At 40.8% G+C, this 144,179-nt stretch overlaps 2 protein-coding genes across 5 annotated transcripts; one reads left to right on the top strand and one right to left on the bottom strand.

The window, feature by feature from the left end:
• Positions 1-597: 597 nt before the first annotated feature.
• Positions 598-107,327, bottom strand: LOC109415558 (protein distal antenna). Of its 4 annotated transcripts, none has more exons than XM_062846169.1 (3): positions 106,360-107,327; positions 66,242-67,811; positions 598-4,210 (listed from the first exon to the last, which is right to left on the bottom strand). In XM_062846169.1, exon 3 carries the CDS (start codon positions 4,182-4,184, stop codon positions 2,085-2,087), a length of 2,100 nt encoding a protein of 699 aa, XP_062702153.1. In that variant the 5' UTR covers positions 4,185-4,210; positions 66,242-67,811; positions 106,360-107,327; the 3' UTR covers positions 598-2,084. The 4 variants fall into 4 exon arrangements, with proteins under 4 accessions (XP_062702153.1, XP_062702154.1, XP_029722897.1 ...); XM_062846170.1 differs by lacking the exon at positions 106,360-107,327 and adding an exon at positions 67,925-68,576 and having other exon boundaries at positions 66,242-66,858; XM_029867037.2 differs by lacking the exon at positions 106,360-107,327 and having other exon boundaries at positions 66,242-66,858; positions 67,030-68,576.
• A 24,483-nt stretch (positions 107,328-131,810) lies between these two features.
• On the top strand, positions 131,811-132,960 carry LOC109430858 (tetratricopeptide repeat protein 7B-like). The gene is made up of 2 exons (XM_019706955.3): positions 131,811-132,031; positions 132,137-132,960. Exons 1-2 carry the CDS (start codon positions 132,001-132,003, stop codon positions 132,493-132,495), a joined length of 390 nt encoding a protein of 129 aa, XP_019562500.1. The 5' UTR covers positions 131,811-132,000; the 3' UTR covers positions 132,496-132,960.
• The last annotated feature ends 11,219 nt before the right edge of the window (positions 132,961-144,179 follow it).

Below are 144,179 nucleotides of genomic sequence, written 5' to 3' on the forward strand. Positions count from 1 at the left end.
CAATCTCCAAATTGTTTCTCAGAAACTTTTCGATATCGGCTGCATTTGGTTTTACGGGAAGCACACTGAAGTCGACCACCAGTGTATTCTTACGTACGGTGGCCATTGTTAATTAAATTAACAACAGTGTTTGAGAACACAGAATTTGCTCTTCAGCAAAAAAGCGACCGTACTGATCGAGCGACGGCTGACAACTGTCTGACCATTTTGCCCGAGAAAACTAAGGGAATTACCTTTACGAAAAGTTTTAGGACCGATCGGAAATAGAAACCGTCACATGGTTATACTGAATACCCACGCCTTCACCACAACTGTGGCTATATGGGTCCTTTCGCAGATGCCTCTTCCAGACTCAAATGTAAGAACACAGACAGTGGTTTCAACAGACTTCTTCACTTCGACACACGATCCTAAAATCCAGAAATGATTCAACTCATTTGTATAATTCGAAAAGAGCTTATCTTCGCTACCCGCCAAAGATCAGCCCGCGACATATAGTTTGAGAAACGCTGATTTATGACACCTAGCAAGGTTTCGGAACAACTTGGAAGAGGCTATTTCTTTTCTGTTCTACCGGACAGCGAACACGCTTTTGGTTTATATTTTTGATATTGAGAAATCATTTGATAATTTATTTTTCCATTTTAATCTCTAGCGTTTTGTGTCATCTGTGTGTGTGGTTCAATAATTGTCCATTATAGTTACCAATTAGTTAGTATCCATTCGTCGTTTATTTTTCTGCATCTTTCCTCTTTTCTTGTTTATATTTAACATTTTATTCACTTTCATTTTTATAATTTATTTAATAATTCATACTTTGAGACTTGTTTGCAACATGTGAGCTCACCGCACGCACGCACGCACCCAAACCTCAGTGTTATGCCGATTCTTTCTACATAAACGACTTTTTGAGAAAATTTTGACACCGTTTTCCGCTTTTTATTTTTTAATTGGTTTGTTTTATATTTCGCACGGGGCGCATTTGCACCATTCTAGGAATACAGGTTTGTTTTGTAATCACATTGAGAATTTGTCCCACAGGTTTTTGTTTCGTTTCAGCCGAAATTGAGGATTTCCTGACTGGTTTGCGTGGCCGAATTGTGTAGCAGTGCTTGCTTTCTCACCGGTGTGTAACTTTTCAAAAGTCACACCCCACTTAACTCTAACATGAGATGAATTACGATAGTAATGGCCTTCGATTTTGTTTTCCCGAACGATATCGAGAGGAATGTATTGTTTTTGTTTTTTTTTCATGCCCTTAAAAATCGAAATGTGTGACCGAAAAGCTTCCTGCGTTTAGTTACTCTTTCTTTCTCTCTTTGGACTGAGTTTTTGAGCAGAATATGTTTTTGTTTCCTTTTTTGTTTTGTTTCGAAAGTAAATACGAGATCTTGGACACGAGACCACTTTTTTCTGTTTCTGTTACTCTATTAGTTTTTATTTCTTCGAGTCTAGCTTTTGGATATTATGTTTCCAAAGATGCTTACATTTATAGGTTCATTTTTCCGTTAATGTAATAGCGATATACGGACTATCATAGATTAATTTTCTTGATAACTTGTACATTTGGCATGTTGTGTTCTTACCTAGTCAAAAGTGTTTTTAGCGATATCAACTTCTTTTTCTCTAGATAAACAATGAGTATTATTTACACAGTCATAGTGATAAATATCTTTTTCGGATGGGCCCTGAGATGGGGACCTCCGCGATTCGCCAACGACAACTGGAAAAAGCGCTGTCTGATAATGACTTTTCTCTTCGATTCCTCGATCGTTTTTATAGTATTTGTATAAAATAATGATAGTAAACAAAAATAATAGACTTCATAAAAAATTGAGAAAAATTTAACTACTTATTTCGTTAGGGATTTGCGCTACTGCTAGATTTCTTCGGTCGACTTAACTTTGACGTCACTCATTTTGGAATGGGTGCCTGATGAAAGAGATCTCAGTTGGCGACCAAGTGAGAGTAGGACTAATGATATCGAGTTCTGTGTTTCTTTGCATTTTAACTTTTGATTTAGACTGGATTTTAGTGGGGGAGCATTATTTACACTAATCTTGGAAGGGGCGAGGGAAGGGAACCTACTTCCGCCGTCGGACTCGCGTGCGTTCTTCGCCACTACTGACGGCAGTCTGCTGTTGCCGCTCGGCACTCAGCTTGATGCTGTTGAGCAGATACTTGAACTGCATGACCTGCATTGCTGTCACGTTCGGATCGCTGCATGCTTCCAGCCACTTGAGGAACTTTTCACCATGTTCGACGGCCTCCGCCGAGCTTTTGATGTCCGCTACCAGCATGTGATTGGAGTCCTCGGAGATGTCGCTCTTGTGGTCGTCCTCCGTGGTGATGCCGTTCGTCGTTACGGCCAGGTCTCCGGTTTCCGGCTCGGGGCTGTTCACGGGATGGTTACTTACAGCGGGGCTGATCGAACGACGTCGTGGAGAGGTGGTAGATCGGATGGATAGATTGGCTGGGCTATCACGATCGTTGCTGTTCTGGTTCTGGTAGAGGAAGTTGTCCAGCACGTCCTTTACCTTGCCGTTGCACTTGGGTTCCGCTGGAGTTTCGTCGTCGACAGGTCCAGGTTGTTCTTCGTCGTCTTCCTGCTTCAGTTCTGACTTGGCGGATGTCGAAGGACTAGGATTGAAGCGCTGGAGGTCGTCAGCGGGAGCGACGGTGGCGGCGACATTCGATGACGAGTGATTGTGATTGGAGAGGTCTTCCGGTTCGGATTTGAGATTTTCCGGGCCGTTTGAGCTGTTGATGTTTAGGTTAATGGGTTGAGCATTGTTGTTGAGCGAATCGGAATTTTGGCCTTTGGTGAGCTGAGAGTAAAGAATGTTCTCGTAAGCAGCCTGCTTGGAGTTGGCATTGGCGTTGATTGTGTTGTTGTTGGACTTGTCTCCGGGCATGAGGGACGCTCCGAAGGTTTTGTACCACTGCCAGAACCATGAAGAGTTCTTGGTGTCCTCGGGAGTCAAGGACGGAGCGGAAGATGGTGGCGTTGGCTGTGGAGTCGAAACAATTGGCGGCGTAGGAGTTTGCGTCGACGGGTGATGCTGAACCTGCTGATGCTGTTGCGGTGGGGATGAACTCTGCTGAGGACTCGAAGGACGGGGCATCGATGAATAGAGGTTGTTCAGTCCGAGCATAGCTTGTTGCGATTTCAGCCAATACCATAGAGCTTCGTCGACCGGTGCGTTCGAGTCTCGACCTAGAGGAGCAGCAGATGGTTGTTGTTGTTTATATTTGTCGGATAGATTAATACCATGCATCATACCGTTACTGAGATCACCGGAAGTTTTCTGCTGCAGTTTGGCCAAGTTACGAACCGTCAGCGATGGAGTCTTATCGCCGTTCACTTCTGATAGGTTCGATGTGCGGGGACTCTGACTAGTATTGGCTTTGGGACGGGCATTACGCAGCGATTGGGCTGCAGTGAGTCCTCCTAGATTGGACATTGTGGCCAAGTTGTGATTGTTGTTGAGCTGAGCAAAGAGATTGAGATTTGTGGCGATTTCGTTGAAACTCAATGCCAGCGGGCTCTGTGCTAATCCGGACATCCCCGAGAGATGACTCAGGCTGGTCAGCGGACTGATGGCAGCCATCGAGAGATCTGCTTGCTTTGGATCTCCGTGTTTGCTAAGATCGGCACCGTAACCTTTCAGGTTCATTTCTTTGGATTTGCTCAAAGCGGATATCTCTGCAGCAGTCTTAGCAAACGAACTGAAATCCGCTCCGTGCAGTCCGTTCATAATGATATCACCTCCGGAAACTCCCAATCCCTTATCACCTCCACTGAGATCTAGTCCATTCATCGGCCCTCGTGGACTTTTGTAGAAGCTGTCGTCGTACTTCAGCTTCCCATTTCCAAACAACCCCTGTTCCAGTTTCAGTCGCTTCTCCGGAGGTCCGTTGAAGAGCTCTGCTGCGGCCACAGCCGTCAGAGCAGCTGCCGTGGCCTCGTTAGTGAGCTTTTCGGCATTCTCCGCAGACTGTCGAGACATGTACCGCAACTTCTCCTCATTTTTGCACCATCCTCGCAAGGTCGACTCCGGAACGCCAATATCCCGGGCAACCGATGCCTTGGACTCACCGTCGTGAATCCGCTGGATGGCATCGATCTTATCCGTTGCCGTGAGATGCCGCAAGGGGCGTTTTCCTTTCGTTGCCATCATCATCTTGAAGTGCGTCGTCGTGCGTGAGTCTGAAAATGGAAGGAAAAGACAAAGTGACCAGTTAGCGACCGGGTTCTTATGCCGCGTGCGTACGCTCGGCTTCAACTACTGCTATGTAAATTGGGGTAAAAGTGCGTCGGTCCCGGAATGCCCACCAACTATCCAGAGGCGCAGTGAGAGGCTGCTACCTCCATAAATCATTTACCCACAGTTGAGTGCAGCGACTTGATCCCTCCTTCTGGATTCTCTACCTATGCCGCGCGTGAGTTGACGCGCGTATCTGTGGGATCCAAAGCCGGCAAAAATGTTACCCCGCACCTTCAGTGGAGAAGAGTGAGAAAAAGATGACCTGTGCAAAAGTGCAGCATGCACCCACGGACATGCGATTATGCAAGTGTATGCGTCTTGCCGGTGGCGGATGCGTTGGCGTTGGTTGATGCACATATAGATCTCGATTTTCTTTCTTTTCCCCATTTTCAAGAAAGAAACAAAAATCTTGCAACCTGAACCCCGCCGCAAGAAAGAGAGCTGAGTTACCGCCCATCGCGCAAAAAGGAGCTTTTACAGGTAGTCGTCTCGCTTGTTCGCGCGATGGTGGCCCTCACCAGACGTCTCACTCTTTCCAACGAATTCCTCATTCTTCTGCATGGGGGGAAAGCACAGCGATGCACTTTCTGCGCATACGAAAAAAAGAAACAACTCTGCGTAAAAGTGTGCACCAAAACATGTGCTTTTTCGCAAACATACTTCCAGTCGCTCTGGGAGAGAAGCTGGGTGCGAGAGAGCTGCGGGCTGTTCGCTCTCCGGCTATCCGAACGTAAAATGAACCGAACCGAAGTCTCGGGCTCGTACCGCTGAGTCGGTTTCATTCATAAAAATTCTTGTTATGTTTAGTGTAGCGCTCAGTTCTGTCTGGCGAATGTGTTGGTGCTGGGTGGTGGTGAGCTCGTTTCTTGACCAGCTCGGAGCGTTGTTTACAATTTGCACATAAAATGCTCGCCCTGTATGGGTGCTTCTCGGATTGTAGTGGACATTTCCGTTGCTTGCTTTTTTTCCTACCTCTTAGTTTCATAATTCTCCATATAGAGTCCGAGAAAAGGACACTTTCTGCTGCTGGTTGTATTGGTTGTGTATTGGTGTAGGCAAAAATTTATTGCTTCTTCGCTGTGATTAGGTATTTTTCTTCGAAGGTTCAATAGACACACTGCAGCAGCGAGGGAAGATGACCTGCACATGCTGGTCTGGTCAGCGCAGCGGTTGAAGCCTAAGCTTCAGCTCCCTCACCCTCACGACCGGACCGGACTGGCATCTTTGATACCACCCTCGGCGTTCTGCGAGGGTTGCAGGCAGCCGCCACCGTCGCCGCTGCTGCATCCTTTCGTCTTCTTGTTGGTGGTCCTCTTCCTGTCGGGTTTTTTTCCCTCGAAATGTCCCATCGCATTCGCTGCAAGGGACACATAAATTCGCAGGGGTCGGCTCTGCCTGCGATCGGAGAGATCTGTTTTTATTTTTCAGCTGATGCTTTACGATTTGATGTGATTTTTTTGCCTGCCGTTCGAATAGGGTGGTGGAACCAATAATGGTCAATGCTTTATTAAGATTGAATTCAGAGAACTCAGCATCCACGACGTGATTTGAGCTTGAGTAGTCATTTGCTTTGTAATTATTATGGCTGTCTGACAGTACATTCAAAATGCTTTACAAGCATTTAGGTGTCCGGGCTCAATAGGCAACGAAATTTTGACACTACAGCGGGGCCGCTTCCAGTCAGTATTGAACAATAGACGAGTGCACCGATGAACTGACACTACAGCGGGGTCGCTTCCAATCAGAAGTGAAAGATTTTCAATCAGAAATGAACAATTCTGATTGGGAACGACCCCGCTGTAGTGTAAAATTCTCGGACCGCGATGAATTCAGTTCATCGGTGCACTCGTCTATAGCTCTATAGACGAGTGCACCGATGAACTGAATCCATCGCGGTCCGAAAATTTTGACACTACAGCGGGGTCGTTCCCAACCAGAATTGTTCAATTCTGATTTGAAATCTTTCACTTCTGATTGGAAGCGACCCCGCTCTAGTGTCAAAATTCTCGGACCGCGATGAATTCAGTTCATCGGTGCACTCGTCTATAGAGCGGGGTCGCTTCCAATCAGAATTGTTCAATTCTGATTGGAAATTGCTCACTTCTGATTGGAAGCGGCCCCGCTCTACACCGAGAAAAATTTCTACTCAATGACTGAGTTGGCCTTACTCAGAAATCGACAAATCCTTTGTTTTCTTGCTCAGTTTCGGCTAAAAGTGGGACAACCCATTGGCAATGGGTTGTCCCACTTTTAACGGAAACTGAGTAAGAAAACAAAGGATTTTTCGATTTCTGAGTAAGGCCAACTCAGTCATTGAGTAGAAATTTTTCTCGGTGTAGTGTCAAAATTCTCGGACCGCGATAAATTCAGTTCATCGGTGCACTTATCTATTATGATGGGGAATGGCCTCGCTCTAGTGTCAAAAATCTCGGACCGCGATGAATTTGGTTCATCGGTGGATAAGTCCATGGATCAATAGACGAGTGCACCGATGAACTGAATTCATCGCGGTCCGAGAATTTTGACACTAAAGCGGGGTCGCTTCCAATCAGAAGTGAACGATTTCCAATCAGAATTAAACAATTCTGGGTTGGGTTGGGGTCTGGCCAAAGTCTACGCTCCATACAAATTTCGAACATTTTGTATGAACAAAAGTCTACGAGGGGGGAGGGGGGGGGGGGGGTGTCCGAGATGGCCGAAAAAAGTCTACGTAGTGTACGGACAGCGCCTAAGTGCAACAAATTTGCAGTTATCGCACTGCTATCCGTCAAACGGTGCGCCAAGTTAGCCCAAATGAACAGTTGAATGAATTTTACGTTCATTTAACGTCAATTGACGAGTTGTTGACGCCTGTCTGACGTTGCAGTTATCGAATTTTGTTCGCTAAGTGAAACGTAAACATGTTGCAGTTATCGAACGTCTACTGTAACGCTTTGTTATGAGAATCGCGTTACGAAACGTTTCCCAGCAAAATCAAATGGGTCTGTTGGGCACACTAAACAAAGCCAGCAAGTGCCCTATGGACTTATCCACAGATGAACCGAATTCACTTGGTCCAAGCATTTTGTCACTAGAGCGGGGCTGATTGCAATCAGAATTAAAAATTCTGATTGGAAATGACCCCACTCTAGTGTCAAAATTCTCGGACTGAGTGAATTCGGTTCATCATTGGATAAGTCCATGCATGTTATCTAGGTGGCGATGGACTTATCTACCTGTGAACCGAATTCACTCGTTCCGTGAATTTTGGGCCATTTCCAATCAGAATCATCCATATCTGATTAGAAACGGCTTCGGTCTAGATTCTAAAATCTTGAACCAAGTGAATTCGGTTCATCGGTGGATCAGTTCATTGGCTAGAGGAACTGGTTCACCTTGCGTGAATGAGGATGAACCATCTGTCACTTTCTCTTTTTTTATATGAAGAATCTACTTTTTCTCTTCGTTAAATTCATTCACATTAATCCAACTTCCACCAGCCCAAAGAGTTCATTTTCTGTAAACGCAACATCGCTCAAACGTCAAATTAGTGCATTCGTGCAAAAGTCCATACATTTGTCCATAAAGACGTCACACGCCAACGAAGAACAAGATGTGATATTGCAATTGCTCTCAATTTTTCATCAATAAATTACACTAGATTTCGCTTGGATTACTCTCTATATTTTTTCGGGAATTTATTCCAGAAATTTCGTAAGTTATGCCAGGAAACATCCCTGCTAGAAGTCCGGGAGGAACTATTAAAAATGTCCAAAGGAGTATCCAAAATGTCGGCAAAATTTCTGGTACGGATTTCGAGAAGAGTTCTGGGAGCAATCCCAAGAAATCTGTAAAAATATGCTCAGGTGGATAATTGCAAGAAATCCGGTAAAAAGGCACCCAGAAGGCACTCCAGGCATCCCAGGACCAACACCGGACGGAATATTCAGAGAGAAGTCCCGGGAGAAACTTCAAAAGAAATTCCTCAAATATCTTAAGAAAACGTCCCAGCTGAAACTTCTGGAGCAACCCAGGGAAACTGTAGAAGACAACTCACGGAAATTTCTTGAAGAAATTATAGGAGAAATCCCGGAAGGAATTTCTGCAGACAATTTCTGAAACCCCCATATAAGAAATCCTTGGAGGACTTCTAGATCCCAGGAATAACTCCTGTAGCAACTCTGTTAGACATTTCGGAAAGATCTCTCGGGGATGTCCCAAGAGACACTCGGAAAGGACCACGGAAAACCTTCAAGATGAATCACGAGAGAAACTCCACGACAATATCTGCGATATATGTAGCGATGTTTCTAGGTGGATTATTACTTCCAGATTCACACACGTCTACACGGAATTCGCAGCATCTTCTGAAACGTCGGCTTGCCAAAAAAATCTGCTAGATCTAGAAGCCCAATGTTATATATTGCCCTTTACTGGCATTTACCAGCAAACCTGGTAAACGCGAATGTGTTGTGGATTGGCATCTAAGCGGAAAGAGAGAAGGATTTGTAAAAAAAGAGTGTTCATGGTATGGGCTCGAAGTCAGTTTGGCTTTTATTCCGCAGAATTGTGCCGTGGGTTCGAATCCCACCGGAACGCGATTTTTCTCACAATTTAATCTCTCAATTTGCCAATTAATCAATATTCTGTGTCTTCTGATTTTCAAGTTTTTCCCAGTATCTCATGCAGTATCTTCTGGGATTCTTCCAGAAGGTAATTCTGGAATTCTCCAAGAGCTCCGTCAGGGATCCCTCCTGGAGATCTTCCAGGATTTTCCTGGAAAATCTTCAAGGATTCCACAGGATTTTTTCCGGGAATCCCCGAGATTCCCTCCATGGATTTTCTTTAGACGCTCCCCACGAATTCCTACAGTAATTGTGGTAGAATTCCTTAGAATTTCCCTGGGAAAAAATAACTACATAAATTATACGAAAATTCCCTCCCGGATTTACTTCAGGAGTTCACCAAGAAGTCCTCCTGCAATAATGCATGATTCTCTTCAAGATTTCCCTGGAGTTATACGGAATTTCCTTTCATTAGTTCCTCGGAAATTCCTCTAGCAGTTTCTCGGATTTTTTTTTCCAAAAGATTCTCGGAAATTCTTTCCGAAGTTCCTCGGCAATTCCGCCTCGAGATCTTCGGGAATTACTCCTGGAGTTTCACAGATATTCCCCCACAAGTTTTTCGGAAATTCCTCCAGGAGTTCTTCGAGAATTCCTCCAAGAGTTCCTAAGATTTTTTCCAGGAGTTCCGTGGATATTCTTCCAAAAGCCTCCCAGAAATTTATCCAGGAGTTCCACGGGAATACCTCGAAGATCCTCTTGAATTCATCTATTCATCTAGGAAAATCTCGGGCGTACTTCCAGTAGTTCCACGTGAATTCCTCCAAGAGTTTCTCGGGAAATCCTTCAGAATTTTCTTGAGAATTCCTCCAGGAGTTTCCAGAGAATAATATCTGGAGCCCCTCGGGAATTCATCCAAAAGTTTTTCGGTAATTTTTGAAGAATTTCCTCGGGAGTTTTTTCAGGAATTCTTTGTAATTTGCAAAAGCAGTTCCTGGGGATATTTTTCAGGAGTTTCCCGAAAACTCATCCAGCAGTTCCACGGAAATTCCTTCAGGAATTTCAGTTTCTTGGAAATTTCTTCAGGAGTTCTTCGACATTCTTGCCAGGAGCTCCCCGGAAATTCCCGATGATTTCCTGGCGATATTCAAATGGATTATCCAGAGGTGTTTCTAATAAACTCCTGGAGGATTTCCCGAAAATCTCCTGCAAGAATGCCCCCGAGAAACTGCCAGAAAAAAATCCCGAGGAACTCCCGGAGAATTTCCAAAACAAAACTTCCCGAGTATCTCTAGGATCAGGTGGAATTTCCGAGGAACTCTTGAAGGAATTCCTGATAAACTCCAGGAGAAATTTCCGAGAAACTTCTGAAGGTATACCCGAGATCCTCATTGAGGAGTTTCCGAGGAACTCTTGCAGATATTCGCAAGAAACTGGTAAAGGAACTACCGAGAAACTGAAGGAATTCCCGAGGGACTCCAGAAGATATATCCGATCAATTCATAGAGGAATTATCGAGAAACTCCTCGAGGAATTCTCGAGGAACTACTGGAGTAATTCCCAAGAAACTTGTGGAGGAATTCCCAAGGAACTGCTGGAGCAATTTCTTAGGAACTCCTTAAAGAGAATTCCCAAGATACTTCAAGAGGAATTCACGAGGAACTGGTGGAGGAAGTGCTGAGCAATTCCTGCAGGATTTCCTGAGGAATCCCTGGGGTATAGCCATGGATTTTTTGGGAGATTCTCGGGAAACTCCTGGAGAAAGTCCCTAGGAACATTCGAATGAATTTTTGAGAAACTCCTGGGGAGCATCCCGAGGAAATTCTTGATGAAATCCAAAGAAACTCTTGAAGTAATTCCAGATGAACTCCTACTCCAAGAATCCTAGAGATTTCCTTAGGGGTTCTTTCAGGAATTGCTAAAATTCCGCCGGAGGTTTCTCCAATGATTCCTCTAGGGATTTCTCTATGGAAGCCACCATTAATTCCTCCAGCAATTACAGCAGAAATTTCTTCAGGAATTTGTCTGGGGATTTCATCATGATTCCTCGATAGATTTTCCCATACGGCTTCCTCTATGGAATTCCCAGGGATTCCGCTCGGGATTCCTCCAGGATTTCTTAGTGATAGTCCTACAGGAATATTTCTCTGCATATCTTCGGTATTTTTTTTTAATTCTTGCCTCAATTCCTCTAATGCTTTCTGCTAAGATTCCTCCAGGAATAGCTCCATTTATTCCAACTGATTTTTTTTTTCAGTAATACCTCCTCTAACTGCTTCGAGGATGGCTCCAGTAATTTTATCTGAAACTCAGATTAGAGATTTCTCTAGGGATTTCCCTATGGATGCCTTCAATGATTCCTCCAGGAGTTCCTCTAGGGAGTTATCCTGGGACTCTTCTAGGAATTTGTTTAGAGATTTTAATAGGGATTCTTCCTGGAATTACTCGTAAGCATTTATTCAGGAAGTTCTTAGGCGACCACTCCAGAAATTCCTTTCTGAATTCCTTCAGGAATCCTCGTCGACACTCGGCCAAAAGACATTTGATCATCGCCTTTCGGCGAAATGGTGTTCGTATAAATGACCTAGAACCATTTCGTACTATAAATGCACATTTGAAATTGTATGTCAAATATAGAGATTTAGTTAAAGAACGAGTTGTTTTTGAACATCAAATGAAAATTCATCGAAAAAGGAACTTCACAAGAGCATATCAATAGGCCTAAAACGCTGCACACATCTACCACATACCGGGTCCATCACCCCAGCATTCTTCCAACTAATTTTTTCGCCTCATTTTTTCAGCTGCAGCAAATTTCCTCCCCGTGTCTCTGCCCCCTTCCCGTCCCACCGTCCCGCCCAAGAAGGGTGACGTTTTCTGCTGTTTCGTTCCTCGTTTTTTTTTCATTCTCTATTTTTTGCAATCATCATCATCAGCCACCGTCCGTCCATCCGTTCGGCCATGTAGGTACCCCCTCGCCACTCATTCGTCCGGGTGGTGGTGAAGTGGCCGGCGATGGTGGTATACATGTCTCCGCATCCGCCGTCGCACACACCCAGAGAACGGAGATCGATTCTGGATGCTGTGCACGTCCCGACGGGACAGGAGGACTTTTCGTCGTCGTCGTCGTCGTCTTGGCCTCAGAGCACTAGCAGCTTGGTTGCACCATCACGGGTCGGGGGTTCGGGACGGATCGAGATAGAACGGAACGGAACTCCTACCCCCATTGCAGCAGATCGGGAACGGGGTAGAGGAGAAATGACGTAAGGACTAGTGTCCCAGCTTGCTGATGCTGGCAACAAACCGGGGGGAGAAGCTTTTTTTGTCTCCCCCACCCAGTTGCTTCGTTTTCTTCTTTGAATGAAACGGTTTTTTTCCGATGCTCTCTCTGTTCACTATTCTTTATGCTACTAGTCGCATTAATTTATAGAACTTTTACTTTCGCTTGTTGTAAATTATTGCCCTAGTTTTGTTAGCATGCTTTTCTTCTACCCACCACATGGGTGGTGGTGGTTTTGCCATTTTTTTTGTGTGCGCAAACTTCATCATCGATGACGATGGTGACTGGTGGTGGCGTTCCGGTGGGTAAGATTTGGACAGAAAAAATGGAAATGAAAAACATGCTAATTGAAGCATGTGGTTTCTGGGAGTTGACATTGACACGAAAGTAAAAGTTAAGGATGGCACCGACTTTGTGGTTCAGCATACTCTTTTATATCTATTTTATCTACTTAATCACGAAATCAAAGCACCATGAACTTGGTGTTTGCAATTTTCAATCAGTGTTTATATTTTCGTATCATAGTGGTCAATGAAACACATTTTTGCCGAAGAACACCAACAACCCTTTGTCTCAGCTTTACAGATTGTGACCTAAGCTCGAAAACATTTGTCAGTGATAACACAGAAGCTGAAATTATTGCTCACCTAACTCGTGAGTAAACAGAATAGTGCCGACCATGACTTGTATCCATTCACATTGCTTGATTCCAGGCAATGAGAGAGCAAACTCCCTTTGATGTGGATACTAAAAAGGCGGTATTTACGAGCGTCAAATCGATTTCAAATTTGTTTCTGGATAGGCCCGTGAAGAGACCTTGATCGAGGATTGGAGAGATGGGTAAATAAATACACTCTATCATTCCACAGGTGTCGAAGAAACCACGGTTCAAGGTATCGGATTTATACCATGATTTCAATTGTGTAATGTGTCGGCTGATGTCCAACCTCTATTTGAGAAACACACATACCTTCCGTATTCGGCTCTTCGTGTCTGCGGAGAGGATATCGAACATATTATGAGTGTGGACAATAGGCGTTGGAAAGCAACAGAAACTTGTTACAGGAGTATTGACAGGCCTTGATTTGGAGTTTTATGTATCAGTTCTCGAAAAGTGTTGGTGTCAGAGTTTGTCCACTTGTTGTCGTGGTTTATCGATAAATGTTTTGGTCTGTCATAGATAAGGACAATCTGTTTCATCAGTACACTCAGCCGAATAACCTCAGGATTTTTTAAGGCCCAACTTATGAAACGGCCTTTAAATAATTCATAATGATTCGGATGAATTTCAAAAGGTCACTCTCATATCACAGCTTGACTTTTATTAATGTTTAGCAACATGGTATTCTCAAGTGTCAGTAGTCGTGTGGATAAAACACGGCCTCGGAGATTCGGACGTTTATGGATCGAATCGGGAAGGTAACATAAGGCTGAATTTCAAAAGGCTGAATGCACATAAGGCTGAATACAAAAGGCTGAAACTATGGATATGTAACAAAAGGCTGAAATTACAGAAGGCTGAAATAACAAAAGGCTGAAAACATGGTTTTTAGGCCTGAAACGCACTTAGCCGAAAGGGTTATAATGATTTTAATTCTTAGGAGGATTACTAGTCGTACAATATTACTAGTTACACTAATATTACAATATTACTAGTTGTCCCATGTACAGTTTAGTAAAACGGTTAAATTATGATCTATGCATATACCTCGAAAGAACAGCCTATCTAAAAAAGCGGGAAAAATCTCTGATGGGAGAGTAAGTATTGTGACCGCAAATAGTACAGTGTAACGACTAAGTGGAAAGGTTTGATAATAATATCTCCATACTAATAACTCTCCCATGATAGGTTTTTTTTTTTCTTTTTTTAAATAGGCTGTTCTTTTGTGGTACATGCATATATTCAGTGCTGGCATTCCTACCAATGTGTAAAATGAAGCGAGCTTCTGCGTGCGCATTTTTTTTATCAAAGATGTTGCTTCTTTTAAAATGTTGAAAGAACAATAATTTAAGTTCAGGTGTTGAAGCTGCTTACTTTTTACCAGATGTTTCTCCTTCTTTTAAACATAGGCTATTCTTTCAAATAGTATTGTATGCGAACTGAACGCGAGCCAAAAATGAACTGAACACTTTAAATTTTTTAGACGACAAAGAATTGAACTTGCCTATCAGAGCTTTTGCTGCTTAAGAATATCATTTGGCTCTGAGTTCATATGCGCTTATCTTCATCATTAAATCCTATGTGCCTTCTTTCCTAGGACTAGGACCTTGTGCCGCATCTCCATGTTTGGACGTTATTATTTATGTTATTTCACGGGAAAATGCGTCACATTGGTACGACATTGTGGTCTCGGATATGGAAATACAGCTCTAGGCATTCGGATTTTTCGAAACACACGATAGTCGGGCTTGTTCACTCTCGCAATAGAAGCAGATTCTTAATCGAATTAGTCCAAAAGATTGCTAAAATTGACGAAAAAAATGGCACAAATATGACCATTTTAGTTTCACAGATACCAGGGTAACATGTTAGTCAGCATGCTACGGGTGCAGTTCTTTCCATTAGTTTATGCCGCGTTCAATTTGCATGTTCAAATATATTTGATCGCAGTGTGCCGAGTATGATCTTCAACGCAAATTGATCGCGTTCACCTGTGGTGCTGCAATTCGGTTTTGAACTCCTATGCGCACAACATTGCTTGACATAGGTATATGGAAAATAGTTTCTGTCGACGCGAATAAAGCGGTATAGTCCCCGGAGTTCTGGAAAACCCGAAAATCTCCTACGTTAATATATTGTTGGGCTGAGGAGGGGTGAAGTATAAGAAAGTTTTTATTTCCTGTCATGGTTCCTTGAGAAACTTAGAATGGCCAACTGATGGACTGACGATCAGACTCTGTTCGTTTAGGCAAATCTATGATTTTCGATGGTTCATGCCGTTAAATCCGTTACTGTATTGTATTAAATTATATGATTGGAAATCTGGATTTTCCAAAACCCATGTTGACCGGACTGGTACGCTCAGATATGATTCCAATAGCAGGAGAGTTTCTGAATCTAATGAGCTCCAATGTTTGAAATCTGTGGAAACATGGTGGAGGTATAGCCATTTCAGTTTCGCGGATCCCACGGTACCCTGCTGGCGTTCAATTTGGAGCTCGTACGCGTTAGAAATTTTGAACTGAACAAAGTTCGAACATTCTTGAGCAATAGTTACAATTGTTTGCATCTAAGACTCATTCAACCTAGTTTTCGTGTTATACAAAATACTTCAAACGAGTGGAAATGAAATATTGGCGAATTTTTTCGTCAATTTGAGTTTAGTATTTGTAAAGTATTAGCCGATATGATACTGAATAAAGTACATTAACATAGACATTATGATAACGAAATCCATAATATTATGATCCACTCGAATGTCTTTTCATCAGTTAGAGCCTTAGCTCGCGTGACCAGATGTCCATTCGATGAATAGTCCAATCGACTAAATGTCATATATGTACTTCTTCTTCCGTAAATTGGGTTTTGACCGAATGTTCATTTGACCAAATGTCCGTTCGACCAAATTTCCAAAGATTTTTTTATTTCCTATGATCATTTCAAGTCGAGTCGAATGTTTTTCAAAGATCAATAGATTAGCCATTAATGTTCAAAATGTCATTTCATTCGATTCTCTACAGCTTTCAAAACTTTTCAGCCTTTTGATACCTTTCAGCCTTTTGATGCTTTCAGCCTTTTGATCATTCAGCCTTATGTGTTTCAGCCTTTTGATCATTCAGCCTTATGTGATTCAGCCTTTTGTACGTAACCCATCGAATCCAGTCTACATCATTCTAAGATTTTTTTTTTGTTCTTTTCATAGGTGACATCTTATGAAATTTGTCATAGCAAGCACGATCAATTTTCATAAGGTTTTTATGGCATCCATAAGTTTTAGTTATAGCAAAAACTCATAAGCTATTTCGATGAATTTCGCTGGTTTTTTCGCTGAGTGTATTTTTAGTAACGATATTTAGCATATATCAGCAAGTATTTTTCTTTCATTCTTCTAAATCCCGCCTACCCAATTTTAAACTTTTTTATCCCATTTTTTAGCCATGAAAAAGTCGTAGTTTTTGTTCAACAAATTGCACACTATATCAGTTCACCCAAACCAGAGCTACGTAGTATTAGTCATATCAGTTGACCACTAATATTGCACTGCCGTCACAGTCACTGTAGGCCGATCAATATCAAGACAACAATGACAAGAGTCACTTGAATTTGACTCATTACTTAGATCACTATCATTGCATGTGGTATTTTGATGGTTTTAGTCAAAAGTCAATCCCATGAGCCATTTTACGAAGTGACAACAATGTTGATGATGATATTGGTTTTCACGGGTTATTGGACGCTACCTCCTGTCAAAATTCATTCATAAAATCGGCTCGTAAAATGTACTATTGATAACTATTTAACAATACTTGTTATTTTATTCTACAAATTCAAATTTCCTGATAAATCTTCATTTCGATTTTGAAACAAATTTTAAAGATTTGTGATTTGTGATATTCACACACCATCGCAGTCAGTCCAGTTGTGATGGAAAAAAATAAAGTTATGGTGACTGGTGACTCAACAGAGCACACGCTGACATGGATCGTAGCCGGTCCATCAAAATCGGCTATTTACTTAGTAAAGATTGTGTCATCGCCGTCATTGCGCTACTCTGATCCAAGCAATGGATATTTTGTTTTTATTTGTCTAATAAGTCTTTGTAAATATTTTTTCGTGTAGTTTTATGATATAATCAACTGTTTGTAAGAAATATTTCTTGATTGTACAATATCTGTAGATAGAGGTGTGCGCCGCCGTGCCCCGCCGGCGCCGCCGCCGATTTTCGGTTCACGCCGACGCCGCCGCCGATTATTTTTCGGCGCACCGCCGCTTACGCCGACGAACTTTAATTTTCTACGCCGATCTAAAAAAACGCATTGATAAATTAAATTATTTCTTGATTTATTTCATTAAATATTTCAAACAATGGAGTCATGTGCATACATAGCATTTGTAAGGTCGTTTTCAGCGGTGGTCCATTTTTTTTTGTACAAATTTATAACAGTTCTAAAAAAGTGAATGAGTTTGTCCTTCGAATTAAAATGAGTTTACAAAGATACCGGGGGTTTCCTGAAGATAACTGATGTCTGAAAGAAGAATCTAGGGATTCCGAAGATTGAAGAAAATGCTGGTGATTCTGAAAAAAAAAGTTGTTGTCGTGTTCATCACCAGAAGAGATGAAATTTCTCCAGCAACTCTTTTGAGGATTCTTCCAGCAGTTTTGTCAAGCATTCCGCTAAGAGTTCCTCCGGGAACTCTAGAAGGTCCTTCGGAAAATCCGAGGGTTTCCTCCGAGACATCCTCTAGGAGTTTCTTCGGGCATTGCTACAGAATTTTCACTGAGACTTTTTATAGTACTTCCTCTAGAAACTCCTCTAAGAGTTACTCCGGGTATTCTTTTAGGAGATCCTCCAGGAATTCATCTAGAAGTCTAGAAGTTTTTCCTGGGAATTACTTTAGGAGATCATCCGGCAATTCCTCAAGGACAGAGGGACGAATGACCAGTGACCACTAGGTTAAAGTCCCTCTTCAAAACCAAATACACACACAACTCCTCTAGGAGCACCTCCGGGAATTCCTCCACGAGTTCATTCGGGAATTCCTTAACGAATTTTTACGCGAATTACTTTAAGGGTTCATAGAAATTGCACTGGAAATACCCGAAGTTTCCTCCGATAATTCCTCTAGGAGTTTCTCTTATAATTCCTCTAGTAGTTCTTCCAGCAAGTTCTGTAGCACTTCCAGGAGTTTCTTTAAGAGTTCGCTCGGAAATTCTTCCAGAAGTTTCTCCAAATGTTCCTCTAGAAGTTCCTGTGTGAATTTCTCTAGGGTTTCCTCTAGGAATTCTTCTGGGAATTCCTTCCCTTTCGAGTTTCTTCGAGGATTCCTCACCATTTTTTCCGAGAATTACACTAAGAGTTTCACTGAGACTTTCTCTAAAGGTTCTTCCGGGAATTCCTCTAGAAGTTCTTCCGGGAATTCGTCTAGAAGTGCTTCCGGGAGTTCAAATATCTTCGGAAACACCTTTACGAGTTTCACCGGGAAGAAGTTCCCCAGGCAATTTCACTACGAATTGCTATATAAGTTTTTTTTTCTAGAACTTGCACTGGGTATGCCAAGAGATTCCTTCGAGAAGTCTTTCATGAATTTCCCTGAACGTACCTCTAGGAGTTCTCCCAGAAATTTCTCTAAAATTATCTGAGTTCATCCGGGAATTTCTCAACGAGTTCTTCCGGAAATTTCTTCACGAATTTTTTGGGAATTTCTCCAAAAATTCCTCTGGCAATAACTTTACTAGTTGCTCTAAAATATTTGGAAGTTGCACAAGGAATGCCCTGAATTTCCTCCGAGATTTCTTCTATGAGATCCACCGGTAATTCCCCTAAGAATTCCTCCGGAAACTCCCCTAAGAGTTCCTCCGGCAATTTCTCTAAGAGTTCTTCTAAGATTTGTTTCCGGAATTCTTCCAGGAGTTTCCCCAAACGTTCCTCTAAGAGTTCATCAGGGAATTATTTTAGATGCTCTTTTGGAAATTCGTTTAGAAGTTCATCCGGGAATTCCTCTAGGTTTACCTAAATGAATGCTTCTACGAGTTCCTCCGGGGATTCAATTATTTCAATAAATTTTCAAAAAAACATGGCAAAATAAAAAAATAACTTAACCGTAAACTGCAAACATGTCATTCATTCTTCAAAATGATGAGTTACTAAAAAATAAAACACTGATATTGATTAACGGAATTAACAAACATTTAAAAATTATGACCACGCCGTTTCACGCCGCCGCCGCCGGCCAAAAAAGTGCAAAACGCCGCCGCCGACAGATTTAAAATCGGCGCACACCTCTATCTATGGATACATAGCATATTTTTGTTTATAACGATACAGGATCAGTGATGGCCTCATACATCGATGTTGTTCAGTAGCGGACGGAGCTTATGCCGTTGAAATAATCAATATCAAATCTGAATTCTTGGACCATGAAACACGCGGCTTTCTACTCGTTAACTCACATGTAAAATGTAAACAATTGAGTTAAAGAGTAAGAACGCTGATTAGCAGTCTCAGTTAGTTTTACAGCTGAGACAATTAGCACCAACTATGAGTATTGCGTAAAGTGTAAATGGAATGAGAAGTGACAAAGTGTAGAAGTGAAATGGAAGTGAAATAAAAAGAAGGTTCATCAAAGTAAAGAGTAGTGTTTCAATCCAAGTACCAAGCGCTAGTGTTCCAAGTGATGTCCAGCAAGGAAATCGTCCCCTACATTCAAGAAGTTTTTTTTCGATTCGACCCCGACGCGACAGTTTCTTTACATCCGAGGTTCCACCAGGTGGAGCAGCGCAGAAAGTGGTTTGCATCCAGTTCACCTTACGAGATCAAAGACCCCTGAGTCAAACTTGCGGCAGTCTAGATGGAGTTCAGCAGATTCCACAACGTGATCAGGTCGCTGATTCCCGACAACGCTAAAGTCGAACAAAAAATGATTTACACCGCTTTTAAGCATCGCCACATCCATCATAATCCAGGATGATTCTAGCCCAAAGAGTGTATAATAGGTGTGGAAGAAAACATATCACAACTATTAGCAAAGTGAGCTTCCATGAGAACGCATGTGAAATAGTGCCGACACTGTTTGTGTTGACATTTTTCTCTCCTTACTAATACATAGGCATATCTTCTTCTTCCCCACCTGTCTGTATAGTCTCATTGATTCTAGCCCTCAACTGAAACAGGCCTGCACGTAGTGGTCCAGCAGCAGCCCCTGAAAGCTTTGATTCCCACATTTGATGGAACTTGCTGCAACTGGCCTTAGTTGAAGATAATTTTCCACGATCTGATGGAGAATTGTGCTGACTCTGACGCAATAAAACTGTACCACCCGGAAAGGGCTCTAGTTGAAGCTGCTGCTGGTTTCGGCCGAAATCATCAACCAGGGTAACTATGAGCAAGCTTGAAGATTATTGAGAAAGCGCTATGAAAACCAGCGGGTCACAATAGAGAATCACCTACGAGGCCTCCTCAACCTGGAGAAAATGTGCCGTAAATCTCCCAAGGAGCTGCACTGTCTGCTCGACGAGGCAACCGAACATGTAGAGAGCCTTACTATACCCCAAGCAAAACTCACCGGCGTGTCAAAAGTCTAGTCATGTACTTTAGCACTGCTGCTCTTGACAAGGCTACTCGAAAAGCTTGGGAATCGACTTTGAGAAGTACCGAACTACTGTAGTACACTCCAAATATCGAAATCACTAGTTATCGCCATGTCCTGGCGAACTTCAAGTTGTCACAGGTTCCAACTGCGTCAGTTTCTAAAACGAAGTCCACGACCTCTTCTGCTTCCGTCTCAGCATCTATAAAGGCTAGTAAACAAATTATTCATGCAGTAAAGCCGCACATAAAACCAAACAGTGCTGTTGTACACTGCATCGGATTCGGCAAGAATGGCAAACCGTATCTATGCCCAGTACTGCTTGAAAGTGTATCCTCCAGAAAAGCCGTGAATACCACCATCGACTTTGAAACGGCATACGACAATATCAACCGCGCAGAGCTATGGAGAATCATGGCCGAAAACGGCTTTCCTGGGAAGCTGATTAGACTGATTAAAGCAACGATGGACGGTGTGCAAAACAGCGTAAGGATTTCGGTTGAACTAACCAGTCCATTCGAATCTCGCCGGGGACTGCGACAAGGTGGCGGACTCTCAAGCCTACTTTTCAACATAGCTCTGGAAGATGTGATGCAACGGGCCGGGCTAGCCAGAATATTTGGAACGGTGGCAGAGCTGTACACCCGCCTGAATCGCGAAGCAGTAAAGGTCGGATTGGTGGTGAATGCCTTAAAAACAAAGTACATGCTGATAGGCGGAATCGAACACGACCGAATCCGTTTGGGTAGTAATGTTACGATAGACGAGGATACCTTCGAGGTGCTGGAAGAATTCGTCTATCTCGGATCCTTACTGACGGCTGACAACAACATGAGTCGTAAAATAAGAAGGCGCATTATCAGTGGAAGTCGGGCCTACTACGCGCTCCAGAAGAAGCTGCGATCTAAAAAGATTCACTCACGCACCAAATGCACCAAGTACAAAACGCTAATAAGACCGGTGGTCTCTACGGACACGAGAAATGGACCATGCTCGAGGAGGACCTGCAGGCACTCGGAATTTTCGAGTGACTCGTGCTAAGGACGATTTTCGGTGGTGTGCAGGAGAGCGGTGTGTAGCGGAGAAGGATGTACCACGAGCTCGCTGCATTTTACGGCGAACCCAGCATCCAGAAGGTGGCCAAAGCCGAAGGATACGGTGGGCATGGCATGTTGCAAGAATGCCGGACGACAACTCTGCAAAGCTGGTGTTTGCTACTGATCCGGTTGGCACAAGAAGGCGTGGAGCGCAGAGAGCACGATGGGCGGACCAGGTGGAGCATGACCTGGCGAGCATTGGGCGCGACCGAGGATGGAGAGCGGTAGCCACAAACCGAGTATTGTGGCGTACTGTTGTTGATTATGTCTTGTACCATGTGTACAAACAAGCGACTATTGTGAAACGAAGAAAAGACGGTAGACTTCAGTGGACTGAACATGTAGTGCAAACGTCGGATGAAAGAATAGGGAAAACAACATTCAGCGGGGAACCACGCAGTTGTAGAAGACCTAGGACCCCTACATGATCGGTGAAACTGAAGAAATATCGCTCGGCGCTGTACTTTGTACCCAACTAGTGCTATCTAGTAGTGGTAGGTTTTTTTGGAAGATATGTTTTATGACTGTTTTTACTAACTACGGCAACAAAAGCTTCTTTCATTCCTTCTACTGTGGGCTACGTAGACTTTAAGCGGTTCATACCAAAATCCACAGGCCATAGACATTTTCAAAATGTTGTCTACGAGGTGGAGGATGGTGAGGGAGGGTGTGGGGGAGATGGTGTCTGAGATGACCAATAATGAGTCTACGTAGCTTATGGACAGCGTCGGCGTATCGAATTTGAAGCAATCCATTTAACTTTCGAAAGCGCTCAAGGCAAAATGCCCAACACGTGACTTGTTGCCAAAGATGCCAACTAATTAGATCAATAGAAAATCCCACCAAAAAAAAAATCCAACCGAATGCGCTCCAGGAATGCAATCATCCGCCAACGAAATCCGCTAGATTCCAAGAATCCTTGACGGGCCGGCTCGCCGATCGTGAACGATGCTGCTGCTGCTGCGGATGACGACGCCGTCGTCGTCGACGAGGGCGCTTCATTTGCATCTCTAATGACGCAAATTTAGACGAAAAACCCTGCCCGGTGCCTCGCGGCCATCCACAGCCCAAGACGCGTCGACCTGCCGAAGAAATTCCGCAGACAGCCAATTTTCAATACACGCTGCTGCTGTGGCCCCCGTCCCGAGGTAGTCCGTTGTTTTTGACTGTGCTGCGCTGCCTGCACTGTCCCCATCAATCGAAGACGACGGCGACGACGTCCATCCAACCAACCAAAAAAGATCCTTCTCTCGATAGAGAGACAGAACTGCCGCAAGACGACACGCAACCATCGGGCACCCTAATGAATTATAATTAATCGCTCTCAACCTGTCGAAAACGAAATGAGTCTCTCTCTCGCTGACGGTCGGTCGGGTCGGAATCCCCTCCGCCACCGCAGAGCAGTGCTGCTGCATCGAAAGCGCTAGCTAGCAACAAAAAACGCGACCAACTTCGTTATCCTTGGCAGGTCGCGCGCGCGGTCCCCCCATTGACCCGTCCGCTCCATCCCGCACCGCGCCGTTTGTTGTCCCAGTGACCATTAGATCCTCGCACCCAAATTTACTCGGAACGACAGCGTCAGGCACGGAGGAGCAACAACAGCAGCAAAAAAAACCGCCGTCTTGCAGAAATTTCACCCCTCATTCGACAGTTTTACGTTGCTGGTTGCTGTTGCTATTATTATTATGTTTACCGCGAACTTCCTCAAGCTGCAATTTGCACGCACACCGGCTGACCGTCGTCATCGTCGTCAACGTGGTCCCCCGGCCGGCAAGGCGTCGAAATCGTCGGTCGTTGTGTTTTTCTTTTGGTTTGCTTGCTGCTGTTTTGGCAGGGGTTGTCAAGCAATCTGCTCGAACGATCCATACGTCAATAGGCATTTCATGCCAAACATGTCTAAAGGTCCTATCTGCAGAAGAGAGGCCCTCTTTGGTTTCCCTCTCTTTGGTTGATATCTCAGCTGTTTATGTAAATTATGATTGTCTCCTTGAATAGAATGGTGGTCAAAACAATTGTCTTTTGATTTGTACTGTAAAGTAGTTGAAAATAATGGTACACACATTTCAATAATTGACAGAAAAAGTGAATAAAGAGAGCCTCTCAAATGCAGATAGGACCTATTGAAATGTTTGGCCTGATTTTTCATTTGACAGGTTTATCTTCTATGCATTTGTTTACAACTTCCGAACAACGGTGCAAATACAAGTCTGGCATTTTCATAGTAGAACTGCTAAAGACCACCAAATTAGCCCAAAGCGACACCTCGAATTTTCAAGAGCGCAAATCTGAAGAACCAAATGTTGGTTTGCGCTGAAAAGATGATCGGATGGTTACTCGCTGGTGGAGGCCAGCTATTTATGAAAAGTAGGATGGCTCATACTTATATGAAAAACAAAAATTTTGGAATATGCCAACTCTTACCTCCTTAATCAGTTGTTTTGGACTTCCAGAAGCGAAGTTCAAAATTTGAGCAAAATCAATTAAGCCTAAGGAGGCGCTCAACAAGCTTGAAGTTTGTATGAGAAAACATGGCCAAATGAATGCAGAAGTCTTTGGTTTTCGAATTTTGCCGCCAGGTGGCACTGTAGGCATTCAATATTCAAACCCTTTGGTATTTTTGGGCCCATATAGCCGAGGCGGTAAACGCACGGGTATTCAGCATGACCAAGCTGAGGGTAACGGGTTCGATTCCCGGTCGGTCTAGGATCTTTTCGCAAAGGAAATTTCCTTGACTTCCTTGGGCATAGAGTATCTTCGTGCCTGCCACACGATATACACATGCAAAATGGTCATTGGCAGAGGAAGCTCTCAGTTAATAACTGTGGAAGTGCTCATAGAACACTAAGCTGAGAAGCAGGCTTTGTCCCAGTGAGGATGTTACGCCAAGAAGAGGAGAGGAGGTGGTATTTTTGTAGGTGACTGTATGCCAAACAATTTTCTCGAAGACCGCAAAGTGATCCAACGTCTGGGAAAAAAGTTATACCCTAGGTAAAGTGAGGGTTTGAATATTGAATGCTTACAGCGCCACCTATCGGCAAAATTCGAAAACTTAAGATTTCTGCATACATTTGGCCAAGTTTTCCCATACAAACTTCAAGCTTGTTGAGCGCCCCCATATGTTTAATCGATTTTGCTCAAATTTTGAATGTAGCTTACAGGAGTCCAAAACAAATGATAAGGGTGTGGGCCACCCTAATGAAGAGTAGGCTGCGGCTTATTTTTCAAAAGTTGTTGAAACCTGGAATTCGTAAGCTCTTTTGGATTCAAATGACACAAAAAGAGAAACCTCTGAGTTTAAGCCAAAAATATTGAGATTTAGAGGTCGCGCAATCGCTTCAAAGTCGAATTTTCGAGTAATAAAAAGGTGTTTTCACTTCAAGTGCCATAACTTTCTCAATTTTCAACCGTAGAACATCATTTTTTTCCAAAGTCACGCAAAATAAGAGTTTTTGAAGATTTAATTCATTTTTTTTTCTTCTTTTTACAAAAATTTTTAACTTTAGAGTCCTATAACTTTTTAACCGTTTGACCAATTTTAAATTTTTTAGCTTGCTTTTGTAGATATTTTTGTTGCCTATCTTTGTCCTAAACAAACTTTTCATCAAAGTAGTCATTTTTATGATACTTTTCACCAAAAACTGCCAGAACATACCTTAAAATTTTACTTTTTCATGCATAATTGGAGTTTTTGACAATTATTTGCAATTTTTTACTCCATTTTAAGGCTTCCTAATGATTATTTAGTATAAATTTTTCACTTTGAGCTCGAAACTAAGCATGAAAACTATTAAAATTTTGCCAAAATTCCGATTTTTCCAATAAAATACGTTTTTCTGAACGGTTTTTGGTATTTATCTATTTTGAAACGTTGTCTTAAAGTTATAGTTTATTCACAGCATTCTTAGGCAACAAAAATATCTACAAAAGCTAGATAAAAAATTTAAAATTGGTCAAACGGTTAAAAAGTTATAGGACTCTAAAGTTAAAATTTTTTGTAAAAAGAAGAAAAAATGAATTAAATCTTCAAAAGCTCATATTTTGCGTGACTTTGGAAAAAAAATGATGTTCTACGAGTTAATTCGAAATTTAATTTGTGAGAAATTCATAAAAAAAGATTGAAAATCGGTTGAAAATTGAGAAAGTTATGGCACTTGAAGTGAAAACACCTTTTTATTACTCGAAAATTCGACTTTGAAGCGATTGCGCGACCTCTAAATCTCAATATTTTTGGCTTAAACTCAGAGGTTTCCCTTTTTGTGTCATTTGAATCCAAAAGAGCTGACGAATTCCAGGTTTCAACAACTTTTGAAAAATAAGCCGCAGCCTAATGCACAACTCTCTCCCCAAATGATGAAGAGTGAGAAGTAAGCAATGTAGAAGTTACTCCTGTGAAGAATGCAGAGTGTGGGTCAGTGAGGAGTGACAATTAAGCAATGCCGAGTGATGGGTAAGCAGTGAATAATGAAGAGTATGAAGTGAGGAGTGCGATGCAGTGACAAGTGTGAGGCAGTGGTGACCGATGAGTGTGCTGTGATTAGCTGGAGTGAATACTAATTACTTAAAATGAGCGTAAGTGAGGAGTGTGAAGCAGTGAGAAGTGAGCAGTGAAGAGTAAGTAGTGAGTAGTGAAGAGTGAGAAGTGAAAAATATACTGCAGTCATACCTCGATATAATGTAACTGCATTTTTTAATTTCGTTCCGTTATATCGAGGTTATGTTACATCGAAGCGATTTTACCGAATTTCGCTTTAAATATATATTTTGAAAATAAAATTACCCTAAAGATGATGTCTCCAGGAATTCCTCTTGGGATTCCCCAAGAGTTCCAATCAGGGAATTCCCCCAGGAGTTTCTGATGGAGTTCCTCATGAAATACCTCCATGGGATTTATCCCTCTATCTGCCTGCTGTAATTTTTCATTTTCATTTTGCAGCATTTGGTGGGGCAATGAGAGCGCAAGTCAGTCCAAAGCCGATGATAAGGAGGGGTAATGGCTGAATAGTCTTTGCTGACCACATAAACGCCATGGGATAGGAAAATGGTATTTTGGTGTTGGATTAGGGTGTTGGTGCAGACTTGACGATATCAATGCTATTCAGATGCAAAATAATTTTAAGGCTCAATAGTGAATCGCATACCTTCCAAAACCAAAAAAACAATAATCCACAAAATACCAAGCAAGTCATAGAAAGAAAAAGCGCCCGATTGTTTATTTTGTCAATTATAACAAACGGAAACTTCTACCCTCTCCGACTCGCCAGTCACCCCGGAAAAAATGTCCCTTCAGTTCTGGAAAATATATTATCCCCAATTAAGCCTTTAATCGAATTGTCCGCGTGGTCTTGTAGTACCCCTGCTAGGTAAGAATCAGTCATTGCCATACATATTAAATGCTAGACATGACCCCATGGATAGCATTTGCATATGTAAAAGCTTTGCTGATGTGACTTTCCTATTAGGCAATTCTCTCATCTCATGTTTGTCTTCAAAACCTTATCAAGCTTAGAAAATTGAAGTTGATAAACAATACATTACAAGGTTCGAATTCCCATAGAATGAGATCATTCATTCGCACTATAACACCATAGGCGATAATACCACATTGGCTGATTACAGTACAAATGTGAAAAATCTCCCTTTTCCCCCTATCCGCAACCCGGGGACGCGCCCTGTTGGATTTCGAAAGCCTCGGAGAATATTACAAACCTTCAATGGCATTCCCATAAACTAACCCACATTGCCCATTCAGGGGTCTGACTGGGCCTATTACCCTCCCTCAGTTTGTAATATTCTCTCCAACTTGGAATTATATTTTCCCGGCACATAAATGACTTCGACAAATGTTCGATATACTATGCAGCGTCATGATCAGTATAACTATATCAGATGACTTGGAGATCTGATTCTTACAGAATTGTTTGCCATTGATTATACATTCAGTTATTCTAATCATTACTGCAAAGGCCATCGACCACATGCCTGAAATCAAAGCTTCCTGGAAGATATAATCCAAGCCCAGGGTTCTATCTGCCTGCTGTAATTGCTCCAAAAGCTCTTGATATGACTCCTCCAGGAATTTTTCTTGTGGTTTCTCTAGGGATTTCTGTAGGATCCCCCAGAAAGATTTGATTTACAAAATTCATTCTGTCCTAGATTTTTTCAAGGATTAATACTGTCGTTCTTCTTAAGCGTTTTTGCTGAGATTCCCCCAGGTATTCCTTGTGGAACTTACTTACCTTACCGGTCAGGCTAAGGCCGGGGTGGCCTCTGCTGTACATAGTAGCCGCCTCCATTCCACTCGGTCCATGGCTGTTTGTCTCCAGTTCCGCACTCTGCGTAGGGTCCGCAGATCGTCCTCCACTTGGTCGACCCACCTAGCTCGCTGCGCTCCACGTCGTCTTGTACCGGTCGGATGACTCTCGAGAACCATTTTAGTCGGGTTGCTATCCGACATCCTGATGACGTGACCCGCCCACCGTAGCCTCCCGATTTTCGCGGTATGGACGATGGTTGGTTCTCCCAGCAGCTGATGCAGCTCGTGGTTCATTCGCCTTCTCCAGGTCCCGTCTTCCATCTGCACTCCGCCGTAGATGGTACGCAACACCTTCCGTTCGAAAACTCCAAGGGCGCGTTGGTCCTCTTTACGTAGGGTCCATGTTTCGTGCCCATAGAGGACGACCGGTCTAATCAACGTTTTGTAGATGGTTAACTTCGTGTTACGGCGAACTTTATTCGATCGTAGAGTTCTGCGGAGTCCAAAGTAGGCACGATTTCCTGCCACAATGCGCCTCTGAATTTCTCTGCTGGTGTCGTTGTCGTCGGTCACCAGCGAGCCCAAGTACACGAATTCTTCAACCGCCTCGATTTCATTACCGTCGATATGAATTCGGGGTGGCGGGCGCGGTGATTCCTCCCTGGAGCCCTTTGCCATCATGTACTTTGTCTTCGACACATTAATGACTAATCCGATTCGCCTGGCTTCACTCTTTAGTCGGATGTACGTTTCCGCCATCGTCTCAAATTTACGAGCAATAATATCAATATCATCGGCGAAACCAAGCAGCTGAACGGACCTCGTGAAAATCGTCCCACTCGTGTTTATCCCCGCTCTTCTTATTACACCCTCCAAAGCAATGTTGAACAGCAAGCACGAAAGACCATCACCTTGCCGTAACCCTCTGCGAGATTCGAAGGGACTCGAGAGTGTCCCTGATACTCGAACTACGCACATCACTCGATCCATCGTCGCCTTGATCAACCGTATCAGTTTATCCGGGAATCCGTATTCGTGCATAATCTGCCATAGCTGTTCTCGATCGATTGTATCATACGCCGATTTGAAATCGATGAACAAGTGATGTGTGGGCACGTTGTATTCGCGGCATTTCTGCAACACCTGGCGGATGGCGAACATCTGGTCCGTTGTAGCGCGTTCACCCATAAATCCAGCCTGATATTGCCCCACGAACTCTCTTGCAATCGGTGATAGACGGCGGCATAAAATTTGAGAGAGTATCTTGTAGGCAGCGCTCAGTAGTGTGATCGCGCGGTAGTTCCCGCAATCCAACTTGTCGCCCTTTTTGTAGATGGGACACACGATACCTTCCATCCATTCCTCCGGTAATACTTCCTCCTCCCAAATCTTGGTAATGACCCAGTGTAGTGCTCTCACCAGTGCTTCTCCACCGTATTTTAGAAGCTCGCTTGGTAGTTGATCTACTCCAGCGGCTTTGTTGTTTTTCAACCGGCCAACCTCCTCCTCAATCTCTTGAAGGTCAGGGGCCGGAAGTATTTCGTCCTGTGCACATACTCCTAGATCTGTTACCACGCCACCTTCGGTACTTGCAACGTCGCCATTGAGGTGCTCATCGTAATGCTGCCGCCACCTCTCGACCACCTCACGCTCGCTCGTGAGAATATTCCCGTGATTATCTCGGCACATGTCGGCTTGTGGCACAAAGCCTCTGCGCGAGCGGTTCAGCTTCTCGTAGAACTTTCGTGTGTCCTTAGCGCGGTACAGCTCTTCCATCGCTTCGCGCTCTCGTTCTTCCTGCTGGCGCTTCTTCATCCGGAAGACTGAGTTCTGCCTGTTCCGCGCCTGTTTGTAACGTGCCTCATTCACTCTCGTACGGTGTTGCAGCATTCTCGCCCATGCTGCATTCTTCTCGTTTTTCAACTGTTCACATTCGCCGTCGTACCAGTCGTTTCTGTGATTCGGAGTCGCGAAGCCTAGTGCTGTAGCCGAGGTACTACCTATGGCGGATCGGATGTCCCTCCAGCCATCTTCAAGTGTAGCTGCGCCAAGCTGCTCTTCCGTTGGTAGGGCCACTGCTAACTGCTGCGCGTAGTCTTGGGCCACTTCTACGTTACGAAGTTGCTCGATGTTGAGCCGCGGCGTTCGACTTCGACGCGTGGTGATAACTGTCGAAAGTTTTGAGCGCATGCATACAGCGACTAAGTAGTGATCTGAATCTATATTCGCACTGCGGTATGTGCGGACGTTGGTTATATCCGAGAAGAATTTACCGTCGATTAGAACGTGGTCGATTTGGTTTTCTGTTTGGTGGTCGGATGATCTCCAGGTGGCTTTGTGGATATCTTTGCGGGGGAAGAAGGTGCTTCGGACTACCATACCACGGGAGGCTGCAAAGTTTACGCATCGCTGGCCGTTATCATTCGATACGGCGTGCAGGCTGTTTCGCCCGATTACCGGTCTGTACATTTCCTCCCTTCCTACCTGCGCGTTCATGTCGCCGACAACGATTTTCACGTCACGCGGCGAGCAACCATCGCATGTTTGCTCTAACTGCGCGTAGAACGCTTCTTTCTCGTCATCGGGTCTCCCTTCGTGTGGGCAGTGGACGTTGATGATGCTGTAGTTGAAGAAACGGCCCTTAACTCTCAACATGCATATCCTTGCGTTGATCGGCTACCACCCGATCACACGTTGTCGCATCTTTCCCAACACTATAAATCCTGTTCCCAGTTCATTGGTGGTGCCACAGCTTTGGTAGAAGGTAGCCGCTCGATGCCCGCTTTTCCACACTTTCTGTCCAGTCCAACAAAGTTCCTGCAACGCCACGATGTCGAAGTTGCGGGGATGTAGTTCGTCGTAGATTATCCTGTCACATCCTGCGAAACCTAGTGACTTGCAATTCCATGTTCCAAGTTTCCAATCGTAGTCCTTATTTCGTCGCGTGGGTCTTTGCCGATTGTATCGAGTCGTATTTTCTCCTATGTTATTCGCAATGGGGATTGTGGAACTTATCCAGCACAATTAATGGCATTTTCAAAGGAATTCCTCCTCAGATTCGGCTGGAAAAACTCCTGTGATTTCTCCAGCGACTCCTTGGAAGTTCCCTTCTGAGATACAAAGGTAATTATTCCAAGAATTCTGGAACAGATTTCTCCAGGAATACCTGATATAACCACCAGGAATTTCTTCAAAGAATCCTCTAGAGATTCCTGATTAGATTTTTCCAGGAACATCTGCTTGAATTTTTCAAGGAATTCTTCCTGGGATGCCTCCAGGATTTTTTCACAGGATTTTTAAAATTATTACTTCAGGAACTCTCCCTGAGTAGTTTCCATGGATTCTCACTGTGACCCCTCTTGAAATTCTATCTAGGATGGTTTTTCTCACCTGTTGGGGAAATTAAGCTAGGTTTCCAGTGCTAGAATTTCCCCAGAAGCTCCTGGTGAGATTTCTACAGAAATTTTTAATGTGATTATTTCACAAATTTCTTTGGGAATTTTACCAGGAATAACTGTGCTTATTGCGGTAGAAATTCCTCCGGAGATATATCAAGTTCCACCATTTATCCAGGAATGTCTGTAAGAATTCTTTCGAGAGTTCTTCTGAGGATTTCTTCGAGGATTTGTCCAGTGATTTCTCCAGAAGTTCCTCCAGGGACTAATCAGAGAATCACTCTAGTGATTTTCCTCTGAGATTAAATAAGCGGACTTTTCTGTTACTGGCGTACTTACTCCCAGTATCATAATGAAATCGAATGCGCTTCCAATGCTGTCTACTATCATGTCGTTTGGAGTTCCAGTAGGGATGTAATGTTAAGAATAAGTAGATGACGTAATGTAAAGAGCTAAATAACATTTCTTATACAACTGTGACACCGAAAACTCTAATAAAACTGCGAAATTGGTCGAATAACGCTTAACTGTGGTTCCAGGAGGGATGTAATATCAAATAGATTATTCTATAATTCACGCTTATTATTTAAATAGTAAAAAGTTGAAACCAAAATAAGTTACGTTATATTGAGGTTATGTTGTATCGATGTACAAGGAATAGTCAGTGTTGTGAGTGAGTCAGTCAGTGAGAAGTAAAGAATGAAGATGAGCGAGCAATGAAGAGTGAACGATGAAATGTAAGAAGAGAGGAGTGGAAAATAGGTAATGTGGGGTGAGGAGTAAGCAACGAAGAGCGAGAATTGAGCAGATAGAACTGAGCAATGAAATGTGTTGAGCAGTGAGAATTGAGTAGTGAAGGGTGAACAGTGAAAAGTTAGGAATGCACTGTAAGGAATGGGTAATAAAAGGTGAGTAGTGCGATGAAGTGAGCTATAAGAAGTGAGGAATGAAGAGTAAGCAGTGAAGAGTGAGGGTTGAGAAATGAGTGGGAAGTATGCAGGAGTGAGCATTGAATCAAATCAGTCAGGTGTGAGAAGTGAGCAGTGAGGAATCAGAAATGGATGATAAGCAATGAGAAATGAAAAATGAAGAACAATGAGTGTGAAGCATTGAGGGTGGAAAGGTTGGAAGTGAGCATTCAGTCCCCCAAAGGGCGTTCATAGGTTGCAACGAAATCGCCAATAGAACAGAGCGGTGAAGATTTGTAGTAATGAGCTGAATTTTAGTATGGTGAGAAGGTCAATTCTCCATTTCTGCAATGAAATGGGGCAAAAAGCGTGGGTATTATGATTGCTTGCCTAATTTGATGCTGTTTGAGCAAAACTTTGGGCAACAGTGTTGTTGTTTTCTCCATTTCTTGCAACATAAACAATATAGTTATCCAAAGTTTTTCTCAAACAGCATCAAATTAGGGAAGGAATCATTATACCCACGCTTTTTGCACATTTCATTGCAGAAACGGAGAATTGACCTTCTCACCATACCAAAATTCAGCTCATTACTACAAATCTAGTACTACATCGAACGTGCCCCAATCGGAGACGGTGGAGTCGATTCCCGTTCCAGTCAGGAAAATTTTCTCGACTCCTTGGGCATAGTGTATCATTGTCCTTGTCTCACTATGAACAAATTCTTGCAATCGCAGGCAAAGAAAGCCTAAGAACACTAAGTTGAAGAGAGGCAGGCCAAGTTCCAGTGGGAACTTAGAGCCATAAAGAAAAAGAAGAAGAAGGAGGAGAAGAAGAATCACGTACGAAAAATGAAGGGGCAATTTTGGCATGAAATCATTTGTGCGTAGCAAATAAAACATCATTGCATAACAAATACTCTGTATGTCCGATTCTTTGCTTAGCTTAGCTAAGCTTAGACTGACTATACAAGTCAATAATAGATCTTCAGTGAATGATCTGAACTGGTATGAATTGCACTGAGATATAACTGAATAAGGGGCTTGGATACTCCACTTATTCCGTAGTGCAATTTAAGCAGCTCATACATTTGAATCTATGCCTGCACTAGCCAAGTCCTTACAGTCTGTTGAAAAGAAAAAGAATGTTAGAGTGTGATGGTTGTTGCTACTAGAGACCTAGTGCATTCGGCGTCCACATAACCAGCACGGATGGAGTATTTGCTATTGTTAGTAGGGTAGGGTGTCTGATCTGGGAGTCACCTTTGGTCGATGATGTGATCCATGGATTGCGGATATATTTAGGTGATAGAGAGTATGTTCAACACTGTGAAGGAGGAACGACACAGTCCGCTTGGATGCATAACTTGTAGGCGTTATAGATCAGGGTGTCGACTCAATTTTGAAAATCAAATTCCCTGACTTTCCATGACTTTCCAGTCTACTTCCCTGAAAATTCCAGGTCATGCATAAATCGAAGCTTAAGGGTGTCTGCTCATTAAATATAAAAAAAAATCTATAAATTTTCTAGGGTTTTCTAGGAGTGCAAATATTGAAAAAAGGTAAAGTGCACCATATTTTTCGTGTATGAATTTGAATTAAATCTTTTTTTCTATATTCGGATTTGAAACCGATAAAAAATGGTACAATTTTGTTGAGCATTAAAACATAAATAATTGTTTAAAACATGTTAGCAGCTTTTCCTCATAATTCTTCTACCTGATACCCCCTTACCAAGTGTAGAATTAGCTATAAGTTAAAATACACATAAATATAAACAAAAAAAAAATACCTGATACCCTGAGCTGAAAATAACGTTTGACATGTCCACCAAAAACTCCTTGATTAAGGTTAAACCCATTCAGAAGATATACCAGCCTATACCAACGATACTTTGAAAAATAATGCCAAAATTACTACTACGATATTTGATAGAAATTCTCCCTAGAATTTCATTAGAATGACATCTTGATTTTGTTTTATAAATTACAATAATTTCGCCGCAAATTTTGCATGTCTACCTATATGTAAATGGCTTCATGAAAAACAACTCTAAACAATAAAATCTGGATTTCCTTCGGTGAAAATCCTGGAACATTCTTAAAATAAATACAGTGCATGTATTTGAAACCTCTGAATGAGGTTTATAAACTTTCTGTATTTGTCAAATGACCTCTATGAATCCTGTAACTATGTCTGGAGGCCTGCCACTATGCCGGAAACAGTTAGAACCAGTTCTCTAACCTGTTTGTTTTTCTATAAATTATAACACCATTAAACACTATTAAAAATCTGGCTTTGATTGAAACCAGTTTCTTTGGAGTGTTAAAAAATTAAAGTAAAAGAGAATGGCTTTCCTTTGATTGGGCTCGGAGTCAGTTTGGCTTTCTGTTCTACAGAGTCGTTACCCGTTCTTTTCTGTGGCTTAGTTGGTTGAAGCGGCGGTTTGACGAATACGGAGTAGTGAGATTAAACGCGATTTTGTCGTAAAATTTATCTCTCAATTTGTCAATTAGCAACATTCTGTGCCTTTTAATGAATTACAAGTTTTTCCAGGATCTCATTGAATTGTTTTAGAGTTATTTTTTTAGGGTTTAGATATCATCATAAGTTAAAATATAAAGAATGCTCTAAAAACGTGTAGAGTTGCTTGTGGAGAACAATAAGTTCTGTAGTGGATAAGCTTTAGTTGCCTTCAGAAGTGTTCAAAGAATACTAAATTGAAGAGAGACAGTCCAAGCTCTAGTAGGAGTGTAAATCTAAAATGAAGCAGAAGAAGAACTAGGTAATCATCTCGAGAAGATTTTGCTGAGAATATCCTAGGAATTAATCAATTATTTCACCAGAAATAATAAATAAAATCATCAATCAACACCGTGAACACATATTGAATCCGCCAATAACTTCATTAGAAACCCATCAAGATGCAAGATTCAGTATATATCTCAAAACGATATCACCAAAGAATGGGCCGAAATTCACCAAACATGATATTGAGTAGAGTGTGATGTAGTTTGAATGTTGAGTTTATTTGCATTAAAATGGACTTGTGATTGTGACACGAGATAAGGATTCATGAATGAATTTAGAACAGCATCAACTAAATACTGCAGAAATCGATCATTCATTGATTTGATCGTAAATTAGAATGATGTATTTAAAATTTTGACTTTCATCTAGTAAGAGATTGATATTTGAAACTGTTATGGCTTTATCGGTCATTGTCTACTCAAAGAACAAGGCTCTGGCTAGTTTTTTAATTTTCATAATTGTATGAGCTTGTATGTCATCTAATAATTCGTTTTATGATTGTCGTGTGAAATTTCCCTGACCATCAACCGATTTCCCTGACTTTCCCTGATTTTCCAGGTCCGAAAATAAATTCCCTGACTTTCCCTGACTTTCCAGGTTTTTCCAGGTAGTCGACACCCTGTAGATTGACATTGTGCTGTGAAAGTTGGAAGCAAGGAAAACGGCTTTTTCAACCTGCTTCTGTTCTAGCAATGACTAAGAATTTATGAACATACATGAGTTATATATGTAGAGAAAAGAAAGAGAGAAAGTATGTAGAAAGATGCAAAGTAGTAGGAAGGTGATGGACTAGGGGTTTAACCCAGGACCTTCTGCACCGGAATCAAAAACGGTCGCCACTAGACCATCAAGCCCGTTAATCTGTATTGTCAGATCCTTTGGAGAATAAACATTGCACGATAGTGTTTTCAAATGACAACCTTGCGAAATAGTGCACGCGGCTGAACCTTTTGGGAATTATAGATCGCATGCATTTTAGTCCAAACATCTCAATACACAGAGAGCCAATATACTCAGTCAAGGTACCGTGCCATGCCCTAATACCGTGACCTTAAGGATGCTCTTCACTTCAAAGAGCCCTGGAAAAATCAATAATCCAAGTTTCTTGATTTTTCAAACGCTATATTATTGCTTATTGTGTGTATTATGTATAATAAATATGATTAATGGAATTCCAAATGTTTAATCCATTGTTAAAATCAAAATTGTAAAACATAGCATTGTTCCTAATACCGTGTATGTGACACGCATACATTGGTGGTCCTTTGAATCATCACTATATCAATCATACTAAGTTTATACTTAAAAGAACCTGTGCGGCAAACGTTGCCTAGAGGTTTCTGCAATTGATTCATAAAGTAAAAAGTATCAATAATATTTTCAGTTTGCAAATTTTAGCCGAAACACGGTATTTGGAACACAAAAGGAACCACGCCCTAATACCGTGTATTGGTACTTTGCACTCACATTCTGTAAATATTTTTAATTGCTTGTTTTTGTAAATATGTGCCAAATTTATCACGCCTAACTTGAGCAGGTTTAATATGCTAATGATTGAACTAGTTACTCAGTTATAAAAATAATACACTTAGTAAAATATTTGACTTTTTTGTCAAATACACGGTATTAGGAGGCACACGGTATTAGGGCACGGCACGGTATTTGGCATACTACAATATCCAGCTTTCGCGATATGGCGTTCCGATCGGGAACCCCTGACCTCTCTTCTATTGATTTTAATTCTGCAGTCCATCGTCGGGGTCGCGGCGACATCACCACCGTCACTCGTTCTATAGTTAGCGAGTGAGCGAAAGAAAAAAAATACTTAGTTACCTACAGCCAATACTGGGGCAGGGTCCCGCCGCGGCGGCTTGGTCGCCTCGTGTCCCTTTGCGCGCTTTGGCAACGCTAATAAAAGACCACCACCATCCATAGGGTCCGGGTCTCCGATCCGAACCACCCCACCTCGTCGTTTCGTCCGTTGTGGCAGTCTCTGTCGCGTCAAATTTGGCGTTTCGTGCCACAGTCAGAGTCAGTGGAAGAAAGTGTAGGTAGGTAGGTATAGAGCTCTCTAACTTCGAATAGGGAGAGAACACGAGGAAGCAGAAAAAATTAGCGCGATCCCCTCCGGGGTTTTGCAAACGTCGAAAACCGTTATAATCGGTGGTATTGAGGCGGCTTGCAGTTTTTGGCGGTTCGACTTGCAACAAACTAAGGACACTGCGAGGGAACGAAAGCAGCATTATAGAAAAAAAAAACATGAAAATGCAACCTTTTTTCGCCGATATGGTGCAAGGGCGAGGATCGAAATTTGAGCCATAATTTTCTAATTTTTGGCTGTTCGAGACTGTTTCTGTCTCATCGAAATTATTGGCTGGCTGTTGGCACATAACGGACAGATCGCTGCAGGTAATATTGGATATATGGTGTTGGATTTTTGGTTCAAAGTTATGCTAATCGAGTGATTATGTTCAGGTAATGGTTGTCGTGCTATAATTTTGGAACCTACAGTCATAATTAGTTGTGAAGCATTTTGTAGAGATTTTCAAGGTCTGAATCGACATAAGTGGATTGAAAAGCATCACATCACATTTACCTGCTTTCTAATATCAATAGTTACCTATAAAGCGAAGATCATCAGCTCTCACACACGTAAGATGCATGTCAGCCTCATGTTTTTCTACTAGAGTAGTAGCTTAGACACAAAGTTCAAGTTCAAAGAGTGTTCGGGCCAAATGCTATCTAATATAGCAATTTTCCTATCCCCATCGCCGCCAAAAACAAACGAAATAATCCGATGTAAATCATCATCACCATACTACACTACCCACATAAAAGCATAAACAAATTATCTCATCGAAAGGGAACTCTTGCTTACAGCGACCATCATCACTTTCCCTCTTCTTCCCCACAACCGCATATTTTGATTCGATTCTAATGCTGCACGAAACGCCTATGCAAATTATGCTTTGCCCGATTATACCAGGCAACTCCATCCAACCCCTCAGCTCGGAGTTCGTCATCATTCTACTCCACTGTCGGTCGTCGGGTTCATTATTATGCCACTTTACTTTGCAGCTCAATTTAGTATCAAACGCAAAGCCACAGAGTTAGCAATAGTACATAACTCTCGTCGCTCTCTCACTCTCTGACACACCGACTGTCTGTATGCAATGCGCCAATCTATTATAGATCCTAGCCCAACAACCCGGCGCAAAGCCAATGCATTCTGTTTGTGTAGAATAAAAGAAAGTATAAACCAAAACCCCACCACGCGCGGTGGAGGAGAATCCATTCGTCGCCACCGGTGCGGTCGTTCCCTTTGCCATCCCAAGCCCAACAATGTTCCGAGCTGTTCCGAGTTCGAGGTTAGAAAAGTATAGCAGAAAAATATAATTAACTAGCAACCTGTTGAATGTACCCCCCGATACGGAGACGGGGATACGGACAGAAGTCTGGAGAATCGGAATCCCTCTACCTCCCATCCCGAGATCCCATGCGCTCTCTCGATTCCCACTCAATCGCCGGAAGGAGCCCTCCTGAACGATGAAAGAAAGCAGGCGAAAAAAAAAACAAATAAATCAAATCGTAAAAATATACACATAACTTTTATATCACTGCTGCTGGCTGGTCGCCGCCGGTAGGGCGGTCGTTGGTCCGGGGGTCTCCGGTAGCCGATGCAGGCAGGTTGGGGTTTTGTTGGTTTTTACGTTTTGCCAAATTCTTACTACAGTCCCCCCTAGGGGGGGGAACCGGAACAGAGGAAGCAAAACACAACAAATGAAAGGAAATTTTTTGCTTTCAACACTCACTAAGTTAGTAGTGCTATGGATGTCGGAGTACAGGAATCAGTACGTCATCATTAATTGTTTGATCTATCGTGTCTTTTTCTTGCCCGATTGATGGAACAAAGCCTCCTTCTCATTTGTGAGCTTATCGTTCTATGAGCATTACCACAGTTATCATCTAAAAGAACTTCCTCTGCCGATGACTATTTTGCATGTGTAAGTATATCGTGTGGTAGACACATTTTCTTAAAAAAGAAGTTCCTGGTCCGACCGGGAATCGAACCCGTCACACGTCTTGCTGAATACCCGTGCGTTTACCGAATGGGCTATATTGATCCATCACTTATAGTCTTTCAAACAAGATAATCTGTTTCAAAGGTGATGAAGGCTGATTTCAATACTAAAAAATACTGAATTCTCAATTAATTTTAATTAAACTCTTTCTTCTTCTCTTTCGTCTGCTCTCAAGGTCATCGTTTAATTATTCAATGCGTGTTTGTTGTTTACTATTTGAACTTAATGACCACCTTGCACGAAGTGTTTAATTTACGTAATATTTTTTGGCATTTTTCTGAATCTCCATCCTCAAGATGCTAAGAAAACGTAGCGCAGAGAACATAAGGATCAGAAATTCTCACAAAATAGCTTGAGCTTGAGCTTGATTGACCGCCCGTAGATGCTACTCCAGTATCGCCAGACCAGCTACACTCACACAAGGAACCAATGAGATTATCTGCCGGGACTAGCAGGCATCTTCAGTGTGTGAGCGTTGGTGATCTTCTATTTTTAGGCGACATTGGCACCTGCCACGTCAGGTTGCAGTGCAATGTGGAGAAGGCGAAGGAAGTGGTGATTGCACTCGTTTGTATCCACATCAGACCGAATATACCTCTGCGTTTGCACAAAATCATGTGGCGGATGTTGGAGTGTTGATGGGATATAGTTGGCAGAGGGTTCGCACATAGGTGCATCGCAGCGGCACAGTGTTCGCTTGATTGCATAACTTGTAGGCGTTATCTGATAGATTCACACTATGCTGTTAAAGGTGGAAGTAAGGGAAACGGTTAAAAAGCCGTTTCTGGTTCTAGCAATGGCTATGAACATATCGTCGGTTTCCTACAATAGGGGCACAACTTAAAATTGGTCATTTTTGAAATTTTGATAGTAAATTATTGAAAACTATGCGAACTTTTATGTCACAAAGAGTTGTTTCGAAATTCATTGAGAAACGCGAGATTTTGACATTTTTACCAATTTTCTGAAATAAAGACACAACTCAAAATCAGTCAACTTTTTCAATAATCGTTGAAAAATAGTTATCTAAATTTCATGAAACAGATAGTCCTTTAGACCCTTACTATGATACAACAATCAAAATTCGTTAAATTTTGTCAAATGATGAGTTCAATACTTGAACTTGCAGGATTTGCTTCAGGATTTACAACCCTTTAAACCAGGGGACTGTTATGGTCTTCTTATTTTCTTAACCAGCATTAAAACTATTCTGCTGTGTGAAAAGATAGGTTGTCAGCTTGAGCCTCACGCTTGAGCCGCAGTTATGTTGGCTACGAAAACATTGCATTGGTGGGATAGGGATGCCAATTCCTTGCTTTAAACGCCACAACAATTTCAAGTCAAACTTTTTTTTTTTTTTTTTTTATCTGTATTAACGAGATTTTTAGCCCTGGGCTAGTTCATCTCGGGACCCACGCTTTACTTCCCTTCCGAAGGAAGAACTCACATTTTGTAAGTTTGTCGGGAGTGGGATTCGATCCCAGGTCCTCGGCGTGATAGTCAAGTGTTCTAACCATCCAACCAGATCCGCTCCACAAGTCAAACTTTTGATATGTATTTAAAGATGCAAAGGAAAAATATCCTCAGCCTGAGTACCCCGGAAGCATCGAGGATTTCTTCAAAAAATCTGTAAAAATTCTACAACTAATTCTACCAAGAAACCCTCGCCAGTTCTTTAACGAGTTCACCGTTTGGAACCCCTCCACGTAATCTTAGAGAGATTCTACCATGGATCTACGGAAGTTTACCCATTTACTTCTGATAATTTGGCCGGAGTTTTCAGCAAGAAAAAATCCAAACTCCAAACATTGTGTTCCACTTAAAAATATCCAGGAATTCTATCCAAAATTATGCATGACAATCTTTTTGTTTTTTTTCTAATCCAGAAACATTTCATGATTATTTTCCAAGGTTTACCCAAATCTTTTCAGGAATGCCATCATGAATATTCTACAAGAACACTATCAGAAAATCAATCATATCGATACTTTTACGACAGACATAGTCAAAAAAAAATCGAGAAATTTCCTTAAGATTTTACCAAATTTGACTAAAAATTTCTCTAAATATTTTTCAAGGTTTTTCAATAGCTATTTTTCGCAAAATTCCATAGAAACACCTTCACAGACGTATAACATAACCCTTAAATTTCCATCGGGAATTTCTAAGAAAATTTTGAATTCTTCAAGAACCCATCAAGCACCATGTTGCCCAGGAAAAGTTCCACCTCCCACTGTTAGAAATCTTTGCAGAAAATTCTTTAAAATAATTTTGTTAAAAATGACGCAACGGAACAGAACGATTTTAAATTGTATTCTACAGTTCTCAAAAAGGCACTCTCGTGAAAAGTACTTAAGGTACACCGGGGCAAGTTGGAACGGGCAACATGATGGTTTGTAATGGTGATAGACAATTTGATTGTCATAACACATAGTTTTGGATCCAAACAATCTTTTGGCGAAAGATAAAATTCCAAATTGTATTGAAATCTATTTCAAAACTTCGCGTTTCATCTTGCCCCACCCGTTTCAACTTTCCCCGGTGTACCTTATCACTGTTTCCAAATTGAGGGTTCAGTTCAGTAAAATTAATCTAGCCAGAAAAGTTAGGGACTATTGACAGGAACCTCTCGAGGAATTTCTGAAGCAGCTCCAGGTGGAATTTCTGGAAGAAAAAAAAACGGGAAGAAATCTTGAGGGGATCACTGGATGATGTCCTGATGGACTCCCAAGGGGAATTTCTATAGGAATCACATGAAGGATTCTCAGGAATCTTGAGGAAATCCTGGCGGAATCCTAGAAGGACTTGCAGAATAAATCCAAGAGGGAATTCCTCAACAAGTCCTGGAGAAGTTTCTGAAGGGTTCCATAGACATTTTTGAAGGAATCAAGGCAGGAATTCCAGAAGAAACAATTTTAGAAGACATCCAGGAGAATATTCCAGAAGACACCTGTTTCCTTCAGAAGGAAATTTCAGAGGAATTCCAGGAGGAATTCCTGGGGAATTGCAAGAAGAATTCCTGGGTAATTCAAGAAGAAATTTCTCGGGGAATCCAGGAGGAATTCCTGGGGAATTCCAGGAGGAATTCCTGGGAAATTCCAGGAGGAATTCCTGGGAAATTCCAGGAGGAATTCCTGGGAAATTCCGGGAGGAATTCCTGGGAAATTCCAGGAGGAATTCCTGGGAAAATCCAGGAGGAATTCCTGGGAAATTCCAGGAGGAATTCCTGGGAAATTCCAGGAGGAATTCCTGGGAAATTCCAGGAGGAATTCCTGGGAAATTCCAGGAGAAATTCCTGGGAAATTCCAGGAGAAATTCCTGGGAAATTCCAGGAGGAATTCCTGGAAATTCCTGGGGAATTCCAGAAGGAATTCCTGGGTAATTCCAGAAGGAATTCCTGGGTAATTCCAGGAGGAGTTCCTGGGGAATTCTAAGAGGAATTCCTGGGGAGTTCCAGGAGGAATTCCTGGGGAATTCCAGGAGGAATTCCTGGAGAATTCCAGGTGGAATTCCTGGGGAATTCCAGGAGGAATTCCTGGGGAATTCCAGGAGGAATTCCTGGGAAATTCCAGAAAGAATTCCTGGGGAATTTCAGGAGGAATTCCTGGGAAATTCCAGAAAGAATTCCTGGGGAATTCCAGGAGGAATTCCTGGGGAATTGCAGGAGGAATTCCTGGGGAATTCCAGGAGGAATTCCTGGGGAATTCCAGGAGGAATTCCTGGGGAATTCCAGGAGGAATTCCTGGGGAATTCCAGGAGGAATTCCTGGGGAATTCCAGGAGGAATTCCTGGGGAATTCCAGGAGGAATTCCTGGGGAATTCCAGGAGGAATTCCTGGGGAATTCCAGGAGGAATTCCTGGGGAATTCCAGGAGGAATTCCTGGGGAATTCCAGGAGGAATTCCTGGGGAATTCCAGGAGGAATTCCTGGGGAATTCCAGGAGGAATTCCTGGGGAATTCCAGGAGGAATTCCTGGGGAATTCCAGGAGGAATTCCTGGGGAATTCCAGGAGGAATTCCTGGGGAATTCCAGGAGGAATTCCTGGGGAATTCCAGGAGGAATTCCTGGGGAATTCCAGGAGGAATTCCTGGGGAATTCCAGGAGGAATTCCTGGGGAATTCCAGGAGGAATTCCTGGGGAATTCCAGGAGGAATTCCTGGGGAATTCCAGGAGGAATTCCTGGGGAATTCCAGGAGGAATTCCTGGGGAATTCCAGGAGGAATTCCTGGGGAATTCCAGGAGGAATTCCTGGGGAATTCCAGGAGGAATTCCTGGGGAATTCCAGGAGGAATTCCTGGGGAATTCCAGGAGGAATTCCTGGGGAATTCCAGGAGGAATTCCTGGGGAATTCCAGGAGGAATTCCTGGGGAGTTCCAGGAGGAATTCCTGGGGAGTTCCAGGAGGAATTCCTGGGGAATTCCAGGAGGAATTCCTGGGGAATTCCAGGAGGAATTCCTGGGGAATTCCAGGAGGAATTCCTGGGGAATTCCAGGAGGAATTCCTGGGGAATTCCAGGAGGAATTCCTGGGGAATTCCAGGAGGAATTCCTGGGGAATTCCAGGAGGAATTCCTGGGGAATTCCAGGAGGAATTCCTGGGGAATTCCAGGAGGAATTCCTGGGGAATTCCAGGAGGAATTCCTGGGGAATTCCTGGAGGAATTCCTGGGGAATTCCAGGAGGAATTCCTGGGGAATTGCAGGAGGAATTCCTGGGGAGTTCCAGGAGGAATTCCTGGGGAATTCCAGGAGGAATTCCTGGGGAATTCCAGGAGGAATTCCTGGAGAATTCCAGGAGGAATTCCTGGGGAATTCCAGGAGGAATTCCTGGGGAATTCCAGGAGGAATTCCTGGGAATTGCAGGAGGAATTCCTGGGGAATTGCAGGAGGAATTCCTGGGGAATTGCAGGAGGAATTCCTGGGGAATTCCAGAAGGAATTTCTGGGGAATTCCAGGAGGAATTCCTGGGGAATTGCAGGAGGAATTCCTGGGGAATTCCAGGAGGAATTCCTGGGGAATTCCAGGAGGAATTCCTGGGGAATTCCAGGAGAAATTCCTGGGGAATTCCAGGAGAAATTCCTGGGGAATTCCAGGAGGAATTCCTGGGGAATTCCAGGAGGAGTTCTTGGGGAATTCCAGGAGGAATTCCTGGGGAGTTCCAGGAGGAATTCCTGGGGAATTCCAGAAAGAATTTCTGGGGAATTCCAGAAAGAATTTCTGGGGAATTCCAGAAATAATTCCTAGGGAGTTCCAGAAAGAATTCAGTGACCGTTGACAACTTTGTGCGAACTGATAAAGGGAATCAACGTAGACGACAACCGCAACCATTTGAGGGAATACATCCACGCAGCAGTGCGCAATGTAATGCGGGAAGTGACACTTTCTGCTCAAAGACTACCCAGCAGACACGGTTGGTTCGTTGAGGAGTGTAAAAAGGTTGAGGATGAGAAGAACGTTGCCAGAAGCTGGATGTTAGTATTTGGTACCCGATAGAATAGAGAGCGGTATAAAGAAGCAAGAGCAGCCGAGAAAAGAATTCACCGCAAAAAAAAAGAAGTAGTTTCGAAGAGACTTGGAGCGAAAAACAGTATGAAACAAAATGATATGCGAGAATTTTACAAGTCTGCCGATGGTGTGTAGAGAAAAACAGCGCCGATTTGCGTTATGAGCATTGGTCGTGAAAGTAACTAACTCACAGATAAAACTATGCTAGATGTCAGGTGGAGAGAGCATTTCGAAACTGTGGTGAATGGAGAGAATGTTAACGCATCGATGAACAGGTAGGTAAGGTAAAAATGCTATCAAGGAGCTGAGGAACAGTACGTCTGTTGGAAATGATTAACTCCCAGCTAAGTTTTCCAAACACGGTAGTAAGCAGTCAGCTGCACGAAAAACTTTTGCATACTCGATACAGATCTGTTGAAGATATGGGAACAAACTGCTAATAGTGGAAGGGCCACATTTGGCCTATTTACTCGGCGTACAAAATTATGCCACGCATTCTGTTGAAAAGATTGTGACCGTAGTTGAAGAAGTCCTTCGTGGGAGAATATCAAGATGGTTTTCGTGAGGACCGATCAAACGTTTACGCTGTGAAAAACTTTAGATGAGCTCCAAGAGTACATTTTGCAGACCCACCATCTGTGTATTGATTCTAGAGCGCCGTATGATTCAGTGAAAATAAATGAGTTATGGTAATAGTAGAACATGGTTTTCCGACAAAACTGATTAGGCTGATTCGCACCACGGTAGCGTAGAGCACGTACGTCATGTTGACCCAAACATCCTTCTAGGGTTAATATTGCCTTTGAAAGAGCCATCAGCGAAGTGAACATTGTAGAGCTATTTGTTGGTGAAGCAATTTTTCACGTAAACGCAGCAAAACGCGTTGGTCAGCAAATGATCACCGATTGGGAAAAGCCTTTTTTTAGCCGCTTTCGTCAGCCATCCCACAGTCACACACATACAAAGAAGCGCCCAACACCCAAACGCCCCCACCTTGGAAACCCGTGTGTTGTGCTCAGGTGTCCATTTATAAAGGAAACACACATCCCTAGGACGGACACTGCTGCTGGCTGCTGTCCAGAGAAGAAAGAAAAATTTCTTATTCTGAAATCGCGCTTCGCGTAGCTCGTTTTCCCCGTCGTCGTCGTCGTTTCCCACTGGGAATCTCGCCATCCCCTCGCGCTCAAACCTGTAACCGCGCGAACTTCGACCAGTCCAGTCTAGGCACAAGCACCGAGATTAAATAACTGATGGCAGGTTCTTCTTCTTCCTCCCGCTTGGATGGTGCTTCCTTTCTTTGGGATATTTTTTTCATCCTCCAAAAAAATCACCCTCATCTTCCTAGCGCGAATTCCCCTTCGGGATGAGTAGGTTTGCGCTGCAGAAATTCCCTATACACACATACAGGCAGCGTCCCGCTCACACATGACGCGGGTCACGGGAAAAAGGACACGACATCGCGCCGTCCACCAGGCCTGGACGACGACGACGTTGGCCATTTACTTCAATTTCGAGTTTTTTTTTTCGTGGCATCGCTTCGCTTCTTGACTGTGCGCCACACAGTTCAGTTCGATTTTTGTGTTGCTGGTGTTGTTGTTGGTCCTAATTTCTCAAATATACATACACGTGAAAGCTCCTACCCTGCCTGCCTGCTGAAGGATGAAAAGCGGAAGAGGAAATTCTCGTCTTCGTCGAAATCGTCGTCGTCGTCGGTGCCATTCTGACAAGTATGGTGGTGTCCAGTTGGTGTCTGATTTTTTCCTTCCATTTTCGTAAGATAGCTAGACTTGGAAGTTGGCAGCACCACTACTCCAGATTATTTCGCCGATGGTCAGTAGTGTAGGGTTCCGGCAGAAGCCACTTGTTTCCATTCTTGGTCGGTTAGTGGCGACAGAGGATGGGTAGAAAGCCTGGCGCTAAAGTGGGTGGCAGTCTACAGTTGACGGAGGTTGATCTGGGGGTGTGAGGTACGGGATGGAGGCTTTTTGGACAAGGTAGCTGCGCCGCGTTGCAGGCAGCTACTGTATTAAACCCTCATTTTGCATTAGGATCATTTTCGACTCAAACCGTACACTACTTCAGCGAACTATTTTCGACGTGGTGCTATATAAAGGTTAAAAAAGAACTGTAAAAGTCTTGTCTTTTCGAAATTCTGATGCGCTTGGTAACTGTGACGAAAGAAAAAGAAAATCGGTCGCCGGTTCAAGACACGCCGACTTCAGGACGCTACGGTGAAGAGGTCCTTCGTCGAGGACAGTGGCGTCTCGTAACCTCACTTTTTACCTGTTCAACGACCCTAAAAGTTGGATTTGCGGAGAATTCAGGATCCGAATCAAATTGAAAATGGGCGGAAACGGCTATTCTCGTCATTTTCTACTAATCACACGCCAATTTATTGCGAAAAATCAAGAATTTGCATTCGTTGAACAGGTAGAGTTGAGGTTAGGGAATCGCCACTGGTCGAGGAACTGGAAAATCGTGCTGCGGAAGTTACGGAAGGTGGAAGTGCAGAAGATCATGGAACGCCATCAAGAACGCCTTCACCACCACCGGCGAGAATAATGGGTGAGCTACGCACCCGGAGTAAGCGGTGGATCACAGATGACACCTGGAGGGAGATAGCGGAGCGAAGAAACGACAAAGCCGCGATAGAGCGAGCAAAAACACGAGGAGCCAACTCTAAAAAGAGACACGGACACGTTCAATGCTTCCAGTGAGCTTTTTCGCTCTTTGAAGGAAGCACGACACTAGACAACGGACTAGCATGCAACGCCCAGTGGCACCCCGACCAGAAGCTCCTAACAAGATTATAACAAAATTATTACAACCGTTGTTAGAAATAACACAATTTGATACAATTTTGTTGTAAGGATTCGTATATACGAATAACTATAACAAAATTGTAACAAAATTTGTTATTATTTTAAAAGCAAAATTAAAACAAAACTTGTATTATTTACTCAAACAGATATATAACAGCATTTGTTACATTATGCATAGTTAAATAATTGCCTATAACAAAATTTCGTAACACATTTATTGTAGTATTTGCTACATTTTTTGTAACAAAATAATATCAAAATGTGTTAGGTTTTTTATATTGACGCGAAATAGTTTGATCATTCTGACCAAAAGCCATAAAACAAAACTTATAGCATTCATTTAGAACGCAACGCTAAAATCGTCATGTTTTAACAATCCCTCCTCTTCCGTTACGCTTTTTTTGTATGAAAGTCCTAAAATTTTTGTATGGACCGTAACGCTCGGTTGTACTTTCCCCTCTCCCTTGAGCGACGCGTAATTTGGGACCGGCGTGATATTTGTTTAAAAAATGCAACAGAGATATCATTTAGTTATAATCTGCCAAATTCTTTTCAAGCCAGCAGTGCTTTGAACATTCTTTCTGCTGGAAGCTGTGGCGAAGAACCTGTTGACGCAACAGCACTGTATTTTCTAGCATCTTGTTGATGTTGGGTTAGTTTTGTGGCACAATTGTTAAGTCATGTTTTGTTCGAAATAAAACAAGTAAACATTGGCATACTTCCCCTTCATCAGATCATTAGCTTTTCTTTCTCCTCTGTTAATCTTAGTTTTGTATTCTTACGCGATAAACGTGAAAAAAGGTTTGAAACTTTTTATCAGATCGTTTTTAAATTATAGTAGGATGTCAATGATACAGTAAACGTTCGATAACTGCAACATGTTTACGTTTCACTTAGCGAACAAAAATCCGATAACTGGAACGCCTGGCAGTATGAGCAAACCATCAACTGACGTTAAATGAACGTGAACTTTATCCGTCTGTTTATTTGGGCTAACATGGCGCACCATTTTGACATTTGGAGGTGCTTGCAGTTAAAAAGCATTGCAGTTAAACCGCTTGCACTGACCGAACGTCTACTGTAATGACCTTTCTGAAAGTAACCTTTTCCGAGATATTCGGAATTTAACTTCATGAGTCTCTCAATATGTAAGAAGATGCGCTATTTTCATAAGTTATTCGATGCTCCGTTAACAAAATTATGTTATTTCCAACACATTTATGTTATTCCAACACATTCCTATATCCCAAAAACCATCACTCACTTGATTGGACGAACAGTTCGAAAGTTATAGGAAGATTCTGAACTTTATTTGGTAGAAGCTATTGAAGTTCCTAACGTGAAATGATGATAATGGATTGTTTTTATCGATAAACTCTATGTAAGAGCAAAGAAATACAACTTTGGAAAAAGTGAATTTTCAGTTTGTAAATCAATCATGCGTTTTATTGTTTTAAACAAGCGTCATTTCTGCGTGAGCATCCCTATCAACCAGATTCGGATTTCCTTTATAGTGCTTTATCTGACGGTAGTGATCGCCATCGATTCAATACGCATCGATATCCATCGATAAAAAAAATCTCTCACTGGTTGACCGGGATGTTTCAGGCAATTTGGCCGATAAAACCCTCAAGACGAAGAGAACAAACCTGTCGATGATACCCAAAGTCATCCTATCTAAAACGACGGATATTGTATGTGCTGCAATTTGCGACCGGACGAACAATGTTTCCATTACATGGAACTATGTTTTGTATGCCTTCCAAAACTTTTGAGTTGAATTTTACACAAATGACGTATCTTTACACGAGAAAACATTAGATCGATTACAATAAATACCAAGACAGTACTGTTGTTCTAATTTCGCCAAAAAGTATACCAAGTAGTGAATGTTATTGAACATGGAGAAATCGAAAGTGGAACTAAATAATTATAACATGGAATTTGTTTATTCTACCTTTTTTGCTTCTACTTTAGGAAGCATCTATTAAGTACGTCACGTTAAAATTGGAAATTTTCAACCCTCCCTGTCTCCTCCAAAAGTGACGATAAAATTAATGGATGACCCCTTATGTGATAGATTTCATTTCATTGCTTAAAATAAAAAAAGTGGAATATAACTAAATTATATCTACAGCTGTTATCATATCTGCATGTGATATAATTGTGATAGATTGAAACAAAATCAGTAATGACAAATCAAGCCTATTATACGTCAACGAGCTCAATGTGACGTCATACAGCCCTGCTCGTGTGCGTCTTACAAACATGGATTTGAATGAGGAAATACGTAGAACCAGTAAAGCTTCTATCATCGCCCTCTTCAAGTGTTGTGATGGCCTCATTGGCAGAGGCGTCAGATTGCTCCGATGGTAGGTGTCTTGGTTCAAATCCCGTTCGGATCTGAAAATTTTATAACGTACTGGAAACTATTTTTTTATGTTACCTACTTTTTCTTAAAATAGAATAACACACTTAAAAATATTTACCCAAAAAATGAGTATAAAAATTAGTTTTTAGCCTAAAAGGATGCCAAGGAATTATAACACAATTTGTTATAATTTTGTTGTATTCTATCTTGTTTCATGGAACAAGTTTTGTAATATTTTTGTTATGATCGTAACAAAAGCAATTACATTTTTGTTCTTTTCTTGTGGGAACTTTGTTAGAATTTTTGTTATTTTAACTACTAACGGTACATGTTTTATAACAACCCTTGTTACAAAAATTTATTGTAACAAAATAACACAGCTTGTTATAATTTTGTAATGCCCTTCTAGTCGGGACAGCCGAAAACTTTTCCTGACAGCTGCGGCGGGAATCGAACCCGCGCTCCTCAGCACGATGCTACTAAGAGCTTGGTGACCCTAGCCGCACGACCACGGAGCCGCACAAAAGCACTCAACTCTGTAGCCTGTCAGCGTTATTCGGTTCTCGAGAAGGAAGTGAAACGCTCATTCAGACGCGACAAAAGAGCGTGGACTCCCTAGCCGAAGAAGGCGAGAAAGCCGCAAAGACCGGCGACATCCGTCTCCTCTACGATGGCGCACGTCGCCTTAGTGGGACTAAGATGCTACGATACCTCTGAAAGACACGTCTGGACAGTTACTGACCGACACGGCTGATCAGTTGAAACGCTGGTTCGAGCACTTCGGAACCCTTTTTCAAATATCGGTCACGCCATCAACACCTCAGCATGATCCACCAAGGGTTCGACGCATCACCTGTGTCAACATCGAAGCTCCATCAGGGCCCCAAGCAACACACATGTTATATATTAGTTACGACAGCGCAAGTTTTGGTTGTATAGAAGTTTATTTGACGTTATTCCAACACAATGTTAGAATTACGTAAAATAAACTTCTATACAACCAAAACTTGCGCTGTCGTTACTAATATATAACATGTGTGTTGCTTGGGGCAGAACATAGAAACAGCAATCCGTAGCATGAAACCGAACAGAGCCCCGGGGGTGGATCGCATGTCAGCCGAGATGCTCAAAGCTGACACCGTAGTATCTGCACAACTACTGCATCAATTATTCTGCAACATATGGGAAACTGCGACATTTCCGACTGACTTAGTCTTAGTTAAGGTACTCAAAAGGGCGGCCTAACTGTATGCGATAATTGTCGGGGCATCATGTTGCTGTGAATCGTTCTCAAAGTCCTCTGCAAAGTGATCCTTAACCGGGTACAGGAGATAATTGGCGCAACTCTTCGACGGCAGCACGCAGGATTCCGTGCTGGACGGTCCTGTGTGGACCATATTGTCACGCTCCGTATCGAGCAGGAGCAAATCAATGAATTCTAAGAGTCTATCTACCTGGCGTTCATTGATTACGAAAAAGCTTTCGAACGTCTCAATGACGGAAACATGTGTGAAGCCCTCAGGCGCAAGGGTCTCCCTGAGAAAATCATCGGCCTCATTGAGGCACAGTACAGGGCATTTTCGTGCGGAGTACTGCACAACGATGTTTAGTCCGATCCCGTCCGGGTCGTTGATGGAGTGAGGCAAGAATGTATGCTATCACCGCTACTGTTCCTTAATCGACGGGATCCTGGTAGGTGCCATTGATCGTAAGCCAAATCGTGGATTGCTGTGGCAGTTCATTATCATGGAGCATCTAAATGACTTCGAACTGGCTGATGACGTTGCTCTCTTAGCTCAACGGCGCTCTGGCAAGCTCGATGATCTTGCCGATCGCACCTCAACAGCAGGTCTTATCATCAACGTCTAGTCTACTACACCAAATCGTTGGGCAAACAGTGCAGAATGTTGAAAACTTCCAATATCTTGGTAGCCAAATGGCGGCCGATTGTGGCACCAAGATCGACATAGGTACACGGATCAAGAAGGCGAGGGCTGCCTTTGCGAGTTTAAGAAATGTAAGGAAAAACAATCAGATTAGTCGACGCAAAAAAAAAAAATCCGAATTTTCAACTCGAACGTGCAATCTGTCCTGTTGTACGCCAGTGAAACTTGGTGTGCATCAGTGGAGAACACTCAACGGCTGCAGGTCTTCATCAGTAGATGTCTGCGGTATATAATTCGAGCATGGTGACCGCAGAATTGGATCTCCAACGTGAAGCTCCATCGTCGATGTCATCAGGGGCGCAGGGGCGAAGACGAAGAAATCTGCAAGCAAGCGTAACAACGAAATAAAGCAAGTCGACATAAATTTGACGTGGCCACCGGTCAAGGCGATGGCGGGCAATCGTCCAGGATGGAGATATTTTAATTCCGCCCTCTGCACCACCATGGGTGCTTAGGAGTGGAAGTAGGTAAGCAGTATGCTTGAGCTTAATCAACCGTCCGTAGTTGCTGCTCCAGTATCGTCAGATCAGCTACATTCACGCAAGGATACAATGAGATAGCTGATTGGGACTAAGCGTTAGCGATTTTCTATTACTAGGTGAGAATGGCGTCTGCTACGTCAGTTTTCACGTGAATATGAGCAAGTGAAAGGAACTGATGAGTGCAATCGCTTGCCTACGACAGACCGTCGAGTCCTCTGCATCTGCACAATTTCATGCTGTTTTTTTTTTATTTAGTTAATTTATTTGGGGATCAATCGCGTATAACGCTTTGCGGAGCCGAAGATCTTTTTTTACTTTATAGTATACATTATGCAGAGTAATAACTTTTTCATGTTATCTGTTAGTAATGGGTGGAAACCAGGGTACTCGTGGCAGCTTGAGGTTAGAAGGTCACATTTTGAGGGATGGACAGGGTAAGGATTGGGCCAAAGGTTTCACTGCAGCTCATCCGGGGGTGAATCGCATCTTGCTAGCGTATTCGGTGCCTTGTGGTGTTGGTACCAACTTGTTGTGGGACTTGGTCTTCCGGATGGCCAGGAGCAGCTTGGTAACACAAAGAGGATAAAACAGAGACAAAACTGGAGAAGAAAACAGAAGCGAATTAAACTTTTATACCAGCAGAGCGAAGAAAGTCGAAAATACATCCCACGTATGTGACATCGCGGGTCCCCAACACATCTCTCACAAGAACAAAGGGTTGTCTACCTCGGGCCTCAAGGGTATCCAAAAGTAGTGCTCTGGAGGCGTCATTATCCGGGCACTGCCAAACTACGAGGTCGATGTCATCATAACCGGAACCGCACTTAGTACAAACATTGCTCAACGCGAGGTTAATCCTGTGTAAATGCGCATCTAGCGAGTAATGGTTGGACATAAGCCTTGACATCAAGCGAATGAAATTTCGATTTACATTCAACCCATACCACCACACTCGCAAGGAAACATTAGGAATAATAGAATGTAACCGCCGTCCCAGCTGGCCATCTCGCCAATCATTTTGCCAACTTTGAAGAGAACTCTGGCGAACAAAATGGAAAAATTCATCGTGTGAAATTCTTCTATCATAGATATCACCTTCCTGTGCGCCCACCTTTGCGAGAGATGCCTTCTCATTGCCATAAATTGAGCAATGTGAGGGGACCAGTGCAGCAATTTTTCGACAGGCCTTTTTGATAGCGATATTTTGCTTTTTTCATTTTCTCCGCTTTCGTTTTCCTGTCAAAAATGCGTTCCGATCAACAACACGGAAGCGAAATGAAATAGGTACTCACACTCGCACGCAGCGTGCTGAAAGCGAGAGCTGACAGGGCTGAATTTGTTTTCACCCGTGGTAGCGTATAGGGCACTCACTCTCACAAGCCACCGCTTGAGACGAATGGCCTGTGAGCATGAGTACACCCTTAAATGAAACAACACAGCGCACGAGTAACTTTCACGCAGCGAGCAAAAAGACAAAAGAATTTTCACGCAGATTTGTGTAACACCGGATCAGCACATTTTTTGTGCTGATCCGGTGTTACACAAATCTGTGTGAAAATTCTTTTGTCTTTTCGGTCGCTGCGTGAAAGTTACTCTTTGCGCTGTGTACATCGAGTTCTGCGTGTAGTGTGTGGATGATTGGGAATTGACCTTGTTGGATCGCTCACGAATGGAGCTCTCTGACTCTGTCAATTCTCCCTTCAAGGAACTGAAAACGATCGACGCAATCATTCATTTTCGGCTGAAAAACAGGCACTGACACTGATACTTTGCAGGCCTGGAGGGAACCCATACAAAGGTAATCTTGCACGATCTTTCGACCAGTGCACCCATCTGCTCCCTTATTTTTGTAAGAAAGTAAGATGGATGTTTTACAGGTTTCATCGACCGGAGTGTAACAATCGAACTAAGGCTATCCGAAAAGATGAAGAAATGGTCTACGGGCATGTTGGAAATCATCCCCAAAGCAAAGTTGATTGCTGCCAGCTGAGCAACATAAACCGAACAAGGTTCCTGAAGTTTGCGGAAGGCGGTGAAATTTTCATTGAAGACACCGAAACCAGTGGATCCATTTATGCGAGACCCATCAGTGAAGAATCTCTTACAGGAATTCATGCTGTTCATGCTGTTTTGTCGGAGTGTATTTGGGAAATGGCATTGTGACAGAGAGTTCACGTTGATGCGTGGATGCCAGCTGTTATGTGATAAATTGTGTGTGTTGATTACTCTGAAGATGATGCGGCACAGTTCACTGGTTGTTTTTAGTAGTGGTATGGCAGATTGAACATGTTCTACGAAGTTGGAAGCAAGGGAAACGGGTTTCAAAACCCCTTTCTAGTTCTAGCGATTGCTATAGACCCATGCTTGTATATGTAGGGAAGAGGGAGAAAGTGGAAATAAATGGAACGGATCAGCAATTGAACCTAGGACTTTTTGCATTCGACTCAGAAGCGGCAAGCACTAAACCACCAAGCTCAGCTTACGTGAAGAGTGTCACCAAGAATTCATGTTTACAAAAGGTTTGATGCTAATCAGTTACCTTGCGGATAGCACTTCTACTTGTTAACTGCGTTCATTTTTATCTACAAAATATACCTGTATTTTCAGAATCTCAAATTGTGCCAAAAAAACATGTTTTTCTTCTCTAATAAGCTTCACCACCTCATAACGGACCCCTTTTTCCAGCTTTACGACTCCCTTTCAAAAATTCGCGAATCGGTCAACCATTCGACCTTCACCGATCCGAAACCAAATAACGGACCCCACCAAATGTATAGTTCGCACAACGCCACACACTTTCAGCCCAAACGAGGAACATTCGTTCGATTCCCGGAAATGCTAACCTGTGCCGAAATTCACCGCACAAAAAGAGCCTGACCCCTTCGTGTTTCCTCTTTCTTCGTCCCTACCCGGACCACATTAGACTTTGTCCATCACTTATGCACGCGCGTCGTCGTCGTCGTCCTTCTTTTGTAGCTCCTGCTGCTTGATTTGCTGCTACCCACCACCACCTATGGGCTAGATGCGGCACGGCCTTCGTGCCCGATACCGGACCGGAGTGAGGGGCGTACTTCAAGTTCGCGGCGGTAATTTTTTTTTCCTCTTTTTTTTTGGCAAAAGGAAGCAAAAAAAATCGTAGCGAGGCGAGGGAGGAACCCCCTTTTCGGACGGTTTCTATACTTGAGAAGCATCGCCGGTCTGCTGCTATCGTCGTCCTCATCATCGTCATCAACAACGGCGGGCGGCAGTTGACGATGCTGCTTCTGGTTCCGCACCACCACCACCACCACGACCACTTCCACCGTTTGCTATGGGGACGTTTTACAGGGTGGACAGTAGGGTGTACGAATTTTGTTCATAGCCAAGCCGGTAAACAGGCCTAGGGTGCATGAGTCCCAATTCTATCGAAGATCTTTTCATAGACGAGCTTGGTGGTCTAAAGGCTATTGTTTCCGATTCGTATACAGAAGGTTCTAGATTCAATTCCCTTTCCCCTCTCTGAATATACAACTCATATATATTCATATGTTCATAGCAATTGATAGAGCTGGAAATGGCTCGACAAAGCTGTTCTCTTCCCAGCACAGTGTCAATCTATCACATCACGCCTACAAGTTATGCAACCAGCGGATTGTGGCGCATCATCTTCAGGATAATCAAGATATAATCTATCACCATGCGTCTGGCGTTCACGCACCAACGTGAACCCTCTGCCAAAAAAACACATACCTTTCCCAAACAACTCTGATATCTCAGCATTATCTGGTGCAGACGCAGAGGACTCAACAGTGTGCCGTGAGAAAGCGTTTGCAAATTTCACTTCTTTTCTGTTCCCCAACTTGATCAGCCCATCGCTTGCGCCATTTTCAAAATATAAGATCACCCGCACTCAGACACTGAAGATGCTTGTCAGTCCCAAGCAGTGATCTCATTGATTCTTTGTGTGAGTGTAGTTGATCTGGCGATACGTACTTTAGTAGCTGCTTAACTTCAGGATCGTTTCACACCACTCACTCAACCAAAAATCCGACAGCCAACTTGGACCACCCTGTACATTTTGGTCTACGTCGTCGCGGTCGTCGTTGGTTGCCGACTCCCTACACACGTAATTTGCTGAAGGACCGCGGCGATTTTTGCGCTGCTGCTGCTGCTGATGTTCTCCTCCGGCTTTCTTGGAAAAAATGACTCACGGCATCAGCGAGCGGCGACGGCGTCCACGAATAGGTGACTGACTACGGCGCGGTGGTGGTGGCGTAGCCTCGCCTGAAGTCGCCACTACCAACAACTGCCTGCGCTGCGCGCGAATAGGTCATTTTTTTAGGGTTGGGTGAACGATGGTGGACGCTGCTGCTGCTGCTGCGTGATACCTACCGAATGGCTCTGGACCACTTTGGGAACGACAGCCCTAATTAGGAGCACGAGGAAAAGAAGGCGAAGGAGGAGGCGAAGCACGGAGCGGGAAGGAGCGGAAGGTGGGAGCTTGAAGAGCTCGGAGGATGCAGCGCAGCGAATCAGACGAACGGACGAAGGAAACCGAAAGGCGACGACAGCGAAAGGAGGGACTGTACAATATCGCACTGCGACTCTTTTGTTTTTGTCCAAATTTGTGATTTGGCCGGAAGATCTGGCTAGAGTTGGTGCTGCTGCTGCAGCAGCAGCATCAGCAGCAGTATAATGTACCTGGATCATTATAGAATAGAGAGGGAGAGATGACTGGAAACGCAGTAAACGTCGCTAGAAGAAGTGCGATGTAGGGAAGAAGCTGCAAGCTGGTTCGCATGTATTTGCAGTTAGTAGTGTGATCCCACACGCAGGTATCATCCAGAAAGTTCAACGTTTATGAGTGACAAAAGGGATTAGCGCTCCCAAGCCAGGTATAAGGATGGCATCTATTTAGCTGGCACATTATTGAAGTTCTTTTTATGGTATGCATTTTGACACTGACATGAGGCGACACGTTGAGGTACAGCCATCCATCTTCCAGGCGAAATGTGCCACCCAAGGATGATTTTTGTTAGTAATTTATGGTGCCTTGTCTTTGAAATCGATAAGCTCACGCTGAATCAGAATACAATTAAGCTCGACAGAAACCATAGGAAAACAAAGTATAACAAGCTATATTTCGAGTGACATTTTGAGTGATCTTTGACGGATCCCACAGGAGCATCAATACGTTCTTAAATACCAGTACACACTTAATTCAGATTGCCGGAATATCAGCATTTTTTCAAACTTTTGCCGAGATTCGCACAGCCGAGCAATCAGCAAACAATCATTTTGCCGGGATCTCGGCAATTTTGACAGTTCATTGCTGATAGTCGGCAATCGTTTTGCTGAGAATCAGCTAACAATCGTCACTTTTTGCTGAGATACCAGATAAAGATTTTACTGAGCAGACGGCTGTGCGCGATTTTGCCGAGCCCGCGAATCTGTTTTGAGTGTGTAATTTTCGTCAAACTCATGGTTTTTCCCATGGATTTTTGAAAAAATGTTTTGATTCAACCGAACGATGAAAATAATGAATAAAAGAATGAAAAATGGAAATTCTTACAAAAAGTACTGATATTGATGAAGTATTGCCATTTTTGTCATGCAGGGATGGAAATTGTTCACGAGCAATGGGATGGAAATGCCACTGCGGTGCAATGTGTTCAAATGTGTGTGGCTCACGCTCAAGCTACACAAACACCAACGACTGCATCGCATCTTTTGATGGCACGATGTTTTTGTGTTTTAATGTAAGGTCATAAAAATGTAAGGTCTTTCTTCGAATGGGAAGTAAAGCGTGGGTCCCGAGATGAATTAGCCCTGGATTAAAAATCACGTAAAAAAGATAAAATAAATAGCATAGCCACGTCACGTTGCAGGTCAATGTGAAGAAGGGGAACGAAGTGATGGTTGCAATCGTTTGTATCCACATCAGACCGAATATACCTCTGCGTCTGCACAAATTCAAGCGGATATCGAAGTGTCGGTGGGATATGGTTGGCAGAGGGTTCACACATTGGTGCGCGTATGCCCGACGTAAGGTGATAGATTAATGTGGTTATTACTATGAAGCTGCCAATACGGGCACAGTTCGCATGATTGCATAACTTGTAGGCGTTATCTGATAGATTTACACTGTGCTGTGGAAGTTGGAAGGAAAGGAAACGGCTTTTCAACCGTTTCTGATTTGGCTATGACAATTGGACAGGGCCGGATGTAAGGGGTGGGGGGGGGGGGTTGCTCCAGGCGCCCACATTTTAGGGGCCCCCACAAAAACAATTTTTGGGTACTACACAATAACTTTATCTTTCGTATTGCTCAAGTTCTGTTCAAAAACAAGGAAAAACTTTTTTGCTCATCGCTCCGAGATGCCTCCATATCTGTTCTGGCCGCGGGCCCCCACATTCCTTAAACCGGGACTGCATATGGATAAACATGAGTTGCATAGGTAGAGAGGAGGGAGTAAGTATTTAGAAAGATACAAAGTAGGAGGAAAGGAACGGGCCAGGTATTGAACCCAGGACCTTCTTCAAACGAATCAGAAGCAGCAGCTACTAGACCACCAAGCCCATATGTACCAGATCTCGACAGATGCGAGATGTGTGAAGTAATTGTAGTAAACATTTGGACATTGATAATTTGCAAAAGTATGCAGTTATTCATTTTTTTTTAAATTTTGGTGTTTCGAAGAAACAAATTCCTCAAAATTTCTTTTAAATTTTCTTGTAGTGTTTTTCTTAAAGTATTTCAATGGGAATCATTCAAACGCTTTCCAAAATTTATTTTTCTTATACGATTTTGCACAATAATTAGAAATGGCACAATGCAAAAAATTCTTCAAAAAAATATCATAGTATTTTTTTACTTTTCTGTATTTATCGTTCAGCTGAATATTGTTTAAAAAAATACGATATTGAGTTTCAGGAGTTTTTAGAACACCTCAAACGGCGATTAGTTTAGTAGGTTTTACCAGAATTTTCTAATAACTTTAGTAAAGGATTCTACTAAAGTATAACCAAATATTTTCTAGAAGATCTGTAAGAAAATTTTCAGTAATTAGAAAAACCATGAACATTAATTGATACCAGGAAGAATTCCTAAAGAAATCTGTATACGAGTTATTGTTGGAATCTCTGGAAGAATTGCTGCTGGAATTACTGTATGAAATTATGCAGGAATCTCTGAAGGAACTATGCTGGAATATCCGGTCCATGTGAAATTCCAAGGAATTTCCAATGAAATTCATGTAGTATTTTTTGCAGAAGTTCGTGTAGAATGGCCAAGAAATTGTAAAAATTAAAGGAATACTTGGTAGAACTTTTGAAGGAATCCCAGCAGAAGTTTTTTAAGGACAGACTTGTTAGAATCTCAAAATGGCCGATTTTGCTTATTACAAGTGAGCAAGAACAAAATAACAAATACACTGTTGTTTGAAGCTTGCTTCTTGGGATTGGTGCGCCTGAAGTTCTGATGCACTGTTGAAGCGAGATTTTCAAGGAATTTGTCCTTAAAGAATCTCTTGAGGATCTGAAAAAAATCGCTAGAAAGTTTTATGGAGAAATCCCTAAGAAATTTCTGAAGGAAACCATGAAGGGCTTAGGGCTTTCAAAAGAATCCTTTGGTGCAATTTTGTATAAAATCAACGGCAAATTTCCCAACGGAATACCTAGACAAAATTTTAAAAGAATTTCAAATGTATTGGTTTCTGGAGAAAATTCATTAAAACTTTTCTAGAGAAATTCTAGTATAAATTTATGGAGCAATCTCCAGTAAACATGTAGCAATTTCGGAAGCAATCAATGGAAGGTTTTCCGGGCGATATTAGTGCATTCTTCTTTATAATGAATCCTATAGAAGACTATCTGAAGGAAAGTTTGATCAAATTACTAAATAAATCTATGGACGATAAGTTTTAAACATCTGGAAGAACTTCTGAAGGAATTCCCAGAGATATTTTTTAAGGAATCCCTGGAGGGAGTTCTGAAGGAATTTCTGCAGGATTTTCTATAGGCATCCATTGCTGAGAAAATCTATTGAAGGGTTTTAAAGCAATCAAAAATAAAGATATTTTTGCAGGAAACTCTTTAAGAATTTCTGAAGAAAACTCTGGATAATTTCCAAAGAAATTCATTGAAGATTTATCATGAGAAACACAGAAAGTATTGAGAAACGAAAGCATAAATTATTGTTGAAGGAATCTGAGGAAGAATTTCTGAAGGTAGCATTGAAGAAAATTTACAAACTTATTTCTGAAAGATTTTATTAAAGAACATCTCCCGAAATTCCTTAACGAAACTATGGAATATTATCTAATAAAATCCTTAAGGAATAATCTGGAGGAAGCTATTGACTAATTTCTAAATAAATTCTTAGATAACTTCCTGAATTTTAAAAGGAATGAAAGAAACATTGCAATTAAGGCGAAGAAAATCTTCGGATGTAATCTAAAGATCCCCAGTGAGAATGTTAAAGATATTTAGAAGAAAAAAAAAACTTTCAATGGCATTTTGAAAGCATATAGTTTTTGCTTGGCTTAAAAAAAAAAACAAAATAGTTTCTCAAAATATAAAAGTAGAGAAATTAACATCATGGTAAATGCTCAAAATAAATAAGAAAAATCCTATTTTTGAGAATAGCGGAAAACATATTATCAATCTCAAATACTGAAAATAATGAAATCTTGATAACTATCAAGAAAACTTCAGCATTATTCAGTTTTCTTCTGGCCCTAGGCCTTTTCAGCGCCCCTCTGATGCTGACGCCCTTGACAGGGGCCAACCGCAGGCTACGGCCATGAGTAAGTGTGGAGCTTATAGCGTAGCCTAGCATTAGCATTAGCATTAAGCGAGTCGCACAAATTCGTAGGTGGTACAGTCATAGACCGCTGTTATGAGGGTTGCCTCCTTCCCGTCCGAACCAAAGCACAAAGATTTGGGACGTTAATCTCTGACTCTTAGAGAAGACTGACGCAATCCTTCAATGGTCGAGCACTAGCTTATTGCGTAGCCTAGCATGAACACAAATCGTCTATTGTATTAGACCCCTCTTACTAGGTGTGGAGCTTGAGCACAAATTATTAAAAGTTTAATAAGCTTTTTGAACTTATTTTTTTATGATGTGAACTTATTTTCGATTGATTTGAATTATTGATTCGATTGATATTGATCGCCCAACGGAGCTATATTTTTTGTGTTGAAAATATTCTTTACAACAAAATTCAGAATCCCTAAATTTGAATACGTTATACAAATAATTACAAGTTATCTACTCATATTACATCAGGAAAAATACCTATCTCGCAAACCTTTATGTAGATAAGTTAAATTCAAACTGTGAACATTTTATTGTGATAGAAGAAAATGTTATGCCATGGCTCTATTTTTTAACAGAAACAAATAATCACCGTTGGAAACTTTTGAGTTTAGTTTGTTAACTTTTAGTTGCTGGAAGTCGCAACTTCGTTGACGATTGTTATGCTAAATTTCATAGATGGGAACATATATGACGCCTCTGGTCCCAAAGAGTTAACCCAAGCAACACACATGTTATAATAGAGTTACGACAGCGCAAGTTTTGGTTGTATAGAAGTTTATTTTACGTAATTCTAACATTGTGTTTAAATAACGTAAAATAAACTTCTATACAACCAAAACTTGCGCTGTCGTAACTTTTATATAACATATGTGTTACTTGGGAAGCGGAGACGGGTTGGGAGTCCCAGTGACTACCGTTTCTGATTCGTATGCAGAAATTCCTGGGTTCAATCTTTGGCCCGTCCCTTTCCTCCTAATGTGTACCTTCCTATCTACTTTCTACATTTTCAACATATACATAGATATGCCATTGCTAGGTCCGTAAGCGTTTTGGGAGAGTTGTTCAAACTCAAAGTAATCACCGGTTATCAAATGTCTCAATCACGTTGTCAAATTCCACGGGTTTATCCATCTCCGTGATAAAATGAACTTCCACTTCATGAAGTGAGAAATAAAAGTCACTCGCTCCAGCCAGCATTCACTATAATTCTCTCTCTCTATCCACTACTCCCTTGTTTGTAACTTTGCCAAATCACAATTGTCACTGCATTATCTTATTAGGATAAACAACAAATTATTAGATTTTTCACTCCTTCTAAGAGTACCATGAGACCGATGCACGAGATCAATAGTTTGACGTTTAGTGGTACCGTAATCCGGGGTATCATTGATCAGCGGGGTAACATTGATCGGCTTGACCCACCTCAGGAAATGTTCAAACAAGCATTTTACATTGAATCAGTTTCTGCTATCGAATGGTATATCGTAATCTGCTATCATTTAGCTATTAAATGACATGAAATTCATGAAAATTGAATTTCATAAACATTAAAATAAATCGATATTTCCATAACTGTGTTTCGTAACGCAATGAGATACATTGTCAAACATTCATGCTTGGCGTGAATACTAGATACAATATGATGTTTGAAATCACTGTATTACTTCAATATAATATCCTAGAGTTGGATTTAATAAACGAAACTTTTATGAAAATGCTCTTTTTCAGTAAAATATACGATTTATTAAAAGTCGGCTATAAATTCCTTAAGCCATTGCCTATTTTTAGGCGTTATTCGTGGTTTACAGAATTTTAATCCTAAAATAACTAAAAAATTACATAATTTGTAAGAATTTGGACAACATATTCGAAATCAGCGACTCCGAATTTAGTAAGTTAGGGTATTTTCAACACAAATGAACATTGATCCCTGACATGATCAATGTTACCCCAAATCAACAAAATCAAAAATTAGATTAAAAAACCTATTTAAACATGTTTTAAAGTTTTACAATACTTTTTCGAGAAGCTTAACACATACTCAGAGGGCCAGTACTTGTTTTAAAAGTATAAAACATGTAACGTTTGCTTTAACAAGTGAATTATTCAAGAAAGATCGAAAATTCTGATCAATGTTACCCCGGATTACGGTACCGTGTTTATAAAAAATGCACTTGTTTCCATGGCCATCTGGAAAAACACAGCATCGCTCAGACGTTAACCGGGTGAAAACATGGATTGGTGCATACTGAGTAAACATTTTCTCCTGCATCCAAATGAACTGAAGTGAGAGCCTTTTCAACCGTCTATGAGTGCGAAGAAAATATCACAAACTGCTTTATCCGGAAAATATCGCTGTGGGATAGTTTATTACTCGCTTTAGTGCCGGAAAAATGTGATGCCTGATCAACACACAATCTAACGCCTTACGTATGGCATCCACACACCAACGTGAACCTCCTGCAACACAGCCATCTCCCAAAAGCAATTCGATATCGTAGCATAAAGTTGCGCAGGCGCAGAGGCTTTACCAGTGAGAAAGCAGTTTCAATCATTACTTCCTTCCATTACTCCATATGACCACAACAATCTGACATTGCAGGCCTCATTTTAGCCTAAAATTAGAAAGATCACCAACAATCGCAAACTGCATATACCTGTTAGTCCCACGCAGCTTCCGCATTATTCGTGTGTTAGATTAGATGTGTTTTACATTTGTTACAGTAGCTGGATTGTTCTGCTAAGCGTTAGTTCATGAATTACGTATGCGCTAATGTTGAGCGCAGAACACAAACAAATGTGCGTCATTTTTAGCATTAAAAATCATTCCTAATCTAGTCATAACATTCCTATGGTCGGTACTACACTGTCCCCAATTTTGAAATACAGTTGGAGTTACTATTAGACGCTGCCATCCCGCAATTTCTCGGTTGTATTGCCCCAAATGCAATGGAACGTTTTTTTTTAACAAATTTTGCTTTATACTAAGCCCTTCCACATTGAAAAAGAAATAAAATGAATAGGAGACATCTCAAAAACTGCAGTGGCGTGAGGTGGATGGCAGCATTTTACAGAAAACTCGACTGTTTTAAAAATCGCAAAATAGTCACATATTTGTTTGATGGACTTACACTTCAAGGCAACTAGTGATTTTGAAAATATTCTTATGAAACCGATGATGCGAGAAACCTGCAGGATGAAGTAAAAATATGATCAGAGTTTCGATCAATCCATGTGAAAATTTCTAGGCGCATCTTTTTGAGTTTCTAAGAGAGAACTAATTTCAAGAGGGACTAAGTTCATGAAGCTATTGATAAAAAAGTAACTTACATAATGCTAGATAGTGACTTAAAGAGACATTTTCCAAAATTTAGGTTTGTTATACTGCGGAGCAGTGGCGATTCCCTAACCTCATATCTACCTATTCTACGAGTACTTATTTTGAAATTCTATGAACAAATGGGCTATAAGATGATGTAAAATAATGATTTCGATTATTTTCGTATTGTTTATGTTTATATATTCATCAAAATTACTGATCTCTGGATCGTAGAACAGGTAAAAAGTGAGGTTACGAGACGCCAAGCTCACAAAAAAATAACACGCCATTAGAATTCCTGAACAACATACAACAGATTCCGGAAAAAGCAGTGTTCGTCCTTAAGAATTGTTTGACATCACTCTAGATTTCTTAAAAATTTGGATCGTCATCTACCAAAATATTTGATTTGAATAAATTCTATGCAGATTGTCTACACGCATCTCGGGAGAATGCTTGAACACTTTTTAATGGGATTTCTGTGCCTACTCCCATAATTACTTATGGTAAATATCTTAGAAAAATTGCGTGGTCAAACTCCTAAGATTTGGCGTTACTGTGTGTTGTTGTTCATGGAAATGATTCCGTTAGATTTTAAAGTTTTTTTTTACCTGAAAACTGCTTTTATTGTTTCCTGTAAAATTCACCGGTGTTATTAGTGGAGAATGAATTAAGTGGTTTCTAATATAAACTTCCCAAACATGTATTCTTCGGTAATTTACTGTAGTGTATAATAACTAACCTTCAGACTTCCTTAAGGGAATCCCGAGGGAATTCCAAAATAAATATCTTCCATTTCAACCTTGTAGTGACAATTCTGGAGCTCGAGAGATGGACCATTCTCGACTGAAAATCTGTTAATTCAACGTTGCAATCTCTCATGAAAAGAAATAATGATATGTAATAACTTAAATTTATAATAATCCCCGAACTATTTTGTTTAAATTCCTTGAAAGCTCTTTCCAAATCTCAGATGTGATTTCACTTTTTTGTATTTATAAAAAACAACTACGGAATTCTATGCTTATGCAAAAACAAACATTGTTTTTTTTTATAAGACAAAAAGTAACACAAATGTCACCGGAAACTTGACTTTATTGCTGAATTATAGAAAAACCTTTGAACTACATTTGTTAGAGTTTCTGTAATAATCTGTCCCAAAATGTTGTACAAAGGCGGCAAATATTTATCCTGGAGATTGCACGATAAATGTGGGTAGAAATTAGAGCTCTGCAGGATTTTTTCCAGAAACTATTTCTGGAGATCTAAAACTTTTCCAAGAAAACACTTAAAATTCAAAAGAAACTATCAAATAGACATATTTAGACAGAAGTTTAGTTGTTTTTGGAGGATTATTACAAAAAATCTTTAATGAATTTCAATTACCAGGAATCGCTCCAGGAAATCTGTTTTTTCCTCGACTTGAAAATTGCTTTAAAACTGCAAACTTTGCGCTATTACTAATAAAATTTCAAATTAGAAATTGCACAAGAATTTTTTTATAGAAATTACACTAGCTTTGATGCTAGATGATGGCTGTTATTTCAGAGCCAAATCTACACAGAATTTTGCAAACTAAAAAGAAATATTAACTTTTAAGAGAAATTTAAAGACTTCTCTGAAACATTCAAAATGTAGCCGTAGCAAATCAAAATATTTCGTAAAATATCGTAAAAAATCGTAAAATCCATCAAATCGCGATATTTTTAGTTTTTATTTTTTTTTAAACTGAATTTTAACCTCAAATTTAGTGAGGACAATTTATTAATTTCACTAAAACATGGCAAAAATATCGCAAGAAGCGTCGCCAAAGCATATTGGCCATAGCGGCCTCAGTAGAAAAAATATATGATAATATGATAAAAAATATTCTTCTTTTCCAATATTGGTTCTCGGCGGGCCAGACAGTAATAATTCACCATAAGGTGTTTTAGTTACGGTTCACAACACAATCACTTTAAGACGCACTTTTCCCCCAAGGACAATGAAAACCGCCTCTTGTGGCCGTCACTAGCCGAAACTACTAAAGCCAACAAATAAACAACGGACAAACAAAAAAAATCAACGAAAACACAAACTACCTAAGAAAACGAAGAAAACTAGCACTTCCACTTACATAAATTACAATCCCAGCCGGCACGTTGCTGGTGCTGTTGTTGTTGCTGTGGCTGCTGCAGGGCTGCTGGATGGTGGGGAAGCCCACTACTCGGATGCGAAACTGACGAGGACGACGACAACGACGTCGTCGGTGGTGTAGGCGGTGGAGGCGGTAGTGGATGTCCTACCACCGGCGACGAAGACAGCAGGGCTGGGGGCGGGAGGGGCGGTAGCAGCGCCACTGGATGGAGATGATGAGGACGGTTCCGGTGCTGCCGGTACTGCTGTTGGTCCACGGTTAGGGCTGGTGGTGGCACGCAGGGATCCCTTCGGTTGGGTCCCCGTGGCAGACTACGGCTTCTGCAAGAAAACACACGCGACGCCCGGTGCAGGACGAAGACGACGACGACACAATCCGCGCCACTGATGACTGCGAAAGCACCACCAATTTACTTAAGGTGCGGAGGTACTATGCACAAAAAACACACGGCGCGATTTTGCTTTCCTTTCTTCCGTAATATATTTTTTTCTGGCTACTCGCGATGCTTCACTTGTATGTGGCTCCTTGGTTCGAGGGTTCGCGTTTCTTTTCGCGGATACACACCGGACCAAGCGACGGACCGACCGGCACACTCACTAACCGACAAAAAAATCTTGTGTTATTTTTCGCTTCTCCTGAGTTTTCTTTCCCGCAGCGGTCGTTTCCGAGACGTTGGGGGTTGGGGGAAACTCTTCACTAATTTTTTCTTCCTTCGTCGCTTTGGGTTAATGCTCGCCTCTGGCCTTTCTGGCCTGGTGTGTTGTTACCTCGGATGATATTGCGGCGAAATTTTTCGCTGAATCCTCACGTCCTAGCGTGAACCGACTTGGACGGTGGAGGAAAAAAAAACACGTAGGTATAAAGAACGACGTCGTAGGACCAAGTCCCGGAGCACCGCGGCGACAACGACGAATACCACGTTGATTTGGGGCGGCAAGAAATCTTCTTGTTTGTTCGCTACGGCCCCCAAACGAACTTAACTTCCACACTAATGCTTCACGCTACTGTACTGTACTCTGGTTACTGCAGTGAGTATACACACGACGAGGCAAAAGGATAATCCTTTGGAGACTTTTAAATTTCTGTTCGAACGACTTCACTTTTTTTCGTTGGGCGCAATTTTTCGCAGGTGTTCACTTAAGAGGATTTTTATTCACTATGATGAGACAGGTAAAACCACTTGACTAAGGCGTATCCGCATAACTTGATCGATCAACGCACCACACACTAACAGGTTCTTTGAATATCCAAAAAGTGTGATCTTCATCCACAGTCCACAGATGGTTTTCTGCACGTTCGCGAAATCGTTTACAATGCGAACAAAAGGACTCGACCAAAACCGCCGAAAACCTCACGACGCGAACACAAAACAATCATCGGTCTAATTGCTTCCGTTCTTCTTTTGTTGTCCACCAGTCGCCGCTGATTTTTCTGCTGATTGGCTATTCTTGATTCCCTTCTTGGCACTTGTATTCACTGTAGGGCTAAACGCTTGCAGCTGTCGCAGTCGCTGACCAAGCATCCTTCGCGTCACGTTTCTCGAACACAACTAAGTTGGAAATTTAAATAAGCGTACGAAAATTACGGCGAGATGCGAACGCACCAGCGAAGGCAACGAAAAAAGCAATGCGTTTTGCACTTTTCTCCTAAACACTCACACACCAAGTGCTCTTGCCCGTGCTTCTTCGTGAGTACTCGCGTCCGTCCGCGGCGTGTATGTCTTTCTCTCGTGCGCGCTCCTTTCGCTCTGTTTCGCTGTTTTTCTGCCGCAGACACCGTTCGCCAAAATCGTCGTCGTCTCGTCATCCACCAACAACAAGCGCGAGCGAGAGTCCTTTCGGTGTCTTTATTCTCTCACCACCGCCGACGAGCCATCCGTATACACATGCACGCGCGAAGCCAAGACGCGCGATAACGGTGTATGCCGGCGACGGCGGCACCTCGCGCTCGCACCGACTCGCACACACACTACGCATGCATATTCCTTCCACGGCCGTCCGTCGTCGGCTGTGTGTCCTCACAATCGCACCTAAAATCCTCTCTCACTCATCAGCCACTTGTAAATAAACTCTCTCATTCGAGCATTCGCCTCGCACACCATCATAAAGTATATAATCGCTATTGACTCTCTTGCCGACCGAGTGGACATCAGCAGCGATTTAAAAATTACACACTCTCCCACTACCTCGGCACTCATCAGCCGCGCACTCGGCCAGTACTCAACCCACACACCCCCATCAACCTTCCCTTCCCAACCCGTGAGACAATAACAACATTTTTCGCACACACATCGCATCGGCTCGGCTGCTGCGAGAACGAGGAGCTGTGCGATGTGCGAGACTGCATGCTTGCTGACCACACACCATCAGTGCCTGGCCGTCGTCGTCGTCGTTCTCGTCTTCGTCATCTTCGCCGAAGCGGGACGGATCCGAGACACGCATGCATAGGCTGCTGATTCAAACAAAAGCGTTTTGTTGGAAGCGGTTGGGGTTGGCGGAGGCAGGTAGCTACGTCGCCGCCGCCGCCGTCGTCGTCGTCGTCATTGGGAGAGAGTCTTCCCGATAAAACTTGTTGTAGGCGGCAAAACCATGCTGCTGCTGCTGCGTACTGATATGATGGTGTGGTGGTGACTCGTTCGCTTCATTCTTCGGGCCCACAGGTAAAATAACGAGAGCAACAAGTGAATGAAGTATGAAGGGTGCTGGTAAAAAATATAATAATTTTGCTACCTCCTTGGGTACACGGTGTGTCTGGTAGAACAAAATTAATTTAAAAAAATCGGTATAGCTAAAACACCCACCAAACGAAAGCTGAAGGTCCCCTCTTTCATTTGAGACTAAAAGGAGAAAGTTCTATCGGGGGGTCTAGAACATTTTTTTTTTTTCAAATATTACTCTCTTTGAGGCTTGTGTTTTTTTTCTTTTTTCAACCTTCAGTGTAGCCAAATGGGCTTGTATGAGGCCGCCCATTAGTAACGTGTCCTTTTAAAAGAGTAAACGGGTCAAATCAAAAATGAAAAAATTTCCTTACAAAATATTGCTGAGACATAAAGTGCAAAAAAAAAAATATTTAAGGCAGTTAAATAGAATTTCAGCAGTATCTGGGCATATTTACAAATAAACTTCGCCTTTTATGTGGAAGTAGTTATTGCGGCTGCAATTTTCTTATTTTTTTATTGACAGTGTCTTATGATTTAACAGTTTTACGATCAAAGTAGGCCGAGTAATATCAACAAAAATAGAACATACATCAAAGTAGCTCGGATAACGGAGCACAACATTTGGAAGGTAATCCATTTCCGAAAACTGAAAGTTTTTTGATGATGCAATTTAAATCGTTCAAAAGCATGAAACGATCTAGAACTCCACAACAATTTTATCAATGTGATGGTCTGTCTTATATCCTTGTATGCCGTGGCTCGGATAGAATTATCACATGCCAGAATTTGTTCAATTTGTGCACCTTTATGGTACCTAAGACTTAAACATTTTTAGTTATTTTGAATATTGCAATTAGGTATAGCTCCTTACTTTTAAAGAAACAACTACGACAAGAACCCCCTAAGTGACGAGGAAAACCAAACCAAAGAGTAAGTTTTGTGTTTGAAGAAGTGTTTTCCGCCACAATTATCATCGAAAGCAGTTAATATTCACTATTTTAGATTTGTTTAGTAAAATTGTCTAATAACGGGTAATTAGACATAAAAAAAATATTAGTAACAGTATATCTTTGTGAACAGGTAGCCTTACTCAACTGACAAACACATTAATGCTATATGTCTAACGGTATATGTAGTAAGAACAATGTGCTAATCTGTCGGTTATCAATAGTTTGAACTTTTGCTATTTTTTTTAATCTGTATTAACGAGATTTTTAGCCCTTGGCTAGTTCATCTCGGGACCCACGCTTCACTTCCCTTCCGAAGGAAGAACTCACATTTTGCGAGTTTGTCGGGAGTGGGACTCGATCCCAGGTCCTCGGCGTGATAGTCATGTGTTCTAACCATCACACCAGGTCCGCTCCACATCTTCTGCTAGCATCATGGCATTATAGACGAGTTAGCAACTTTTCATTCAATTATTGACATATACACATGTTTTACATTAAAGTACATATGTCTGAGCACATACATATTAATCAGAACGGATTGAAAATGTCTTAACTTGTTCTTGTTTCTACTTGCAGGTTGTTGATATTATGAAAACTTCTTTCTGAAAGATATCAGAGATAGCAGTTAGTATTTACTACCCCACAAAAAAGTTCGGACTTGCTCATTTAAATTTATCTCATTCAATGGTGGCGAATATACCCATTAGATTTACTCTCTATGAGCTTACATATTATTTGAAACCTTCTACATGAAGTTGCGGTCCTTGTTTGTGAAATATGTAGTTCTGCAAGAGCTACAATTTCTCATAAAGGGCAATCGTGGCAGATCTAGCGCTACTACCGATGACGCAGAAAGAAATTGCTCATTGCAATTGTGTTCTAGATGCTACAGGAAGATGATACAAGGCAAGCAGCTTGTTTGCACTAAAGCTGAAGTACATTAAAACTTGTTGAACATCATTCAGACTTCTCGTAAAGTTGCTGAGGTTGCTGAATATTTGCGGGTAAAACCCAGAGATCAGGCTGATCAGATGAAGCTCTCAAATATTCATGAACTACCATCCAGATGGAAACCGGCGTTAACGAGTGACCAGAACAGTAAACGGATTTTGTTCACCGATGATTTGTTTTTGATAATGAAAAGTGCCCATAAAGCCACAGCTGCAAAGGCGTGAGTACCCAGAAAAACCATGCTGAGGATGACGGGTTCGATTCCCGGTCAGTCCAGGACCTTTTCGTGAAGGAAATTTCCGCGACTTAAATGAGCATGCAGTATTTTCGTGCAAATCACACGCTATACACATGCAAAATAGTAATTGGCAAGAGAAGTTTTTAGTTAAAAACTGTGAAAGTGCTTGTAGGAGATAAAATAGGAAAATTTCAAACAAATCAAACAATTTCATTTATTCTTATTACAACTCCTACAGTGCTCATAGAACAAGCTAAGAAGCATGCTTTGTCCCTGTAGGGACGTTTCGCCAACAACAAGAAGAAGAAGAAGAAGAAGAAGAAGAAGCAGAAGAAGAAGAAGAAGAAGAAGAAGAAGAAGAAAGAAAACATGTGTCTTGAGTACCAGACGCACATTAAAGTTGAGAAGCTGTTTGAGAAGAATATATGACGAAGTCGCACCCCGAAATTTCAAGAGCACAAATCTGAAGAACCAAATGACGGTATATGCTGTAAAGGTGGTCGATTGGTGACCTGCTGGTGCCAGTCAAATACGAGAACCTAAAGACGTATACGCATCTGTCATAGGATGCAAACACATTATTGGAATCTAGATTGGAATTGAAAGGAACAGCATATAACTCGATTTTATACTCACTGTTCTAGTACTTTCACCGCACTGTCCATAAACACAAAACTGTCATCTACTGGATTTTCCATTCACATGGGACTATTGTGCTTTTATGTGAAGAATAATAAACATAACATAAAAAATATATCGTCGGAAAATCATGCTTGCAATGGAAAAACAGAGTTTTGTCATAACTGTGTTCTTCGAAAAAAATGAAAAAAATCATATTTAAAAAAAAAAATTGTTCTAGACCCGCCGATAGAACTTTCTCCTTTAAGTCTCAAATGAAAGGGGGGACCCCTAGCTTTCGCTTGGTGGGTGTCTTAGCGATACCGATTTTTTTAAATTAATATTCTCCACCAGACACACCGTGGGTAGGTTGTGCTTCCAGAAAAGAAGACGGAAGTTGTCAAAATGATGCCACTGGCTCAATTTTCAGTCATAATCATTATGTGTAAGATACATTCTAAAGAACAGGGCTAGATGTTCCTGAATTCAAATTGGGCGAATCTTTCTTGAAATGTAACACATTTTGTTTACAATGACAATATGTTTACAGAAAAAACAATTCATTTCATTCCCGTGTAATGATTATTGATATGGTGAATTTTATAATTCGTCCATTCTCTCCAATAATATTTTGCATAATGAACACTCAAACGCCGATGCCTCAAAAGAAGTTGGAACTCTAATTTCAACCTTCTACAAATATCTCGGCCGTTACAAGTCCGATTTCAAAAAATTTTTTTAGCAATGAATTTTTTAGAATCTTTGGATGAGTAGGTATCAAAATGATCAAAATTCTAATTTCTAGTACTGAAAACCCGGAACAAGTCGTTATAAATTTCGTAAGATTTTTATGTTCACACAGAACTTTAAATTTATCGCGATGACCACATGATTTTTAGATGGTGAATAGCCCACACGAGTGTAATAAAGCTATCAATGTGATTTAAGTGATTATTTCTCACTCAAAGCACTGCAATATATTCACAAAACTACGTATAATACAGAGAATACCATATTTTCTTTTGTAAGCTTAAATTTGTCGCGATGACCAATGTATTTTTTTTATTTTAAAATCTGCGCATTGTTGATATTTTTCTCTTCAAAGAACTACAGAAAATTCAGAAAACTACGAATTTTTCAGGAAAATTATACAATTTTGTTATAATTTCAAACTAATCTCGAATTCCCATACATTTAATGATTTTAAAATATTTGCGTATTTATCCAGAACCAGTTTGCAGAACATTCTTGATATAAATCTGGCATAAGAACTACAAAAATACAGAAAACTATGATTTTTTCAGGAAAAATATACAATTTTGTTATAACTCCAAACTAATCTAGTATTCCCATACAATTTATGGTTTTAAAATATCTTCGTGTTTATCCAAAACAAATTTGCAGAACATTATTCCTATAAATCTGTCCAAAAAACTACAAAAAAAATCAGAAAACTACTATTTTTTTCAGTAGAAATATACAATTTTGTTTTAATTTCAAACTAATCTGCAATACATTTTATAATTTTAAAATATTTGCGTATTTATTCAAAACAAGTTTACAAAACATTGTTGATTGTTTTCTCTTCAAAGAACTACAAAAAATTCAGAAAACTACGAATTGTTCAGGAAAAATATTGAAAATTGTATAACTTCAAATTGATCTAAAAATCTCATACATTTTCTGGTTTTAAAGTATTTGCGTATTTATTCCAAATAAATACGCAGTTGCTTAAAAATCATAAAACGAATGGGATTTTGAGATCAATTTGAAGTTATAACAAAATTGTATACAGGGTGTTAGGTTCGTGAGTGCAAACTTTTTAAAGGGTGATAGAGGACCATAAAAGGTGAAAAAAATTGTTCTACGGATATGGTCAAATCTCAACCGTTACGTAGTTATTGAACTTCCCATGTTTTTGACTCTTATTGCCTTAACTGGACATATCTTGAAAATGGTCAAACTAATCGAAGTTTTTTTACCCTTATTCGAAAGATTATTGAATTTTCTATCAAATGGCATCTTTGAATCGATTGGTTTAGTTAAATAACTAAATTTTCTAGAACAAATAGCTCAAAAGTAGTGTGTTTTGATTTGTTTTTGTCAATTATCTTTGAAACATGCGTAATAAATTAAAATTCTTTCTTCGGCAAAGTTATGGTCCCTGTTCCACTCTACAATTCGTTCTTTGACATTAAACTTCTAGCTCTTATCGTTTTCTTTCAATTTCGATTTAAATGTGCGGCACAGTGCGCAAAAAAGTACTTTCCTTGACAATTGCAAATTTATGATCTGAAATGCGATGTTTAAATCAAAATTGCAAGAAAACGATAAGAGATAAAAGTTTGATGTCAAAGAACGAATTGTAGAGTGAAACAGGAACCATAAATTTGCCTAAGAGAAAATTTTAATTTATTACGCATTTTTCAAAGATAATTGACAAAAACAAATTAAAACACACTACTTTTAAGCTTTTTGTTCTAGTAAACTTAGTTATTTAACTAAACCAATTGATTCAAAGATGCCATTTGATAGAAAATTCAATAATCTTTCGAATAAGGGTGAAAAAACTGCGATAAGTTTGACCACTTTCAAGATATGGCCAGTTTAGGCAATAAGAGTCAAAAACATGGGAAGTTCAATAACTACGTAACGGTTGAGATTTGACCATATGCGTAGAACAATTTTTTCTCCATTTGTGGTCCTCTATCACCCTTTAAAAAGTTTGCACTCACGAACCTAACACCCTGTATTTTGCTGAAAAATTCGTAGTCTACTGAATTTTTTGTAGTTCTTTTAAAAGAAAACTATGAACAATGTTGTGCGAACTTGTTCTGGATAAATGCGCAAATATTTTAAAATCACAAAATGTATGGGAATTCGAGACTGGTTTGAAGTTACAACAAACTTGAATATTTTTCCTGAAAAACTCGTAGATTTTTGTTTTTTTTTTTGTAGTTCTTTGCAGCTAAACTATCAACAATGTTCTGCAAACTAGTTTTGAATAAATACGCAAATATTTCAAAATCATAAAATGTATAATAAATCGGGATCAATTCTTGAAAAATTCGAAGTTTTCTGATTTTTTGTAGTTTTTCTTAGTCAAATTTATACCAACAATGTTCTGCAAACTTGTACAAACGAAAATATTTTAAAATCATAAAATGCTAAGATTTTGTGATCAATAAGATATTATAACAAAACTAGCTGACCCGACGTGGCTAGCCACGTTTGCTAAAGAGTTTTCACAATTCATAGAATTGACATAATAGCTTAGAAACGTCTGCTTTAAGTTTTTTGCTAATCTACAACTCTGTTCAGAATATACATTCCAGAATTTTCTCCCAATTCTAAACAGAAAGCTTTGAAATATGCTATTATTCGTGGAAAACACTTGAACGTTATTCATACGAAGAATGTTCGAGAATGTTCATAATCCTTCGAATTCATCTTCTGGTTCTCACTGGAATTTACCTAAGATCTAATTTCTGCTCCCAGGAAAGTTTCAACAATTGTTTTTAATTTGAAAGAAACAGTTCACGAACATTTGATTTACACGCCTTTTATTTCGTTCGAAATTTGTCCTAGAATATCTTCTTTTCTTTGTTCCGGAAACATTCTTCCATTTATAAACATCTCTCTCTCTCTTCTTGGCGTAACGTCCTCACTGGGACAAAGCCTGCTTCTCAGCTTAGTGTTCTATGAGCACTTCCACAGTTATTAACTGAGAGCTTCCTCTGCCAATGACCATTTTGCATGTGTATATCGTGTGGCAGGCACGAAGATACTCTATGCCCAAGGGAGTCAAGGAAATTTCCTTTACGAAAAGATCCTGGACTGACCGGGAATCGAACCCGTCACCCTTAGCATGGTCATGCTGAATACCCGTGCGTTTACCGCCTCGGCTATATGGGCCCATTCATTTATAAACATAAAGCATATTATTTCCTTCGAAGAATATTCTAGAATATGCTAGAAATTTATTTATCATTTTCTGCTTTTTCCTCATCGCCCAGGAAGGTTCAAGTTTTTTTTTCATAATTGAAATAGATATCTCTCGAATATTACATTGACCTTCTTGAAGAAATGGAGTTTCTTCGATTAAGCCGAAACAGAAAAATCTCGAACACTCGTGAAAAGTTCTGGAACAGTTTTTGTAATCGAACTCCTATCCTGTTCTTTCTTTACTTTTTCTTCTCCTTATTCTCCTTTCCCTAAATCATACAATGCCTTCCCCACCATTGTACGTTACGTGAAATATTTCAGTGAAATTTAGCTAACCGAGACGGGAGGACACACAGACAACTCCGGGATTTATTTCATACATTCCATCCATTAAGGAGATTTTTGAAACTTCTGGAATAACATCTTCCAGAAGTTTCCTCAGAAGCCATTGTATCAATAAATATGTGAAACATTCCACTCAGCATTGAGCTCATTCGAAGCGCCATACGGTATACTAACATGTATCCACCTTTTGATTGTAAATCAAATGACTATTGTAGGGGTCTTGTCCATTGAATGAAAGAATATTCTACAAATTAGCAGACCCAACGTGGCTAACCACGTTCCCAAAAAAAGTAATTTTCTTTATCCAATGAAGAAAATCCCAGATTCTCCTGGAAAGAAAATTTTTAGAAGCTTCCTTGAAGGCTTATGTATCAATGCATATGTGAAATATTTCACTCAGCATGGTGCATCTCTTTGGAAAACGCCGGAAGGTATGCTATTATGCATCCAACCTTGAGTAATATATGACTGTTATTGGGTTCTAGCTCATGTAATAATGGAACTTCTAGATCTTTCTACTGGATTGATGCAGCAATGCAAAAATGCAGCGATGCATCAATGAAACGATACAACAATATAGCGGTACTACAATGCATCGATGCAACAATACAATACAATGCAAGAATGCAGCGATGCACCTATGCAACGATGGACCAATTCAACGACGCACAAATGCAACGATGCACTAATGCAACGATGTACCACTGCAACTATGCAACGTGCACCAATGCAATGATGCACCAATCCAATGATGCACTAATGCAACGATACACCAATGCAGCGATGCACTAAAACAACGATGCACTAATGTAACGATGTACCAATGCAACATGCACCAATGCAATGATGTGCCAACGCAACGATGCACAAATTCAACAACGCACCAATGCAACGATGCACCAATGCAACGATGGACCAATTCAGCGATGCAACAATGCAACGATGCACCTATGCAACTTGCACCAATGCAATGATGCACCAATGCAACGATACACCAATTCAGCGATGCAGCAATGCAACAATGCAATGACGCAACAATGCAACGATGCATCAAATCAATGATGCACCATTTCAACACAGGTACAATTCTACAGTGCAATGGTTATTGAAGCTTTTATTTTGTGAAACATTTCAATGAAACATTTCAGAGCGTGACGGAAGGACAGACAACTCTGGGCTTTTATATATATGATTGTAAAGCGGAACGCAGCCCAACTGAAACTCAATCTTTTGGGAATAGAAATCGACCAATCTTTGACTTCGAAATACCTTGGGGTCTGGTTTGATTCAAAAGACACTTGGGGCACCCAAATCAAGTATTTGGTGCAAAAATGTAAACAAAGGATCAATTTTCTACGCACAATTACCGGAACATGGTGGGGTGCTCACCCGGAAGACCTCATAAAACTTTATAAAACGACGATTCTCTCTGTTATTGAGTATGGCTCTTTCTGCTTCCACTCAGCAGCAAACTGCCACCTAATAAAGCTGGAACAAATTCAATATCGTTGTTTGCGTAATGCCCTCGGCTGCATGCACTCAACGCATAATGCGAGCCTAGAGGTCCTGGCAGGGGTGAAACCTCTCCAGAACCGTTTCTGGCAACTCTCGCTAAGGTTACTTATCAAGTGTGGAGTGAGCAACACACGCGTTATTGGAAACTTCGAAGAATTGTTCAGTTTCAACACTCAGTCAAAATTTATGAGAATTTATCTGTTCTACATGTCGTCTGACATAAGCCTACCAAGTAATAACCCTCCTCGTGTACACTTCACTTATGACAGTTCCTCTGTTAAATACGATCTGTCCATGAAACAAGCTATTCAGGGAATACCAAATCAACTTCGGTGTATATCCATCCCTCGCATTTTTAACGAATGCCAATTCCTGTAAGGGATTCTTCACTGATGGGCCTCGAATAAATGGATCCACTGGCTTCGGTGTCTTCAATGAAAACTCCACCGCCTTCCGGAAACTTCAAGAACCTTGTTCTGTTTATGTTGCTGAGCTGGCAGCAATTGACGTCGCTTTGGGGATGATTTTCAACATGCCCGCAGACCATTTCTTCATCTTCTCGGATAGCCTTAGTTCTATTGAGGCACTCCGATCGATGAAAACTGTAAAGCATGCATCTTACTTTCTTAAAAAAAATAAGAGAGCAGATATATGCATGGTCGAAAGATCATACAAGATTACCTTTGTATGGGTCCCCTCACATTGCTCAATTTATGGCAATGAGAAGGCAGATTCTCTCGCAAAGGTGGGCGCTCAGGAAGGCGAAATCTATGATAGAAGAATTTCACAAGATGATTTCCATTTGGTTCGTCGGAGTTCTCTTCAAAGTTGGCAACATGATTGGCGAGATGGCCAACTGGGACGGTGGTTACATTCTATCATTCCTAATGTTTATTTGCGAGCGTGGTGGCATAGTTTGGATGTAAGTCAGAATTTCATTCGAGTGATGTCAATACTTATGTCCAACCATTACTCGCAAGACGCGCATTTACACACGATAAACCTCACGTTGAGCAATGTTTGTACTAAGTGCGGTACCGGTTATGATGACATCGACTACGTAGTTTGGCAATGTCCTGTCCGGATAATGACGCCTCCAGAGCACTACTTTTGGATACCCTTGAGGCCCGAGGTAGACAACCCTTTGTTCTTCTGAGAGATGTGTTGGGGACCCGCGATGTCACATACATGGGATGTATTTTCGACTTTCTTCGCTCTGCTGGTATAAAAATTTTATTCGCTTGTGTTATCTTTCCCCGTTTTTTCTCTGTTTTGTCTTTTTGTGTTTTGTTCCTGGCCAGTGAATCAAAATTCAACCATCGCGCAACAATAATGACAATGTCGCAACCTGAATTTGTTGCGACATTCTACCCAATGCGACATAGGTTTGTCCCAACTTGAAAAGAATGGGATAAAGATCATGCAGCACGAGTTTAGAGATTTTTAAGCCTTGCATTGTAATTTTCGAGCGGTAACTTCGAGTCAGTAAACACTGCAACGCTGCTGAATATGTATCATCAAAAAGTTTCGATTTTGGGTTGGTAATAATTGATTATTCACGAGTTGAAAAGTACGCAACAAATTCATCTTCCGCTTTGTCTGCAACAAAAAAATTTCGGGGTCATGTCATTATCTGTAACCAGTTGGGATAAACAGTAATCGCTGCGCCTTCTTTGTTGCTTGTTTTGTGCTTTTTTTGTCTGACAATTCTCTTCACTGTTCCTGGCCATCCGGCAGACGAAAACCGAAAAACTGGTACCACCACTATAAGGCGACGAATACACTAAGCCAAAGATACCGCCCGGATGAGCTTCAGAGAAGCCTTACGCCCAGCCCTTTCCAAGCCCATCCTTAAGACATTATGACATACTAATCTCGAGCTGCCACGAGTACCCATACTAACTCCGTCCCATACTAACTATGGTATATAAGATTGTATTTGTAGACAACATACAAAAATTGAATTTCGACTCCGCAAAGCGTTAAACACGATTGAGCCCCAAATAAATGAAATAGATAAAAACAACTCCTTCAATTTTCTGCAACACTGTTTGCTACCAAGTGTGCATCCATGTTTATTACTTCACGAGGAAGTAATAGTGCACACACGCTATTTTTCTTTTTGTCCTTCGAATAATGCCACCCGATCGCGATTCTCATCGTAACTGCCCCAAACACGCACTATTTTTCACCTTTTCCTTCGAACAATGTCACCCGATCTCGATCCCCATCGCAACTTCCGACCAACGAAGTGTCCTAAATATATACGCTTAACTGTCTGTCCAAATTGGTTGTAAAACAAAAGGTCAAAAGGTCGAATTAAAAAAGTAGAACAAAAGGTCGGAATGACAAGTGGTCAAAAAATCGAAGGTCGAATTGAAAATAAAACCTACCGAAAATAATCTTCATCTTCTTCTTTATGGCTCGACGTTCTCTCCGGAACTAGACCTGTCTTACTTCAACTTAGTGTTCTTTGTGCACTTCCACAGTTATTAATTGAAGGGCTTTCTTTGCCTGTCATTGCATGAATTTGTGCATTGTGAAGCAAGGACAATGACCGGCAAAAAAAAAAGATCCTTCATATACCTAGTTGTAACAGTTTCTAATGAAAACTACATGCAAAAATGATAAAATATACTTTTCAATGAATGCATTACATCCATTTTACATTGTTTCAGTAATCTGTGTTGAAAAATATTTGGTTTTTGAAGGAATAAAATGATTTCTGATAAGAATGGGAAAATTGCTTAAAAATTGGGTATGACAGAAAAAAAGATCCACCTAGCCAATAATTCTGAAACTTCAAAATTGCGCCAAATTTTCACACGTCTTGCTACTTGGTGTATGCTACTGTGATGTTTTCGACAAATGAAATTTATTTTGAAATGTGTTTTATCAATTTTATAGTGATATGGGATTAGTTTATTTTTTATGGGAAGTATAATGGGTAATTTTTTTCCAAAACTACAAATACTATCAGTAAGCAAGAATGAATGCTAATAATCTACTATATGACAAAAAATAATCTTGCAGATATACAGGGATGTACTTTTTGGACAACTTTTATGAGTTTTGATCGGCTAATGCAAAGAAATGCACATGTTATAAAGATTATTAGGGATTTTCGATAACTCAAAACACCTCCACGTTTGTATATCGCAATGATTACCTCCATCTGCTTGTGCTAAATCATATACACTTTGATAATTACAAAATTTCAATGTATTGTAAGTGGTACACACGGATGTTCAATTATAATGTTAACTTTTAACATCAAATTCCACTACTGTCGCTCCAATACATACATTCTCAGAATCGAAAGTTTCCTAAGAATAAAGCATCAGATCATCCAGCCGTCTTCTGCAATATTTTCTGTTGGAATACACCAACATGATTTGACGTGAGTCTCTCTTGCCATCACTCATTTCATGTGTACGCATAACTTAACACCAGTGTGATTTTATTTTGAAAGTTAACATTATAAGTGAAAACCATGTGTACCACTTGGAATACATTGACAATTTGTAATTTTCAATATGTATATGATAGAGTATTCCTCCAGCAAGCTTAAGCACAAGCAGATGGAGTCGATCATTGCGATATACATACGTGAGAGTGTTTTGAGTTATCAAATAATCATTAATAATCTTTACAACATGTGCGTGCATTTCTTTTCATTAGCCGACCAAAACTCACATAAATTATCCAAAAAAAGTACATTTCTGTATATCTGCAAGCTGGTTTATTGTCATATTGTAGATTATTAGCATTCATTCTTGCTTACAGATAGTTTCTGTAGTTTAGGGAAAATTTTACCCATTATTCTAACCATGAAAAATAAACTCACCCCATATCACCAAAAATTGATAAAACTTATGTCAAAATAAATTTAATATGTCGAAAACATCACAATAGCATACACCAAGAAGCAAGAAGTGTGAAAATTTGGCGAAATTTTGAGGTTTCAGAATTGATTGCTAAGTGGATCTTTTTTTTTTCTGTCATACCCAATTTTTATGCATTTTGCTCAATCTTATCAGAAATCACTTTTTTCCTTAAAAACCAAATATTTTTCAACACAGATTACTAAAACAATGTAAAATGGATGTAGTGCAATCATTAAATGGAATATTTTATCAATTTTGCATGTAGTTTTCATTAGAAACTGTTACAACTACATATATGGTGGATTTTTTTTGTGCCGGTCACTATGCCCAGGGAGTTGAGAAAATTTTCCCGACTGGAACGGGAATCGAACCCGCCGTCTCCGGATTGGCGATCCATAGCCTTAACCACTTGGCTAACTGGAGACCCCAATCTATTTTTATCGTTTTCTTTCTTACTAGACGTTATCAGCGTTCAGAATGCTCACTCATTCTCACGAAAATGGAACTCTCCCTCACGCCAGTTTTCAGCGAAAATCTGGTTTGCGAAAACTCTCTTACGAAGAGGTGAACGAAAAACTTTTTCACTCACTCCCTCAGCTGCGAGATTGTCGATTGCTTTGATTGCTCGATCATGTTGTCTTTTCTTGACTCCTATGACGACAACGATGATAGCTTTTATGGAGCAAATTTATTCGCTCTTCTTCGTAGTTAGCGTGGTAGTGTGGTTAGAGTACGCGTGTCGCGTTTGATTTTAGTCATGTTCCAGGTTCGAATCCCTTGGCGACCACAATTTTGTTAATTTGCTTTGAAAATCTTGTCGTGAGAATTTGGTGAGTGAAAATTTTGCTGAACGAAAAAGAATTATCTGCTGATTGAAGTGATTTCAGGTAATCATTTGTCGCTACTCTCCAGAAAAGTAGAGCGAGCGAAAAGTGTTCCTCATGCAAAAAGTGAAAATAAACTCTCCCGCTGGCGTGAGAATAGCGTATTTCGTATCACTGAAACGAAAATTACGAACCCTGGACGTTATCATTGCAACTTGGTCTGAATCTCTTCAACTTTGTGTTCTTTTAGGTGGAAGTGCTAAGTGTTAGGCAAAGAAATCCCTTCATTTAGAGTCGATTTCTTCACCTCGGCTTAACCGGTAAGCCTGGTTTACCCATATAAACCAGGCTTACCGGTTAAGTCGAGGTGAAGAAATCGACTCTAAATGAAGGTATTTCTTTGCCTACCGTTGCGTTAACTTGTATGTATATAGTATAACAAGAACAATGTAACACTATACCGAGGAGTTCGATAAAATTTCTTTTTTGGATCGGGAATTGATCCTTTAGTTTGCGCTTTGTAGTGTATTGGTTCCCTTCTTAAGCATGTGGCTCCCATTTTCATCCTACGAAAAACAAAGGATTAAAGCGCTGCTTGTTCTGTTTCTTATTTTTGTATTTTTTGTTAGAGGTGAGCACCCATGAAAACAAAAAGAACGGAATAAATCGGTGCCGTAATCGCTTGTTTTCGAATAGGATAAATATGGGAGCGTGAGATTAATGATGGAACACATACCCTATAATAGTTTACCTGGTACTAGTTTATTGTAGAACATATCATCCTTTTGAGCAACGGTTGTTCTTTGGCTATGGGTGTGGTTACCATTACTGTTTCCTATATAATTTTGCCTTCTTATGTTTAAAAGCTGTTCTTTCAAGTAATGTTTTTTTACTATATTTGGCGTATCTACTAATAAAATAATTGTTAATAATATTTTGCCTTCTTTAAACATAGGTCGTTGTTTCGAGTTAAACTATCACAACGGTTATTTTTAATTTGACTTTTGATATTTCCAAAGAAATCCACTAAAATATCAAAAGATTTTATTATTATTATTAATATTTATTAAAGATACTTTACCACTTATGTGGCATGGTAAAGTGTCTTTAATAAATACTAATAATAATAATAAAAGATTTTGTTATCAACGCTACGTTTTACTTTTTTCATTAACCTCTACTTCAAGGTACTTATTACTGAAACAGCATCTTTTGATACTTTATGTGTAATGTTTCTATTCGTTTTGACCATTTATTTTTATTCTATCCAAATATTCATATTGATTATAAGAGACGGAATGCGAAAATTGATTATGGCATAAATCATCGCGTTACAGGTGCTTGAATAAATTTGAAATTCGCTGCTCGAACCTAACAAAGCCGGGTTCTTTCAGTTGTATTACAAACTACAACCTACGAGCTTTTGACCTTCCATCCTTCTTCCTTTGAACATTTGTCCTAGTTATTTTTTATTTCGACCTTTTGACCCATCGGTTTTTTGACCTTTTGTCCTACTAATATTTTCATTTCGACCTTTTGACCACTTGAATTTTCGACCTTTTGTCCTCGTATATTTTTTAATTTCAATTTTTGACCTTTCGACCTATTGGCCCTTCGATCTTTTGACCTTTGACCTTTTGTCATAGAACCGTCCAAATTACCTGAATCACCCTATGTGCGGAAATGCAATATTTTCCGAAACTGCTTCAAAGATACTTTCAAACTTTTGTTACCGTAGTTGTATCGCACATCTGATGAATATTCGAATGATGTAAAGTAGGGGTGGTGGGGGTAAAGTGGACAACCTAAGCATTTTGGTCGTTTCCCGCGGAAATGCGGCAAAATCCATCTGCTTTTCCGAGTAACATGGAAGGTAATGATATACTCTAAAAATCTTGTAAGGGATTGCCTCTAAAAATATTGTTTTCTTTGATTATTTTCTTCACCAAATCGTGCATCAAAATAGCGTAAAAAAATTGGTGGGAGTAAAATGGACAATCGATGGGGTAAAATGAACAAGTCCTTAAAAGTTATGTAACAGCATATTGTTCCTATGTTTTTAAAAACAAACTATCAAATTTCATACGATACCTCTATTTTGTTGTTTTCAAACTTTTAATACAAACTTTGAAACACACTTAAATAATTATTGTAAAAATAGTGTAAAAAACAAGCACTGTTTTGGATGAAAATTATATTTTGTTGACATGAAATATTTTTTTATAACTTTTTACTTCAACTATCTCACGATAGGTATGACGGCTAATGATTCTGAAGTTTGCAATAAAATATATGAAATTTTGGTGAAATTTGAACCGATTGTCCATTTTACCCCCACCGGTCTGATTTTGTTAAAATTATTCCCAAAACATTTTTTTGCAAAACTTAATTTTTTATTCTTCTACGTGGGCTTTATTGGTATAGGGTGTAGAACTTGTTATAATTTGAAAATAACTTACGAGAGAACCTTAGCAATTATAAGCAAATTTTACATCATTTCCGATTTTTCACGTGATTTTTAAAGTTTTTGTCATCTTGAAGAGGTTTATTTGATTTTAATGGTCAAGATCAGCAAAAGTATAATGATTCATGTTTAGGCATAAGCTTCAATCGTTAAAACATTTTGAAAAACAATAAAAGCCATGAAACTGTACCCTGTCCATTTTACCCCACCTGTCCACTTTACCCCCACCACCCCTATTCGCTAAACCCGATTTCGTCATCAAAAGATCTATAAATATTGCAATTTATGTATAAAATTGTACTTTTCCGGAAGTACAATATTGATGCCCATTACAGTAGTTTACAGCATTTTTGAGCTCGGTAAGCTGATGATCATTTTTAGCGCAGAATCATGCCCTGAGTTCAAAAACGTGAAGGAAAAAAGAATATTGTAGAGCGGACATTTTTTCGACTTTCCATACAAGGTTGATGATTTTAAATCGATTTGTGTCCTATTTTTAAGTAAAGTCGCTCACTTCAGGAGGGAATAGTATCGACTGGGGGGATCTGGCAATGATATGTTGGCGGCGTAGCAGTCTTTCCACAAATCAAAAACTAATTTGTTTCTATGTCCGACGTTTCGATATATTTAACATCTTTTTCAAGTTTCAAGTTTCTAATCCTTGAAAAAGATGTTAAATATATCGAAACGTCGGACATAGAAACAAATTAGTTTTTGATTTGTGGAAAGACTGCTACGTCGCTCACTTCATTCATCTCATTCTCCGTAATCAATGCTCCGATTGAGCTGATTTTTTTTCTGTAACTCGGCTATATGTGATATATCAAATGAAGGTTGAGAAATAATTTTTAAATTATTTTTTTCTTATTAAAAAAAATACATTTCTTCATATATTTTTGGAAATTTTGCTAAAATTAAGGAAATCGTCCCATTAACTTGCCTTGCTCTTGAATTTCATCAATCTGACGCAAAACCAGCCTTCAGCAGATGGAAAGGTATTATATTCAGCTTTTAATTTATGGAAAAGTTTTAAAATTAGTTGAACAAAACGCAAGATATTAGAGTTTTAGTACCGTAAACCAGGGTCAACTTGATCAGCGGGTGAAATTGAGCAAACGTGGACCAAAATGCAATTCCGTATTAGCAACTCCTACACGTCGTTATGTTCATAAAATTTATACCCCGTCTAAGTTCATAGATGTCTAGAGATGAGTGTGAACTTTACAGTTTTTAGAAAAAAGTTAGTCTTGTATTCCTTTCTTGAGGGTTTTTTTTCAATGTGTTTCTTACATAACCGAAACCGTTGATACTGAACAATCGATTGCAACTAGGAGTACCTGTCAACCTTCTATGTTCACATTTTTGTGAAATATTGATTGCGATGTGATGTAACTATTCTGTACATGAATCAGTTTCAAAAGTTTAGTTTATATGAGAAAATTGCATACCTTCAGGCGTTTAATGATCAATTTCAAAATTTAAATTTACAATTTAACAGCCGAATCCATTTGTTGTAAGAGTTTTAACGCGTTATTCGTGTTCAGAAGATCACGTGAAGATTTAGTAGAGAAGTCAATTTTGTATTTCTACCGATGTTTATTTGTATGCTGATCAATTTCAAAGTAGCATTTTCAAATGTTTGATTTTTGAAGTTATTAAACTTAAAGTTTAAATTTGTTCAACATAAATCGGTTACGTAGTTTCACGGAGATCTACACGGTACTGGTTTTGCAGAAATTATTTTGTCAATATTTGAATTCCTACAAATGTTATCTCAAAAAGTTGTTTTAAAGTAATCAATTTGACCCCGGATTACGGTACGTCATGTAAACTTAATTTTAATCATGTAAACTTAGTGTTATGAAGTTTTTTTTGTTGTTTTTATTTATGTGTATTTTAACAATTTGCTAATTCTACACTTTGTTATGACGGTTTAAATGATATATCATGTAAATTTGTGGTATATGTCATGTAAACATTTAGAGCCATGCTAAATTACATGACATATAATGGAAGTATACATGATATTTCACCTATTTCACCAGATATTTCACGACTTTTACAAGATATGTCATGTAACCTTCTCAGATATCCCACGCTTCAATTATGTGCATCATACAGGGGGTGGCCTAAATGTTTGGGATAGGCAACTTTTTTTCTCTCACTAAAAAGTTCAACATGCTATAACTTTTCATTGACTGCATCAAAAAATCTTAAATTCTGACTGTTTTTCAACCTACTATATGTGCATTATTAGTACAAATTTGGGCTCGATTAATAATGTTTCGCAAAGTTAGAACCGTTCTGGTAAAATACTATTTTTTAGACAACTCGTTTTTGAGCTGTCATATCTCGGAAACCAATGAACCGAATTGAATGAAATTTTGAACGTACACTAACACTATGTAAATGCTTCACAAACTATTGAAACATAGGTACTTTTTGAACGTTTAAAAAAGTTATCATGGATTGACACTTTTTGGATTTTTCTCGAAAAAATGTATTTTTTTACAACAATGTCAATAAATTTTAGTGTTGATATCCAAAGATTTTCTACTTATATTCTCAAGTTATCTCTAATCAGATATATTAGAGCCTTTTCAGATTGATGGAGGAACACATTTAGTAATTTTTGTGTGGTATTGTAAATTTGCTTATTTTCCTCTATATGGGTAAAAATTTCAACGCGGTGTAACTTAATTCGCCGTGAGAAATTTTATAACGTCGTATTAAGTATCAATATATTGTTGATGATGGCCTACGCCTCATCGATTTCGCCGCCTCCAAGAACATGGCCATTCGTAGCACCTTCTTCCAGCACAGCCTCCCGTATCGTTACACCACAACAAACGGAATCGCAAATCGACGACGTTCTGATTGATGGACGGCACTTCTCCGACATTATCGACGTCAGGACCTATCGTGGCGCTAATATAGACTCTGATCACTACCTGATGATGGTTAAACTGCGCCCAAAATTCTCCGTTATTAACAATGTACAGTACCGGCGGCCGCCCCGGTACGATCTAGAGCGACTGAAGCAACCGGATGTCGCCACTGCATACGCGCAGAATCTCGAGGCAGCGTTGCCGGACGAGGGTGTGCTCAATGTGGCCCCTCTAGAGGACTGCTGGAGTACAGTGAAAGCAGCCATCAACAACGCAGCCGAGAGCACTATCGGGTACGTAGAACGGAGTCGACGACACGATTGGTTCGACGAGGAGTGCAGAGCGGTTTTGGAGGAGAAGGATGCAGCGCGGGCGGTAATGCTGCAGCATGGAACCCGACAGAATGTGGAGCGATACAGACAGAAGCGGAAGCAGCAGACCCGTCTCTTCCGGAAGAAACAGCGCCGCCTGGAAGAAGCGGAGTGCGAGGAAATGGAACTGCTGTGCCGTTCACAGGAAACACGCAAGTTCTACCAGAAGCTCAACGCATCCCGCAAAGGCTACGTGCCGCAAGCCGAAATATGCAGGGATAAGGAAGGAAGCCTCCTGACGGACAAACGTGAGGTGATCGAAAGGTGGAAGCAGCACTTCGACAAGCACCTGATAGGTGAAGAGAATGTAGGCACGGAGGACCAAGGCAGCGGAGGAAATGACTATGTTGGTGCAGCAGAGGACGGGAACGAACCAACTCCCACGCTGAGGGAAGTTAAGGATGCCATCCACCAGCTCAAAAACAACAAAGCGGCTGGTAAGGACGGTATTGCAGCAGAACTCATCAAGATGGGCCCGGAAAAGTTGGCCACCTGTCTGCACCAGTTAGTAGTCAAGATCTGGGAAACCAAACAGCTACCGGAGGAGTGGAAGGAAGGGATAATCTGTCCCATTCACAAGAAAGGCGACAAGTTAATGTGTGAGAACTTTCGAGCGATCACCGTTTTGCATGCCGCCTACAAAATGCTATCCCAGATCATCTTCCGTCGTCTTTCACCTAAAGTAAATGAGTTCGTGGGAAGTTACCAAGCCGGTTTCATCGACGGCCGGTCGACAACGGACCAGATCTTCATCGTACGGCAAATCCTCCAGAAATGCCGTGAATACCAGGTCCCAACGCATCACCTGTTCATCGACTTCAAAGCGGCATACGACAGTATCGACCGCACAGAGCTATGGAAAATTATGGACGAGAACAGCTTTCCCGGGAAGCTGACTAGACTGATATGAGCAACGATGGACGGTGTGCAGAACAGCGTATGGATTTCGGGTGAGCTTTCCAGTTCATTTGAATCTCGACGGGGACTACGACAAGGTGATGGACTTTTCTGCCTACTATTCAACATCGCCCTGGAAGGTGTTATGCGACGAGCCGGGCTCAACAGCCGGGGTACGATCTTCACGAAATCCAGCCAATTTGTCTGTTTTGCGGATGACATGGATATTATTGCCAGAACATTTGGAACGGTGGAAGAACAGTACACCCGCCTGCTACGTGAAGCAGCAAAGGTCGGACTGGTGGTGAATGCGGCTAAGACAAAGTACATGCTGGTAGGTGGGACTGAGCGAGACAGGACAAGCCTTGGCAGCAATGTTACGATAGACGGGATACTTTCGAGGTGGTAGAAGAATTCGTCTACCTCGGTCCCTTGCTAACGGCTGAAAATAACGTGAGCCGTGAAATACGAAGGCGCATCATCAGTGGAAGTCGTGCTTATTATGGGCTCCAGAAGAAACTGCGGTCAAAAAAGATTCACCCCCGCACCAAATGTACCATGTACAAGACGTTAATAAGACCGGTGGTTCTCTACAGACACGAGACATGGACGATGATCGAGGAGGACCTGCAAGCACTCGGAGTTTTCGAGCGACGGGTGCTAAGGACGATCTTCGGCGGTGTGCAGGAGAACGGTGTGTGGCGGAGAAGGATGAACCACGAGCTCGCTGCATTTTACGGCGAACACAGTATCCAGAAAGTGGCCAAAGCTGGAAGAATACGGTGGGCAGGGCATGTTGCAAGAATGCCGGACAACAACCCTGCAATGTTGGTGTTTGCTAATCATCCGGTTGGTACAAGAAGGCGTGGAGCGCAGAGAGCACGATGGGCGGACCAGGTGGAGCGTGATCTGGCGAGTGTTGGGCGTGACCGAGGATGGAGAGCTGCAGCTGCAAATCGAGTATTATGGCGGCAAATTGTTGATTCAGTATTATCATGAATTTGATGTTAACTAAATAAATGAAAATGAATATTGTTGATGAACGTTAAAAAAATTATTGAATTCGGTTCACTGGTTTCCGAGATATGACAGTTCAAAAAATAGTTGTCTAAATAATATTGTTTTGCCCGAACGGTTCTTACTTCGCGAAAAATTATTCAATCGAGCCCACACTTGTACCAAAGATGCACATATATATATAATATTATATAATAGGTTGACTAACAGTCAAAATTTGAGATTTTGATGCACTCTATGAAAAGTTACAGCATGTTGAATTTTTTTGTTGCAGAAATAAAGTTGCCTATCCCAAAAGTTTTGGCCATCCCCTGTATTAATAAAAAGTGAACCGTTCAGTACCTCTAGTTATCTAGTTATTGAGATTTTGTGATCACCGTAACGGCACTTTTCAAATACATCATTTCGGGATAATCGGGTTTAATTTTTTGTACATTTAGTGCGTTTATTTTAGGCTTAAGGCGAAACTGGAAGCATTTCCTCATTTTTTGGTTTTGATTTTTTAATAAATAATGAAGCAATATTTTCAAAATCGGTATTCGTACACATGTAAAGTATGGATTAAGGTATCCATTTTTGAAGAATCCATTTTGTTGTGAAATTTTGTTTAAAAATGGTTTTTGCAAAAACGAAAAACATTTTCTCCTAGGTAAAACAATCAGCAGATACCTTGATCCATACTCTACATGTGTACGAAAACCGATTTTGAAAATATTACTTCGTTATTTAAAACCAAAAAATGAGGAAATAGGCGTATCTGTCAAAAGGTTGACAGAAGAGGGCGGAATTAAAAGGTACAAAACTGATTACACTCATCCGAAGAGAGTTTTCTGCTTAAATAGCTCGACAAGTCGGTACAAGATCGTAACTGTGAATATTTGAGAATTACCTAACGAAAAGTTAACATATTTAGAGTTTTGTATGTGAGATAGGTTAAAACATGACTTGAACACAAGACGCTTCGAGGTAAAACGAACAATTAGTTCAAACAAGGCAAAATGTTTATCAAATTCTGTGCAAACTCAGGAATTATCAAAAAAAAAAAGTAAAAAGCTTCGAAGAACTAGCTATAAGCTAAAATTCAAATCAAGAAACGAACAAATAAAAAAGTAAACATTCATAAGACTACATTTCAAATCAAAATAACATACTTTTTGTTCAATTTTTATTTTATAATGACTGCAGAAACCACTGCGTTCTATTCTTTATAGCAAAACTTTTACGATTCAAATTTATATATGTATTGCTGGGTGCATTCAAAACGGAAATATCAAATGCTGGAATACCAAATGCGGTCAGATTTTCTAACAAGTAACCCGATGTCAGTGGAAGCTTTTGGATCATAGGTTGGCGGTGATATTGACTATGTTTGCTATGTTGTCTTTGGTAACACTGTGTTAGGTGCCGTGTTTGAAGCGCATTTGGGAACCGTTTGCACCGCTAACGCACACAGTAATAGTAGAATATTTTAAGTTTCTTCCGTGTAGCTGTGGGGCATAATCATATAGTTTTTCATATTAAGTTGCATGTTTTTTTTTTCAATGAACGAATTAACACGGAACGATCTTCTTTTGATATAAATAATCTCGCGTTCAGTATCATTACAGGCGTATCTGCAATTATCGATTTCTCTTCATCGATTTTCTCTTTGTTTTATTCCGGGTAATACGATTAGAATTGTGATAATCTCTCGGTGTGTTTCGGTAAAGGACGACTAAGAGCAGCATCTAAAACATTAAGAACAAACTAAAATGATTTGTTGGCTAAGTTATTAATCATGAAGAGAAATCGATCATTGTAGATACGCCTGTATGATACTAAACGCGAGATATATAGGGTAATTGTTCCCTTCGTTGTGGTAGTACCTAATGTTGCGGTAGTGGCGTTTGAGCACTTTTTCGACTGAAATGTTACCAAAAGGCATTTTTAATAGATGTATTATGCTTAAATAATGAGATTGCACTTTTTGTGTGCTTAAGATTTGCCCAAAAATCTATTAAAAAAAATATTTTCCTTAATATTTCTGCTGCAGTGTTCCTATTGTTGCGGTAGTGTTCCTAATGTTGCGGTATCCCGTATGATTTCAATGGGATACCGCAACATTAGGAACCGAAATTAAATTTTACCTCCATAATAGGAACAGTGTGCCTATTGTTGTGGTATGCGTTTTTTGATCGAAAACAGAGAGAAACGATAGTTTTCATATTTTTCCGGGCAAATTTGGATAGAAAACTACCTACTAACGTTTTGAAACCCTTTATTAGATAAAAAGATCACATTTTTTAAAATTAATTTACCTTATTACCACAACGATCGGCACACTTACCCTATCTTTGTTTTCAAACATCTTACACTAGAGCCTTTTTATAGTCAATGGGGACAGTTGTGCTTAAAAATGCATGGTATCACCCCTCCATTAATAGCAGCCGAAATATCATAAATAAATGTCGTATTAAAAAAACAACTGATTCGCCCAATCTTCAGAGGTTTTCGCAATATAACATATTTATCTTGTTCCGACTTTTCGAACCCTCTAAGCAGAATAGCCTCTTAGAATGAGTGTAATCAGTTTTGTACCTTTTAATTCTGCACTGTAAGCTTATTGTTTGACAGATATGCGTGCGTATTTCAACTACCACTTAGTGTCGTTGATCCTCTAACACTCATTTATTTATTGTGTACATACGTAGATTGTTTTACAGTGTTGGATAACTTTTTAACTCTTTATCGAAGACACAACAGATGAACGCTCGGTAATCCGTTTGGTTATCGTAATGGATACCGATCATTCGATAAACGAAATATGTGGCTATTTCCACTTTTCTTTGGTAATGTGCGTTTCAGAATTACAGTCATGCTTCATTAACTCAATGTTTTCTTCTGAATGCTTTATAGATTTTTCGAACGGTTCGGCATGATGCAGTTTTTTTTTATTTGGCTTTATGTATTGACCAGTAAGCCGTAATTAAGGCTATGGATCGCCAATCCGGAGACGGCGGGTTCGATTCCCGTTCCAGTCAGGGAAATTTTTTCGACTCCCTGGACATAGTGTATCATTGTCCTTGCCTCACAATAACTGTGGCAATGCTCAAAAGAAAAAAAAAGATGTTGAGAGGCTGGCCATGTTCCAGTGGGAACGTATAGCCATAAAGAAGAAGAAGAATGTAGTGACTAGATTTGTTCAAAAGTGTGATAATGTGATTTGTGATAAAAATGTATTTTATTAAGAAGAGTGTGTCATTCTGTGTTGGAGCTTATTGATTCCACGTACAGCGAGTTTCAATTCTTTGAAACACGTGAATTATTCAAGGGACTGATTATTTAATATGGGAAAGCAACAATTTTTTTAAGACGCTACACACCGTTTTTAGACAGAGGTTGTAAAGACTGAACATAAATTCTACACTAGAAAATGGACAACTTGTACGACACCCAATATACTGGTAAAACTTTCCTTTGTGTTTGAAAGTGTTGCATAATGAAGTACATTATGCAACAGGGTCGCCTACTTTTCCGGTTCACTCCACTAGAAAACCAACATTTACCACAGACACTACCTACTTTAAAAAATCATAACTCAAGAACGAAGCATCGTAGAACTAGGGGACTAGGGGAGATGTTTCTCGATCGTCTTCATATTCAATGACCACGAAATGACTGGCTGTGGAAGAGGAAGAGCGAAAATGAAAATGATTGTTTTGAATATTGAGTGTAGGAATAATCAAATTCGTGCTGTTTTTAGTCAATGACTTTGAACATTTTGCACCCTGCTTAAAACTATCAAATTTGATTAGGTGAAACGAAATATTTTGCATCAATCGGTGAGATGTGCTTTGACCAATTTACGCCTAGATTTCTTAAAAAAAATGTTTCCATGCTTAATGACTTACTATCAAAAAAGCCCAAAATCGCATATTTTGCCCTATGAATATAGCTCAAAATTGTGACGTTAGAGACATACATATAAGTTTGCTCTTGAGACAGACCAATAGTTAATTTTTGTTTCGCTGTGTCATATTGTCGATATATTTGGCAAGATTACAATCTTCAGCAATTTCTTCAGACGTTTCTTTTGCAACAATTCTTATATTTTATTGGAGACTTTAAGTGGATACGCAGTCTTCAATCTAACGGGTTTATTGTTTACCCAACGTTTCGACACTTAGGGGTAGTGCGTTCATGAGGGGGGAAATAATGTTCTCGTTTGGCTCTAGTGTTTCGGCACTTATTTTTCCTATTCTATGGTATAACATTTTATTCTTCGATGTTATTACACACGATTTGGTTTATTTATTTCTCTTGCATTTCGATATCGCACGATTCTTTGGGGGTGCTGAAAAATTTCTGTTTGACATCATCAAAAAATATCCCAAAGATTATCAAAGTCCTGCAGAAGTTTGGGATTGTTTGTCCATTTTCCTAAAAATTTTGTCTTTGAAAATTTTGCGAATTTTTCCCATAATTTAATCGGAAATGCGTTAAGCAATTGCTCAGGACTGTTGAATATTTTATAACAATTGTTAATCTTCCGGCAGTCGCGTGATTGGCAAACCCCACCAGCACCACGCTAATACTGAGTACAAAAAGCGAGCTTTTTTCAACGTGTTGTACAAAATTCAACAGCGCAATGCAGAAGTGTACATATTTCACATATTTTGTAAAAAAAAATGTATACAAAATCTGCTACTATGCTATGCTATGTTGAACATGGCCATCAATTCCAGGAATACTACTTGAACAATATAGAAATGCCGGAACAAATCTCATTTTCATCTTTTGCCACATTTGCTCGTTGACTCGTCAAGGGAGGGGGGATTATAAATAATAAATGTATTTTATGAAAAATTACCCAAACAATTAGGCAAAATCATCAAACTCATCGAATTTGTTAAGAAATTTTCCTGCGACTATAAGGCTGATACAAATTTATTTTTGACTTTTTGTCTCCCTCCCACCTTTCAAAAATTTTTGACTGGATTTCGCATTTTGAGGGGGCAGATGAAAAATATTTATCAAAATATCGGGTCTTGCTGAAAATTCTTTAACAAATCCAATGACTTTCTAATATTTTTCAGAATAAATGCTTTATTATTTTTACCCCTCGACCAGCCAAAGAGTGGTGGGACAAAAAGTGAATTAAATATTTGTAACGGAATAATTTCACTTTATTTTTTTTTTAATTTCTTGAATAATTTATTTATGTTCCCCCTTAAAATCTCGAAATCCAACCAAAATTTTCCGAGGGGGTGTGAGTGACATAAGGAGAAAATCAGAGACGAACCAGCCAAGGGCTGAAAGTCTCTTAAATAAAGACAAATCAACCAATCAATTGAGAGAAAATCGAAATTTGTATCAGCCTAATAGTTAGCTTAACCCACCATCAGTCGCTTGCGTGTACTGAGTACACGCATCTCAGAAAAATGCAAAAAAATAAACGAAATTCGCACCAAATTGAACCGGGTGTTGGTCCTATTCCAAGATCCACTCTTCTTCTTGTTAGTAAGGCAGAAAAAAAATTAAAAAATGCACGGAAAGTACTCGAAAAATACGTACTTCTAACCTCACATTTTGAATGTGTACTCAGTACACCGGCGCGACCGCTGGTGTAACTTTTTTGTGAACCAGACCGTTACACGAGCGGTCGCGTCGTGTACTCAGTACACGGCATACGCTTTCAATTATGGTTTATATGCTTTACTAGATACAATGTTGGTGTCTTCAGCAAAAATGTCCAACTGGATAATGCGCGTCTGATAGTGGACATGTGGAACCGGTCAACACGATCTGGTCCTGTCCCGGGTGTCGGAATGGCCCTCGTGGGAACCTGTTTCGTGGACATTTCAGTTATGGCACCAAAACTAGGCTTGTGACGGCTCTATCTTCATGATTTTCCATATCCATCATCTTAGTAACCATGAAAATGACCAGTGACCTCCCTGGCTAACCCGTGGCCACCGGAATGTGCCCTGAAGGAACCTGTTTCGAGGACATTTTGACCATGACACCAAAACTAGGCTTGTGACGGCTCTATCTTCATGATTTTCCATATCCATTATTTTAGTAATCATGAAAATGACCAGTGACCTCCCTGACTAACCCGTGGCCACCGGAATGTGCCCTGGAGGAACCTGTTTCGAGGACATTTTGACCATGACACCAAAACTAGGCTTGTGACGGCTCTATCTTCATGATTTTCCATATCCATAATCTTAGTAACCATGAAAATGACCAGTGACCTCCCTGTCTAACCCGTGGCCACCGGAATGTGTCCTGGAGGAACCTGTTTCGAGGACATTTTGACCATGACACCAAAACTAGGCGTGTGACGGCTCTATCTTCATGATTTTCCATATCCATTATTTTAGTAGTCATGAAAATGACCAGTGACTTCCCTGACTAACCCGTGGCCACCGGAATGTGCCCTGGAGGAACCTGTTTCGAAGACATTTTGACCATGACACCAAAACTAGGCATGTGACGGCTCTATCGTCATGATTTTTCATAACCATCATCTTAGTAACCTTGAACATGACCAGTGACCTCCCAGGCTAACCCGTAGCCACCGGAATGTGCCCTGGAGGAACCTGTGTCGAGGACATTTTGACCATGACACCAAAACTAGGCTTGTGACGCCTCTATCTTCATGATTTTCCATATCCATTATTTTAGTAATCATGAAAATGAACAGTGACCTCCCTGACTAACCCGTGGCCACCGGAATGTGCCCTGGAGGAACCTGTTTCGAGGACATTTTGACCATGACACCAAAACTAGGCATGCGACGGCTCTATCGTCATGATTTTTCATAACCATCATCTTAGTAACCTTGAACATGACCAGTGACCTCCCTGGCTAATCCGTGGCCACCGGAATGTGCCCTGGAGAAACCTGTGTCGAGGACATTTTCACCATGACACCAAAACTAGACTTGTGACGGCTCTATCTTCATGATTTTCCATATCCATTATTTTAGTAACCATGAAAATGACCATTGACCTCCCTGGCTAACCCGTGGCCACCGGAATGTGCCCACTCGGGAATTCATCCAGGAATTTCTTAATGAAATACCTTCTGTGATTTATCCTGAAATTCTCGAAGGAGTTCCTCTAGAGTTTTTTTTTTCAAGGATTCAAACTCCTTCATTTATTCCTGGCTTTGATCTGCTAGAATTCCTCTAAAAAGGGCTTTGAAATAGGACACAATTGGTAAAGTACTAGAATTGTAGTAATGAGCTGAATTTGTGTATGGTGAGAAGGCCAATTCTTCGTTTCTGCAATGAAATGGTGCAACAAGCGTGCAGTATTATTATTCCTTGCCTAATTTGATGCTGCTTGAGCAAAACTATGGATAACTATGTTATTTTTGTTGCCAGAAATGGAGAAAACAACAACAACAAGACTTGGTTCCTTGAGGAGCGTAATATCATAAAGACTATTCCGTGAATCACGTTCATTATTCAAATAGCAAAACATTGGAACCATAAAAAAATTACGTTATATCGAGGTAAAAGTTACGTTATACTGAGTTACGTAATATCGAGGCTACGTTATACCGAGGTATGGCTGTATACAAATCAGTTGATAACCAAATTCACAAAACAAAAAAAAATCGGCTCCGTGAAGCAAAAAAAACTATTTTTTATTTCTTTCTATTCGAAAATTACAAAACTAGATTGGACATATTTTTATACAATACAAAAACGCTTTTGGGAGGCAAATATGTATCAAATTAATGGATTCACCATGCTATAAGCGAAATTATAAGCATGACCACCTCATACAGAGTTATTGTACACCTTGGAACCTCGCTAATTGTTGCACATTCCATACTTTTCTTATAAGGTGTGCAACAATTGGCGATTTACCCTAGAAGATGGATATGGAAAATCATGAAGATAGAGGCGTCACAAGCCTAGTTTTGGTGTCATGGTCAAAATGTCCTCGACACAGGTTCCTCCAGGGCACATTCCGGTGGCTACGGGTTAGCCAGGGAGGTCACTGGTCATGTTCAAGGTTACTAAGATGATGGTTATGAAAAATCATGACGATAGAGCCGTCGCATGCCTAGTTTTGGTGTCATGGTCAAAATGTCTTCGAAGCAGGTTCCTCCAGGGCACATTCCGGTGGCCACGGGTTAGTCAGGGAAATCACTGGTCATTTTCATGACTACTAAAATAATGGATATGGAAAATCATGAAGATAGAGCCGTCACAAGCCTAGTTTTGGTGTCATGGTCAAAATGTCCTCGAAACAGGTTCCTCCAGGGCACATTCCGGTGGCCACGGGTTAGCCAGGGAGGTCACTGGTCATTTTCATGGTTACTAAGATTATGGATATGGAAAATCATGAAGATAGAGCCGTCACAAGCCTAGTTTTGGTGTCATGGTCAAAATGTCCTCGAAACAGGTTCCTCCAGGGCACATTCCGGTGGCCACGGGTTAGTCAGGGAGGTCACTGTTCATTTTCATGATTACTAAAATAATGGATATGGAAAATCATGAAGATAGAGCCGTCACAAGCCTAGTTTTGGTGTCATGGTCAAAATGTCCTCGAAACAGGCTCCTCCAGGGCACATTCCGGTGGCCACGGGTTAGTCAGGGAGGTCACTGGTCATTTTCATGATTACTAAAATAATGGATATGGAAAATCATGAAGATAGAGCCGTCACAAGCCTAGTTTTGGTGTCATGGTCAAAATGTCCTCGAAACAGGTTCCTCCAGGGCACATTCCGGTGGCCACGGGTTAGCCAGGGAGGTCACTGGTCATTTTCATGGTTACTAAGATGATGGATATGGAAAATCATGAAGATAGAGCCGTCGCATGCCTAGTTTTGGTGCCATAACTGAAATGTCCACGAAACAGGTTCCCGCGAGGGCCATTCCGACACCCGGGACAGGACCAGATCGTGTTGACCGGTTCCACATGTCCACTATCAGACGCGCATTATCCAGTTAGACATTTTTGCTGAAGATACGAACATTGTATCTAGTAAAGCATATAAACCATAATTGAAAGCGTATGCCGTGTACTGAGTACACGACGCGACCGCTCGTGTAACTTTTTTTGATGCGACTGATGGAGGGTTAAAATAAAACCTTTAATTCCACATTCCGATATTCTGCCTGTGGATTCAGTTTTATTATAATAGTACACGATTGGTGTAGTACTAGAATTGAAGTAATGAGCAGAATTTTTGTATGGTGAGAAGGTCATTTCTCCGTTTCTGTAATGAAATAGTACAAAAAGCGTGGGTATTATGATTCTTTGCCTAATTTAATGCTGTTTGAGCAAAACTTTGGGTAACTGTATTGTTTATGTTGCAAGAAATGGAGTAAACAATAACACTGTTGCTCAAAATTTTGCTCAAACAGCATCAAATTAGGCAAAGAATCATAATACCCAAGCTTTTTAAACCATTTTATTGCAGAAACGCATGTTTCTGCAGACGGACATGTTTAGGAAACACTCTATTTTGACAGTGTAAAAAATGCGATAAATAAAATTTTATCTCCATGCTATTTACTTCAACTAAGGTACTTTACAGTCTGCAAGCCGATTTTGCAATAAAATTTGATTTTCCATGACTTTTGAGAAAATTAAAAAGTGATCTCCAAATGTATGATTTTCAACGGTGTGGGTAAGGTAAGGGTGGGTAAGATGGACACGTTTGGAAAATTGGCTAATAAGCCATTAATTGTGTTAAATGATGTTTATGGCCGTTTATATTCGGTAGATCAATCATTGTAGAATCTAAATTTGGATTTGAATCTCTTAGCGAAACGTGTTTTTGCAAATTAAAATCTATTATGTAAATTGGAAACCTCCATACACTATTAAACGCCTAACAGTATGCAATGCTCGGTTAATTTTACGAAGTTCAAACTATTCCAACAACAAAACATCTAATATAATGAATTTTTAAACAAAAAATCAATATGAAATGCTTTACATGGCTTCCACAATCATTTTTGTACTCCAAAGATTTCAATCTGTGATCAATGTGTGGGTTTTAATGTGTTTCTCAAGGCACTATCAAAGTAACCCCAACACTGTCCGTCTTACCTACCCTCAAGGCGGACCTTCTTACCCCCACACAACGCAAAATATTAGTTCCACCACCGTTATCCATAATCCATGAAATTTACTTGAATTTCCTTGTGTATAGCACGGAACAGTTTTAAACAGCTGGGAAACTCAAAATAAAATGCGAAAACTTTGCAATTTAATGTTTGAAAAGCTTATTTATTGCCGCCAAAAAATTAGATCCCATCACAAAAGCGCGTAGTCAGGTAAGGTACCCCGGGGCAAGTGAGACCTACGGCTATAATTTTATCTATTTTTTGTTTTTAAGGCAAACATTCTTCATGGAAAACATAGGTATCACACCAACGGATACTTTGAATTCAAAAATTGTTATTGTTCTCACCATAAAGAGACCATATATGTTATTGTTGTTCATATGTAATTTTCAATTCACTAAGTGAGATTAACATGCTCTACTATATTCGTCGTTTAAAAATAGAATATCAAAAAAAGTCAAACTTTTTCGGTTTCAGGATAACATTTGGAGTGCTTGCAAATTATTTTAAGTGAAAAAGGTGTAATTTATTTTCATTTATTACCTTTAGTTAACTGCTCCCACTTGCCCCAGTGCATTTCAGCATCTGGGGCAAGTGAGACCTATGAGAGTAAACAAACACAATGTCATAGTTTGATCTCGCTGACTTCAACCTAAGTCGAAATTCACGCAAAAGCGAAGTAAAAATCGGTGCCGATTTATTATCGTTTAATTATGTTTAATTACTACTATTCTGATGATGAAGCTATTGTTTAAAATGGTAAAGCCTTGGGTAGAACATATTTTTTTCCGAAACCATCTATTTTTCATATTTTCATCTAAGCTCATTCTATTTTTTTTCGTTTTCCGTTGCAAAAAATTGGAAAACGACTTATTCAAAGTTCACGATTTAAAATTCTTTATTTAATGATCGGAAAATTATATAAGGGAAAACATAACATCTGTAAAACTTGAAAAATCTTTTGACGAGATTCATCAACTATGTAATATAAAAAGCAAGTTTGGAAACCTTCCGGCATTTAACTGTATAGCGCTTTTTGTATAAAAAAAAGTAATTTGTTTTGCACAAAATCAACTTTTTGTCAGTGATGCGTTATTATGAGTGTTACGTAATTTATGCACGATACTACAAAACACTTCACACATAAATCGCTAGACATAGCTTATTCGTATAAGCTATTTATAATTTTTGCTACCTTACATATATGCAGTAACTATATTAAGCCATTTGTACAAACATTCCGAATGAGTCCCACTTGCCCCGTGATACGGAGTAAATGAAGATCTGCTCCACTTTTCATTATATGCATAATATATAGAATGTAAAATTTTTGAAACAGTTTTAATGCCCGTTATTAAGGAGAAATATACCAACAATTTCTTTTAGAACCATTGGAATTATAAAACTAATTATGTTTAGAATTTTTTGGCATGACAAAGCCAAACTAGCCTTTTTTCAGGTCCTACTTGCCCCGGGATACCTTAAACAATTGTTTATTTTTTGCACTTTTGACACATGTATTCTCTCAAGGACGGGTTCAATAATCGTGAACTGATAATAAGATAGAGTTAATCGTAAAAGAAAGCCAAATTTCAGCTCATAAGTGACAGAATTAGTCGGTGGTCCGTCTTACCCACCCGGTCCGTCTTACCCCCACCCCCCTAATAAGCTTTGTTCCTTTTAATTCTGCCCTCTTTTGCTAATCTTTTGGCAGATATGCGTATTTCGACTACCGCTTGTAATCTTCCACACCCGAGCAGAAGGGAATAACATATCTAGATAAGTTTTATATTCACCACCGACAACAGCGTGGGAACTTTGCGACAGCAGCGCCACCACGAAGTGGCCACTTGTGTTGCCATTTCAAATGACCGTTAAATTCCTTACACAGCTTTGGAACTGGAATTGGATGTCTGTTCTCTGTGTTATTATATAAAATAAATTGAAAATTTTTCGTTGAGAAAAATACAAGATCAACGTTTTTTTTTTAATAATATAAGATAACAAAGCAGGGCTCACTGTACCAAACCAACGATACGAGTGCCTCGGTTGGGGCAGTTGACCAACTAACAAATTTCTTGATAGACCGTTAAATTGGTGTACGATTGGAATTATCAGTCTGTTGCTCTGTGCTAGCAGGCTATCGTTCTAATGAAATGACAATTACAAATAGAGTAAATCGCCAATTGTTGCACACTTTAAAAGCTTACCAATTGTTGCACACCTCATAATAAAAGCATAGAGTGTGGAACAAAATTGGCAAGTTTTTAAGGTGTGCAATAATTGGCGATTTTCCCTACAATTACAAAATAATAAAAGTCGGTTCAGTGGTTAATTTTTTTACTATCCTTTAAAACAATGCTAGACCTAAAGCTTGGAACACATAGCGTTCTTTCCGTCGAGGTCTGCGTTTTTTTACAGTTGTCCCATGGGAAATCTGTCAAACTACTGTCAGTCGCGCACACGCAAATGTATGCATTGTGTGGGGCACTTAATCCTAATGACAAAAAAAATATGAGTCTAAGTATTTGTGATGAACTGCAAACTCATCAAGTTAAACAACATTCTGAGGTCCACTATATCGACACTATTTCTAAGGAATAGCCACGAATATACGTAAATAAATTCTCAAAAAGGAACATAAAATATGTAGCCAAAATTATCGAAGTGTTTGTAAAATAATAAACTGAAAAGCTCGATCAGTCCCAATTAGGGGAATCAATTAGATCATACACACGGTATGCTGTAAACGAAATCTCGAATGATGTAGTTTCAATTTCAAAACTTGTTATTGTTGTGCTATTGTTTACTAAATATTTGTAAACTCTCAATAGTAAAATAATAACTAAATTTGTTCCAAAACAAAACATATGATTAAAATTTTATTTTATGGGTATTTTATCAATAGCTTGTTCATAACAAAATAAGATTGTCAAGCAAGTTATGGAAAACTAATGCCTTGATAAGTTAATAATAACAAAACAAGATATAAAAACAAATTATGTGATATGATAGTTATTAGTTTGATATTCTCCTTTGCTCGGGCAGTGTCAGTTTATACATGGATAACTGACACTGAGAAAGATTACAAGTGGTAGTTGAAATACGCGTATCTGTCAAATGATAAACAAAAGAGGGCGGAATTAAAAGGTGCAAAACTGATTACACTCATTCGAAGGGGGTATTCTGCTAAGATGGTTCGACAAATCGGTACAAGATCTTAATTTTGTTGTAAAGATTTTGCTGCGTGAATATCCTTATCAATACTGCTAAGAAATTTGTTATGATTTTAGTAACAAATTCAAAAAAAAACCTGTTCTATTTATTCAAACAGATGTATTACGATAGTTGATGCATTATGTATAATTTTAAAATTTAAAAGATTTTTTATATTGTCATAAAGAGAGTTATACCAAAACTTTCAAACTTTCAACAAATTCGTTCTGAAAAGCATAACAGACCTTGTTGTAATTTAGTTACAGTTTAACACATTTAATCTAATAACATAATTAATATTCGAATGAGTGTAATCAGTTTCGTACCTTTTAATTCCGCCCTATGTTGCTTATCCTTTGACAGATACGCGTATTTCGACTACCACTTGTAATCTTCCTCAGTGTCAGTTATCCACTCACACTGTGGCTCGAAAAGTCGGTACAAGATCATAAATAATATTATTTGGGTTACGTACAAAAGGCTGAACTACGAAAGGCTGAAATAACAGAAGGCTGAAACACAAAAGGCTGAAATTACAAAAGGCTGAATGCATCAAAAGGCTGAAATAACATAAGGCTGAAATAGTAATTCACAAGCCAAAAGACTAACCTTAACACTAACAACAGATACAATCAGTCGTATCACTCTAATTGGGAATAATTACATACATACATACACTGAACGGCCTATTGAAAATTTGCTTATCCAGCCGTGGCATTCGCATTGGTTTTGCTTGAGCTTGACGTTTGGCCGTTCTACCATCTCCTATTTCATGATTGGCCATACTTAGCCATTTTGGGGGAACATGCTTCAGTTACTATGTTCTGAATCGGAAAATTTTACACTGGTCATAATGCTATACATTATTGAACGCCTACATTCCTAAGACAATATGTTTCAAAAGAATAGTATACATTTCAAAGAAGGGAAAATTTCGTATGAAATTGTTAGTATTCGTAACGACGACAATCTCCGAAACGACATGACTAGAAAGAATGACTCATGTTTAAAGAAGGAAAAATTAACAATATAAATATTATCAGTTCCTTTCTGTGTTCGTTGGTATGCATCATTAGCCTCTTCACTAAGCCCACACAGAAAGAAATCATGAAAATTAAACAGCACGTAAGTTAAGCATCAACTGAAAATTATAGCAGAAGCTACAAAATTACAATCATTTAACGTGAGATGATGCTGTCCGCTCAGTAATCAGCCAATCATGCGTACTATTTACAGATTTTGAGAAATATTCGCTTGAAATTTACATGTAGTAACGTGAACAAGGACAGCTACGCTCAGTCGTCTGCCTCGCTGCGCAGACTGCTCTCTCTCGCTCTCTGTGGCTGAAGCGGTACAACAGTTTGTTTCTTTATGGTGGAACATGTTTATCTTTGATAGCGTTCTCTTCAGCTTGGTGAGATTGAGACAGCCTAGAGGGGATAGGCATGAACTCTCACTAGGAAGATCTGAGTTCGGTTTTCGTATAAAGATTTTTTTTAAATTTCTATGAAAAGTCGGTGCTATAATTAACACTCTTCTCTCAACAATCAGCAGTGTAATTTTCAGATCACACATAAATTTCTATTGAACGCGATGGAGGTCATTTTGGTACATTCAGTTCGTCATAAATTTACAAATTTTGTTCGTACTGTGCAGTTCCCAAACTAAGGTCCATTCTGAGCGTTACGTGTTCGGGCCAAGAACTTGTCATTATGAAATCTCTCTTGACTCCCATTGGTATTGAACAACTTCCGGCCCCTTACACAATATGCCATATGCCAAGCTGAGAAACAGGTTTCATCTCAGTTGAGGTGTAACTCCAAGAAAATGTGGAAGTGCTATAACTTGTGTATGCACTTTCGTATTTTCAGCCTCTTCAATTTTCAGCCTTTTGTTATTTCAGCCTTATGTTACAGTTTCTTAATTTCAGCCTTTCGTATTCAGCCTTTTGTGCATTCAGCCTTCTGAAATTCAGCCTTATGTTATTATCCCTATTATTTTGTTATTATCATTATAAAATTTGTTATTCTTTTGTGTTGACTGTAGGGTGTTTTGTCAAAATGTGTGTTATTTCAACTGCAAACAGTACATGTTTTATAACAATCAAGCCCGTGCACAAGGGAGGGGTTTTGGGGGTTAAACCCCTCCCATTACCGATGTTCCATACACTAGGCGCCCCTCCACCCTTTGCCAAAATTAGGAGAAACCCGACCCTTGTCGCCTTTTCTGCGCACGGGCCTGATAACAACCCTTGTTACAAAAAGTAACACAAAAGTAACAAAATAACATAACCTTTAATAGTTTTGATTTCCAAATCCGATCGGGTACTCCAAAGCTTCATTTATTGGTTCTCGATTGGTTTCAATTGTTCTGGTCAATGTCGGAATAGCAATTACGATTTGTATGGCTATTTTTGGAAGTTCAATCATAAATTTCAAATTTTTTAATAATAATTTCAAAATTGTCAACAGAAAAATAGGGCTGGTAGTATAAACTTAATTTAAGGAGGGCTATATTGGGTTTAACCTCCAAATATTTGCGGACTTTTAGTTGTTTCATGAAAAAACTATCACAAATATTTTATCAAGCTGTTTCGCTAAAATTTCACTCAAATATAATTCTGATTAAGCTAAAAATGGTATGTTTGCATCTACAATGCATAACACTCTCAGTATTTGACAAATAAATTGTTGTATGTAGTCTCATGCACACTTTATGTTCAATTGATTTGACAGTTTATGATTTATGTTAAAAACATTCTACGACACATCAACCTTAGTTACATTATTTTTATCAAGCTTTAATTAAATCCCGACTTTATAGCAGATGCATAACAGGAACAGTATCCCTAAAAATTTGAACTTCACTGTCGAAGCATCTCGCGCTTTTGCGAGATCCAGATACTAGTGGTGTTAATTTATTTTCTTCAGCCGTGTGTAACGGCCACTTATCTACATCACCCTCCGTCTTCACACAAATTCTACACATACCCACACCCACCGCCTTCGTCATTCCATCCACACATACACATACTTCACCCCTCCCCCTCCTCGGCCATCGTCATCGGTCAGCAGGCAAACAGCATTCTACTATGGTCCGCACTTGGCAGCGCCACACGGAGCTTAGTCGACGTGCCATTTGCGGGGACGGACGCGAGAACAAAAGAAAACAAATGACTCACTTTTTCAAAGTTTACCCGCGTGTGCGAAAGCGATCTCACCGAAAACTATTTACCTAAACCGTTGTTGGTTGGAGCTTATCTCCAAACTGGGTGATAACGTGCACTTCACTTCACCGTTGTTGTTAAATCGATCTGCTGGATTTCCACTCTCTTGATGACTGTTATCTATTCAACTTCTCTTCGTTTGCACTTGGAATTTCTGGATGATTGGGAAAACTCGCGAGATGTTTTACATTCGAACGAAAGTAACGCACCCAAGAAGACTATTTGAATCGACGGAACACACACGCATGTCCTTACGCTTCCGAGTCAGGCCTGTTTCTGGCTTGGCCTTCCTAGCCAAGAGCTTGCCATAGACTTGTGCTGGAGTAACCCCCCTCGTGCTATCGATAGGAACACAGCGGGCTGAGCTGAGCTACTCGTACGAAACTCCTCAACCTCATGTATTGTTAAGAAGGGGAGACGGCCAGGACCTAGCCATCACACATCTCGGTCCGAAAACTATGGAACATCCCGCCTGCTGCTGGCCGGGCCGCAACCACTTCCGCCGCCCGGTAGGTGGTTGCGGCCACTCACTGTCCAGCCACCCCATTCGGTCGGGTGCTCCAGCTTAGCTAGCTTGGCATAATGTACTGCACAGCACGGAGCGCGCGGATTGAAATTCGCTTTCTTCCCCGGCGAGCCAAGTGTGGGCATAAGCAGGACGTGGAGCACAAATCGCGCTTCTTCGTTCCGGTCCCTCTGGCACTGCCGGGCTCGGCTGGCTACGGTAGAGCGAAGTTATCCGCCGCGACGGACGCGAAGGACCTTTCGCTATTTGGTCCGTTTCGATCGAGGTGGGATGTGAGTGTCTCTTGCTTTTGTGCATATCCGCATATCCGCGGGTGTCGTCTTCTTGGGGCACGGTACACCGGCTTACGTTCACATGTACCGGTACCTATGTCGGAAATGCGGAAAGTCCACTCCCCAGTGCTAGGGATGTCTTCAATATAGAGATTAAAATATTTTTGAGAAGACGAATATTAGTAAAACGGGTGCATTCCAATTGAAATGTTAATATTTTTTCGTGATAAAAATTGATGGCTTGTTACTTATTGATCTGAATTGACAACATTCTTGCGCTGGATAGAATAACAGTTTATTCGGTAAAAAGACAGCTCACCAGAACAAAAAAAAACATGATTTTAAATGAATTTCAAATATAGTATAGAGGATTTGGGCTGCAAAACGGTGAATCGAAAAGGAGAGCGTCCAACATAGCTCTGGTCCTCACAAGTTCCTACCTCATGCTTCCACGGGTCAAGCGATGACAAAGACCGCCAGCTAAGAGTTGTGGGCTTAGCTGGTAGTGCAGCCTGGGCACTGTTGTCCTTCTGACTTCAGCTAGATTGAGGAGGTACGTATCGAGCGTCTTTTCACCACAGAGGTGCGGCTCAAACAGCGTCTGTTCTGGCATCCAGCTGCTGAGTATGAAATGCTCCTCCACCGGAAGCTATACCTAAGGTGGCAGCTCCACCTGCAGCTCCTATGCAAATATGAGCAGTCCGGCCTACGAAGTGAACACGCTCCTCGCCACCGTGGAGTTGGTTTCCTGCTCAGCGCTCACGCCCACGCAGTGCACATGAAGCGGGAACCTATTAATAAGAGGCTAATTATAGCCAGATTCAGAACACGAGTTCGAAACCTTACCATGATCCAATGTTACGCGCCAACCGATGCTGCCGAATTGCAAGACAAAAAGAACTTTTACAGTCAACTGAATGCTGTCGTGGACAAGATTCCGAAATGTGATATCAATATCCTCATGGGTGACTTCAACGCGAAAGTTGGTTCCGACAACTCGGACTATGAGCACGTCATGGGACGCCATAGTCTTGGAGAAATGAGCGAAAACAACTGTTTGCAAAGTTTTGTGGCAACAATGACATTGTGATTGGGGGATCGCTCTTTCCTCATCGACCAGTGCACGAAGTGACATGGGCTTCCCGTGATAACGTCACGAAAAATCAAATCGACCACATCTGCATCAGCCGCAAACGGAGACGGAGCCATCTTGATGTGCGGAATAAACGTAGCGCTGACATTGCGTCCGACCATCATCTTCTAATCGGCGAGATCCGACTGCACATTGCTAGGATCCATCGACAGGAGGAGAAAATCTGCCGCCGGTTCAACACACGCCGACTGGAAGACGCTGCGGTGAAAAGGTCCTTCGTCGAGGAGCTAGAGAACCGTGCTGCGAATATTCCAGAAGGTGGAAGCGTAGAAGATAAATGGAGCGCCATGAAGGACGCCTTCTTCTTCTTTTTTCTGGCCAACTAGTACCGTTCGGCGCCAGTTGTGTTTAAAGTCGGCTGGGTCTAGGAGCTAAACCTTAAATTCCGACGCCCCAGGGAGACAGCCACCACACCTGAGAGCCCTACATATCGAACCCATCAACATATGGGCCGGGACCTACGGCTTTACTTCCTATCCGAGGGAAGGCGTGATAACGGATTTTATGTCTCAGAAAATCCCATCGGCGTCGACGGGAATTGAACCCCGACCGACTGGGGTGAGAGGCAACCACGCTTACCACTACACCACCGACGCCGACAGGACGCCTTCATCGCCACCGGCGAGAATAATTTTGGTGAGCAACGCACCCGAAGAAAGCAGTGGATCACATATGATACCTGGAGGCAGAAAGAGGAGCGAAGGAACGCCAAAGCCACGATAGAGCGAGTGAAAACACGAGGAGCCGAAGCCGTTGCCCGTCAGCGCTATTTGGCTCTTGAGAAGGAAGTGAAACGCTCATGTAGACGGACAAAAGATCGTGGGCGGACTCCCTAGCTGACGAAGGCGAGAAAGCCGCAAACACAGGCGACATCCGTCTCCTCTACGATGTCTCACGTCGCCTTAGTGGGACCAAGATGAATGCTACGATGTCCGTGAAAGACACGTCTGGACAGTTACTGGATCGGTCAGTTGAAACACTGGTTCGAGCTCTTTGGAAACCTTTTTCAAGTGTCGGCCTTCCATCAACACCTCAGCATGATCCGCCAAGGGTTCGACGCATTACTCGTATCATTGCAGGAGATAGAAACAGCCATCCGTAGCATGAAATCGAACAGGGCCCCAGGGGTCGGTTGCATATCAGCTGATATGTTCAAAGCTGACCCCGAAGTATCCGCACAACTACTGCATCAATTATTCTTCAACATATGGGAAACCGCGAAATTTCCAGTCGACTGGATGCAAGGCGTCTTAGTAAAGGCACCCAGAAGGGGTGACCTGACTGTATGCGATGATTGGCGGGGCATCATGCTACTGTGTACCGTTCTCAAAGTGCTCTGCAAAGTGATCCTTAACCGGATTGACGCAACTCCCCGACGGCAGGGACCAGGATTCCGCGCTGGACGATCCTGTGTGGACTATATTGTTACGCTACGTATCATTCTGGAGCAAATCAATGAATTCCAAGAGTCTCTCTACCTGTTGTTCATTGATTACGAAAAAGCTTTCGACCGTCTCAACCACGGAAACATGTGGGAAGCCCTCAGGCGCAAGGGTGTCCCTAAGAAAATCATCGGCCTCATTGAAGCACAGTACAGGGCATTTTCGTGCAGAGTACTGCACAATAGTGTTTTGTCCGATTCCATCCGGGTCGTTGCTGGAGTGAGGCAAGGATGTATACTATCACCGCTACTGTTCCTCATCGTAATCGATGGGGTCCTGGTAGGTGCGATTGACCGTGAACCAAATCGTGGATTGCTGTGGCAGTTCATTACCATGGAGCACCTAAATGACTTCGAATTGGCTGATGGCGTTGCTCTCCTAGCTCAACGGCACACTGATATGCAGAGCAAGTTCGATGATCTTGCCAATCGCTCCTCAGCGGCAGGTCTTGCCATCAACGTCAACAAGACCAAATCGTTGGATGTAAACACGGTCAACCCTTCCAGCTTTACGGTAGCTGGGCAATCAGTGGAGAATGTTGAAAGCTTCCAATATCTTGGTAGCCAAATGGCGGCCGATGGCGGCACCAAGATCGACATAAGTGCACGGATCAAAAAGGCGAGGGCTGCTTTTGCGAGTTTAGGAAATATGTGGAGAAACAACCAGATCAGTCGACGCACCAAAATCCGAATTTTTAACTCGAACGTGAAATCTGTGCTGCTATACGCCAGTGAAACCTGGTGTGTATCAGTGGAGAACACGCAACGACTGCAGGTCTTCATCAATATATGCCTGCGGTATATAATTCGTGCATGGTGGCCTCACAATTGGATCTCCAACGTGGAGCTCCATCGATGATGTTATCAAAAGCTGATAGCGACAGAAATCCCTGAGCGAAATTGCAGGGGCGGAAACGAAATCTGCAAACAAGCATTAGAGTGGAACCCAGCAGGGCATCGCAGCAGAGACAGACCCAGAGGCTCATGGCGGCGCAGCCTCAACAACAAAATCAAGCAAGTCCCTGCTGCCCTTCGTTTGACTCCCTTTATTCATCCGTCTATATATGTCGTGAACCACCCAAGTGGGCACTCGTCATTCTACCATGGACAGAGTAGAAAAGCGAAAGCTGCACAAAGGCATCCAGTTCGATATAGTAGAATGAATACATTTAGGCGCTGTACATTTAGGCGCTGTGCCCAAGTGGACAATAGAGCTGTATGATCTAAGGTCTAAGTTGTTAAGAATAAAACCCTGACTAATCCACCTAGTGGTGATAGTGCCTTTCTCGTCGAATCTGTATTCGTGATCTTTCCGTCGACGTACGCCGAGTTATTTCTTAGTCATGGACTAGAAATGCAAGAATTGTATCAAAGCCATTGGGAAACTTATAGATGGCACATATTTCGACGTTACATATGTTCATCGTATAGGCAGAGTTGAAACATATCAGACATCTCAGTTGGCCTTCACTATCACTGAAGGCCGATCAATACCAAGACAAAAGTTAAGCTTATTGGACGCAGTCAGTAGCTCAAATTCCTCAACAGCGGGGAGTAAAAAATACCAAGACAATAATTACAAGCCGTGATATATCCATTTTTCACAATCTCTGATCACATGTCTATGTTTGCGCTTTACAGGCTTGTACCAATTTGCTGGTACATCAAAACATACTGGGGAAAACTTGAAAATTAGAAGACACTGAATGCTGGCAAATTGAGAGATGAAATTGTGAAAAAAAAAACCCAGATTAATCCACCTAGTGGTGATAGCGCCTTTCTCGTCGAATATGTTATGTGGATTTTTATTAAATCCGCCAGATTATTGAAATGTTTAGTAAAACATGCTGGAAACCATGTATACATAATATAAGCGCTTAGAAATGGCTCTGGGTCCCCCCCATAAAAATATAGGTATTATCTGACCAAAGTCAGGGGTTTCATAGCTGCCAAAACTACTCGTTGTTGCCCAGTTTTTTTAAGTCATTAGTACTTCTAAAACTACTACTGAAACGTGCATTCAGCTTCTTATCTCAGAACCATATTCAGCCTCTACTGTGTCTTATTCAGGAGATTGAGCCTCTCCTGTCGTTGAATCATATTCAGCCTCTTGTGTGTCTTATTCAGGAGATTGAGCTAATACGGTAAGCCGTATTCAGCCTCTCCTGTGGTTGAATCATATTCAGCCTCTTCTGTATCGTTTAAGGAGGTTTTAGCTAACACGGTAAACCGTATTCAGCCCCTCCCATCTCATTTTCAGAAGACTTTAGCTAATATGATTTTCAGCAGTTTCAGAAGATTTTAGCTAATATGGTTTATTTTTAATTAACGATTTGTTTTAGCAGGTTACACCAACGTCCTTCAACTCATCACTATATGATTCAAGTTATACACATCGTAGCATGTAAAGTCGTATGGTGTGTTTACATCATATGGAAGGAGAACATTATAATGTGCGTCTGCTTGACCTGGCCTTGTCAAATGCAGTAATATTGGTAAATCAGTATTACTATACCTTGGTGGTTCAACTTTAACAAACCGTTGTTCTCCGTTTTCATGATGTAACATGATAAATATAATTCGTTCAAGAGCCATACTGAGAGCAAACAGGGTGTCAAGGTTACCGAATAACCTTTCGGAACAACATATCTGAAGAAGGTTAAACAATGTGTCGGATTCCAAACCAATGGTGTTTCTGATTTTATCGAAAATATGTATGTTTTCTATTACGGCTTGGAATGCAATTGCTCTAAGATCAAAAGAAAAACTTTCATTTCCTACCAATGCATACGAAATCGCATTAAATTGGCAACCGCCATCTCCAGTTATTGGAATTTCCAAGAATCCATTCAATGTTTGAACTGACAATAGTCTATCTCTGTTACATTTGAAAACATTAGTAGGTAATGTCCTTAAGTGGTTTGCTATGTGGTCAATATCACTTTTGTAACGCATTACATTGCCATCTGTAAAAGCTATCAGCAATTCTTCTGAATTAGTAAATGTATATGGATCGTTATAGAATACTTGTTGAACATTTTTGAGTAATTTTTCATTTCCATTATCATATACATCATTGGTCGTATCTACTGTGTTAATCCAATCTCTAATGTTGTGATTTAAATTTAAATGTTCTAAATCTGATTCAAAATCACTGTACTGAAAGGATAAACTCGCAATATTCCTATCGCTAGATCTGATGCTATTACCTTCAGATGATAAGTTAACACAAGATGCTATTGATTTACTATCTATGGATACTATGTCAGAAGACTTTCCAAACAGTTGAATATTATCGTTGTCAATTTTGTTCACATCAGTAAGGCATGGTTGTTCACTACAAATTATACAATATATTGGTTTATGATCAGAAAAGTAGCACTCGTAAACTCCGGCAGTAATATTTTTAAAATTGGCGTACACTACATCTAGTCGTGATCCCAAAATAGTTGTTGCTTCTTTTGGCGGTAGTTTCGAAACATATGAAAGGCTGATCATAAAGGAGCTAAACTCATGGATTTGTGCATTTCTTGTATCATTAAGATTGAAATTGAAATCACCTATGACAATAGTTGAACAAGATTCCTCCAACTGAAGTCGAAGCATTGTATCTATAAAATCGCAAACACTTACTTTTGGTGATTTATATCCACTTATTATCTGTATTTCATTAACTACAAATTTTACCAGATCTATATGACTATGATAATGTCCCTTTTGATCCGCCTTAAATTCGGTACAATAGTCGACAACGTTTGCTTTTAAACTGCTTCTTACAAAACAAATAATTCCTTTGGCAATGTTCTTTTTAACATAATCCGGATAATTAATAGTATCTGAACGATAGACCACATTAAATCCAGGAAATTCAATCTTTTCATTGGCGTACAAGCATGTTTCAGAGAAAATTAATATATCAAAGCGGAAATACCATGGGTCCACGTCTACATGCTTTTTATTCGCTCGTAATGATCGAATATTCAAGTAAACTACTTTGAGCCCTGATACATTAACTAAATTATTGTAAACAAGTGACAATGACCGTTCTTTTCTTAGTCTATCCATTTCGTTCAAACAAGAATTAATTGTATTATTGCTTTTCATATTTCCAGGAAAATTACCTAGAATATAAAGTCCTGAAAGACTCGTCACGCGACTGAGTTCTACATAAACTAACTGGCGGGTAAGGTTACCAGACTTCCTGAAATCGATGCAAACATGTCTGTATGTTTGACCTTGACTTTTATGAATAGTTAGAGCTTCGCAAGGTACTATTGGAAACTGATCCCGAATCATCTGGTAATCCTTCTGGAAATGAGTTGTCAGGTTGTATACTTTCCTAGGAATTGGCGTCCAACTGAGGTTGATATTGTTGTTCTCCATGAAATTCCTGTACTGCTGTCGTATCTTCTTGCCTACATTACTAGAGTCGAATTTTAGAAAAACAATAGTTGGTTTTTCAGTCCCAGGATTGCAAAAAACGTATTCTAAAACTCCAGTAGCTCCATTAACTAATCCATCTGCAACGTCAAGATTAGCTGTCAGCATGTATTTAATTCCTTGTTTGAACCGGATCGTATATGGATATCCTCCACAATCTTTGGTCGGTCGTTCTCTCCACATTTTAATCTTTGCAGTTCTTTGATGTGGTTTCAGTTTTCCTGTAATTGTGTCAACAGCATTGCACTCTATTTCAGATGCGAGTGATTCCGATATCTTCTTGTCATTATATTTATCAACATTGGCGTTCGTATAGTAAAGCCTGATGGCTTCATCAGGTACTTGATCTTCCTGTATTTCTCGAGATTTTATGATGTTGATGTCTTCGTCTGTCATTTCTCCACGAGCAAAACTATTGAGAGCTCTAACAAAGCTCAAATCATCTTTCTGACGCATAACCTCAGTAAGCTCATAAAGGTTAAATTCGTCCCATATTGGTGAGATGCTTGTTTTGATTAGACTGTGCTTCGGAGACAAGAAGATGGCCGAGTCTTTTACAGGTGGTAATTGAAGAAAGTCGCCAACTGTGATTACCGATAATCCACCAAAGGTTTCGTTTTTTCCAGTGATTTGCCGCAACCGTGTATCGATCCGACTGAAAATGGTGCTTCCAACCATCGATATCTCATCAATGATGACCAATTTGCAGTCGTTCAGTTGTTGTCTTAAATTGTTGGCAACATCCATGGGTAAATCCGACATTTTCGCATTTTCTTGTAATGGTAGAGCAAATGCAGAGTGTAACGTATTTCCTCCAATCAGAAAAGCTGCTTTTCCAGAAAACGCACATAACAAAACTTTAATGGAATCAGTATTTTGGTCTCTCAGAACTGAAGTTGAATACTCCAAATGGTATGTGATTAATTGGAAAATTGTAGAAATAACCATGCTTTTGCCTACTCCAGCAGATCCCGAAATAAAAATTCGAAGAGGTAATTTTCCGGTGCTGAATGACTTGTAGATGTGCATTACAATTTCCCTTTGTCGTTCGTTCAGTTTACATAGCATATCAAAGAGATTGTGTTCGTGTATTTTTGGAGGAGCAGTGTAAATAAAAGGTACATTACTTTTTGGACGATCTATCCCCACTTGCACAAGGATATCGATCTCTTGTTCCTTAGGAATTTGATTTTTCTCAAAATCTTCAATTTCATCTGCATCGGCTATTTGTCTGTGCTGCTCAGCAGCTAGCATAGCATCATCCAATCGATCGCTAGACAGCTTGAACAGGTTATTGCGATTTTTATCGATCAGCTCTTTGTTTTCATAAAACTTTGCACTCCAGTTAATCGATTCAATTTCCTCCTCTTCGTTTCTCCATGGAAGAAATAATAGCAATTGTTCGCGAAAGAAATTGTCCGGATCTTTTTCATATGAATATCGCACGTGCCGTACGATTCTGGCCTTCCTGCGGCGTTTATTCTCAGAGTCATCTTTCTCCGTGTCTGTCTCGTTACCTTCTTCGTCCGAATCCAAATTCTTATCTCGTCTTGTTTTCTTCGCTGTTTGGAAATAATATGCGGCATATTCAGCTAAGCAAACATCATCCAAAGCTTTTCGTTCTGAATAATGTGTAAGAATATCTTTTCCTACGATGTCAGTGGAATCAGGATCCATTGCTTGCAACTGCTTGTTTGTTTTTAAGAACGCTACTCTTTCCTCACTGCGCCCCGTATTTATAAATATAGCACTTCGACTGAACTCTGTTATAGGTGTTCCCAAGCAATGGTATACTGCTTCTGATGTTGATATCACGTGTCCGTTCAGGAATTTGTTCATGATGCATCGTAACCGATCCTGTAAATTACGATCTCCTTTGTCCAGTTCAGTTTGAAGGTCTTTCAGTCCTTTAGAAAGCCCTGCTTCTCCTTTCGCCACATAATCCACAATGTACGATGCTACAGCATACTCGTCCACAACAAGTTGCAAATCGACATTTGATTCCATCAAATTGAGAATTATTCGATTGTAAGTATTGATATCTACCTCACAACTCCTGCGCTTATAAAAGATTGCCACCTTATTAATAGAGCTTCTTAAAGCTGTTAAATACGTCTCCTCTGACATCTGAAGGTGCTCCAAAACTTCATCAAAGCTTTTGACAATTCTTTCTTTACTCACATAGAACTGTTCCATCAGGTTTTTGATTTTTTCTAGATTAGACTTCACTTCAGTAGTTCTTTCCTCTTTGGATAACGGTTCAAGAATCGTTGTCCGTGGCATTACAAATTTGGGGAAATTGGCTTCTTTAGCGTTGTTAAGATAATTTCATATTCTGAATCTGCATGCAAAACTGAGCCGAAATCCAAATTTTCATGAATTTTGGTGCCCGGGAACCTATTTAAAAATCAATTTGAAGTTTGTATGGGAACGATTTGTCGAAACGCCCCTCGTCGCATTTTGTACAGGGCGGAGCTGTCAAGCAGTTGTCCAGCTGTCAAAAGGTGATTTCGAAACATCTCTTCAAAATTGATTTTAGGTACCAAAATAATGTTCTAAAAATCTGAAAAAAATCATAGTGGTTCAGAAAAAGGTGCTTTTTCGTATAAAAACAAAAAATCAATACATTTTTCTTAATTTAAAAACCCAATTGAATCTGCAGATGTTTTTATTTTTCTTTCCTTTACTGCATGTCGAAGTATGCTTGTGTCGCAGATAGTTACAAAATGGATTTTTCTCGTCAAATTCGCACGTTATGTGCTTGTCTGCAAACTCTATGACTAGGTCAAAAGTGCTACTATCATCACGATCTATTTTAGGTGCATTGTCAATCCACAACAATATATGATCATGAGGTGATCCTCGCTGTTGAAATTCCCGTCTGCGGAAGAAGTCGGTGACCTTGTATGTTTCGAAAATTCCTCCTTCTGCTTTGTTTATTAATTTCATCAAGTTCTTGATTTTGTTATCATAATACATAGCAGTAAATACGGAATTTTCCTTAACCAGTTTTGCCCTTCCCTCATACGGTAAATTCAATGCATCATACAAACTAATTTTTGTACCTGAAGTATACTCTACTAGAGCTTGAATCAATTCTGGCCAATTAGTTTCAACTGCAGATACCGTGAGAAAGAATACAGGAGTACCGATTTGCCGCATAAGTCCACATAAAACCTTCTTTTTTTGCTCCATATACGCAGGGGCACATCGCATTTGATCCATGAATCTTAATCCATTGTTGAACGATAATAAACCTCCAATGTAATCAGGTTGCAGTGCCTCTTGAGCCGTCACATTTTTTGCATATTTTTTCTTCCGAATGGCAACTTTTATGGAACTGTACGATTCATTCAGCAACTTTTTCTTTGAAAGGTGAAGTATACGCCTTGGTTCAATCCTGTTGTTGTAGTACCGAATTTCCCATTTGATGATATCGTTGTATGTTATGTTTTTGTCTGTCAAACTCCGTGGTTGTCCAGCGAAAATTTTTGGAAAACAAAGATATTCTATGTCCGGGTTACTGTATGGTGATACCGGTTTCTGGTGTTGTCCAGGAGCCATTACTACGATTGCATTTTGGGCAGCTACTTCATTCAAATCAATCAGCAAGCATTCGTCGTCTCCTTCGTGCAGTAAATTCGCGAATTCTTCGTCTATGTTTATACCTGCTTCTTGTTCAACTCTGTCATTATCAAACTCGGTTGTGTTCAAATTTGGTTCGTCATCATTTATATCCAATCCATCATATGCATTTTTCGAGAAACGAATTCCATACTTCTTGTACAGTTCCGTTTCCTGCAAGTAATTGCCAGCTGCCTCAACTTTTTCCTTACGTACCAGCCCTTTAAGATAACTGGATGTATGTCCCATATGCCTCTTAAACTCCACTGGTATGGCTATCATATTGATATTGTTAATGTTCCTAGGAAGGGACTGCTCCATTTCATTAACATCGGTAGGAACATATATCACACTGCCTTGAGCACCAACTTGTGGATTTGAAGCTCGATGATTAAGCATAATGATCTTGATGAAAGGCACATACGGTGAGACGATTCGTTCCTCAATGGGATTTAATTCTTCCAAACACTCCGGAACTGCTGCTAATTTCAATCCATTGGTGCTTGAAAGTTTCGGTATTTTCCCTGCACTTACGTACTTATGACATGTATGGCAAAGATAATTTTGTCTATTTTCTTCATAGTTATTCAGTATGTGAGAATCCACCCAAAGAGTTATGTGATCTTTCTCCGCATCAATTTTCACCGCCATTAGAGAAACCACCTTTTCGCGAGTGATTTTTTTAACCCTTTTTCAAAGAACATGCGTTTACAACAAGAGCAGAAATATGAAGGCACTTCTTTCCTGCTATCAATAAACGCCAGAAGTTCAACTGAAGTTTGATCTGTTTCATGTCGCTTCAAGTAGCTGTATAAAGCATCTCGGTGCCTTATTATCTCAGAGCTCCGTTTTTCACGCCTACTTTGTCGATCTCTTTGCCTTTCGGCGATTCTCAGCATGTCATCGTCTCGTGTATTTTGCATGCGCTCAATATTGCTCTTATGTTCCTTATGAACATATCGCAAATCTGTTCGAATCTTTTTCATGCGATCTCTATTTTTTGCTTTTTCCTGGCAAGAAAACTCTTCAACTGTGTCTCGAAGATCCCTTATCCTCTGCAAATTTTTCTGTTGCTCTAGCTGCTTGTAGTCCTCGTGTTTTCTTATTTCTGCCATCCTCCGTAAATTTATCTGATTCTCATGGTGCTTGTAGTCTTCTTTCGTTCTTCTTTCCGTCATTCGCTGCATGTTTTTCTGCCTTTCTTGCTCTCTGTACTCCTCATGTTTTCTTAAATTGGAAATCCTTTGTAAATTGTTCTTTTTCTCTTGCTGCATGTATTCATCGTGTTTCCTTATTTCTGCCATCCTCCGTAAATTTGTCTGATTCTCATGTTGCTTGTAGTCTTCGTTCGTTCTTCTTTCCGTCATTCGCTTTAAGTTTTTCAGCTTTTCTTGCTCTCTGTACTCCTCCTGTTTTCTCAAATCAGAAATCCTTTGCAAATTCTTCTGTTTCTCTTGCTGCATGTATTCATCGTGTTTCCTCTTTTCCGTTATCCTTTGTGTATTTTTCTGAATCTCTTGCTGTTTGTAATCCTCATTTTTTCTCGTTTTCACCATCCTCTGTGAATTGGTTTTCCTTTCACATTTCTTATATGCACTGTTCATTCGCATATTCTTAATTCTCTGCTTATTTTTCGCATTCTCCAATTTGCTGTACTCTGCGTTGTCACTTCGTTTTTTTTTTCATATTCTGCCTATTTTTCTCTTTTCGCGTGTTTGCATTGCAGTTGTCAATCGCCTTCTCAGTTGATTCTGCACTCCGCACCTCTGAACAGTTTCCTGTGTCATCACTGTGCGCCGTCTCACTAATGTTATCCCACTGAGATTTCTTCTCAACAACATTACGTTTTTTGTCATAAAACTTTCTTATTTTTGCTTTCTGCAGACGCGATTGTTTTTTAATTTTCGGCATTTTGAAGCAATTGCTGCAATTAAAGCAATTGAAATAGAAAATTGTAAGATGATTGTTACAAGTTGCAAGTGCAGTTACAAGTGCAGAAGTTGTCAAATAATATAAGGATGAAAACTCGGGAGACATGGTGGCAATATATAATGATCTTTTCTCAAACGGTTTGTGCGCAACTCACTTACACATGGGTATTTCACTGTATGTCACCTCAATTTAACTGTTTGCCAAATAGTAGCTTTCATTGGTATCTGTGCCGATTGAACTTTGCAGTTTGCAATTGTTTAGAAAAATAAAATAAAATCTTTCGCCCGCAAGCTGAGTAAAAACAAATTGAAAATTGTCTCGGTAAACGGTTTCAAGCGCAAGGAGCAGTCTGGATGAAACATAAGTAAGTTTTGCATAATTTATACATTTGTTTTTTTGTGTCATATCTAATCGAATGTTTGGAATTTTTCAGAATTCGCGAACTTGAGTGTGCCGAGAACGTGGCCGAGAAGGATTCGTTCTGCTGCGGGCGGGAATTATGTGTGTCCCTTGCGACCAAATAGCCGGATCCACCGGAGGAAAAACCAAAGTGAGTTTTAGTCGTCGTGGGTGCTACCGGGCCCAGGATAGAACACGTCGAAATCTTTCGAAAAAAAGCATCTTGGAGATATAAATTGGAGGCGAGATTGGAGGAGAATATTTATTGAATAAAAAAAAATCTTTGGTGAACGCGTAACCGCCTTTTTATTTTTAAACGGTTTAAATGCAGTTGAACCACATGCCATAAGCTTAAAATACCATGGAAAACCATAAATCAATAACAACACATACATTGTTCGTTTTTTTCTAGATTTATTGTTAAACTGTTCTTTAACCATTTGCTATGCAGTGGATTGTCTCAAAAACTGGATAGTATATTGACCGTATCCTTTACTGTATTGCGAAAATTTTGTTCGAGAAAACGAGCGATTTTTTATGGTAACCTATCTTAACCGCCTATTCCACATACTGTAATTTGGCGGATTACCATTTGTCAAACTGGCAAATCTGTACATAGAATGGTTATCATACTGTTATCTCGGATAGTATGTGAAATAGGTCAATGTCAATTTGTAATAGTCATCTACAGTATAATAAACATTGCATTTACAGTTAGCGATTATGCGGGATTAGAGGTCAACCTTGTGTGACTGAGCTCGACATTTTTCGCCCTGGGATTTCAAAAATGTTCCTATCTGGCCTACACGGTGAAAAAAATCACTCAAAAGTATGTGTTATAAGCTAGGGACGAGACAAAAGGCTAAAAAAAAAATAAAAATTACAGGTATTCTTCGATATAACGTACAAAAAAAATTTCTCTTTGTACGTTATATTGAAGTGTACGTTATATCGAAGCAGAGAAAAATTTAATATTTTTTGTATTAGTATTAATGCATTCGACGTGAAATTAACCCCAATTAATGATTTCAGTGAAATTAACAAAACCAATAATGAAAAACACGAGTTTCCATGAAAAACTCATTTCGTTTTTTGTGCTTCGATATAACGTACATTTTGCTTCGATATAACGTACACTAAATTTTTTCCCAAATTGCGCTAATTTTGTGTAAAAAGGCTAATGCTGCAACAAAACATTGATTTGAGTGATTTCGTAGTTTGTCTGAAAGTTATTCCTGGGAAAAAATAAAAATATTCAATGTTGTACGTTATATCGAAGCTAAATGTACGTTATATCGAATTCGCTATATCGAGGGTACGCTATATCGAGGGTACGTTATATCGAATAATACCTGTATATATTTTCAACTATGGTTAATAAAAACGTCAAAAAATGAGTAAATATGTACTCTTGAACTATATACAGTCAGGTTTTTTTTTACGCGGGGGATACGTACCGCGTAAAAAAAACTCAGTTCAAATTTCGAAAAACCGCGTAAAAAAAGTCTCACCATTTCTCGACGAATCATGCAAAAATAAGACGATGAATTTTTTTTTTGTATGGAGTTTTCATTTACGCGGCCGCGTAAATCAAAACCGCGTAAAAATAAACCTGACTGTATTGTGGTTTGAAACAAGAATCCCGATAGGACTTTAGAAGCCTATTCTACGAAACGACAACCGTGTTGATATTGTTTTTGATATCCACTCGAATCGAGTCAAGTACGAGACTCTGAAGACGACGTTACAGTTGAGGTCGAAATACGTATCTGTCATAGGATGCAAATACTTAGCTGGAATTAAAAGGAACAGTACTTAACTTGATTTTCGTTTCTTTGAAATTTCTATTTCATTTCCATGAGAGCCATACCATAGACTAATTTCAAGACCTCAAACTACGAAGGAAAAACATTGAATTTTGTGTGTCCAATCCGGTACCCAATAAAATTCATTACCGTGTATTTTTTTTTTCTGCGTGATTTGCCATTTGTGTGAAATATTTTTAGCGTGTTATACCGATCTGACAGTAGAGGACCAATCAAAAATTATGAACTGAATACGAATTGGGTACCGAGGTCCGTTCACAATCTGCGAACTTGACTTAATAAAAAATAGCTAGTTTCGCACCGTTGGCCATACCCCCTAGTGAGGAAAAAGACTCACGCCACCCTAGAAACATTTCTTGCCTTCTAAAATCTTCACATGCCAAATCAGGTTCTCGTTTTTGCTCTCGGTTTTGATGGTACGCGGTCAGAAATTGTAAAACATTCTCGTTCAAGTGTCGGATACGCGCGCGTGTGTTCAACTGCGAAGGCGAATTTTTGAGTGATTTTTCTAAAAAAAAGTTCCGAAAAAGTTACTACAAATCTAAATTTAAGAGAAAAAACCTTTTGTGAAAGTTTAGTGATTAAGTGAGAGAAGAAAAACTACATAAAACAGAGGAAAAAGTTGAAAAAAGTGACCAAGCCCAAAAGGCGAAAAGGACGCCATCTGATAGTGAGGTTAACGAAAGAAAAAAGAAAATGGCGGAATCGAAGATAGAAGAGTAGAAGAAAATGGCTTGCGCAAACAACGGGCCTCCTGGAGGGGGCACACAAGGAACACCACCTAACCTCAACATGGACATACCTCAAAATACACCGAAGCCGAAAGTGAACTACCAGTACGAGCAAATGGACCAAGGCCCGTATAGAGTAATGGTCGAACTCATCGACACTCAAAATGGAACCATCAGGATTAACAAGCTGACGCTGGCAAACGCTCTACGGAAAATGATTGCGTACAAGGCACACATCATGGACATGAAAAACATCGGTCGCAACAAAGTGATGGTGTATCTCAACAACTTCCAGTTGGCAAATCGCCTAACAAACGACGAAAACCTGAAGGCGAAGAACTACCGTGCTTACATACCACGGCACCTAATCTCGGTGACTGGTGTGATTGCCGGAGTTCCTCTGGATATAACGGAAGAAGAGATCATGGAAGACATACTCTGCGAATACCCGGTCATGCAAGTGTACAGGATGAACCGTTTCGTCAACAATCAAAAGGAACCTACGCAAAGGCTGAGCATCACCTTCAGAGCGTCGAAGTTACCGGAAAGCATCAAGATATTCCACTGCTCTCTCCGAGTAAGAGCATTCATCAAGAAAGCGGTTCTCTGTTTGAAATGCCTACGCTACAACCACAAACAAGAAAATTGCAAGGGAAAGCGCAGATGTCAACAATGTTCCAGGTTGCACGAAAACGACGAGGAATACTGGAATTGCCAAAAACCACAACGATGTCTACACTGTAGGAAAGACCACAAAACATCCGATCAAACATGCCCAGAACGAGCCCGGCAGAATAACATCCAGGCCATATTAGCGCGAACCAGCCTAACCGCAGTGGAAGTAGTCGAACAATTTCCGATCCAAACACAGAACTACTATGAAGCCCTAGTCGAGAGCGTTCAGGAGCCGACGCCGGCAGAATCGTTCGCTGAAGTTACATCGCAGCAGTACAGAAGACCACGGAACCCTGTCCAACGACGGAAACGCGAAGGAGTCAGTCCGACCTCGAATAACATCGGGGACCAGGTGACAGTATACAAGGAGAAGAAAGCAAAGATAGCGGGAGATGGACAACAGAACGGAGTCGCATTATTCAACAAATACAAAACAACCGAAGCAGAAAAATGGAAGACACAACTACGTCAAGCCCAACTAGCGAGAGACCAAGAAGGAACCAACGAACAGCCCACCCCACCGGCGACTAGCAGCCTCCCGGCGGCGAATGGGGCTGCCAGAACAGAAAGCGAGTTCTCGAGGTTCGTCTCGAACATGATAGATAAAGGTAAGATCAATGCTAAAAGTTTGGAATTTATTATGAGTGATAACTAAAAATAAAACTAAAATACGAATAAAATATAACCAAATGTAAACGAAAAATAAAAATGAAAATTTTGCAGTCGAATGTACAAAGTTTCAGGAAGAATAAAGATGAGATTTCTAGGGTACTAAGTCGGGATAACTACGACGTAGCTATCCTGTCGGAGACCTGGTATAAACCGGAGGAAGAAGCAATGAGAGTGTATAACCTTAGCGGATACCATAAGGTTTTACACAGTAGAGCAGACGGATATGGCGGTATTGGCATCTACATACGAAACCACTACAACTATCAGCAACTCCAGATCAGGAATCAGTCAGACCTAATTCAAGTAGCAGCAGTCAAAATCCTAAGGACGAACACGGTAATAGCTGGAATATACGTAGCACCATCCATAACGACAAGCGACTTCGAAGCAGACATACATGCAATACTGATGCAGTTGAGCATGTATCCCAGGGTGATTTTTGGAGGAGACGTAAACTGCCACCAAATTGCATGGGGAGACGACAGAAGTGATCCTAAGGGAACACTACTAATGGACTTGATCAACGGATCCAGCCTGTTGTTACTTAACACTGGAGATAAGACATTCGTACCATGTGAAGCAGGAAGAAGGTCAACAGCCATCGACATTTCGTGTTGTACAGCTGGTTTGTTTGGGGATTTCCATTGGCGAGTGATACCGGAAACTATTGGAGGAAGTGAGCATCAGCTCATTGAAATATCGGAAAAGGTTGAGGATAAAAACACGAGATATTTTGTAAATCAAAAAAGGATCAACAAAGACATAGCAGAACTGACCTGTGAAGACGTCCGAAGCATCGAAGACCTGAAGAACAAAATACATCTGAGTTACCAGAAGAACAGGAAAAAGAGCAAACACACTCCAAAAGTTTGGTGGAACGAATCTGTGGAGGAAGCCTGGAACAACAAGATGGAAGCAGTCAGAAAATTCAACGCGAACAGCACCATGGAAAATGCAATTCTGGTCAGACGTACCAGAGCGGTTTTCTTACGACGGAAAAAGGAAGGAATCCAGAAGCAGATAGAGGACTTGGCGTCATCCATCGACCCCCAGACGAGTTCGGCTGTGATATGGGACAAAATAGGAAGAATAACCGGGAAAAAAATCAACCGGAGAGTAAACAACCCTGTACAAGAGGACATGCAAATGGCAGAGAAGTTTTTCGATATCCATTTTGGAAAAACCGATGTGGACATCGAAGCACCGATATCGTACGGACCACTGTGTCAGTACAATCTCATGGACAGAGAAAAGTGGGACAGAATTCTCGCCCGGAAAAACGATAAATCCGCCCCTTCCAATGATAGAATCACTTACGGTATGTTAAAACAACTAAAACCGGATGTAACAAATATGGTAATCAGACAAATAAACGATATGTTTATTGCGGGCGCATTAACATATTCGCTTAAAGAAATAAAAGTAGTGGCAATACCCAAACACGGAAAAGATCAATCGACGGTTGAGGGTAAACGACCGATATCATTGATCCCCACCATCACAAAAGTGACCAACTCTGCAGTACTAGGGAAAATACAATCACACTTGTACAAAAACAACAGCCTCCCGAAGTTGTCCTTTGGGTTTCGCAAGAACGTGTCAACTACCACCTGCCTGAACTTCGTTGTGGATTCTATCAAACAGAACAAAAGGGAAGGATTAATAACGGCCACTGTGTTCATCGACCTAAGCAACGCCTACAACTCGGTCAAAACCGATATTCTCGAAGGAATTATGTACAGGTTCAAGTTTCCTCATGAAGTGGTGACATGGGTGGTCTCCTTTATGAAAAACAGAAAAGTGACAATGCAAGTTGGGAACCGAACAGTGTCAAGAATGGTTAGTAACGGACTTCCCCAAGGGGACGTCATGTCCCCGACACTTTTTAACGTATACACCAGCGAACTACATGATCTAACTAATGGAGAAGTAACGTTAGTTCAGTTTGCGGACGACTTCTCCATTATTGTAACCGGGAAAAGCGTAGAAGAAGTAAGAAACAAGACACAAGAGGCACTTGACATGTTCCTAGAACAAACACAGCGATTGAATTTTGAAATCAACCCTATAAAAACCAAAATTGTCCTCTTTCATGGTGGGAACCGGACTTTTGACATCAAATTGAACGGAGTCACGGTAGAGACCGTAAAAAGTCACAAATATCTCGGACTGATAATCGATCGTTTCCTCAGCTTTGGCGAACAAACGAGGACGGTTAGGAGGAACATAGATGAACGGCTAAAAATGTTAAAAGTAGTATCAAGTGTGCGACACGGAGGCCATCCTCAAACGATGAATATGCTATTCACAGCTCTAATAAGGAATTACGTTGAATACGGTTGCTCGATTATCAACAATGCCAGCAAAACAAACAAGCAGACACTTCAGGTGGCGATCAACAGCTGTCTGAGGAAGGTAACGGGATGCAGCAAGACAACACCACTAAATACGCTGCTAGCAATAGCAGCACAGGTACCAAATGAAATTCGTTCAAAGTATGTAACAGCCAAGGAAGTCGCCAAAACCATCGCTCATCGTAATCCGGTATTTGAACAACTGGACGACCTGGACCAACACAACATAGACCCGGAAAAGCTGTCCTACACGGAAAGGATATACCTAGAGCATACTCCAATCTACCAAGACATTAGTCCATTACTTTACGTTGAACTTACCGACACCAAAGTTAGCATTAACACGAGTGTTGGAATGAAGTTCAAAAAAGAGAACGTTAACACCAAAGCCATGAAACAAATGGTTCTGTGTCTTCTGAATGGAAAATACAGAAACCGGACTAAAATCTATACAGATGCGTCGAAGAATAACAACATCTGTGGAATTGGAGTATACATAGAAGCAGGCAACAGAAGACTTGCATGGAAACTGAAACACGAAACATCTATAATGACTGCGGAAATTGTAGCGATCTACATGGCCGTAAAGGAAGCGTTGAAGGCCGATCTGCGAGACGTCGTGATACTCACCGACTCACTATCGTCGTGTATGGTCCTGGAAAACAGCCAATACAGTGAATGGAGGAGCAACATGATCAACGAAATACTGCAAGCATGCTTGGACTGCAACATCGTGCTACAGTGGATCCCTAGCCACATTGATCTGGAAGGCAATGACATAGCTGACTACTTGGCGAAAAGAGGAACGGAACGGTCCAGCGAATTGGAACATCAGATCCTGTTGAAAGACGCTTTCCTGTATTTCCAAAAGCTGAAAGAAGAAGAAACGGATAAATGGTATAAAGATTATGCCCTAGAAAAAGGTCAGAAGTACTACGCTATTCAACAATCGTTTCCAGAAAAACCATGGTACTACCAAAAACAACTTGACAACTTCGAAACACGGACACTCAACCGGATCATGGCTGGCCATGATTACAGCAAATTTTGGCTACACAAAATGAAAATCGAAGATGATCCCAACTGCGAAATATGTGACGTCCTGGAAACGGCCGAACATGTTATCCTGCACTGCGTACGCTACGGTCAAACAAGAATGCAATTTTCCTTCGACTACAAATACAATAATCTTAAAGATGTCCTAGAATGCAAAGATGTAAACATTCTCAAAGAAATCGTTAAATTCCTCCAACAAATTAAATACAAGCTATAAACACTAAAAACAGTTAAACGATCCAAGCATTCCAAAAGCATTGAAACCTTGATTGAAACGTTGTGAAACGTTTCGCTAGGTCGACTTTGTCGACCAAACAGAGCGAAACGCCAACAAGGGTGGGCTGTCAAACGGACGTTAAACAAAACAGCTGGATATATGGTCGCTGTCACCGATCCAGTGGATACTCCACACAACCAGAAGAGAAGAAGAAGAATCAGGTTCTATTTACTTGATTAGTTCTGGAGTATGCTGAAATAACTGTTTCATTGATATGGCACCTTCCAGGAGGGGTCCTACACTTTCCTAAGAACCTTCACCGGCCCCAAAACCCCTACTTAAGGAACATCCATAAATTACGTCATGCAAAATTAGACCATTTTCAACAATCAGCCCACCCCCCACTCCTCCCCATATATCACACTTTTTGTATGAGATCTTTGAAATTTTTGTATGGGTTGTCACACTTTGTAGAACCGGCCCCCTCCTCCCTCAAAGCGTGATGTGATTTATGGACGCTCCCTTACAAATTTTCATGCCGATCGGTTCAGTAGTTTCCGAATCTAGACTGATTAGACAGTCAGAAATTCATCTCAATATGTGCAGAATACAGATAAAATGTTTTTGTATGGTGTAGGAAAGATATAGAACCTTTTGCGCAATCATCGGTAAAGACAATTTATGTATTATATACCGCATTTAGTTCACTACTGGACTGCGAACTGCGACTTTATAAGTGCGAAAACGTAAATAAAACTGCGCGATTGCATCAAATCAGGTTGATGTCTTCGGCGCACTATTTCTTCAATCTATGGAGAACAAGTGCTCTGAAGACACCGAGTTGATTTGATGCAATCGCGCACTTTTATTAGCGTTTTCGCACTCGTGAAAACTAGTGCGATAGTCCAGTGGTGAACTAAATGCGCTATATAAATTTAATGTTTACGATGAGACCAAATTTCAGCTAGGGTTCCACTATTGGTTAAAATACCCTAGTTTTCTGCACCACATTCACAAGGGAAGATTCATTTTTTACGTCATCACTTTTCGGGATTTCTAGCCACCCCCCCCCCTTCCCCAAACTGTTACGCTATTTCCTTATACCTACTGAACGTACTGTCACACTTCTCTAGACCCCCCCCCCCCCCTCACCGCTCCCACCAATGTTTGAGATAATTTGTGAAAAAATCCTCTTTGGAGTAAACACAAAATTTTCAGAATAAAACACTACTAACCTTTGCACCAAACACCAAATATTGCAAAAAAAGATTGATATTCACCAATCTACACATGTTTTTATTTATATTGTCGTCGCGGTTGAAACCCGAAGTTTCCCCACACCCGACAATCGAATTTTCTCAAAATCCATACGTGAAACCTAACGTCGGACGTAGTGCGCTGGACAGCGGACCTGGTCCTCTATCCAGCGCACTGTGCCCGACGTACGTCCGACACACGGTTTAGGAGAAAAATCGATTTTCGCGTATCAAAAATTCCGATTTTCAACTGCACGAACAATAATTATAATTAGTTTTCTTTCAACTTTTGTAAACAATTTGCTCCACGCTCAAATTGTACGTCCACTTTTTGCCGTATTTTTCACCGGCTTGAAGTTTTCTGTCGAACGCGCGTGACGGAAGGAATTCTAAGGCCGAAACACAGTGATAGCGGATGCGGAATGCCAACTAAATCAGAAGGATCAACTTGAATCAAATTAAAATGCATTTTTATTAAACCGGTTTGATTCTTCATTATTAAGAAGTAATATTTTGACAAATCTCGTCATTTTGCCAAACAACACATGAGTGAGAAAACACTCAGCCAAATAACCTTAAGATTTCCATAAGGCCCAACTTATGAAACGGCCTTTAAATAATTCATAATGATTCGGATGAATTTCATAAGGTCACTCTATGACGTAAAATCGTCTCACAGCTTGGCTTTTATTCATGTTTAGCAACATGGTATTCTCAAGCGTCGGTAGCCGTGTGGATAATACACGGGCTCGGTGATCCCGACGTTCATGGATCGAATCCAGTCTGCATCCTTTTAAGATTTTTTTGTTCTTTTATAAGTCTCGCTTATGAAATTTGTCATAGTAAGCACGATCAATTTTCATAAGGTATTCTTAAGTCATCCATAAGAATTAGTTATAGCAAATTTTCATAAGGTATTCCGATGAATTTCGCTAGTTTTTTTCGCTGAGTGAAGGACTAAAATCGGCTGTCATGTAGAACTGTTAGAATGACCGGTTGCTATTTTGCTGACATTGTGTTCGGACCTTAATGGTGATAAGCTCCGCACGCAGTAAAAAATGGCTGCGTACACAAATTGGAAGAGTGCCGATGCGATGTGGATTAGCGTGTGACTTCACTCACATAAGAACGCCGTAGGAATGAAAGAGCCGACTCGTTTCCTTTTGCCGCACTAAAGAAAGAGAAAGAGATTATGTTCTCGCCTCTCTGTCTCTGTCAAAATTCGAACTGGCGCGCGCTTGACTTCAAGCATAACTTCTCAAAAGGACGTAAGTTGCCAAAGTAAACAAACACGGATTACCTGCTACATGTATAACTAACAAAGTAATCCAAAGAACCCTTAAAACGTTAAAAAAAGTATAATCTTCAAAGCGACGTATCTAACTCGCTAAAATTTATAAGCACAGATACGCCAAACTTACACCATACAAAAGCGGTGTATCTGTCATGAGGTATGGATTACTGCCGAATTTATTCTGGCCTGCTTACTCTCACACAAAATTTTACGTTTGAGAGGTGTCGGCACCGCTCAAACGTCAAACTTTCTGGAGCCGACCCGGTGTATGTGTATTTTCATCAAAATTCATCGGGAAAACATTATGGAGTGACTATTTTTTCTTTCTTACATAACGCAGGCAATATTCCCGCTCATCTACAGGGTGAAAAAGTTTCAGAAAATCCAGTTATTCTAAAACTATTTTAGGAAAATGGTCTTCAACATTTCTCATGGATTTTCTCAGATCAGTGAAAAAGCTAGATACGTCGTTTTGAAAATATATTGTCTATCCGGTTGGAATCAAGACCGACATTCAATCAAAAATTGCCATTTTCTTGGTCCCCAAGTGTCGCAACTGTTTCGCATCTAGTGCGCTGTGTTGCTGACAACAACGGGAAGGATGCGCACTACCTTTGACATGATCTAAAAACGTCGCGAGTTGGGTCGCGTCGCGACTTGATTGTGCGAAGTCCGGTTTGGTGGCGGCCCGACAATATGCTTGACTTGACCTTTCAGTCGTCCAGCAAGCAACCAACAACATCACCAACAACAAAACAAAACAAAACTCGCCGTGCTTGTGTGATGTGTCGCGTCCAACCCCCCCGTAACTTGACAGATGAGCTCAGTTTCGCGTACCTACTTGCAAATCGCAGATGTCGCTACTGTTCGTAAACAACGGGTCCATCCTTCACTGACGCAACAATTTTTGTCCATGCGAAAACACCTTTTTGTTTCGTGGTGAGTGGAAGCCAACAAGAGGCTAGCGTTTCGTATCAAAAGGACGTATTCAACAGAAGCGCAAAAACTAATGTTCATTAAATTGAAATTATTTTGATTTTTCTTTTTGTTGTTGTAAGAAATGTAATAAAAGCACATGTTTAAATGGTCTTCCATATTAATTGGTGACTGCGCATGCTAGACCAAACCGAAGATCAAACTCGAAAAAAAAAACATCTGCAAATGATTATTTTTAACTTCTATTTTGGTTTGGCCACCAGATATGTAGCTGTAAAATGTTAGCATAAGTAACCTAATTTATTACTTGCTGGTGCTTAATAATCGAACTAGAAGAAAACATGAGTTTCTTATTAATTTTATGAAAGGCGACTATTTTGCCTTTACTTGTTTTATAGATATAATTTTCGCTTCTAGTAAACAAATTCATCATGCCGCACTTAATTTACATTTATCTACCACAAAAAAGCGGAAACAACAAATAAAGGTTTCTGTTGAATGTTTTAATATTTTTTGTTCGGTTTGTTATTGTCGGTTTCCGTCCTTTTCAAAAGTAGCGCTTGCCGCTTTGAATCTGACAGTACCACCCGGACCAAAATTTTTAGGTACGCTGACGTTGTTCGGCAGCTGTCAAGAAGCTCCCGGGTTGGTCGCGTCCGTCGTCGTCGTGTCATTATTACGTGCGTGAAGTAAGTGTCCGGTCGTTTCGGGATTGTTCCGTTCTCCCGACGTCTTTCCGGTCATAATGCCGTTCCGCGAGATGTGTTTCGTGGAACCTGAAGCACGGTGGATGAGTTCTTCTAATTGTGGAAGAATATCACTCGGCAAAAAAATCGTTTGCGGAAATGTGGGCGACGGCGTCGTCCGCTGAGCAAGGTAAATCTGGCGGCGCCGGCGGCGCCAACGGTTCCGCGACCGGGTCCAATCTCTGTAGTTATGCGAAATTTTAATACAACGATATTGTTATCTTTCAATTATTAGTTTCAGACGAAGCATTGGAATCCTGGCGTATGAAGAAAATGCGGCGGCAGCAGTTCATTCCGAGGAACCAGGATGAGGAAACGGTACTGTTGCTACTAATCGCGGAAGCGCTGGCCGTAAGAGACGCTGTTCTATCGCAGAATCCCGAGACTGTGATCTATAATCTAATGATACTGGCCACGGTGCGCTGGAACCAAGCCGATTCTAACGACTTCTCGGTGAAGGCGCTAAAATTTACCTTCTGGGAGGATCACAACTGGCAACAGTACGCTGTCTGTTTGATCGCCATGGGCCATTACAAGCATGTGGTTTGTGCCTTGAAGGAACATTCTAACCAATGGACAGTTTCAGTTGCCTGATTGATGCCCGACTATGCTACGAACATCTGGATCAAATCAAGGAAGGACTAGCCCTTGCCGAACAAGCACTGGTCAAAGAGGTCAAGACATTCAGGCGATCTCATGCTCAGCTCTACGTAGGAATCGGTCTGCAGCAGGTGTCGATGAAAAGGCGGTTTTAATGGATCCCCATGATCACCTGGCAGAATACTACCTAACTTGCCAACATTCCTTCAACCACAACATCACCGAAGCTCTTCTTTACATCACAAACGCGATGTCCCTCTGGGTGGAGCACACCTTCAGTTTGCACCTGTTCAGCCATTTCCAGGATGTGACCGAAGCATTCCCGGACAATCTGCTGCACGTCAAGTCCCATTTTGAGCTGTACCTAAAGGACGTCGAAGAGGTGCTGGAGAGGGTCCATCTTGGCGGGAGATGTAGGAGGTGCAGCTGGCCAAAGCCGGCAGTGAACACGACCACGAGAAGGACTGACACCATGAATGTTCTGTAGGTGTGAACGCTGATGTCCAACAAGGACTCCAGTAAGTAGTGTTACCGAATATACTGTGTTGATAGCGCATTTGCCCAAAAGCTCACGCGACCTATTATCGAGTTATGACGATTTTTCAAAGTTTTACATGGAAACAAGTTTTCAAACTTCAAATGCCGTTTTCTCACTTCCTACTTTTTACATATGGGTCTCATATGCGAGTGGGGTAGGTAACTGGGAATTTCTGAGAATCTTCGTTTTCTGCTTTATGTCTCTTTGTTCCCACTGGAAATTGGCCTGCCTCTCTTCAACTTAGTGTTCTTTGGGCACATCTATAGCTATTAATTGAAGGACATTATTTGCTTGCCATTACATGAATTTGTATATTGTGAGGCAAGCAATATGATACACTGTGCCCAGTGAAGTCAACAGGTCAATCCGACGGGTTACCCGGAACAGGATCTAGAACACTTTTGGTGATCATTAATGTGGCCTAAACATATAAGCGTTTATCAGGTTGTACAAAAAGCTGCTATTTTATATGTCACATACATACATGGGTTTATTTCACTTATATTTGACCACTTCCGGCGGGACACCCTAAACCGGTTCCGGAACACTGCCGGTAATTTCAAATATTGTCTGAACCTATTTTCTTCCAATCGTTCATCAGGTTACCGAAAAATCCGCGATTTGATGTGTCGCATGCATGGGTTTGATTCACTTAAATGGTTGTCCACTTCCGACGGGACATCCGGAATCGGTCCCGGAACATTACCGTCAATTTGAAATATTGTCTGAGCCTATTTCGTCAGATTATTGAACGCCAACCGTTCGTCAGATTATTGGAAATGCTGTAATTTGATGTTATACACATACACATATACATTGACACACAAAGACATCGCCTCAATTCGTCGAGCTGAGTTGATTGGTATATGTGATTCGACCTTCTGGGCCTTCTATCAATAGGTCACTTAGTGTACGAGAATGGCAAAAATTTTGTGCAGGGTTGATGAAATTTTGATTTTCCCATTCAACGTTAACCCATCTTTACACCTTAGGAATGAAATGGTGTCATTTGATAAGATCACTTTAGTTTGGTTATGATGGAGAGAATAATTACACATATTTATCGCTTGCATTGATTTTGCTCACATTCGTTATTCCGGCAAAGCAACCAACACTGGTTCTGCAACACTACCGGTAGTCTCTAATGTAGTCTGAGCCTATTTTCTTGCTAACCGTTTATCAGGTTATCGAAAAAGCCGTGATTTGATGCGTTGCATGAATTAGTTTGGTTCACTTTTTTATTTGGCCACTTCCGGCGGAACACTCGGAATCGGTTCCAGAAAACTACCGGTTCAGATATGGCCTAAGACGTTTTCCCTGCTTATCGTTCATCAGGTTATCGAAAAAGCCGCAATTTGATGGTCCCATGCATGGGTTTGGTTCACTTTTGTATTTGGCCAATTCCGGCGCGATACTCGGAACCGGTTCCGGAACACTAGCGGTAGTTTCTCATGTGGTGTGAGCCTATTTTCTTGCTAACCGTTTACCAGGTTATCGAAAAAGCCGCAATTTGATGTGTCGCGTGCATGGGTTTGCTCCACTTTAATATTTGGCCACTTCCGGCTGGACACCCGGACCAGTTCCGGAATACTACCGGTTCAGATATGGTCTGGAACTATTTTCCTGCTTACCTTTTATCAAGTTATCAAAAAAGCCGCGATGTGATGTGTCGCATGCATGGACTTGGTTCACTTTTATATTTGGCCACTTCCGGCGGGACACCCGAAACCGGTTCCGGAACTCTACCAGTTCAGATATGGTCTGAGACTATTTTCCTGCATACCGTTCATCAGGTTATGGAAAATGCCGTGGTTTCATGTGTCGCATGCATAGGTTTGTAGCATTTTCATATCTAACCCCTTCCTGGGGTACCGGTCCGGAACACCTAAATGGCCATAACTCCGGAACGGCTGGACCGATCCAAACCATTTTCAATAGGAAACAATGGGACCGGATTCCCCGTCGAATGAACCGTCGGTCATTAAAATCGGTTGAGGTTTACTGCCAAAAAGTGATGTGAGTTTATTTGTACACATACACACATACATACACACACACATACACACACACATACACACACACAGACATCACCTCAATTCGTCGAGCTGAGTTGATTGGTATATGTGACTTGACTCTCCGGGCCTTCTATCAAAAAGTCATTTTTGGAGTGAACATATAGCCTTTCCAGTACACTTAGTGTACGAGAAAGGCAAAAACGTGTTCTGGTGGAATTCTAACCCACGACTCCGTATTTACTTGACCGGCACGGAATGCGGGGAAATGTCATAGAGTCGTTCGGGATTGGTGCGATTAATTTATTAATTTCCCATACAATGCTGGCTCATACAGGTTATTGAAAAAAACTGCGTCTTGATATGCCCATGCATAGGTTTGGTTCACCTTCGACCACTTTCGGCGAGACACCCGGAGCCTGTTCCGGGATACTTTCGGTACAGATACGGTTTGAGACTATTTCGCTACTGTGCTATAATCAGATTATCCTGCTGTACTATATCAGATTATCGAAAAAGCCGCTATTTGATGTAATGCACGCATGCATGGGTTTGGTTAGCTTTTATACTTGACCACTTTCTGCGGGACATCCGGAATCGGTTCCGGGACACACTGGTTTTCCCAAACATGCTCTGAGCTTTTGTTTTCTTATTAACCGTTCATCAGGCCACCTTAAAGCTATTTGATGTGTCGCATGAATGGGTTTGGTTGTCTTTATATTTGGCCTCTTCTGGTGGGACACCCGAAACCGATTCAGGAACACTATCGGTAGTTTTTAATGTGGCCCAAGCCTATTTTCTTGCTATCCGTTCATCAGGTTCTCGAAAAGCCGCTATTTGATGTGTTGCTTCTTCTTCTTCTTCATGGCTCTACGTTCCCACTGGGACTTGGCCTGCCTCGCTTCAACTTAGTGTTCTTTGTGCACTTCCACAGTTATTAATTGAAGGGCTTTCTTTGCCTGCCATTGCATGAATTTGTATATTGTGAGGCAAGTACAATGATACACTATGCCCAGGGAGTCGAGACAATTTCCCCGACAGGAACGGGAATTGAACCCGCCGTCTCCGGATTGGTGATCCATAGCCTTAACCATATAGCCGAGGCGGTAAACGCACGGGTATTCAGCATGACCATGCTGAGGGTGACGGGTTCGATTCCCGGTCGGTCCAGGATCTTTTCGTAAAGGAAATTTCCTTGACTTCCTTGGGCATACACACTTAGAAAAAATGACGGATTACGGTAAAATTTTACCGTAATCTCAACAGCTGAAAGTACGGTAAAAAGTTCGGTGATTTTTCAAACCACCGAACGTACTGCGAATCTCAGGAAAGTGCATCTGTCAAAATTACCGGAACGTTCGGTACTTTTTACAAATTTACCGTAAAAATCGCAGAACGTTCGGTATGTTTGTTTACAACTGAATTCTCAATATCACTGAACGTACGGTAAATTTTACAAATTTACGGCGATTTTATGCGAGCACATAAAAAACAATATTTTCATAAAAAACGTCGATGATGAGATTGAATACATGACCATCTGATCAGGAACCACACTTGCTGCCACTGTACAAGAGAGTCTTGCTTGGAGATGATGCGCAAATTGTAATAGAACTGATGCTCGAAGCTGCCGGCGTGGCTGTCAAACGCATTTTACAGTAGTACGGTAAAATAATCCCATCACCGATCTGTTCGGTAAAATATTCACAGGTCTCCTGTAAATTTGTCTGATTCCACCGGTTCTTCGGTGATTTCTTAAATTTCACCGATTTTCTCCTGCAATTTCATCGATTTCGCCGTAATACTGTAGTTTGCTTGTTTACAGACCAGTTTCGGTGATTTTTTTCACCGAATACTGTAATTTATTCTAAGTGTGTAGAGTATCTTCGTGCCTGCCACACGATATACACATGCAAAATGGTCATTGGCAGAGGAAGCTCTCAGTTAAAAACTGTGGAAGTGCTCATAGAACACTAAGCTGAGAAGCAGGCTTTGTCCCAGTGAGGACGTTACGCCAAGAAGAAGAAGAAGAAGAAGAGCCTTAACCACTAGGCTAACTGGAGACCCCGTGTTGCATACATGGTTTTGGTTCACTTTTATATTTGGTCACTTCCGGTGGGATACCCGGAACCGGTTCCGGAACACTACTTTAATTAACCCTAAAAGGGATACCTTCATGGCCTCAGTTTCGTCACCTCGCTGAGTGTATTCCATCAAAGACGAGCTCTGAAAGGCGCCTGGAGTCCAATGAACCCCAGGTATCCCTTTTAGGGTTAATTGAACCTTTATTTAATGTGTCGCATGCATGGGTTTCGTTCACTTTTATAATTGGCCACTTCCGGCGGGACACTCGGAACCGGTTCCGGAATGGTTCAGATATGGTCTGAGACTGATTTTATGCTTGCTATTCATGTGGTTATCGGAAAACCCACATCGGTCACAGGTGTTGAGGCGCAGCGGACGGGAGCACGTTCTGCTAGGCAAGCACAGAGATTTCTATATACGGAGCATAGGTTTTCCCGTACATAATAACTCTCAGGTCGCAAACGATGAGTCGAGCTTCGATAGCGGTGGCAGTAATCCCGATTCTGACCAGTGCCTGTCAGTGGATCCCAACTGTGGACTACCAGCGATCGAACCGAAGAATTTCCGAGAGGCCATGGCATCCCCGTATGCGGAGAACTGGAAGAAAGCGATGACCGAAGAATTGGAGTCGATTCATGCCAACAAGATCTGGACGTTGGCTGATCTCCCTCCAGGACGAAAGGCTGTTGGATGCAAATGGGTGTATAAAATCAAGCGAGACGTCAATGGAGAAATAGCGCGATTCAAGGTCCGCTTGGTTGCGCAAGGATTCAGCCAACAATACGGATCCGATTACGACGAAGTGTTTGCTCCGGTCGTACAACAAACTACTTTCCGGACGTTGATGGCGGTTGCGGCAAGTAAGAATATGACAATCAAACAATACGGTATCAAGACCGCTTTCTTGAATGGCGATCAAATGCTAATCCATGTGGATTTGCAGAACACGTAGCTGAAGGCAAAGTTTGTCGGTTGAATCGAAGCTTATACGGCCTGAAGCAGGCGGCTAGAGCGTCGAATCAGAGACTACACGATGAGATGAAGCGGCAGCAGTTTCAACGGTGTCTATCCGATCCAACTGTAGGGAAAATGGTGTTACCTTCTGGCAGGCCCGTGCACAGAAGTGGCGCCAAGGGAGGGGTTTTTGCCAATTTCGGCAAAAGGCGAAGGGGCGCCTAGTGTAAAAAGCGTCGGTAATGGGAGGGGTTTAACCCCCAAAACCCCCCCTTGTGCACGGGCTTGCCTTCTGGTATATGTCGACAACCTAGTAGTGGCGAGTGAAGATCCGAAGATGATCGAAGCGCTTGAGAGAAACCTGAAACATTCGTTCGAGGTCAGTGAACTAGGTGACATCCATTACTACCTGGGTATGGAAGTGGAGAAGGGCGATTATTTCTTGAGTCAACAGAAGTATATCCGAGAAGTGATAGTAACAAGCGGATTGGCAGACGCCAAAGGTTCAAAAACTCCACTGGATCCTGGTTACATCAAGAATGAAAGCGATGGGACGCCCTTACCCAGCAATGCAGAGTACACCGAGAAAAATTTCTACTCAATGACTGAGTTGGCCTTACTCAGAAATCGAACAATCCTTTGTTTTCCTTCTCAGTTTCGGCTAAAAGTGGGACAACCCATTGGCAATGGGTTGTCCCACTTTTAACGGAAAATGAGTAAGAAAACAAAGGATTTTTCGATTTCTGAGTAAGACCAACTCTGCCACTGAGTAGAAATTTTTCTCTGTGTACCAGAAATTAATCGGGAAAGTCCTGTATGTAGCTGTGAATACTAGGCCGGACATTTCAACCGCAGTATCGATTCTGAGTAGGAAGACAAATCATCACCCACGAGGACTGGAACGAATTGAAACGCGTGGTACGGTACCTCAAGGGAACAATCAACTACCGATTACAGTCTAGACTTCTACTACACGGCTTCCGTCTACACGGCCACCTATTACACGGATCCCTATTACACGGCAGTCCGTGTTGTGGGGATCACAGAGCTTATGGGATTTCGCCTAATTGGGGGTGTGAGCGAATATCTCAGGCGTATTACAAAATAGCACCATATTTTCTTTGGCAAAGTTGTAGTACTAGATCTACCACAAAATGCCAACTATCATCCAATTAGTTGGCAATTTGGCCGATAGAGGCGCTATGTAGAAGTGGTTGCTATGTATATTCGCCAGTAGAAGCACTCATAAGTTATCACAAGCGATATCTCAAGATCGACTTTATTTGGAACAATGCTGTCTTCGGCAAACTTGTTCAGTAGCTCAAGAACAATCTGGTGATTTAACAATTAGTTTGTGATTTCCCCGCTAGGTGGCGCTAGTTGTCAAGTAAAGCTTCAAGCTCCGCTATCTCGAGGTCTATAGCAGATAGAAAAGTGCCGTCTTCGGAAAAGTTCTTCAGGCAAACAAGAGCAATCTGGTGACAATTAATTGGTGATTTCGCCGCTTGGTGGCGCTAGATGTCAACTAGAGCTACAAACTCCGCTATCTCGAGATCCAGAGCTGATAGAAAAGTGTTGTCTTAGGCAAAGTTCTTCAGGAAGTCAAGAGTAATCTGGTGATTTAACAATTAGTTTGTGATTTCCCCGCTAGGTGGCGCTAGTTGTCAAGTAAAGCTTCAAGCTCCGCTATCTCGAGGTCTATAGCAGATAGAAAAGTGCCGTCTTCGGCAAAGTTCTTCAGGAAGTCAAGAGCAATCTCGTGATTCAATAATTAATTGGTGATTTTGCCGCTAGGTGGCGCTAGTCATCAACTAGAGCTTCAAATTTCTCTATCTGGAGATCCAGAGGAGATAGAAAAGTGTCGTCTTCGGCAAAGTTCTTCAGGAAGTCAAGAGCTGTCTGGTGATTCAACAATTAGTTGGCGATTTTACCGCTAGGTGGCGCTAGTTGTCAACTCAAATCGCAAACTCCGCTATCTCGAGATCCAGAGCAGATAGAAAAGCGCCGTCTTCGGCAAAGTTCTTCATGGAGTCAAGTGATATCTGGTGATTCAACAATTAGTTGGTGATTTCGCCACTAGGTGGCGCTAGTTGTCAAGTAAAGATTCAAACATCTTTATCCCGGGATCCAAAGCAGATAGAAAAGTGTCGTATACGGCAAAGTTCTTCAGGGGCCGTTCATAAACCACTAAGACCAAAATTCGGAAAAGTTCTTCAGGAAGTCAAAATCTATCTGGTGATTCAACATTAAGTTGGCGATTTTGCCGCTAAGTGGCGCTAGTTGTCATGTAATGTTTAAAACTTCGTTAACTCGGGATCCAGAGCAGATAGAAGTAGATCATCTTCGGCAAAGTCAAGAGCTACCTGATGATTCAACTGTTAATTGGTGATTTCGCCGCTAGGGTAATAAAAAAAATCCCCTAAAATTGGTAATGAAATGGAAGAAATGACAATATTCGCTTAAGTGCGAACATACAGTCGAACCTCCATGATGTTCCATGAGTCGATATTTCCCATGGCTCCTTTGCTCAATGACACTTTCAAGACCACAACTGGTTGATGTACGGAGCTCGAAGTTTTGATTTCCGGTGCATATTTTCGCATTGGGTTCAATTAAATTTTGAAGTTTACTGTGCATTCCGGAAAATAACTGATTCAAAGAGAAACTTGTCGACCGTGGGAGTAAAGTGCGATCATGGGAAAAACCAGTCTTGACCCCAAGTTCATGGTCTGGACAAAAGCAGAATCGGAGTTCTCATGGTGAAAATGCCAGAAAAGTTTTTGGATGGTACAAAAATAAAATGACCTGGAATCAATTCATTGCTCGATGCTGGGGGCGATTAATACCGGATGGCTTGCTCAACCGGATGGGCTAGCACAGGTATATTGATTAAGGTAGACGGAATCAACGGTAACCCACGTATCACGGTGCATCTAATGGCGTTGTTTTGGTCAGCCAGCGATTCTCAGGATCCCAAACAACAGAGATCCACCGCTGTCGCCAAATTGCCTAAAATTAGGGCATATAACTCAGCTAGTTTGGAAAATATTTGAGGTCGATTCTGAGTTCAACAAGTTTCAAAAAAAAAAAAAAAACCATGACGAAGAGAACAAAACTGCTGAAAATACGTAAGTTCCCCTATGTGATTACATGCCGCCGGATCAGAAAACAGCAAAATTTCAAAACCGGACGTCACAATTTCCAGAGTGCTATCGCTCTTCTGGAGTACGAGTTTGGTTTGTCATGCAACTTCATAAAATTTATATATATAGGGTGTTGGTTCCCTTCTTAAGCATGTGGCTCCCATTTTCATCCTACGAAAAACAAAGGATTGAAGCGCTGTTTGTTTTGTTTATTATTTTTGTATTTTTTGTTAGAAGTGAGCACCCATGAAAACAAAAAGAACGGAATCAATCGGTGCCGTAATCGCTTGTTTTCGAATAGGATGAATATGGGAGCGTGAGATTAATGATGGAACACATACCCTACACCAAATTTTTGTTGAATTTCAGCATAACGTTGCTGATCAACTGTCAAAATTGCTGGATGGTTCAGCAAGTTGAAAAATATTTGCTGATACTAAGTAAACTCGTATTGCTGAATGCAATCAGCACAAAAAAATCAGCAAAGTTTGCTGAATAACAGCAAAAAAGAACTGCAGTGTAATATACAGGGGACGGCCAAAATGTTTGGGATAGGCAACTTTTTTTCTCTCACAAAAAAGTTCAATATGCTATAACTTTTCATAGAGCGCTGCAAAAAATCTCAAATTTTGACTCTTTGTCAACCTATTATATGTGCATCATTGGTACAAATTTGGGCTCGATTGATTAATGTTTCGCAAAGTTAGAACCGTTCGGGTAAAACACTTTTTTTAGACAACTCATTTTTGAGCTGTCATATATCGGAAACCAGTGAACCGAGTTGAATGAAATTTTGAACGTACATTGACAATATGTAAATGCTTCACAAACTATTAAAACATAGATACTTTTTAAACGTTGAAAAAAGTTATCATGAATTAACTTTTTTTTTATTTTTCTCGAAAAAATATATTTTTTTTACATCAATGTCAATAAATTTTAGTGTTGATATCCGAAGATTTTCCACTTCTGTTATCAAATTATCTCTAATCAGATATATTAGAGCCTATTTAGATTGAAGGAAGAACACATTTAATATTTTTTCCTATTCCTATTTGTTCGTTCATACTAACTGTACGTGTTTTATTCACTGCGAGTCACACACTTTACAACAATATTCAGCAGAGAAGCAAGAAGGGGACCTGCCGTTCTCAAGATATACGTAAGTTCTAACAGAAGCTTAACGTATTCAAATGCAGCAGAAGAAATTTCCCGAATTGTGCAAACAATCGTTCATGTTTCCAGTATACAAGAACGGTGACAAGCGAGATGTTCGAAACTACCGCGGAATCACGTCATTATGTGCTGGTTCATAGTTGTTCGAGACTATAGTGTAAGATAATTTAAATGTGGATTCAGCACTTCGATGACCACCTGAATGTAGGCACAGGAATCAAGTCAGCAAAAGAAATGGTTACCGTGGTGCGCTTAAGGACGGGAGTGAACAATCTCCCGTGCTGAGGGAAGTTAGGAAAATGTCATCCAACAGCTACAGAACAATCAGGCAGCGCGTTAGAAGTTAGTTGGCCACCTGGCTGCACTATAGACACTGTAGATACCATAGAATCGCGGAGACAGGGTTGAGCAATATGATTTTAGTACGTTTTGCCATGAATTTACAGTGTACCGAGCGATTATGACGTCACGCAATTCATTGTCGTTATTGAAATCGTGACGTCATGCTCGATTGGCTACACGAATTGACAACTCGTTTGACTACAGTTGTCTTCGCCTCCACGCACGAGTCTATAGTATCTATAGTGTCTATAGACAGCACCGGTTAGTAGTCTGAAGATCTGGGAAACCGGACAGCTACCGGGGGAGTGAAAGAACGGCCATCCACAAAAAGGTGATGGAACTTCCTGCCTAATTCAACATCGCCCTGGAAGGTGCAACACAACTCGTTGCAACGAGCTGGTCTCAACATCCAGGGTACGATTTTTTGAAATCCGGACTATTTCTCTGGTTTGAGGATGACATAGATATTATTGCTAGAATAATTACATTCTTACTGATTTGGCGAGCTTTGGACGGGACTTATATTGGAGAGCTGCAGCCACGTCGAGTTTTATGGTGGCAAATTGTTGACTCAGTGTTCATCATACACTTGAATTTAGTGGAGCGGACCGGATGTGATGGTTAGAACACTTGACTATCTCGCCGAGGACCTGGGATCGAATCCCACTCCCGACAAACTCGCAAAATGTGAGTTCTTCCTTCAGAAATGAAGTAAAGTGTGGGTCCCGAGATGACTTAGCCTAGGGCTAAAAATCTCGTTAATATGGATAAAAAAAAAACATTTGAATTTGAACCTAATAAATTAAATGAATGAGTGCGACTGAAATTAGAGAGCGGCTGCAGCTGATGATCATTGTATCACGTTCACGTATTAATAGTTAAATAAAAAAAAATAACTAAAAGACTTAAGAACCTGCTTCAACTTGACCATCCCCAGCTCAGACAAAACCCGCATACACAGCATCCCTTATCTTTTTCGCCAAGACACACCATCTGAAGAAGGACGCGCAAAACACGAATGGGGTGACCACCCAGTTTATTCGCGTTCACATTTCAGTTACCACCGTCGTCGTCGTCGTCGTCGCTATCGCGTGTTGCTGAACTTTGCTGATCCACCCCGAACACATGAACCGGGGACATAATCCGATGCAGGATAGGCGAAATGGTGGACTGAAGAATTTCAATTCTACGACAACGGCTGGTACGATAGTCTACGACGACGACGATGATGATGATGCCAGGCTGCAGGAGGACGAAGGAGTTCTCCGGAAAGCCAAAACATACCTCTATATGTGTAGTGGCTGTACTCTGTTCAGCTCTATGCTTGCTTCTACGAAACTGACCGACCGTCCAACGCGCGCGGCCTGTGCACACACACGGGGGGTTCTTTTCTTTTGCTGAATCGAACCCGGAGGGTGAAGCACACGG

Source organism: Aedes albopictus, chromosome 1 (assembly GCF_035046485.1).
Source record: "Aedes albopictus strain Foshan chromosome 1, AalbF5, whole genome shotgun sequence".
NCBI classification, from domain to species: Eukaryota; Metazoa; Arthropoda; class Insecta; order Diptera; family Culicidae; genus Aedes; species Aedes albopictus.

What these genes read in the sequence shown, in the direction of transcription:
- LOC109415558 (XM_062846169.1), bottom strand. Translation starts at nt 4,184, where the DNA reads ATGATGATGGCAACGAAAGGAAAACGCCCCTTGCGGCATCTCACGGCA.
- LOC109430858 (XM_019706955.3), top strand. Translation starts at nt 132,001, where the DNA reads ATGTGGGCGACGGCGTCGTCCGCTGAGCAAG. An exon ending in GGCGTCGTCCGCTGAGCAAG is followed by an intron (nt 132,032 to 132,136) that starts GTAAATCTGGCG and finishes TTCAATTATTAG; the next exon opens with TTTCAGACGAAGCATTGGAA.